This window comes from Rhineura floridana, chromosome 6, assembly GCF_030035675.1.
Source record: "Rhineura floridana isolate rRhiFlo1 chromosome 6, rRhiFlo1.hap2, whole genome shotgun sequence".
NCBI classification, from domain to species: Eukaryota; Metazoa; Chordata; class Lepidosauria; order Squamata; family Rhineuridae; genus Rhineura; species Rhineura floridana.
This window is the reverse complement of record NC_084485.1, coordinates 42,596,499-42,740,677: the sequence shown is the minus strand read 5'-3', so window position 1 is coordinate 42,740,677 and position 144,179 is coordinate 42,596,499. Positions and strand designations below refer to the sequence as shown.

The 144,179-nt window shown below is 43.0% G+C and overlaps 2 protein-coding genes and 1 long non-coding RNA gene across 6 annotated transcripts; all 3 read left to right on the top strand.

The window, feature by feature from the left end:
• The first annotated feature begins 15,492 nt into the window (after window positions 1–15,492).
• On the top strand, window positions 15,493–24,050 carry LOC133386618 (uncharacterized). Its single transcript, XR_009763216.1, has 3 exons — window positions 15,493–15,586; window positions 21,907–21,957; window positions 23,886–24,050. It is a non-coding gene; the product is annotated as an uncharacterized LOC133386618 (long non-coding RNA).
• A 19,470-nt stretch (window positions 24,051–43,520) lies between these two features.
• SRSF6 (serine and arginine rich splicing factor 6) lies at window positions 43,521–49,151 on the top strand. 3 transcript variants are annotated; one of them, XM_061631560.1, is made up of 6 exons: window positions 43,521–43,663; window positions 44,231–44,379; window positions 45,861–45,982; window positions 46,162–46,370; window positions 46,960–47,043; window positions 47,223–49,151. In XM_061631560.1, the coding sequence occupies exons 1-6, from the start codon at window positions 43,587–43,589 to the stop codon at window positions 47,584–47,586; spliced, it is 1,005 nt and encodes a 334-aa protein (XP_061487544.1). In that variant the 5' UTR covers window positions 43,521–43,586; the 3' UTR covers window positions 47,587–49,151. The 3 variants fall into 3 exon arrangements, with proteins under 3 accessions (XP_061487544.1, XP_061487543.1, XP_061487542.1); XM_061631559.1 differs by having other exon boundaries at window positions 43,573–43,840; XM_061631558.1 differs by lacking the exon at window positions 43,521–43,663 and adding an exon at window positions 43,905–44,083.
• Window positions 49,152–78,859: 29,708 nt separating this feature from the next.
• L3MBTL1 (L3MBTL histone methyl-lysine binding protein 1) lies at window positions 78,860–137,062 on the top strand. Of its 2 annotated transcripts, none has more exons than XM_061631550.1 (22): window positions 78,860–78,934; window positions 96,081–96,224; window positions 97,572–97,795; window positions 100,696–100,843; window positions 102,765–102,909; window positions 103,819–103,945; window positions 105,418–105,505; window positions 107,640–107,728; window positions 110,259–110,363; window positions 113,750–113,885; window positions 114,741–114,832; window positions 116,295–116,446; window positions 117,769–117,845; window positions 118,424–118,509; window positions 119,633–119,743; window positions 120,743–120,857; window positions 121,982–122,078; window positions 122,503–122,700; window positions 124,316–124,362; window positions 126,904–127,061; window positions 129,098–129,160; window positions 130,650–137,062. In XM_061631550.1, exons 2-22 carry the CDS (start codon window positions 96,089–96,091, stop codon window positions 130,782–130,784), a joined length of 2,529 nt encoding a protein of 842 aa, XP_061487534.1. In that variant the 5' UTR covers window positions 78,860–78,934; window positions 96,081–96,088; the 3' UTR covers window positions 130,785–137,062. The 2 variants fall into 2 exon arrangements, with proteins under 2 accessions (XP_061487534.1, XP_061487532.1); XM_061631548.1 differs by having other exon boundaries at window positions 114,732–114,832.
• Window positions 137,063–144,179: the final 7,117 nt, after the last annotated feature.

Below are 144,179 nucleotides of genomic sequence, written 5' to 3'. Positions count from 1 at the left end.
AGGCTCTTCTTATGTTCTTATGTTCTTAACACTGGCACCCATGGGCCCCACATTGGCAACCCCTGCTTTAATAGATGTGGGTGGGCAAAGAGAATCCCATTGTTTCCCCCTTGCGAAAAAGTCATCTCTATAGAGTATAGGTTGTTTTGTCTTCCTGGAATATTTGTGTTTTAATCTGTTAGTAGTGATTATGATTTACTATGTTACTTATTTTATGTTATATTAATATTTAAGATTTTCTTTAAAAAATTGTATTGTCTTAAATGTGTAATTTGGTTCTTATGATTATTGTTAATGTTAAGACGTTAATGTTTAAGATGGTTTCTTTTAAATGTTTTGTATTGTTTTAAATGTGTAATTTGGTTTGATTTTTTTCAACACTATAAACCGCTTAGAGTCTTCTTTTCAAGTATGAAGCGGCATACAAATTAAACAAACAAACAAACAGAGTAAAATTCACACTCCAGAATCAAGGCTGAATGAATTTTTACCCACTTTCTAAGACTCAAACTGAGACAAAAGTAAACTGAGGACATGAAAAGGACATGGTTGGCAAACTCAAGGTTGTGTTGGTACACTGGCCAAGATACCAATGCTAGAGGAAACAGGACAGGTTGTGAGGCCAACATAAAGAAGGGGTGATGAGAAAGATCAGTAAACAAATAGGAATAAAGTCCAAGATCTCTGTGTGACAAGCAAGGGATTACTGATCCTGTGGAAAGCTTGCAGAGGGATGAGATGAGAGTCTGAATCCAGAGACAGATCAAAGCCTAAGGTAGAGGTTTACAATATGGAAGTCACAATATGGAAGCACTTCAGGAGCAGTGAAGTTATATATAAAGAGATCTCCAAGCAAGGGAGTATCTTTCCTGATACATCTTTCCTGATACAACTCACAGTCAGCACCAGCTTCCTGTATTGTTCCATTAGTAGGATGTTGTACTCGGGTACTTCCTGAAAGTTTAGAAACGACAGAATGTGCTTAGGCTTCTTTCATGCATTTTACATGTCCCATATGGAAGCCAGTTTTGTGTAGGCAGATGCCTATGCAGATTGTCATGTGTGATAACCATCCATGCATGTAGTTTTCTGCATGCATGCAACAAAATATCCATGTATACAAGAGGCATGTGTGATGTCTTCAGATGGGTTGCTTGTATTTTCCTATGGAGAAGTGACCTTCATAAAAAAATGTAGCATGCAAGGTGGCCCTTAGAAGGACCACTGACCGATGATCACTCAGCAGACCCGTTTGCCACAAATTCAACTGGAAGCAAAGTAGTTGGGTTTGGGCTAAGTAGGATAGCATGTTTTCTTTCCATATTTTCCATATCCATTCCATATTTTCACTCCCATGTGTCACCAAAATGATTCAGTCATTCAGTACATCTGTTAGTGATGGTACTGATACTTTTGCTTCCAAACCATCCTTATTCTTTCTGCAATCCATTTGTTGCATCGATATGTAGGACAGAGTTGGAAGATTGTTATATTTGTTCCAAAGACTGGGGGGGGGAAGCGGACTATAAGGACAGTTCATTCTGCTTTAGTAAGGTCTTCCCAAACTAATATAACCTTTTCAGTTGAAGAGTAACATATTGTCCTGCCCAGAGCTCAAGGCACGAGATGGAGGCAAGGCTTGGTTTAATTCTCACTTTTTTAGGGTGATGCTTACATCCAAAGCAGTGCACTTCATAAACCTGTCTACTCCAGCTCACAACTTTCCCTAGCTAAACTATCTAAACAGTCTCTGCAGTGTGTAGGGAGAGTTGAATCAGCACTAGAGCCTGGGCGGGCACCTGCTTAAGTAGGGAAGGTCTTCACCCATAAACTAAGGCGCCTCCGAAGTTCCACCCTGTCAAGATCCCTTTTCTCATCTTGTGTGGGGTGAGGGGGTCGAGCCTCCGATGGCACATCTGATAGCGGGGCTTCACTAGGTGATGGCTTGGCTTCAGGGAGCGGGAAACTGGCTGGCGATGAAGCTTTTGACGTGCCAGGTGGGGATTCCTGTGGGGGTGTGGTTGGCGTGCGTGAGGGGTCGCTTCCCAACAGCTCAGGTGAGGGGCTCTCAGGCAGAGCGGAAACTGTCTCGACGGGGGGGCTGGCCGAAGGAGTCTGCGGGCCGTCTGCACCCCCCCTTCTTTCAATGCTCCCATCTGACTACTCTCCCTGAGCTAACTTCTCTTGCACCTGGGGTGCAACACATACCCAACTATCAAAATTTTCAAGGGGTGGTTGCATTTCCCCCCTAGCACACTGGAAGGGGAATTGCTGGATGTCCCAGTTTGTTGTGAACATCTTACTTATTCCATGGCTCCCTTTGGTTCCTCGTTCTCTCTGTGTCTGGCATGCTATAATTGAACTCAGTCCCATTCGCACCCCCACAAAGTTTCAACATTGAGAGAATCCTTTTCATGTTGACTCTTTTAATGAATATGTTTGCATATACACCTTGAAGCCCCAAAGTGTTGCTAAAACCATGGGGACAGTGTGGCCCATCATGTGGGAATCCAGAACAGGGCTTTTTCTGTAGTGGTGCCCCAATTATGGAACTCCTTTTCCTTGCAGATGTGGATGACCATGATATTGATGGGCTTCCAGTGCATGGTGAAGGCTCACCTGTTTTCCCAAGCCCAAGACCTTGTTTAGATTAATTCCCCCCCCCAGCCTGTAGTCTTTTTATTATTATTATTTCATACTGATTGTCATTGTTTGTTGTTGGTTTTAATTGTATTTTATAGTTTCTGTTTTGAGGTCATGCCTGATGAAAAGTGGTATACAAGAACTTCAGATAAACAAACCAAAAATAAGAAGGTCCCTGCTAGATCAAACCAAAGGTCCATCTAGTCCTGCATTCTGGTCTCCATAGCAATCAACCAGATGCCACTGGAAAGCCCACAAGCAGGGTTTGAAGGTAATAGGCCTCTCCTGCTGGTTGTTCCCAGCAACTAGTATACAGAGTCAGACTTGCTCTGAAACCTGGTGATTGCACATAGCTATCATGACAAGTAGCTGATAGCCTTTTCCCTCCATTAATTTATCAAACCCTCTCTTAAAGCTATCCAAACAGGTGGCCCTCAACACATCTTGTGGCAGCAAACTCGATATGTTAATCTGTGTTAAGAAGTACTTTCTTTTTTGTCTGCTGTAAAACATCTGCCAGTCAGTTTCAAAAAGTTCTGAATCCACTTTCTCCACAGCATGTATCATTTCATAAACTTCTATCATGTCTACCCCTTACTCGCCCTGCTCCTTAACCAAAATGATCCAGTCGTTGTAACCTTTCCTTGTTTTATTTATTTATTTATTAAATTCTATCCTGCCCTTCTTCCCAGAAGGAGCCCAGGGCAATAAACAAAGGGCAAAACATCTGGAGTCGTCTGATCTGGCTATGGTGACACATGCCTTAGTTACATCCCGCTTAGACTACTGTAACGCGCTCTACGTGGGGCTGCCTTTGAAGACTGTTCGGAAACTTCAGCTGGTGCAACGAGCTGCAGCCAGAATGTTAACTGGGGCTGGTTACAGGGATCATACAACTCCCCTGCTGCAACAGCTCCACTGGCTGCCAGTCTGTTTCCGGACACAATTCAAAGTGCTGGTTATGACCTATAAAGCCCTATATGGCTTAGGTCCAGGCTATCTGTCAGACCGTATCTCCCTATATGAACCTGCCCGGGCCCTGAGATCTTCAGGAGAGACCCTTCTCACGATCCCAACACCTTCACAAGTGCGACTGGTGGGGACACAAGATAGGGCCTTTTCGGTGGCTGCCCCTAGGCTCTGGAACTCCCTCCCTAGGGAGGCAAGAATAGCCTCCTCTGTGCAGTCTTTCCGCCGACAGCTAAAGACTTTTTTCTTCCGGCAGGCCTTTGGAACTGAAGGTTTTAAGGGTAGTGACTGAAGAGGATGCTGTATGTTATTGTTTTGCCTGTATGCTCCTAAACTGGTTGCAGTATTTTAAGAGTAATTGGTTCTAACATCTTAATAGTTTAATCCTGTTTTAATGCTGATTTTATATGTTTATATGTTTTATATTTTTATAGGTTCTTAATGACGTGTACTTGTTTTTATCTGGAAGCCGCCTTGAGTTCCAGTTTGGAAAAAGGGCAGGGTATAAATAAAGATAATAATAATAATAATAATAATAATAATAATAATAATAATAATAATAATAATAATAATAATAATAATAATAATAACAACAACAACAACAACAACATCTTAAAACATCTCAAAACCAAAACATCCTAACGTTTTAAAAACAAAACATCTTAAAAATCTCTTTTAAAAAAATCTCTAAAGACATCTTAAAAAAAAATTCCAGACACAGACTGGGATAAGGTCTCTACTTGAAAGGCTTGTTGAAAGAGGAAGGTCTTCAGTAGGCACTGAGAAGAAAACAGAAATGGTGCCTGTCTAATATTTAAGGGGAGGGGATTCCAACGGGTAGATGCCACATGTTCAAAGAGAACATATTCTACCCAGTTCAAATAGAGCACTAATACTGGCTTTTTGGCAACACCATCACCCTGCATGTGCTGAGAGTGTATTCCACAATACAGCCCGTGCTTGCAGGGGACATTTGGTTTTGGTGGGCAAGCTGTCTTTCCATGGATACTTTGTAATCTCTTCTTCCAGGTCTTCTCTAACTTGCTGAGACTTTAATTTAGTGGTGCTGTTTGGGTGTAACAGTAAACGATGGTTTAGCATAATGTACATGGACTCATGCACTCCTTCCTCCCCTCTCCTCCTCTGGTGTGGTCATGAGGAGTAAGTCTTCAGTTCCATTTTCAGTTAGCCATAGTTTAACATTAAATCTGAACCCTAATCCTAATAACCTATTGGTTTGAATCAACCAAACAAGCCAATTGCATAAACTATGGTTTGACCACCTGAGCTTGTTTAGCAAACCACAAGATTAATCACAATTTGTATGGGTTTGGACACACTGCTACTGTGGTTAGTTAAAAATGGCAGCAAAAGGTTCTGACCTTAATGCCATGCCAGAGGAGGAGTGGGAAGGGGGTCTGATAATCCTGAGGCTCGTTCATGTAATACTAAACCATCATTTAAGATTGTCTGAATGCAACCAATGTCTCTCTCTCCATCTATTGCTTTTCCTTACCGTTTCCTTTTCTCTCATCTGTCTATTTGTTTAGATTGTAAACCTAGGGGCAAAGGGGTTTCTCATTATTAATCTTATATGTACTGTACAGCGCCTTGTTTTAAGACACTGAAGAAAGTAATATTTTTCCCATTGCTGATCTTTTCATTGAGGAACCATTGACAATCTTCCAAGGAATCCATGGCACATAGTCTTAAAACTCTGGATCTAGCTAGTCATCAGCTATATTCTTTCATTGCCTGGAATATTTTCTTGGAAATGGGAATATGATTTTAAGGTTTCTTCCAACATTGTAGTTCTGTCATTCTATGTCACTATAGAATGTTTTTTGTATAATTTGTTCTGGATTGTTCTCCAGAGCTTCTACCAGGCTGGCTTCTTTTCACACCCCACTTCTTCACAATCCCTCTAGCATTGTAAATACAAAATGCATCCTCCTGAATCAACCTTGAATCCATTTGCCTAAGCAATGAAAATAGTATATCTGCCACACAGAGCACATTGTATTATACATTGGTTTGTTTATTTGCTCCAGATTTTATGGGTCCTGCCTTTTAAAATTATTTGTATCTTCATATTTTCCCCTGATGAAGTACATTAGTTGCCATAGAAACCATTATTAGTGACATACACCAAGGCACCAAATAAATCCATTTGCAGAGCTCACCTTTCTCTTAGTTAATTTATTGGCTAACATGCAGTTTATTAAACTGAATCAAAACCTCTAGAACCAAATAATTGTATAGTGTAAATAATATAGTGTCTACCCAAAGCATGATGCCTGGCCTAATTCATCTCCCAGTTAAGAGGAAGGAGGATTTAATAAATATTTTTGTTCAGAAATTAGCCAAGAGTGGGTGTTAGAGATTCTGATGTGAAGCTTGCCACCCACATCAGCATCATCAGTTTACTTCAAATGTTAGGGGGAAACAAGAGTTTACTTTACTTTAAAAAAGGGAAAGTAGTATAGTATTTTCCAGTTTATTTTATTCTATTTTTTATTTAACAAAATTTATATACCACTTGAATGTAAAAACCTGTAAGCGGCTTACAAAAACCATTAAAATTATATAGAAAATTGTTAAAAACAACTAATTAAAAACATATTTAAAACAATTAAAACAGCTACTGATTAAAAAAATTAAAACTTATCAACATCTATGTGTTTGGATAGGCTTGCGTGAACAAAAAAGTTTTAAACAGGCACCGAAAGGAATACATTGAAAGCACCTGCCTGATGTCAATAGGCAGGGAGTTCCAATGAGTAGGTACTATCACACTAAAAGTACAATTTCTTACAAATGAGGAATGAGTATTATGTAGCATCTGTAACAGTGCCTGTTCCTCAGATTGAAGTGCTCCGGTGGGAACATATGGGATAAGGCAGTCTTGCAAGTAAACTGATCCCAAGCTATGAAGGGCTTTATATGCCAGAAGTAACACCTTGAACTTGGCCCAGTAACAAACTGGCAGCCAGTGCAGATCTCTGAGCAGAGGTGTTATATGCTGACAGGGCCTCATTTCCGTCAGCAATCTGGCTGCAGCATTCCGAACTAATTGCAGTTTCCGGGTCAGGTGCAAGGGAAGCCCAGATAGAGTGCATTGCAGTAATCCATTCTTGAAGCCCAGTGGCTGAACTACTGTGGCCAAGTTCTCCCACTCCAGGAATGGTTGTAGTTATATCACCAGGTGAAGCTGATAAAATGCACTTCTAGCCACTGAAACTACCTGAGTCTCCAGTGACAAAGGTGGATCCAGAAGCATCCCCCCCCCGACTGCATACTTCCTTCTTCAGGGTGAGTGCAACCCGTCCAAGGTAGGCAATTTACCAATTTCCCCAACATGATGCCCTCAGCTCCTATCATCCCTGGCCATTGGCCATGCTGGCTGGCGCTTGGGATCATTTTTCCATTCTTTTCAGTTCCCCACATTTCCACATCAGCCCTTATGAAAATTTGTCAGCATTTTAATACACATTTCTCCTAACACATTTTCCATGAAAGTATGCCTAATAATACATATTTCTGCAATCCAGTTCCTTAATATATGCATTTCTGTGCTATTTTCACTAATACATACATTTTTCTGCACATTGTTTGGCACAGAGGAACAGGAACATCAGAAGTTGACTTATACTGAGTCAGTCCCATTGGTCTATTTAGCTCTGTACTGTCTTCACTGACTGGCACAGGCTCTCCAAGGTTTCAGACAGGGACTCTCTCCCTGCTCTATGCGGAGATGCCAAGGATTAAACCTGGAACTGTCTACATGCAAGGCAGATGCTCTACCATTGAGCTAGGGCCCTAGCTGGAGAACTGTGCGGTAAAATTCAAAGAAGTGCGAATTTCAAAGAATGGCCATGTTTTGGTTCATATAATTTAAGACCATGTGTGCATAATCCAAGACAAAGAGAAAAAGTGCTGTTCTCTCACATGCATATTTGTGCAGTTTTGGACTGTCAGACTTACCTGGTGGTGGTGGTGGACAGCAGTGCTACCATAAGTACCAGGCAGCTTGGAGCTGCCATTTAATTTTCAACAGTGCTCCAGAGCAATGCTACATGGCATAGTGAGCTACTCTCAGATCCCCCTGTTTGGTGCTGTGGGCCCACCAGGGCATATGTCACTTCATGATCCTGGGGCCCCCACGGCCACCCAAGGATGCTGTGTGCTGGTGCTGGGCCTGGGAAGGGGTCAGACTGAGGGGCAGATTCAGTATCTGACTTACAGATATATGCATCTGAAAGGCAAGTGGTGAAGTCAGGTTCACAGTGCAGATAAAGAGCCAGCTGCAGAGAACATTAAGTCAGTCTTCATTTTGCTACTGCTGTTTCGGAAATGTGAGGATTGATATGAACTTTCTGGGTACTCGGTCTGCCAATCTCTGATTGCACCTCAAGCAAACCTGATGCATTTATATGTATGTAGACACACACACCCCTACCTCTCTAGGGAGAGAGACAGACATGGCCACGTATATACATCCTGAGATCTACCTGGTGTAAACCAAGAGAGATTTAAAAAGACAAAACAAAATCACACAATGTGCCTCCTGTTTCAGCACTGATTATGAAAAATGACACTCGTGAAGAAATCCTTCACTGACAGCAATATGTCCAGGCGCATGCTAAATCCAAAATGTCAGCTTTTTCAGGTGATTGTGCACAATGGTATAGCTGTCAATAATAACCTACAGCTCAGATCCAGTCCATGCCACAAGTGCCAGAAAACCCTCCTAATCATCCTGGAATGAAAAAGGCAAGTCCCTCGGGAAAGGAGCTTATTTCTGATTCAGTTCCAAACAAGGTTGAATTCTCAAGTGATCCATCAGGCAGGAAGTAAAGAAATTAACATGCAAAGGTGTTCACAACATCAGGTACCACTCTGGACTCCTCCTGAATTATAATGTGCTGATAAAACAATGCAGGGAAGAATGTGGCAGTGGAAGATGAATGTGTCAGGAGTTGGGCTAAATCTTTTATTTTTATTTTCTGCAGCTCCCGGGTGTGCTGTGCAGATTTATCACACTACCTGAGATAATGAGTCCACCACCTCTATTACTCCTTGTTACATTTGGTAGCTGCCTGCTGTTTGGTGTTTGGTACCTATCCGCTAGCAAAATCAATACCAACATTGCTGGGAATTTATGAATGGCTGACTATTCCCCTGTTGTTCAGTGGCATAACACATACCACCCTTCAATAAGGGTGGGCAGCCTACAATTTGTGCGCACTGCCCCGTCATCCTTCTCCTCCAAACATTTTTGTGCCGTTTGTGGAATTTGACTAGGACATCACAGATCGAACATTGTGGCAGAGCTTCGTAACATTGCCTTACACACAATACTTTTCAACTGAGGCAGTTCACAATTTAATCTATAAGGCATGATGAGATGTCCAATGATGTGCTTTTATACATATTGTGGCTCATCCCTTAGAAACCTGAGATTTCAAATTTACTTCTTTTTATACCCATGCTTCTAGTCCTCATGGTTGCAGATACGACTGAAACCATAATGGCAATCGGAGGCAGTTCCAGGTTTCAGCCTCCTCCCCCTGCACTGCAAATTGTCCATGGTGATCCCCTTCTACATCTGTGGCCCTGAAGAAGGCTTTCCTCTTCTGTTGGCAGTGACTATGGCAGGCAGCTATGAGCCATCCAGTATTTTCATGATCCACACTGTTAGAGTGCTGGATTAGGACTGGGAAAACCCAGGTTCAAATCCCCACTCAGCCATGAACCACAGTGGGTGATCTTGGGCCAAACATTATCTCTTAGAATAATCTACCTCATAGGGTTGTTGGGAGGACAAAATGGAGAGGGGGAGAACCATGTATGCCACTTCAACCTTATTGGAGGAAAAGGAGAAATTTAATGTAATAAAATAAAATGGCAGGTAGCTCATAGACCCAGCCATCCAGCACAAGGAGATGGGGAGGATACATCCAAGGAGGCAGATGCTGGACCTGATGGCAATAAGGGCCAACAGTCCAGAACCAAGGAGGTGAAACAAAAGGGAGCCCAAATCTGTTTTCTGCATTGATTTCAAGACCTCTGTGTGAACAAAACAAAGGCAAATTTTGAGCCAACAGGTTTCATAATGCAAATATCATGAAATAAGTGGAAGTTGCCCATAAGTCATGGTTTGTCAGCTTCCTCAGTAATGAAATGATATGCAAATTAGATTAATAATTACAAAGACACTAACTCTGTTGAAAGCAGGGCTGCAAGATTCAATTAATTTAATCAGTAGATTAATTTTAAAAAAGCTTTAAGATTAAAATTAGTTCCCTGATCAATCAGTAGGGCTCAAACAAAAAGGTATGCTACCTTGCTGACCACCATATTTCCTAGCTTCCTCAGTGGTTAGCAGTGCCTTTTGCCAGCTATGGCTGGTATGCCAACTATGGCCAGTCTTGGACAGGAATAGCTTGGCTGCAGAGATTCATGCATTTGTAACCTCCAGACTTGATTATTGCAATACGCTCTATGTCGGATTACCCTTACATCTGGTCCTGAAGCTCCAGCTGGTGCAAAATTCTGTGACTAGACCATTGATGGGGACAGACTACCACCAGCACATAATTCTGGTGCTTGAAAGCTTGTACTGGCTGCCCATCTGTTTCTTGGCCAAGTTTAAGGTTCTTGTATTAATTTACAAAGCCCTTAACAATTTGGGTCTAGATTAATTTAAGGACCACCTGATCCCTTATATCCCAGCATGATCACTTTGGGGGAGTCTCTGTTGGTGATCCCCCATGGCAAAATGCACAGCTCATAACAACTAGTAGCTGTATTTTCAGTGTAGTGGGCCCGAGCCTGTGGAACTCCCTCCCAATTGAAAGGCACCCTCCTTGCTGAACTTCAGAAGCATGGCTGAAACTTCCATGCAGGCATTTTAAGGTAGTGTTGGCTTTTGTGATGATTTTATTGTTTCATTGTTGAAGTATGGCTTGTTTTTATATACACCGCTTAGAAATGAAAATGATTAAGTGGCATATAAATAGTTTAAACAAACAAACAAACAAATAAAAAAAAGAACCTGGGAAGCAGAGCACAAAATGTAATAGATCTCAGGATGAGGTGTGAGCCCCTTCCTTCTTCAAATATCATTACCAGATTAGCCAGCCCTTGATGGTACTGATTCTAGGAGGATGCCGAGCAATGTTGTATTGTATGTTTTTGTATTTTATGTATTTGTAAATTGCTTTTCAAATTTTGTTAGCCACCTTTTTGAATTCTGTTGAAGGGTGGGATATACCACAGTAAGTAGGTAGGTAGGTAGGTAGGTACACTTTGGATAGAGAACAAAACCTCCTGCAATTGTAGGAGTCTGTGGCCTTATTTTACACCATCCCTAGTAGCAAGTGCGCAAGTGTACTGACAGGTGGCATGCAGAAACTTACCCTGCTATGTGCTCTGACAAAGTCCAGTTTCCATCCTTCTGTGAGTCACATGTGCGTTTTTAAAAAAGGAAGCAAAGTCTAAGATTCAACCAACTCATCAAGCTGTGACACACACTCCAAAATGATTGATTGCCTTGTCTCGCCTCAGAGCATCTTTGAGGTTCTCAAGATGTGCAAAAAATTAATGACACACATTTTGCAGAAAGGGTGAAACGGTTTCAACTGATCTGTTCTATTGGGCATGGATTCTGGGGGCCTTGGGGGACAGCAGTGAGGGTCAACTCTATTTGAACTGTGACTTACTGGTATGTGTGCTGCTGCCCCTTCTGGTCTGCCACTCAAGGATGCAGATTTAAGAAGGGGGTAGTATTGCTGTCCCAGCACCCAACATGGCAACACCCCGAAGATCATTCCCGATTTGGCTCGGTTGTAAATACTTCCACATCAGGTCTGGATCTTTGCTTGAATGACAGTCCACCTGGCCTTGAATGTTTTCAGCCTGATTCTCATTTCCTACTAACTGCTCCTTAGATTCCTGACCTTGACTCTCCTTGACTCTGACTTTCTCTGTTCTTGCCACCCAGATGGAACTCCTTATGCGGGACCTCATTTGAAAAAAGAGGAGGAGGAGGCCCCCATATGCTGGGGTAAAAAGGAGCTGATTCCCCAAGTGAGGACTCAAGGCCAGCAACTATGAAGGATGCCTCACCCTTACACCCCAATGAAGCCAGACACTTAGATACAGCCCAGTATCCTGTGCCTGGGCTCTCTCTATGCCCTAAGTCTACCCATCATCCTAATCACCCCCTGGAACCGCAAAACAAAGGGGATGGTGAGTCCAGAGAGATGTTTCCATTAGAAGGCAGAATATTCACAAGGCATTCAAGTCTTGAGGAGGAGGCTTCAATAACTATGGTTCAGTTTGTTGTTGTTGATACTTTAAAACAGTTCCATTTATCTAATGGGTCCTGTCATGAAGTCCTTTTTCTTTTCCCTTGGAAAGGAGAGATACAATTGTTGAAAATAAATAAAATTAGCAGAGTGTTTGCAGAGTCCTGGCCTCCTCCAGTGAAGGTCCAGGAATAATGGAACTGCAAAGCCTGCTTCAAGAACTTACAGTTTCTGCCTGGATAGTGCTGGCACAACACCTATGCTGTCAAGCCACTTGCTGTAGCTTCTTTGTGGACAGCTCCCATACTGTTTCAGCAATTCTGTCCTCCCGGCACTGGGGTCCTCAAAGTGGTGCCGGAGCCATGGCATCTAAGATATCCTGCTTGATGTCCACCTCCCTATTCCTCCCATTTAAAAAAAGTGGTTTTGTTTGTTTGTTGGGGCGTTGCCTGCTTGTTTGTCTGTGTTTTATTGGCTGTGATATAAGTATTTTGCCCATTTGGGAGAGGCTTCTAAGGTTTTTCACTTTTTATTCTGTGTTGTAGGCCACTTGGGGACCTTATTAAATATTGGGTAATAATAATAATGTCACTAAACAAATTAGCTAAATGTAACATGTATATTCAAAACAAAAATAGTAACTTCAAGCATAAATCGTTCACTAATTTATTCAAACATTTTTATTTTATTTTCCTGGCTTTAGCTAGGGCAAAGTCATGAATGACGTCATCTCTCCAACAGCCTTCAGTTGGCATAGACACATGGATTTCCCTCTCCCCCTGTCCTTATAACAACAGCAATAGCCCTGCGAGGAACATAAGGCTAAGAGAGAGTGACTAGCCTAAAGTCACCTAGTGAACTTTGTGACTGAGCTGGGAAACTGAGGGCATAATAATATATGGGATCCTGAGGCTATAGCTAGTGGTGGCTGTTGCCTATTGGGAATGGTGGGGCAGAAAGCATGGAGTCCAACAGTAGGTGGAGCCAGAGCCAATGACAGGCCACACCAACTAATTCTAGTTTTGTCCCCATCCTCCCTGCTGAGTTCTACAAGGGCAACACTGAGAAGGAAGAAGTTGACAGGCAATGCCAGCCCCTGGACTGATTGTGAGTGTGAAGGCAGGCAGGTGAAAGCAAACTGAGTTTCGTGGGGCAGCACCCCACTCACCCTATTGGGCCAACCTCCACAGATTATAGCCTTGTTAGCCAGATGGTTAATCCAGTCCTGCTTAAAATTGTCAGAGTTCTGCAAAACCTAGGACTTCTTTAAAATAGAGCCTTACTTTAATCTGGGGTGAAATCATCTTATCCCAATGCTTCATTTTTAAAGAGAGCTCTGTATTGATATTTGAAAAGTCAAGCCCTGATTGCCACTATCAAATCAAAATGTTAAGAAATCACATTTCATATGGCTTTTAGAGCATCTGAATGTTAAAGATCTCTTGAGCTGTATTTGAAAGATGTTGTCTCATTATGATGAATTAGGTAATAAGCAGTTCCCTTGGGTTCATGGCCACATTTGAAGAAAATCTTGATAGTGCTAGTTTTTGTGGAGAGGAATGTTAATTAGATCCGTACAGCATGACAGGTTGCACCTTGAAAAGGGCATGAATAAGTCCCACCATCTTTCTTAGGTGTCAGAACATCTAGAAGCACACAGATAAATACATTGAAATATTGATGGTTCAACATCCTCATCTCCATTCACTTAACAATGTCACAATATCTCATTATCCCAATTATACAAACTATTATTGGATGCAACCACTGGAAATATGGATAGTCACTTTTGGGAAATGGATATAGATAAAGAAATTGACTCTGTTAAATGAGATAAAATTTGGGATAAATGTCCTCTCCATTCCACCTCAGCGAAATTACGGGAAAGCTCATATAAACTTATTCACAGATGGTACCTGATTCCTCACACTCATAACATCTCACCTCCATGTTGGAGAGGGTAGGGGGAGTCTGGGGCCTATTTTCATATGTGGTGGACCTGTGGCATTATTTACCTTTTTCAAATAGGGTTTTCCATGAGATTGGTTAATTACAGAACAAATCACTCCAGATCTTCTCACGGCTCTCCTTTCCATTTTTCAGGATGATAGCTTGAAGATGCACTCTAGGGAGTTACTACTCACTTTTTTTGTAGCAGCTCGCATTATCACAGCACACCACTGGAAACAGGTGGACGCAAATCTAATGGGAAAGTGGTACCAACAAGTTTGGTCTTTAGCCTTAATGAAAAAACTTACCTAGCAAAAAAGGTTATGATGTGACCCTAAAAAGACAAGATATATTTCAGGTTAGACGGTTTATGTTTATCATTTATGCTGCCACAAAACTGCAGAATTGGACTGCTCCTTCGACTCATGACTCTTTGTGGAGGGATGCTTTTGGTTAGTTCATATTGTCTTTAAGTGATGTTTGTATGTGTGAGATACTTAGGGTATTTTTGGTGCTGATTTTATTTAACTAATTTTTCTTGACCATCTATTTCTCCATATGTACTGTTTTGTGTTGGATTTGAGTAATGCTAAACTATATTGTGGGTGAATGGGTGTTGAATTTATGTGAATTATAATGTATTCTTCATTTTATTCACATCTTCCAGCTTTCCCCTTTTTATTTATTTATTTACTTGTATTATTTTCTGATTTTTCATATGATTCATTGTGATTGCATTATTTTGTGAATTATAATTTGTTCATACGTCTTTTTATTCTTGTATATTTTGAGTTTATGCTTAATTATTTGTACATTGTGAAAATGTCAATATTTTTTTTTTAAAAAAAACCAACCACAATATCTATGTTACATCATAAAGTCATATTATGAACTGGAATTAAAACACTTGAAGGTTATACAACTGTGATCCTAGGAACACCAAATGCTGCTTTGTAATAGGCCAAATTCTGAAGGTGGGGGGAATCTAAGGCTAAAAACTCAGCATTGCCTGTTTGCAAAGTCCTTTGTAAACGTTGTTGAACTTTTTAAAAAGTGCTTTGTGAAGCAGAGATAGAATATCCTTTGAGAACTGAGGGCTCATCTACACAGCAGTTTACTGTGTGTTTGGTGCTGCTCACATCTCCTTTAAATTTGCATGGTTCACATGACGTTACCAGCAAACAGAAGCTATCATACAGTTTCCCCCTGTAAATCTGTACTAACCCAATCCACTGATAATACAAAAAGGGAAAAGAAAAAAGTCTTCACTCCCTTTCTCTAGTGCTTGCAGAAGCTTTGCTCTGATGCTTTTAGATGGGTGTGTCAATTGTTCCATTCTCCACATCCGCTCCTTCCTCCTCCCTTTATTAATTTTATTTCCTGTAAGCTGACATCACCTTCCTGCTGCTCTCCTCCATTCTGCTGGCCTTTTTTATGTTGCTGCAAATGGTGTCTTTATGTTTTTTCCCCCCTAACTTATGCACAAAAGCATAACCAAACAAAGATTTCAGCTGTAGCTGATGGAACAGACTGAGCATGCTTGGTCACCTAGCAACCAGAGGGAGTGGAAATGTATAATTAGAGGACAGGACCACAAGGAAAAAACAAGGCTATTTCTCCCCAAAGGAATGCCTGCTTGTATGAATGGAAAAAAAGCACTTGACAGCTAACTTTTGAGCAGGAATTGTGGACAAAGCAAATGGAAAGTGAAGGTAAAAGAAGTATATTTCCTACAAAAAAATGCTCCCATGTAGAGGAGCCCTGAATAGTTTTCTTTCAGTGTTTGATTTCCTCCTTCCCTGACAAAGTGATAGAGTTCAAAACAATCTTGAGTTTTCTGTTTTGTACAACAGTGCCAAATTTTTGCTGAGTTATTTTCGTAGGAAAATGTTTAGCCCAATACAGTATACAGAGAGAAAAAGAATAACTAGAGCTTCTTATCTGAAAAAAATAGTATGTGAGAAATAACAGGTAATAAAAAGAGACAGTGACCAATTCTAAGCATATCCTGCCCAAACCAGTCACAAGCAAACTCTGAAACAAGCCTCCCTATGGAATAGAACTCTTATGACTCCTTTTTGGAACTGCATTTTCCATTTCAGCTCTGTTCTGCTTTCTGCTATTGATCTTGTAGGATTGTAGCCAACTAAGTTTTATTCTGAGTAGACCCATTGAAATTAATAGACCTTCATTGTGGTTATTAATTTCAGTGGGTCAACTGTGAGTAGGACTAGCATTGGATGCAACCCATAGTTTCATTTGTTCTGCTTTTTGTTGTTGTTGTTAGCTTCCCAACACTTGAAGATCATTTAAAGAAATGGAATTTCTGACATTATTAAAGTAAATGATTTGATAACACCATGAGGGAACGGCTCCTTGAATGCAGCAGCTGGCAGTGCTGATCCTGAGAGGACTCTGAGGCTCAAATACACTTTATTAGCTGAATTTTCCCAGCAATGTTCATGCAGGACATGCATTTGCTCCACAGAGCGGAAGGATTTGCTATCCATCTCAAATGACTCACAAAAGCCTGCAAGGGCTGCATCGCTCTAATGTGGTATAATAAACAGACTATTGGACTTAAACTGGGGAGGTGACAGTTCAGAATCCGACTGAGTCATGAAGCTGACTTGGTGACCTGAGGCCAATCACTGTCTTTCTATCTAACCTGCCTTGTCATGAACATAAAATGTCAATGTAAGCCCTGTTTTCCCTTCAAAAATGTAAGGGCTCAATGTATGGAGGGAGCCAGTGGGATTGCACCTATTGACCCCATCCCTGACCACTGTGTCAGATGTGGCCTCTTTATCTGGCCCTTTGGGGACTCTTCCTAGGCCACACCCCTTTCCACAGGCCACAGCCCTCCCCAGCATGCTCCATGAGAGCTTTTGCATGGATGGACTGTGTCCTTAAACTGCAATACTGCCTCTTGCTTGTCAGGATGGAGAGCTAGGTGTGCTTGTATAAAACCTTGTATGGCTGGAATCTAGCCTATCATACAAAGGTAAGGGGTCACATCCATTGTTTTACCTCCTTTTGTCTCTGGCTCACCTACCATAGTCCTGAGAGCTTCAGAAGGTTACCTGAGAGGCCATTCAACCTTTAGGCTGAAAAAGATTCCTGACCCCTGTTTCATACATTCAGCAGAAGTTGTAAACAGGGCCCTACAAATAACTGTACTTACATAAGTGCTAGTCATAGACCACATTCACACCATACATTCATTCCACTGTTATTCCACTTTAAACAGTCATCGCTTCCTGTCAGGACCCCTCCTGTCAGGATCCCACCTCAGGCACCACCTGCTAGGATCCCGCCTGTTGTCACTGCCTTGTCAAGGTCCCACCTCAGGGTCCTGGTCTTTAAACAGTTCTCTCACCAGCTCTAGCAAAGATCTCTCAAGATCCCACTGCTAGACAGCACCACCAGACACTACCTCTAAAACAATATTGCCTTGAGACTGTGCCTTAGTCTTCTCCTGGCTTATTGCTATTTTGTGTCTGGGTGCACTTGCAGGCCACAACACCCATGTATCTTTGTGCCTATAAAGAATACAGCCCTGGGTTGCTCTGGATACCTGATGATGTTACACTATCTCTTCACCGCTGCCACCATTTATACTGTTTCCCAACTTTGGTATATGCCCTGCTCACCCTTCTGGTCTGTGTAAACCCAGCCAAGGATCAGGTGTTCTGGTAAACCAAGAAGTATTTATTTATATTCACAGGGAATAACAAGATTACTTAAAGGTATAGTCAACAAGCGTGTGGTTTCATAAGATGCGTTACTCTTTATGTTTATAGTCATCAATAACCTGCCTCACTACCTGCTTAATTCAATCCATCCTCCAAAACCCAGAACCAACCAACGAACTCCTAAACCCACCAACTAAAACCAACCAAACGAACTCACTCTCAACAGTCATCCTCTTATTTATACCTTCAGACCCTCAAGCGCTCAGCCAATCATAATACAACACGCATCAACATTCCAACCCATGTACTCCCCCCTCTCACTCAGTCCACTTACCTCATTTACTCTAATAAACCCACACTTACCATATTTACAATATTATAAATACAGGGGCATCACACTTCCCCCTCCAGAAGATCCTGAGAAGTGTAGTCTGTGAAGGGAGCTGAGAGTTGTTGGGAGACCCTTATTTCCCTCATAAAGCTACAATTCCCAGAGTTCTCTGGGAAGAGACTGTTAAATCCCTCTGAGAATTTTACCTCTGTGAGTAGAATAGCGGTCTCCTAACAACTCTCAGCACTTCACAAACTACTCTTCCCATGATTCTTTGGGGGAACTATGACTATTTAAAGTGGAGCAATAGTGGAGTAAATGTCTGGTGTAAATGTGGCCTGATTGGGCTTTAACAGGATACCTTATCATGCAGAAAATTATATGCACATACACTCTTGCACACACTGAGGACTCTGTTTACATCTTCCACTAAGTTTCCTGATCAAAGAGAAGAGCATTCAGAGGTACAGCTGTAGGTTTGTTGGACACTACCCACACCTTCTGAACTGTGTGTTCAGCAGACACAGTTCTCTTCCCCTCTCTAAAACTGAGCCTACATACTTTGGAAAGTATACAGAATCACCAGATATGAAATGAACAGAAAATAGACTTCATCATACACGTATCTTTTCCCACTAGGCCAGATCCGATAATACCATTGCAAGATACAGCAAGAACAGCCAACAGTAGGAATAGCAAAGGTGGTGCCCTTCAGATGTTATTGGACTCCTATTGTCCTTGACCATTGGCCATGCTAGCTGCAGCTGATGAAAGCAGGAATCCAACAACATCTGGAGGACACCAATGTTGGCTATCCCTGGCCAACAGGAATGTCTCCTGAGCAATCTTTGCTAGAATGAAAGGGACCAGTTCAAAGCACTCTTGCACCAGTGTCATTCATTTCAGAGAGGAGACAATCCCAGTGGACTATGTCCAGTGAATTGAACCCAGATATCTCCATCATGCCATAATAAAAAGCAGATGTTTGGCCTAGTTAAAATTGTGCTGCCTAAGGCTGCAATCCTACATATATTTACATCACAAGTCAGTTCCCATTAAACACAATAGGACCTACTTCCAAGAATACAGGAATATTATTGGGCTGTAACTCTCGTTCTCAACTAGCATACTGGTATAATCTCCCTGTTTCACACTGTACAGTGTGGAAGAAGCTGCGACCGACAACAGCGATTCTTTTTCCAACGGGATGACAAAGATCTTAATCATGACAGGCTACTTTCATTTTTATGCTCACGGGAAAATTCAGCAGGGAGCACGCTTCTTGTTTACAAATGATGTGCTATCATCTCAAGCTATCTGGTTTCCATTTGCTTCCTCTGATGACACCAGTATTATTAAAAAGGAGGGAAAAAAGGTGCTGCCGACATTTAGCCCACGATAAACAATAGTGATGGTGCTGCCTGGAGAAGGGTTACTGTGCAGCCTCACCAGCCATGCAAGAGGAGAAACATTTACATTTTCATCTCATCAAAACAAAAATTTGCTGGCTGATATTACATTGCCCCCCTTTTTCTTGCTGATCCAGCTCCGTATCAGGGAGCACCTTATCCTTATCTTTTGGTTGGCTTTGAGAAAGCAAATTATATTATGTGCTACGGTTTGCCTAGTCCTTAATGACATTTTCAGATGCCACAAAATTGGTCTGCATTACTTGCTGCCTCATAAAAGTCAGACTCGCTCTGGGCTGATTTTACGATATTGCAGGGAGAGGGGGGTAGCCCACTAGCTCCCTGATTAAAATATTGCACTTGGGCAGGCACCTCAGCCTGACCATCCATTAGAGCAAAGGGAAATATTTTGTTTCCCTGGTTGGGCAGGAAACTGCAAGCTTCTAGAAAGCAGTGAGGGGTAGGCTAAATTCCTCTTAAAAGCTCCCCTTGCCCCTTTAAGTGTATGTGTGTGGAGGGGGTGATGCAAAACCAAAGCCAAGCCCAAAAGCCTGCTCTTAGATATATTCAATCTTAAACAGCAAAAAAGTAGTGTATTTTAGGAGCATGTGTTGTGGGTACTCGTTATGCTTTGCAATATCCAGATATATTGCTGGTCTTATGCTAGGGACCAAGAATCAGATTCCTGTTCTTAAGGGGATGAGGGTGAGGACTCTGAATCAGAATGAGAAGGGCATGCAGGGCCTGTCCAAGAAATGCTTCCACTGGCCAGTGCCCCCTTGGCTCAATACGGCCATCCTCAGACTCAAAGGACTCCATGTGATGCCCCTGTAAATATAATACTGTAAATATGGGAAGTGCGGGTTTATTAGAGTATATGTGGTAAGTAGACTGAGTGAGAGGGGGGAGTACATGGGTCGGAATGTTGTGTGATGATTGGCTGAGCATCTGGGTGTCTGAAAACATAAATGAGAGGATGACAGTTGTTCTGAGCTGGAGTTCTGAGAGGGGTTTTTGGAGAGGGTTGTTGGGTGGATTGGATTTAGGCGGGTAGTGAGGCAGGTTATCTATACCTAAGAAATATAAAGAGTAATGCATCTTATGAAACCACACGCTTGTTGACTGAACCTTTAAGTAATCTTGTTATTCCCTGTATAAATAAATAAATAAATAGTTCTTGGTTTACCAAAATGCCTGATCATTGGCTGGGTTTCACAGACCAGAAGGGTGGGCAGGACATATACCAAGGTGGGGAAACAGTATCAATGGTGGCAGCAGTGAAGAGATAATGTAACATCATCAGGTATCCAAAACAACCCAGGGCTGTGATCTTTATAGGCACAAAGATACATGGGTGTTGTGGCCTGCAAGTGCACCCAAACACAACGTAGCAATAGGCCAGGAGGAGACTAAGGCACAGTCTCAAGGCAATATTATTTTAGAGGTAGTGGCAGGTGCTGCTGCCTAGCAGTGGGATCTTGAGAGATTTGTGCTAGGGCCTGTGTGAGAACCATTAAGAGACCAGGACCCTGAGGTAGGACTGTGACAGGGTGGTGACCACAGGAGGGGTCCTGACACTCCACTGCAGAAGATCTGCTGAGATCAGAGGCTCCCACATATTGGGGCAGGCTAGGCTCCTCTGACTAAAGCAGCACCTTCTAGTGCAGGTGGGGCTAACTATGATGCAGCAGCAGTAGCTGCTGCTACTATAAGGCTCAGTCTCAGTGTTTATCTTGCTGAAGCAACATTAGAGTTCTGTGTTCCTAGAGCATAGTTTGAGCCTTGCACCCTGCCTGGTCCTCCACCTGCCTCACTACCACATGAGGTAACTGGTTCTTGGGCACCACAGTGCAAGGGGGTTTGACAGCCTTATGCTTGGTGCCTGAGAAGGGCCAAGCACAGGGCTTGCAAAGTGCTTCACCCAGTTCCCAAACACTCAGTAACCAGCTGCTGTCAGGTGTTTAGGAAGCGCTGTACAAAGCGCTTTGCAAGTTCTGTGCTCGATGGTTCCCAAGCACTGAGCAAGGGGCTGGCAAAGCTGCTTTCTGCAGGGATTGGCTGTGTGATCAAGCTGTCCACTGGGAACTTGGTCACTCTTCCAATCGAGCAGGCTTCAACTTTCAGTTCTGCTTTCTGCAGACAACAGCTGAGTGATCATGTTCTCCTTGGGGAATTTGGACACAGCTGATCCAGCTGTGGAATGTGGTTGTGCCACTGTCAAGGGTATCTATTGGATAATGCCTGTGACAAGCATGATTGCAGGCAACAGAGATCTGGCAACTAAGGGTAGATAGCAATAAATGGGAAATGTAGGAGGAAAAGAATCAAGGAAATAAATGCTGCAAAGGGAGAAAATGGAAATGAGAACAGCACAACAGAGAAATGGGAGTGAAAGAGAGAGCAGGGTTTACTCACCGATTGTTAAACAAAATGTTTCAAAAGCAATTTTGCTTAGAAAAAGATTACTGTCTTAATAAATCTGAAGATCAGGAGAGGTTTTGTTTTGTTTTGCTTTTATTTCAGTATACTGACACCTGATGGCATAAGCCTGAACAGCATCTTTAACACAACATAATTCCTTCTAATTGTGTACTCAGGTGGTGAGTGTGGACAGAAATGGAGCCATAATGGAGCATTGGTGGGTATAGGTAAGAGACAGGAATGCATGGCTGCCCATTTTTTCTTAGGTCTGCTCTTTTTTTGTTCTGGTGTTACCCACCCGAGCTGAGCTGGGCCAGTCCTACCATTAGGCACAGTGAGGCTATTGCCTTAGGCGGCAGAAGCCTTCCCAGCTGTTCCTCTTGAACCCACTATTTCTTCGAGATCTGAGGTATGTATGCCACAGGCCTAAAAGTAGCCAGCTGCAAGAGGATACTATCCAGGTTCCCAGAATTGACGTAAGATTCAACTGCCAATCTGATTGGCTCTATGTGGAATGGGAGGACAGCAATCTTGTCCTAAAGCTCAGGCAGTAAACTGCCTTGGGCCAGCCCTGACTATTTGTTCTCCCAAACTGAGCAAAACGGCTGAGCAGGAAAAGAACAGCCATGGGGGATATGGGCATTCAGGTGATGCAAGCCAGTGGAGAATCTCCAGAAGGCTGATTTGCCACACTGGAAGGTAACGTAGGGTTGGTTTCAACTCTCTCTTCTCTCAGACCAAACAAAATGTCTGAGGAAGGAAAGGCTGGCAGTTGTGGGAGGGGGGAAGTGCCTGGTCTGAAAGTACATGATGCTAAGTACACCTGGGCCTAATTTGGTCAGTGCCTGGATAGAAAGCTTTCTGGGAACCCTGTGTACATCACCTTGAATCAGTAGCAGCCTGCAGAGCTACACAGGTGGGGCTACGTGGCTCTCCTGCCTTCCCAGCAATGCATGTCTCTGCTGGTTACTGAGAGGGAAACGGGCAAGGTAGCAGGAAGCCAGCACAGGGTAAGGAGAGCTGGATGGCCCTGCCACTGCACTGTGCCAAGCTGCCTGCTGCCTTGTCCCTCTCACTCTTGATAACCAGCAGCAATGTGCGGGAGAGCGAACCAGGTCCACCCATGCAGCCCTGCCGCCCACTGTTGCCTTGAGTTCAATGGAAGAAAAGTGAAACATACATTTTGGTTTTTTTAAAAAATTCTCCTGCATGAACATTCTTGACGATTAATGTCGGCCTCAGATGTCCTGCTCTGCTTTCTTCTACCACCTGAAGCAAGATGGGTGGTGATCACAGCCAGGGCCTTTATAGTAGTTGCACCCCATTAGTGGAAGTTTACCTAATGCTGCCTTTATTCTCTTTTCAGCTCCAGGTGAAAACATGTTTAGGGACATCTAAGTGCCTGCCAAATTTCTCTCTTAGATTTTTATGTTTTTATTATTTAAGTCTCTCTGGGAGTTATGATTAAAGAGCAGCTAGTAAATGTTTTGATCAAACTAAACAAACAGATCTTAAACTGCAGAGTGCCAGCAATCTTGCCTAAGCCTGAAAGTTTCTGTGCAGATCTTGGTGTTCAAAATGATGTCTGAGGTGTTTCAGCAACATTTACCATGTCTCCCCTATTCATGCAGCATTGTAACTGGAAATTATCAATGGCCTACTAACAGTCAAGCATTGGTTTAATAAAAAAACAGAGCAGAATTTTGGAATCAATGTGTTGTCTGCAGCACTCTCTGCTGGCAACTTGTCAATTAGCAGAGCAATGTGTACTCTTACTAGCAAAGGGGAAGAAATTTAAAGCCAAATCTATCAAATTTGCACTTTCAAATTTGCATACGAGAACTGAAACAGAGCCATTCTTTGAAATTCATATTTTTTTTTTCATCCTTTATTACGGTCACAAGACCAGTCATAGCAAAATATATTTAAACTAACAAAATACAATATAAGTAGGTATGCATGTATCATTTATCAACAGTAAATATTATCAAAGTTAAAATGAAAATGGATGATCTTATAAAAAGTGAGTTTCTTCAAACAAACTTATTGTTCTTTATAATACCACAAGCACATAAAATTATAATGCATTTAAAATCTTGTAAGATTTAATACTACACAGATTTGTTTTGAATATCTTTTCTTTGGTTTATTACAGCTAAGGAATACTTGGCCACCGCCAAAGTCCGCTCAGGAGAGTGATCATCTAATAGGTAATTAAGCCAAAGTGCTTCTGATCTAGACGATTTGGAGTATATGAGAGGAAGAATTATGTGTGATCTTTGGGAGTGATAAAATGGGCAACATAATAAAACGTGTGCATTCGTCTCAATTTCTCTGGATCCACATGGGCAGAGACGCTTCTGGTAGGGTGTATTGTTATATCTTCCATCTAACAACGATGAGGGTAGGACATTAAATCGCATTCTGGTAAATGCGTTCCGATATTTCGGAATTGTGAGGTCCGATATATACGGCATCGGTTTTAAAAAGCTTAAGTTACATCTTTGTTTTTTAATTAGCATTAACTGTTGTTGAACGTCAATATCATTTAGGCGCTGTCTAATATTAGATCGAGCGGCTACTTGACCTAATTCGTTAATTGCTTCAATAGAAAAGCCAAGTTTTTGTACTCTGTTTAATATGTCATTTGCCCAGATCGATTTACAATTGTCCTTTAGGATAAGGGGAGCTAAACCTATCGGTTCAAACATTAGTTTTAGCCACATATTGATTCTGGACCACCACACTCTAGATGTGATGGTTTGCACACCCAATTCAAGCCTTAATACACAGTTGGGAACACATTTTGGGACCGCCATAATTGTTCTTAAGAAATTATTCTGGACTGTTTCTAGGTCAGATAAATTGTCATTGGAATCCACTTGGGACCCAAAAGTAAGCTGCGGGATAATTTTTGCATTGAAAATTTTCAATGCTGGTATGATGGATTGTCCTCCTTTGGTATAGAAGAAGGTTGTTAATGCTTTCGTTGTTTTCTTTGCATTAGTCATCGCAAGTTTATTATGAAGCTGGAAACTTCCTGATCATTGAAAGGTTATTCCTAGATATTTAAAGGAATTAACCTGTTCAATAGCGTTACCATTAATTACCCAACGGTGCATAGATCTTTTTTTTGTAAAAGCCATTATTTTGGTCTTTTGATAGTTTATATTTAACATCTCCGATAAGCAGTATGCAGATAGTTGTGACATTAGCCGTTTTAAGCCTATTGGGGTCTTTGAAATTAGAACCATATCATCTGCATAAAGAAGGATGTTTCTCAGGGTCTCTGCTAAGATCGGTAAGTGTGAGGATATGGAATCTAATTTATATACTACATCATTAATGTAGAGGTTGAACAATAGGGGTGCCAAAAGGCAGCCCTGTTTAAGACCTTTGAATGTTGGAATTGGGTTTGTAAGGTAGCCCTTGTTATTAGTTCTTACTTGGAGGGAGGTGTTATGATGGAGTTCTTGAATCAATATAAGCAATCTCTTGTCTATCTTTAAATTATTTAGTTTTACCCATAGTCTAGCTCTATCCACTGAATCAAAAGCATTCTTTAAATCAATGAATGCAGTGTATAATGCTCCTTCCGGCCTATTCGCATATTTTTGTATTAAGTGGTGTAGAATCAAAGCTTGATCTAATACTGATCGGTTAGGACGGAAACCTGCCTGCTCGGGGGCTAATATATCATTTTGGTCCATCCATGTAGTCAGCTTAGAGTAAAGGTGGGCTGTATATAATTTGCTTATAATATTAAGCAGGCTTATTGGCCTGTAATTGGCCGGATTAGATTGTGGGCCTTTCTTACAGATTGGGATAATTCATATTTATCCAAATTTTGCAACGCAGTTCTCCAAAAAATGTTTTAAAACTTCATATACAATGGGGAAGTTTCCATAAAAATGAATATAAGTGAAAAGAACATAAAAATGCATTATATTAGGAGAAATTGCTTGCAGAACTGTGTACATTAGTCAAAACTGTATTAAAATGTTAATTAGGAGAATTTTGCAATGAAATGATGAAGAATTTTCATGAGGATTTTTTTTAAAAAAAATTACCAATTGCTGCAGAAATGTGCAGAACAGAATTTAAGACTGGAAAAATGAGAAACTGAGAAAACTGAAATTGACAGATCCTTTCATCCCTAGTTCCTAATCTACCAATAAATCCAAAATGTATATTTTCTGGAAATGCTCCAATTTGTGCCATAATTCAGGTTTTAATATTACATATATATAGTTTTCAGTGTTTAAACAATACATATTTTAAACAATGACACTCAAATAACCATATTCATCATAATGAAGAATTTACAATCAAACATCAATACATTTACCTTAAGGTTTTCATTTTATTTTCCAACGTATATCTGCTTTTTTCTATCACTGTTACATTTTAAAATATCATAATTTGGAATGTTTATGGAGAGAAACATTTAAAGTTAAACCAACTATATAGCTGGCAGCAGAGATTGGTTTTATAGCTTCTTTGCTGCTATTCATTCTTCTCTTAAAATTTGAATTATCCCCCAAATCATTAACAGAAATATATATTTTATCCACCAGTCAAGACTAGTGTTTCACTTACACAATTCCAGATTGAGATGCTTTGAAGAGCATCAGCTTTACTTAGTGTTGAGCACCTGGGTCCTGAAAATTCTTTCCTTCTAAAATGACCTTCACCTGCCAGTCAACCTAATGCTTATTAGACTATATTTAAAAGTCAGTTGCTTCACTTCTGTCATATGAGGGCACTTCTATCATGCTTAGAGAACTGAGCATGGCCAAAAAAAAAGTGGATGTGTGCAGGAACATCTACTAAGAGAAATTAATTATATCCCTAGATACCCACAAAATTCCCAATACTCTTTCTTTTTCTTTGCCTAATCCTTTGATTAGGTGTAATGTGGATACAGCAGCACAGGAAGGAAATTTGTCCCATTTCCGTGTTCTCGTGGAAGAGGACAGCAATGGGCCAGAATGAAGTGGTGCAGGGCAAGAGATCTCCTTTCCTTTCTCACATACTCAAAAGATCACTTCTTGTCTATGAATGTTTGCAGAATTATTTATTTAGAAAGTTTATATCCCCCCTTCCAATCTGACAAATTTCTCTAAATGGCTTACAAATTCAGCTAAAAATAGACATTATCAAAATAGCATGAAACCTAGATTCTTGAGAATGAAAAAAATAGAAGACAGCAAAATCCAGCATCAAATATGAAGAGCAGCAATAATAAGACCTAACTGTCTGTGTCCAATGCTGCATTAGTAGTGTTCACTCACACAGTGGGACTTCCCCTTACTCTTCTTGTGCTCCCCCAACTGATTCAGAGGGTCCCCCAAACTTCTGGAGCAGATTTTAAGGGTGCATGGGGGCTGTAGGTAAAAGGAGTGGGAAGTTCCATTGTACAAGTGGATGTATGTTGCCCAAGTGAAACATCACTGTTGACTATAATGCTAAAGCAGCAGTAAAAAAAACAACTCTTTGGTTAAAAGGATAGGCAGAATAAATCTGTTTTGACCTGATGCCTAAAGTTTAGCAAGCATAGCATTGACTGAAGACCTCTGGAGAAGAGGTTTCATAACCAGCCTCCACTCCCAAGCAGGTCCTATCCTCAACAGCTCATCAGTCAACGTCCAAAGGCAGGGATGCCCAGATAAGAACTTCCAAAGATCTCAATATCCAGGCAGGTTCATGCCCAGCAGCAGGTTGCCAGATTATACACCATAAAAGGTTTTAAAGGTTAACTCTGGTGACAGAGAACCAAACTTGAGATATGCCAGGGTCAGGGAGGCCCTTTTGTTTTTACCTTCACTAAACAGAGTATTATACTAGTGCCTTCTCAGTGGTGGCACCCCAATTGTGGAATACTCTTCTCCCAAATGTTAGACTAGTGCCAACCCCAACTAGTTATTCTCACCAGGTGAAAACATTTCTTTTCCATCAGGTCTTTTGAGCTTTGGCTTATGTATCAGAGTGTGATAGATGGAGGGTGATACAAACTGAATTTTATACAGTGATTAGTTGGCTATGTAAATTAATTTTATGTTGATGGGGCTTTTTGTGTTGTGACCCACCCAGAGCTTGTTTCATCATGAATGGTAGGCTGGAAAAAAATGTAAAAATAAATAAATAGAAAGATATTCCATGTCTAATTCCAGTCAATAATTGAATCATCTTATTTTGCAGCATTTGAAGATTTTAAATGCAAAGTGGATGTAATTTCAAAATCCATACATCCTGACAGTCTGTTGCTGAATAGCTGATGTTTAGGAAATAAAGGCTATTCAGCTATTCTGTCTGCTCAATATACTCATATGAATGAGTATTTTTCTGGCTGGCGAGTTCTGGTAAAAATGCCATCAATTTCACAAGGAAGCTTTCTTTGACAACAGATTATAAGCAATAAGCTATAGCCAAACATTAGCTCTTGGCAGAATGGACAAATTAGGGGAAAAGATATCTTTTATTGGTTTGACAATAAAGAGTCCAATAAAGATTACCAGACCACTGATTTCTGCCTAGCAGATTATGATTTATTACTGACTGCCGCAGCCTTGTATCTGGCTATCAGACAGAGTGTTTTTTTTCCTTTCAGAGGAAAAGGAGAGACTGATTGCATCTTCTTTTTATGGTCCTTGCACCACCCCAATCCCCAGCCACACACTTCTAGTCTGCAAAGTTTTGGCCATTTTCTCAGTCCCTCTCTCATAGTGTGACAAAACACCATAGGTGTGTGCCAGAGCTTGGAAAAGTTACTTTTTTAAACTACAACTCCCATCAGCCCCAGCCAGCATGGCCACTGCATTGGGCTGATGGGAGTTGTGTTCAAAAAAGTAACTTTTCCAAGCTCTGGTGTGTGCTGCAAATCTGCAATTTATTGCTGTGCAGAGCAAAACTCTTTATTCAGTGATTGGCAAATTGAACTGTAGAAGTCAGGCATGATTTGGGATAATTTATATTGATGTCCCCAAAAGCAGGACTATGAATCCTTGTAGAGATGAATGACTGACCCTTAGGTCTTAAGGATAGTCTGCATCCCCTTCTCTCTGTGGTTATCTTATTGGTCCTCTGTCTCTTGAGGCTCAGGTAGCCTCGGTAGCACGGAATGCATTCTACCACCTTCGGTTGGTAGCCCAGCTACGTCCCTATCTGGACAGCGACGACCTCGCCTCAGTTGTGCATGCTCTGGTAACCTCTAGATTGGACTACTGCAATGCACTCTACGTGGGGCTGCCTTTGAAAACAGTCCGGAAACTACAGCTAGTGCAAAATGCAGCAGCCAGACTGTTGACGAGGACCAGACGGTCCGCACATATAACACCTGTTCTGGCGCGTTTGCACTGGCTACCTATTTGTTTCTGGGCTAAATTCAAAGTGCTAGTTTTGACTTATAAAGCCTTACACGGTGCGGGACCACAATACCTGGTGGAACGCCTCTCTCGATATGAACCTACCCGATCACTACGTTCAACATCAAAGGCCCTCCTCCGAGCTCCGACTCACAAAGAGGCTCAGAGGGTTGTAACGAGATCTAGGGCCTTTTCAGTGGTGGCCCCCGAACTATGGAATAGTCTTTCCGACGAGGTGCGCCTGGCGCCTACACTTCTATCCTTTCGGTGCCAGGTTAAAACCTTTTTATTTTCCCAGGCATTTTAACATATTTTATTGTTGTTAATATATACCAGGCTGTTAAATACTTAAATGTATGTTTTTAGTGTTTTATTGTCATTTTATTGTATTTTTTGCCTTGTATTCACTTTATGCTGTACACCGCCCTGAGAGCCTCAGGCTTTGGGCGGTATAAAAATCGAATAAAATAAAATAAATAAAATAAATTCTTCACTTGTTTCTAGTACTGTACATACTGTTGCACACACCCCAATCTCTGAGCGGTGAGATACTTCCAGGGATTCTACCACTTGTCCAGGGGTCGGTTTTCTTGGAATGAAGGTCCTTGGAGATTGTGGTTGTCTTTAAGATTTATGCATAGTTTGTTTGCACATATATACAACCTGAGCATAAGAGGAACGGGTTCACAGCATTAACACTCCACAGATTCGGCTTCCCCATTAGGTTTCTGGGAAGGTTCCCCAAAGCCCTCACTTTGGTTTCATCCCAGAGAGCAAGTCAAGCCTCTCTGTCTCTTCTGAGCTCCAGATCAGACTAAAAACACACACACACAGGCTACCACTTGGCCCTAGGATGGCAACACATCTGTTCTTGCCCAAGCCTTTGGGCATGTATATAGGATACTTGACAAATTTAGCCAGACCCATTACATCAAGAAAGAGACTGGTTTGACCAGTTCAGCAGGTTCCTTCTACTACAGATCCCAACCATATAGATACAGGATTATAAGCTTGGAGGGGACCCGAAGACATCATCCAGACCAACCCCCCCCCCAAATCCTATAACAATAATGTGTACTGACTTCTCTAGGAGCTGAACGCTATTTTGGGAATTATTTTTTAAAACAGCACTAAATATGAGCACAGGGATTGTGAAAGGGGATCATAACTCAGTATTGGAACGCATGCTTTGCATCCAGAAGACCCCAGGTTCAATCCCTGGAATCTCCAGGTTTGAGTTTGTTTTTTAAGATCAAGTAGCAAGTGACAGGAAAGACTTCCACCTGAGACTCTGGAAGGACAGTGTGCTAGATGGACAAATTGTTTTCCCACAAAGTCACCAGCAGGGGAAAGAGTGGGTGTGCTGGGATGGAGAAATGTCTCATGATGTAAACTAGATCTCATTGCCTGTGATGAAGAGCAACTGCTCAAAAAGTGCCAGGCACCATAAAGAGATTTTAGAGTGTGTGCACCTGGGGATTCACTTCTTCCCTTCCCTCCTATGCAGATCACCACTCCAATGGCACTTTACAAGGGAAAAGAGGCCATTTGGGTTTTATGATAAGTGGCTGCAACACTATTTGCCCTTCAGGGTACAAATGACAGATTATGCAGGAGATCTGATAACAGATCTCAACATTTATTTATTCATTACTTAAAAATAGCTGCAGGGATGGTTCAGGCTCCAAATGTGAATGGAGCAGCAGCACAGTGTTTTAAACACCCTCCCCAATGCTGTTTTCCCTATCTAAGGGCAAGATCCTATGCCTGAGTTCTGCCAGCTGAGCTGTTATAGGTCTTGTGCCCCACTATAAGAGGGGGTGCTTTAGATGAGGGAGACACTGACTTGGAGGACTGGGGCAACGAGTTGAGGGAGGAGAGTGAACAGCGTGCTCAGCCCCCTGCCCCCCCATGGACTCGCAGCATGAGCTGTCAGAGACTGCTACAATGGACACACACCCTTCGCCTGCATCAGAGAAGCCACCTTGTCAGGTTGTGGATCCCCAGCAGAACGCCCAGCAGTTTCCCACATCTGAACAGCCTACTAGCCCCTACCAGTCAGAGGAGGAAGCTGAGATCCAGCCCCCTTCACCCTGTTCTCGAAGGCTGCTGAGGTGCGAAGAGGAACGGTCAGTCTTAAGGAGGAGCCAGAGACTTCAAGCAAAAGCCAAGCCTTCTTAAGGAGCCAAGCAAAGGGGGGGGTTCTGGCTGTGTCAACGCCTGTGGCTTGAAGACATGCTTAGTCAGAGTTAGTTTGGGGATTTAGTTCTTAGAAAGCATCGTTAGTTGAATGACTCGAAAGGCTTTTGAAGTTGCTGTAACTTTAATAAAAAGAGAAAAACTCACAGAACTGAGTGTGCCTGTATTTCTGGGCTTTGGGCAGGACAATAGGATGTGGTAGAAGCCTGGCTATGCCAGTGTAACTGGAGATACACCACTTGTGTGAAAGATATGCTGGTGAGACTACCCAGGTATGCCAGCAAAATGATTCAAATGGAGAGGAACCATGGGTTGGACAAGAACTGTACAGAATAGTAATACACTTATACTCCCACAGATCATGGCCAAGCTCCTGTAGAAGGCACAGCTTTACACCAAGAGGATTAGACAAATACATGGAGGATAAAGGCTATCAGTGGCTACTAGCCATGATGGCAGTGGTTTGCCTCCACAGTTGCAGGCCGCATGCTTCTGAGTACCAGTTGCTGGAAATCGCAAGAGGGGAGAGTACGCTTGTGCTTAAGTCCTGCTTGCCAGCTTCCAATAGGCATCTAGTTGGCCACTATGAAAACAGGACACTGGACTTGATGGGCCATTGGCCTGATCCAGCAGGTTCTTCTTATTTTATTATGTTCTTACATCTGCATGAAAAGCGGAGGACCCTTTACACAAATTATATTAAGCACACATGGGAACTAGAGAACATTGCTAACACTTCTTTGTCTGGAACCTCAGCAGATACCTTGCCTAGGGACCCCAGACACAAACATCAAATTCCACTCCAACAACTAGAGGTACCAGAACAGATTCAGTGACCCACACAGGTAAGCAAGGGAAGGGGGAACACATGCTACAAAAAGGTATGGATGGAATTGCTGAACCATCATTCCGAGAGAAATTGTGTGCCTTGGGCATGATGGACACCAGGGTATAGGTTGCAGTGTCCTTCGAGGCACCACCTCTGTGGTCGGTGTAAACTTTTGCCATTGTTGAGGGCTTGCTCATGATCTGAAGAAATAACAGAATTTGGTGTAAGATGTCTTCTTCCCTGCCCTGTCCCCATCTCTGCCTCTCTTTGGCTGCTACACTAGTCATGCAGGTGTAACAGATACCATAGCAGAGTACTTGCTGGCTGCTAATCTCAAGTTCTGCAAGCATTGTGGGACTTCCACCCAAACCTGTAGTCCCTGAGCCAGTGTAACTGAAGTATAGGATTGCACTCTTAATCAATTATTCAGTCAGATTAAGTTCAGCAAGCAAATTCCTCTCATCTTCAATATTGGCTGCATATACACCATACATTGAAAACACATTCAAAGCACATTATTCCCACCAAAGAATCCTCAGGTACATTGGTCCAAGGCCGTTTAGGGCTTTAAAGGTCAGAACAGCACTTTGAATTGGGCCCGGAAGCAAATTGTGAGCCAGTGGACTCGATAAAGCACAGGAGTGATATGCTCCCTGTGCCGTGCTCCAGTTAACATTCTGGCTGCTGCATTTTGAATCAACTGTAATTTCTAAACCATTTTCAAAGGCAGCCCCACACAGAGTGCATTACAGTCATCAAGCCTCAACGTCACCAATGCATGTGTCACTGTGGCCAAGTCAACTGCCTCCAGGAACGGACGCAGCTGGTAGACCAGTTTGAGTTGGCCAAAAGCACCCCTGGCTACCACAGCCACCTGATATTCAAGCAGCACAGCAGGATCCAGGAGGACTCCCAAACTGCGGACCTGCTCCTTCAAGGGGAGTGTAACCCCATCCAGAACAGGTTGCAGCCCCATCCCTGGTGCAGTTTTTCCTTTGACCAGTAGCACTTCCATCTTGTCTGGATTAAGTTTCAGTTTGATAGCCCACATCCAGCCCTTCATAGCCTCCAGGCACCGGTTTAGGATGAGCACCCTCCCTGCAATCAGGTGGTAGGAGAGATAGAGTTGAGTGTCATCAGCATATTGATGACATTGTACTCCAAATCTCCTGATGACCTCTCCCAGCGGTTTCATATAAATGTTAAAGAGCATGGGAGACAAAATGGAACCTTGTGGTACCCCACAGGCCAATGGCCACGGGGTCGAGCAGTAGTCTCCTAGCACGACTTTCAGGGTCCTGTCCATTAGGTAGGGCCGGAGCCACAGTAAAACAGTGCCTCCCAATCCCATCCCAGCTAGACGGCCCAGAAGGATACCATGGTCGATCGTATCGAAAGCCGCCGAGAGGTCCAGCAGCACCAACAGGGATGCACTCACCCTGTCTGATGCACAGCGAAGGTCATCAAGCGACCAAGGCAGTCTCTGTCCCATGACCAGGCCTGAAACCTGATTGAAAAGGGTCTAGATAGTCCGATTCATCCAGGAAAACTTGGAGCTGAGCAGCCACTACCCTTTCAATCACCTTGCCCAGAAAGGGGTGATTAGGGACTGGGCAGAAGTGTTAACCTCATGACTCCATAATTGCCACATGTATGTCTGTACTCAGAATGGCTTTATTTCCCACAAGTAATTAACCATAAGTTTCTTTATTCCTTCAACCCCCAGTCTCACCGGACTATTTCTGCACTCTGCCGCTATATATACAACAAACTCAAATACTTCGAATGTGTTTTCATGTATGGTGTGTATGCAAGCTTAGATGGGGATTTTTAAAAGGAATACTTGATAGCACATATGCACGGGACTGGAACAAAAAGAAACATTTCAGGCTTCTGCAGTTATGATTCAAATACGGCAGAGTTATGGCCATTAATAACAAAAGTTTTTACAGAGCAGTTATTAGGGTGGGTGAAAGGAGTGTAACAGAAAATTTACAAATCTAAATCTATAAATGAAAATGTTGCTTATTCATAACACAGCACCAGTTTAGATTATTGGTAAAACCTCCTGAGGCTAGTAAATTGCTCACTCCTTGCGATGTGACACAAAATATTTGGCACTGCAGAATCCAATCACAGGGTTTTTTTCTTCTCCAAAGGAAGCTTAGCAATTAGACTGTTACTGATTAACCAGGAGACATGAGTCACATTATGATGTTTAGGTAGCAATTGTAGGAGTCTCTGGTGGGTTTTTTTTAGTAAAGTTAATACACACAGGAGATTTGCCCATGAAGCATAAGGATAAAACCTGCAAATCGAAGGGCATTAAAAAGTAGGTTCTCTTAATGTTTTCTGGGAAAGACAAGTGTTGAATGTTACAAACAGAGAGACTCAAGGGAACTGCATATTTTCTAAATGAAGCAGCATGTCTGAGAGAAACAATGGCATGCACATTTTAATACTAGGATGCATAAAATTATGCATGGCATTGAGAAAGTGGATAGAGAAAAGTTCTTCTCCCTCTCTCATAATACTAGAACTCGTGGACATTCAAAGAAGCTGAATGTTGGAAGATTCAGGACAGACAAAAGGAAGTACTTCTTTACTCAGCGCATAGTTAAACTATGGAATTTGCTCCCACAAGATGCAGTAATGGCCACCAGCTTGGATGGCTTTAAAAGAAGATTAGACAAATTCATGGAGGACAGGGCTATCAATGGCTACTAGCCATGATGGCTGTGCTCTGCCACCCTAGTCAGAGGCAGCATGCTTCTGAAAACCAGTTGCCGGAAGCCTCAGGAGGGGAGAGTGTTCTTGCACTCGGGTCCTGCTTGCGGGCTTTCCCCAGGCACCTGGTTGGCCACTGTGAGAACAGGATGCTGGACTAGATGGGCCACTGGCCTGATCCAGCAGGCTCTTATGTTCTTATGTTCTTATATGAAGATAGAGATATTTAAGTATTTAAAGCAGTGGTGGGGGAGATCCATCAAAGGCTGTAAGCTTTAGTAGAATGTCATCAAAATCATATGGATTGCAGGGCCAAATACTCTACCCAGCAGTCACCCAGGGGCTATACCCACAATTTTTCACTTCCTCCCCCAGATGCTGGGTAGGGTTTCCTGGCAGTTGGGTGGCTGTTGCTTGCTGGAAAGGAGAGAGGGAAGGGTGAGGAGATCTGCAAGCTGCAAACACACCAGCAGCGCTGGATTGTCTTCACCCATTTGCACCATGCCAACCTCCCTGCCACAACAGCGAACTACCTACCAGGAAGCTAGCGTATTGGTTGTGCCCCATCTGGCGAGTCACTTCTGCCAGCCCCACAAAATGTGTGAGAGAGCCAGTAGTAGTGGCCTGTGCTTCACTTTTTCAAATATCACTTGCTACTCATCCACATTATGCTGCCCAAAACACCTCACCCCTGTCACCATCACCATCCTTGTGTACAGTAATACTTCAGTTAATGAATGCTACAGGAAAGAAGCTCCTTTTAAGGAAGCTTTTTTAAAGGTGAAACTGACCCGCTTTGCTTTGCTATCAATAAACTTTCAAGCCTGTGCCTTTGCTTTAAGGTGAAACTGACCAGCCTGTGTCTATGCTTTGCTATCAATAAAGTGACAAGCCTGTGCCTTTGCTTTGCTAGGGTGAAGCTAACAAGCCTGTGTGTTGGCTTTGCATTAAAGAGTTCTCTTGTTTTCTCTCATGGCTGAGGAAGGAAGGATCCAATACAATTCAGAAAAGGAGGGGGAGGGTGGGTGCTGGGTAGGCACCCTTTAAAGCCCCTATTGATGTTGCCCTCATCACATATGAGCAGGGGTAGGAACCTATCCTTATTCTTTCCATGCTATTCCTACCTCTGGTACCAAAGTTTCTGTTAAAGAAGTAATGACCAGGAATGCATCTACTTTGCTAACTGAGGTATTACTGTACAATTAAGACAGCACCAGAGATCTCAAACTAGGTCCTTCAGCAGCACCAGTGCTCTGGCCCTTCAACAAGCCAATCGAGGAAGCTAGGTTCTATAGTAGGGGTAGGGAGACCTTTTTCAGTCAAGGGCCACATTCCCTCAGAAATAATATTGGGGGCCACGCCCAGAGCCACCCCTTTTTTCTCTTCTCTCTTTTTGAAACCTTCTTTCCCTCTCCCTCAGTGACCAGCAGGCTATCAGGGGAGGGACTGATTGCTCTTCACAGAGATCTGAACTGACTGTTCATCTCCTTCTTCTCTTCCTCCTGTTTTGGCTCACCCTCCCACCTGCCTTACAGGCTCCCATCACTGTGCATGAAATTAGACCTCAGGCCACAGGTTGTCCACCTCTGTTCTAGAGGTCAAGGCCACCCTCTAGGTTGCAGTATTGGTTTGTCAGCTGACCCTCAAATCCAGAAGGCGAGATGACTGACTGGCTGACTCTCTCACACACACACCGAAAGCAACAGAGATGTGCCTTGCCCTATAAAGCTCTTGCTATACAGGCTGCTCTGGCTGTCTGAGCAACTTGTGTCACTGAGTAAAGTTTCTCCCTTTCTTTGCAGTTCTGAGTACCCTCCTGTAGTTCCCAAATCGGAGTCTCCTTTCCATGTGCCAATCCAAAATCTAATCACAAACGAAAACCAAATTCTTTCCTCTGTCCCCTCCCCTCACCCCACTAAGCCAACCTAAGCACCTGTCCACCGGCCGTAGGCCATTACCACCACCCATTTCACACCTCCCCCCTTGGCTTCAAATGCTGTCAAACTGCAAATTTCACCGTCTCTGCCTTCCTTAACAACTGCACTGCTACTTTAAAAGGAAGGGAGGAGATGCTGATGTTGAAGTATGAAATAGCACCACTGAGAGGTCAATCTCCTTTTTGTAGCGTGGGAAAACCTAGAATTCGATGAGTAATTTGTGTCAAGTGTGGCAGAGGTGCTGCAAGCCACACTGGGGGTCCTACAGGGCTTGAAAGGGGCTTTAGGAGAGGACAGTGATTTATGTATACAGTACTAGGAAATGAAGTTTACATTCTACAAGCACAGATTCATTTCTAGAAGATACTAGAGGGCTGTATGCCCTTGGAAATAATATTCTGGGCTGAATGCTGGTGGTGGGCAGATCCAGAGCTGGCAGTAGATGGGGACAAATCCAGTAGTGGGTGGGGCCAGAGACAAAAGTAGGCAGGGCCACCTCCTTTTTCACTTTTTCTGCCCCCTTCTGTTCCCTCAGTTGCTTCCTTCAGTCTCTCCCTCTCTGCCCAACAGCTGCTAGGAAGACAGGTTTTTCTTACTGAAGGTCTGCATCAGCCACATGTCAAGGGCTTTTGTCCACCTCCTCCTTTCATCACTCCATCCATTCTGACTTTCTCCCCCTTCCCATTTCTCCCCATTCCACCCTCCTCCTCTCCCTCTATGCTCCCTCCAGACCACAGGTTCCCCAGCCCTGAGCTAGAAGAGGTCTCACCTTCCCCATTGTGAGGATTGTTAATGTGTGCTAATAGAGAAGTCCCACACTTCTCCATTTTACTGTATGTGTAGCTTGTTGCATTTTCTGAGTGGCACTATAAATCTAGACTTCCCAATTCAAGGGCTTTTAAACTGTGTGAAGAGGGAAGCTCCACTCACAGCATGCTTAGTTACATTCCTGGCTGGCCCTGGAAATCCACCTCCCACCCCTCTCCAATTCTAAGAATTGAAGGATGTGAAAGTTGGACAGTGAAAAAGGCGGATAAGAGAAAAATCAACTCATTTAAAATGTGGTGCTGGAGGAGAGCTTTGCGCATACCACGGACTGCGAAAAAGACAAATAATTGGGTGTTAGGACAAATTAAACCAGAACTGTCACTAGAAGCTAAAATGATGAAACTGAGGTTATCATACTTTGGACACATCATGAGAAGACATGATTCAATAGAAAAGACCATAATGCTGGGAAAAACAGAAGGGAGTAGAAAAAGAGGAAGGCCAAACAAGAGATGGATTGATTCCATAACGGAAGCCACAGACCTGAACTTACAAGATCTGAGCAGGGTGGTTCATGACAGATGCTCTTGGAGGTCGCTGATTCATAGGGTCGCCATAAGTCGTAATCGACTTGAAGGCACATAACAACAACCCACACCTTTCCACTCTGCCCCCCTTTAGCATATTTCTTGCTGTCTCTAAAAATCCTGACTTCCCCAATCCAAGTTCTGACAGAGTGTATGAAGGACAGCATTCTATGGGCTTGCACTCTACAGATCCTTTGAAGGTACGGTTGAATCACTATAGGATGTTTATAGGAATAAATGTAAATGTACTGCCTTCCAAGTCATTTCCAACTTATGGTGACCCTATGAATAGGGTTTTCGTGGTAAGCAGCAGTTTTACTATTGCCTTCCTCTAAGGCTGAGAGGCAGTGATTGGCCCAAGGTCACCCAGCTCACTTCATGGCTGTGTGGAGATTTGAACCCTGGTCTCCCAGGTCGTTGTCCAACACTCTAACCTTATGAAGTGATCCATAAATGAAATGATCCATAAATCAGAGAAATAAAATTGATTGGTTTCATTTCTGGTAGGCTGCTCTTAGACATACTACTACATGACATTTATGCAGCAGCTTTCAAATGTTCAAAGTACTAAACATACACTGTCTCCATAATTCTTAGCCCTATCCAGTAAGTCAGTCCTATATTGAAGTATCTATACTGCAGGCTAGGATTGAGGCTAAGGGAATAGCAATGGTGACATTAGAACTGAGCACTTCACAGTAGGCCAACAGCGCTGTGGGAGCCCGGCCCCCTCATGGATCTCCCAGGGATCTCCCCTTGAATAAAAACAGTCTCGCAAATTTCCTCTTCTTTGCTTTTCCCAACAATTGAAATTGATCAAGCTTCAAACAGTGACTATATCATCTCTCTGAAACTGGTCTGATTTCAGTCTTGTGCGCTGTACTTTTTAGAGAATCCCAACCTGTGCTCAAATTTCAAGGGAGGGGGAGCTCCTTTATCTTTTGTGATCCCCTTTCAGCGACTGTTTTTAGAGGTTTATGGGACAAGGACTTGTGGTTTAATTTAGAAATCAATGGGGGGCGCTAGTGGATTTCAGTACCTTTTCCTTGCGTAATATCAGCACTGACCTCAGCAACCAGCAGTCCACCAGAAACTGATCAAATATCCATTAGTGTACCACGGTATACCATCCTTTATCTCTATATTTCATTTTTTAAATTTTATTCCTTTAACAGACTTTGTTAGATTTTATCCATTTAACAGACTTTTATTCCTTTAACAGACTTTGTAATGGTAAAAACATCTAAACAGTTTATATGGCTGTGAGCACACTAGTCACCTACAGCAAAGTGTTTCCATTTGCCACACCTGGGGGGACAATGGGCTGATCTGCCTATCAGTTACAAAATCTGTTTGAAACTGATTAAAAAACAAATACTCAGCTGATCTCACCAGGTTCTCCAGTAAGAAGGGGCAGGGTCCGACTAGCGTTGTGTGCCGTTTTCATAAAAGAGAGGTGGAGACACACTGGAACTAGAAGAACAGTAAGCGTGTCTCTATCCGATAAAAAACAAAACATACAGTATCAAATACAGCTTTGGAAAGTACCTGATGGACATCTAATTTTTCAGTGGCAGAATATCTGAAGTAAATGATTCAGCTTTACCATTCCAGGTCTATGGAGATTCTACTTTTCCCTCATTTGACATGTTTTGAATTTTCTGCATAGCCACATTAGATGGTGTTCTAACTGAGCAATCCTATTATACACATTTACTAAGAAGTGCCACCATGTGGTACTTACTTAATAGTACACTATGTGGTACTTCTTATCCTTCTGTCACTTAGGTGCACACACGATTGCAACCTAAAAGAAACATGTAAAGAAGTGCTCTAAAACATATTTCAGATAATATCTGGTTACAACAATATTTCCTTAATACAGTGATTAAAGGCAGACATACAAAACAGCTCCAGAGGCATTGCAAGGGTACAGTAAATGTTAAAGAATCCCCAGCACCATGTGGTCTGCCTTAAGGCTCCAGATGCTGTTGGATTTCTACCTCCCATGATGGGAATTAACATGCTGGATCACACCAAATGTCCATCTAGTTCAGATGTACTTGAACATCTGGAAGGACACAGGCTGGTCATCCCTGACGGACAGTGCAATCCTAATCATATCTATTCAGAACTAAGTCCAATTGAATCCAACGAGGGTTACTCCCAGGTAAGTATTAGCAGCTTTAGAGATTAGACTGCACTTTAGACAGTGCAAAGAAATTGAATAGCTCAGTGATCACTGGCGAACGTGCATGTGCAAAAGAGCAGGTCTACTACCTCACGTGATCTTCAATGTACCTCTTCTGCTGCTGGTGTTTAATGGCAAATCAAGGCCAAGATAAGGCCCCATTATCACCACCTACTGTCAACCTCATGTCACAACTCGTTCACAACCTTGCATAAACCTTAGTGCCTTTAAACAAACTGCCAAATAATCTCAAGTACCAAGCCCCAGAGGCCTTTATCTCGAAGGGCCAAACCCACATTCAGGTTTCTAATCCCGAAAACACTAAGCTTTCGCAGGGGCATCACTAGGGCAGTGCAGCGGGTGTGGGCTGCACCGGGTGACACCACGAGATGGGGGTGACACCATGAGCCGCCCCCCCCATCCTAGGCACCACCGCTGGGAAGCAGCAGGCGCGGCCAAGGAGGAGAGAGAGAGAGAGATCAGGAGCGAGCTCGGAGACTGCCCTCTTCCCTCAGTGCCAGCCCTGCCGCCTCACAGGCTGGCTCCTTCGCACTCCCTGGAACTAGATTTGCTCTCAATTTGAGTGACGAATGTGAGAGCGAGCGGCTCCTCCGGTGGAGGAAAAGGTCAACGGAACTCTAATGGTTAATGAGCCAAAGGGGTAGGGCGATCCTTAGACTCCAAAACACTTCCAGTTCCCAAACGAGAGCAGCAATGCGGAAGGGTGCCGGTCCGAAGAAACACAAGGAGGGGGGATAAAAGAGGTATGACGGCAATGAAACCAGTTCCAGCCTCCGAATGAGGACCGGAAGGCTGTGTGTCTTCCACCGCTTTTCTGAGTCTCTGGTCATTGCATCTCCCTGTTCCAGCCTGGTCAGTTTCCTTTGCAAAGAAGTGGGGAAAGCGGGGACGGAAGAGGGGGGGAATAAACTCCCAGGCTCCACCCCTTTTAAGAACCTGAAGGCTTCTCCGTGCAATCAACTCCAATCCAATGTCATGCAAAACAGAGCCCAAACTCCATTGCTTCCATTGCCTGGTTTTCTTGCAACCTCCAGATTTTTTTGGGGGGGGGGACTGTCCTGGTGCAGAGTAAGCCGCCTTGCATGGGGCGGGTGGGAACAGCGGCTGCACTTTGGGATGCCAAAGAGGGTTGGACTTGATGGCCTTATAGGCCCCTTCCAACTCTACTATTCTATGATTCTATGCCTGCCAACTTGGATGGCTTTCAAAGTGGGTTGCGCACGTTTCTAGAGCCTCAATGGCTGCTGACCACGATGGCTCTGTTGCTCCCTCCGCTGTCGGAGGCAGGAAATGTCTCTGAATACCAGTTGCTGGGAATGTCATTTGGGGGTGAGTGTTGCTGTTGCCCTCGAGGCCTGCTTTCAGGCTTCCCAGTGGGGCCTCTGGTTGGCCACTGAGGGCACAATGCTGGGCTCTTGGCCCGACCCAGCAGCCAGGCTCCTCTGATGTTATGAGAGGGGTTGGTCTAGGGCTGACACCAGACTTTTGGGGGGCTGTGAGCCCAGGGCCAGTAATGGCCCCCACGAACACCTGCCTCCATCAAGGCCAAGGCCCGCCCTTTCTCTGCCCCTGCTTTGACATCGAGGCTGCTCACCACCTTCCACCTGGATACACTTCAGCAGTGGACAGGTGGTGGCTCCTTTGAATGGGGGCTCACCATTTGGGGAACAAAACAAAGCTCATTAGAAGAGCACCTCCTTGGATGCAGAAGGGCCCAGGTTCGATCGCCGACATTTCTGGGAAAGACCCCCTGCCTGAAATCTTGGAGAGCTGCTGCCAATCAGGGCAGATAATACTGAACTAGATGAACCAATGATCCTCAGTCTAAAGCAGCTTCCTGCATTTCAAGGTTTTTGTTGTTATGCGCCTTCAAGTCGATTATGACTTATAGCAACCCTATGAATAAGCAACCTCCAGTAACATCTGTTGTAAACCGCCCTGTTCAGATCTTGTAAGTTCAGGTTCTTCCTCTTTTTCTACTCCCTTCTGTTTTTCCCAGCATTATTGTCTTTTCTAGTGAATCGTGTCTTCTCATGATGTGTCCAAAGTATGATAACCTCAGTTTCATCATTTTAGCTTCTAGCCATAGTTCTGGTTTAATTTGTTCTAGCACCCAATTATTTGTCTTTTTCGCAGTCCATGGTATGCGCAAAGTTCTCCAACACCACATTTCAAATAAGCTGGTTTTTCTCTTATCCATTTTTTTCACTGTTCAACTTTCACATCCATACATAGAGATGGGGAATACCATGGTCTGAATGATCCTGACTTTAGTGTTCAGTGATACATATTTGCATGTGAGTTCTCCAATAGCTGCCCTCCCCAGTCCTAGCCTAATTTCTTGACTATTGTCTCCATTTTAGTTAATGACTGTGCCAAGGTATTGATAATCCTTGACAAGTTCAGTGTCCTCATTGTCAACTTTAAAGTAGGGAAGGGCTAAGATGGGGTTGAAGGAGGGGGGATTTGCTGCTCCCCCCCTTGCAATCCAGTGCATGTTTACCCAGAAGTAAATCCCACCCTGTTGAATGGGGCTTACCCACTAGGACTGGTGTCAGTTTTGCTGAGAGGGCACCTCGGCATTGTACCTGCACTCTTTGCACACTCACTTCTCCCTGCCTCCCTTCACATCTGTGGTTCCCACTGGCCCTCAGAATTATCCCCAGGCCAGCAGAACAGTGAGTGCTTTTCTACCCTATATCTCAGTGGTAGGCTGAGCATGTGCTTTTCATGCAGAAGGTCCTGGGTTCAATCTTTTGCATGTCCTTGTGAAAGGGAAAAAATGTTCTAGGTTGTTTGTGCGACGATCCCACAGCTCTCTCTCTCTCTCTCTCTTGTGTGTGTGTGTGTGTGTGTGTGTGCGCGCGCGCGCGTGCACGCTATTACATTCAGTGATATACGGGAATTACAATTTATGAGTAACATTAGTACAAAAAACATTACTAAGGAATCTGTATGGTCTGGTAGGGGAGGAGGTCCATGGGGGTAACACCATGAGTTACCGCACGGGGTGACACCAACCCTAGTGATGCCACTTCGGAGGTCAATACACGTCCCTCCCAAGCGGAGCTCAAGACACAGGGAAGGCGTATACGACAGGATAAAGACCGTGTGCAGAACTGTGCACATGCACATTCCCTGCTTCTGCTTCTTTCCACCGGCTCCCTTGTGACGTCTTCGTACGCTATTGATCGCGGTGATGTGAACCAGCCAGGCCCCGCCTACCACTATAAATGCCGGCGCGGGGGTTGGCGCCATTGTGCTGTGGAACAGGCCGCAGCCGTGAGTGTCCCGAAGAACCCCCTGGCGGGCAAGTGTCTTCGGATCTTTTGGTCTTCCCTTTCTCCCCCCCTTCCTTTCTCCTTTTTTAGGTCGCGGAGATGCCGCGCGTGTATATCGGCCGCTTAAGCTACCATGTGCGGGAAAAGGACATTCAGCGCTTCTTCAGCGGCTACGGCCGCTTGCTCGAGGTCGACTTAAAAAACGGGTGAGGGTGAAGCGGGGGAGGGAGAGCTCCGCGCGGGTTCATCTTGAGGCAGGAAATGGGGGAGGGGGAAAGAGGACCCGAGCCGTTGTTCTCGCGGCAGGCTACGGACGGCGTCTGTTCCCTTCTCGTGCCGCGTGGCGTCGTGTTCAAAATGGCGGCAGCCCCTATTGTCCCGTTAGCGCGGGGAGGGGAATCTTTAGTGAGCGACACCAACTCTGAGCGAACTCTGGAGCTAAGTAGTGGGTGCGTATCTGTGTGGGTTTGGTTGTGGGGAAGGACGGTATATGCTGCTGAGTCCGGGCTGTTTCTCTACTCTGTAGGATTGTCAGGCCCTGCCCGAGTCATCGGTAACTTTTCTTCCTCTTTTCCTCCCCCTAATTCGTGTTCCAGGTATGGGTTTGTGGAATTCGAGGATTCCAGGGACGCGGAGGATGCCGTTTACGAGCTGAACGGCAAGGACCTGTGCGGGGAGCGGGTGATCGTGGAGCACGCCCGCGGCCCCCGCCGGGACAGGGACGGCTACAGCTACAGCAGCCGCAGTGAGTGTTGCTCCGCGGCGGCCTACTTCAGGCGCGCGGAGGAGGGGTGGAGGAGGGATCCGCTGGGGGAGACTAGGGAGGCAGAGTGAGGGGGACTGGTTGGCCAGGCCGTGGGCGGGGAGGGGATGGGAAGGGATAGTCCCCTTGGGACCGCTGGGATAGGAAGGTTGTTTAGGAGGAGGTTTGGTAGGCCCGGGGTGGTGGTGGGGGGCTGGGTTCTTCCTGGTGGGTTCCGTTGTCGGTAGGGGGTTTATTATACTTGACCCTTTAGTTCTATAGGCTAGGGGGGGAAATTAGGGGGTTAGGCATCCCTAGTGTAAATTGCACTCAAAAGTGCAATGTCCCTCTGCAGGGGCTCAAAGCACGGGAGAGAGTGGGGAGGCATATGCGGGGATTTTGTATTAAGAACTCACTGCTCTTAATTAGACTACATCTGGCATAAATATTACGATCAGAAATTACAATTGAATGGAGAAAAGGTTGTGCTGTAAAGGTGCTGTCTAAAATAGGCACATACAGCTGTTTTTAAGCATTATCAAGTTCAGAAGCACTTTGCTTTGAATTCTCAAATATAAATGTCTGCTGAGACTTTTGAGGATGGTGATGGCTAATTTTAACAGAGGCTGATTATACTGAATTGGAAACAAAATACACACATGCTGATGCTATGTCCATTTTGTTTAGTTTTTTCTGGAAAGGATTTGGGATGCATCAGACTTACTGATATGATGGTTAAGAGCAGTAAGGTAGACAAATCTCTATTCTGATGGGTTGTTATTGGTGGGGGTGGGGTTTGCAAATGTGTATGTTTGTTTTTAAAGTTGTTGCATGTTCAATTCAAACTTTTTAACAAGTCCTTGATGTTTCAATTTAAAAGTGACCAGTGGGGCTGAGGCTGTGTCCACTGAGGCTAAGATGACTGCCTTTCCTGATTGGCCATGGCTTTTCCATACATTGTGTGACCCTTGCCCTATGACCCTTTGGCTGACCTTACCGGAAGCCATGACGACAGCAGCCTTTTGCCATTAGACGCAGGGTGATGGTGAGGATTCCAAGGGTTAGACAAAACTGGTTAAACTGAACTAGGTGACTGTTACCTTGCGTGTGTTGTGGCCAAACCACCACCAAATACCTCATACTGTGATGTAAGTACTTAGTGTAAACTAGTAAACGTTTTTGTAAAATGTAGAAATGCATGTAATCAGTTAAGTTTTATATTTTACAATGTTCTGTAAAATAAAACTTAGCAAGGTAAATCTAATAAAGGAGCAGTCACTCTCTAACAGAGTTGAGGAGCACAGTCTTGTAGGATTTTAGTCTTTGATTTGCCCTTAATATATAAAATATGGCGAATTAAAATTTTTGTTGCAGGATTAGAAAGATAAAAGTCCTACTCCTGTAAATACAATTTGTAAACTAAAGTGAACTAACTTGTTTGCTTTTATACAAGGTTGCTAACGTTGTATCTTTGTGTGATAAAGGTGGAGGAGGATATAGCAGTCGGAGAGCATCAGGAAGAGATAAATATGGACCACCTGTTCGTACAGAATACAGATTAATTGTTGAAAACCTTTCCAGTCGCTGTAGTTGGCAGGATTTAAAAGTATGTTGAAACAATAAGCCTTTTTCATAAAAAACAATTCTTTATGAATTCCATAAATTTTGAAGAACTAACTTGAAAAGTGTGTGTATTGAGTTTGTTGAACTTGCTAAGATTTGTCTTAAGTTGATGTAGTACTACACCGATGTTTGTAGAGTGATACTGATAATTTAATTTTTAAGGATTTCATGAGGCAAGCTGGTGAGGTAACCTATGCGGATGCTCACAAAGAACGAACAAATGAAGGAGTAATTGAATTTCGTTCCTACTCTGACATGAAGCGTGCTCTGGACAAATTGGATGGTACAGAGATAAATGGACGAAAGATCAGGCTGGTTGAAGACAAGCCACGGTCAAGCCATAGACGATCTTATTCTGGCAGTAGATCAAGGTATGTTTAGAACTGGTGCTGATGTGTTTTTGAATGTTTTTCTGTGTAGAAATTAAGCCTGAAATGGGGATATACAGAAAATTGCAGCAACTATTTCGCCTGGTTGGAGAAAAAAATGTACCTTGCAATGGTAGGTACCACAATCTTCCAGTGGTCCCCATTACAGATGTTACACTGCTCTCTCAGATTTCTTTGGATATCTATGCAAGAACATTAAATTCTGAGAACTTGACATGCTTTCGGCCATATTCAACTCTGCACCTCCACTGGCACAAAGGTATGTGCAATGGAAATTTCTCTCCTGGCCCCTCCAGCGCCCCCCCCAGTGTACCCTCAAAATCAGATCTAGAGCAGATTTGAGGAGTAGGGTGGAGAAGAAACAAGTCCTGTTGCACCAGTGGAACCCTGCTGGTGTAGCATTGGATACAATCGTCAGTGATGTAAGAAGCTGTGATATTTTAAAAGTAGACCAGTCAGATGATTCTCATAGTATAGTAATGTTTAGGGAACACATTTCATGTAATTCTGCTTCTTAAGAAGGGAAAATAGAATTATGCATGGTGCCCAAATATCTGCTGTTTCTTTTCAGATCACGTTCTAGAAGGCGATCACGCAGTAGAAGTCGTAGGAGCAGCCGCAGCAGATCCCGTAGTGCCTCAAAAAGCCGATCTCAGTGAGTACTAATATCACCAACAATACACTGGGTGGTGTGTTGGATGAAAATATTCTTCCTACCTGAAGTGCTTGTACTGTGCATTAATATTTAATACTGGTTTCTAAACTAGTGGACTTTATAGTTAGAGCTTTTGAGCGTAGACTTTCTGTGTAAATAACTTATTTTATTTTGAAAAGCTCTAAATCTAGGTCTCAAAGCAAAGATCGTTCCCGGTCGAGATCTAAAAGTAGAAAGTCAAGATCAGAGAGTAAGTCTAAGCTGAAATCTGATGGAGGTTCACAATCCCGCAGCAGATCCAAAGAGAAGTCTGAGAAGTCTCACAGCAGATCCAGGTCTGTGTCTCAGTCACCAAAAGAAAATGGTAAAGGAGAAGCAAAGTCTAAATCAAGGTCAAGGAGCAGATCTCATTCCAATTCACCTATGCAGCACCAACCTGCAAAGGCTCGATCAGAGTCCCCACTCAAGAGGGATGCATCACGATCTCGGTCACGTTCACATTCAAAATCTCGCTCACGTTCAAGATCCAGTTCACAAGATTGAGACTGGAACTCGTTTTCCTTTTCACATGACTCTGGAACATTTGTATGCCAGGCTGGAAGTCTTTTATGTTAGTATTGGCGAAGTTGGCCTGCTTGATTGGAGAAAGAAGTGGCCTGAAACTCATAAATGAGGCAAAGGTTTGAAATATCTAAAACTTTGTGCAGAAGTGGCAAAGAGCAAGAAAAGATCCTCTTTTTGTAGAAATTAGGGTAAATCTTTGATTTTTTTTATAGTGTCCCAGCAGAAAGCTGCTGTGGAGTGGAATATGGGTTTTATATAAAAACTGAGTGCAGAAGGTTTTTGGAAGGGTAATTCTTTAAGTGTTCCACTGTTAACAATTACGGAAACTAATTAAATAGGCTATGACTTGCTTCTAAAAGTGCATGAGAGCCTTAGTGAACAGGTCAGAGATGCTTATGAGCTGATGAAATTTCTAACCAAGTTTGAGTTGGAACACTTCCTCTGTGTTGTACCTGAACTTGCCAAAAGTTACTTCTTTGCTCCTTTGTCACCACCTGGAGGCAGTATCAATAACCTAATAAAATGATCTTCTCTAACTTTGCACGGTGCCTAAAAAAATTAAGCTGACATGAAGCGGTGACTCGTGAACAAAATTCTAGGTGCCACATGAATTTTTGGTTCCCAAGTTACTTGGTTGCTCAATTTGCTATCAACTTCACTGCTGACATTCTCTATTTTAATTAAGAGTTTTTTAATTTTCCCTGAAATTGATGGCAGTCTTAATGGACAATCTAGAACTAGATTTCCCCATGCAGTTTATGCAAGTGGTTAAGAATTCAAACCTGAATTCCCTTAATGTATGTAACAAATCATTTAGCAACAATAGTGGAATATTAGCATAGCCTTGTAATCTTTATACAATGTGTAGTTTGGCTTTATAAAATTAAATCAGTGACTCCAGTGTTTACATTGTAGTATAGCATTATTTGCTAGATCCTGTTTTAAAATAGAGTAACTTTAGGTCTGGTACCTGAGTAAAGGAAACTGAAAATGGCTTATGATGCTGGTCTACCAATGTTATTGATCACACAAGATATTGAATAGTAATTGAAATAGAAAACGGATGTCTCTTTTTATGTAAGAGATTGGTCATCAAGCTGTGTTTGCTTTTTTTTGTAAATACATCACTAGGTTGACTCTTTAGCTGCCACTGTTAAATCAGGATCCAAGACCTAGAAACCTAAATAACTCAGTTTCAGTACTGGTTTCACTAGCCTTGCAGGCTCCACTAGTGATGCATAACCATCCTATGCAGGATGCTGTCATCAGACCTGTTCTTTACTTCAATTCTGAGTTTGAAATAGAACCTAGCATCCATTTACATTTAACAAAGTAAATCCAGATGATGTGTTTCTCAAGGTGGCTTTTGTACACATGGGTTTAAATGAAGCTGGTGTGAGTCCAATTTTGTTCTCTAGAAAGCATGCAAAATAGTGACTGAAGCTTGTGTAAACTGGTACACTGACAACTCTCACAAAGGGAGGGACATATTTATTGCACTGATTACCTAGTCCAAATAAACTGATACATGGTTAGGAACCTTTTTCCTCTAGTAGCATTTGCATTTTTCTGGCCCATTTTTAGAGTGCAGTGGAAGACTTCCAGAATATTTCTTTGTACTTAGGAAGTTATATTGCATTTTTCTGGGCGTACGCACATTGCAAGGTGGTGTACATAGTTAAAGAACATTAAGCACTGAAAATACAGCTCTAAAACCAGAAACTCTAAAAAGCACTACTACAGTAAACCATTTAGATGCTATAATGGTTGAAATAAAGTAGCTTTCATGAAAGGCTTAATGGCAGGAAAAGAAGATGCCAAATAAGCTGCTTTTAACAGGTCATTTCATAATCTGGGTGTTGTTGATCAGAAGCTGTCTTCATTTCCACCAGCCGCACCTAGCATGTACCTAGGGACAGGTAGAATAGGTTCAGAAGATCAGCAAAGTTCTCATGAGTATTTTCAAGTATAAGGAGACATTTCATGAAATAGTCTGGAAAATTCAGTTTGTCTAAAATGCTGCACCTGGGGGTCACTGGTGTCTAATTTCTTCATAGGTCCAATTCAAGGTGTTAACATGCCTAAAAGATTTCAGAGGAAACATAGCACCTATATTATGAAAGGCTTTTTACTCTTAACAAATAATGTGATTATTGTTAGAAGGCTTAGTACATAGGAAAAGCCTTACTGAAAAGCAAAACTATGTTAAAGCAATTGGAGTCAAGCTGTTCATTTGTATTTTGCTTGGTCATTGAATTTTTCAGTCAGAGGAATTCCTTTCTGAATAGTATCCCCAAGGAAATACCCACATCATTGTTGCAGAACTGACGTTATAACTGCCCTAGATTTATAGTTTTGACATCTGAGTTGATAGTGAAAGCTTGTAGTGGCAAAGCTCTCATCTATTTATTACTAATCCAAACAACACAGCAATTTTTTCTCCATTACTAGCCACTTTTGTTTATCCTAATGCTACTCTGCTGAATCTGAAGCAAGAGGATGGCCAGTTTACACTTGCTTAGAAAGATTTGTTACCACTTTTTTGAAAACTGGATCAACATCTGAATATATCACAATTAATACCCCCAATTTAATATAAGAATTCATCACTTTTCTCTAGCTTTTAACTAAAATTCTCATTATTAGACCAGTAGCCTAGTCAATTATAAGTCAAATTTTAAAATATAAATCAATTTTTTAAAAAATTAAAACCAGCAGTTTAAAATTCACCTCTCAACATTATGAATAGAATGCAAACTGTAGCAAATGCATTTTTAAGAGTTGTTTAAAAAAGGAATGAAGACAGGGTTCTGCATATTTATTTTGGGAGTTCCAAGGATACATAAGCACTACTTTGCTTGCCAGTCTAATGAATCTTGAGGCAGGTTCAGAAGCCAACCAGTCTGAAGACATCAGGTTTGTATGGATGCAGCCAGTACTTTAAATAACATGTTAAGCATGTAGGGCTTTAAAGGTGGATGGCAATACCACTCTTCTGCCCCCCCCCTTTTCCAAGGATATCATAGTGGCTTTGTTATGTACTTGTTCAAGTTTTCACATAGTCTGATTTATTCACGTTTTTACACTGCTCTTCAGCCAAAATGCCTCCCAGGTGATTAGTTTTTCTTTTAAAGAGAGTCCAAAATTAAACCAAAACTATCTTTAGAAGCTAAAATGATGAAACAGGTTATCATACTTAGGACACATAATGAGAAGACAACATGATTCATTAGAAAAGATAACGCTGGGGAAAACAAGGGAGTAGAAAAAGAGGAAGGCCAAACGAGATTGATTGATTCCACAAAGGAAGCCACAGACCTGAAATTACAAGATCTGAACAGGGTGGTCCATGATGGATGCTCTTGGAGGTTGCTGATTCATAGGGTTGACATAAGTCGCAGTCGACTTGGAGGCACATAACAACAAAGTCTGGATGCAGCCAGGAAGTGTAAGTTAGACAAGGTCCACTTTTCTTAAATAGAGTTGAATTTGACAAGTTAGTGAAACCTGCTGAAAGGCACTACTGCACCAGTCTCCAGCTGACCATTGGCCATATGGGCTGCAGGTGACAGGAGTCATACTCCAAAATATAAGTTATATATATAACTTATATTCCTGGGAGCTGCTGCTTAACTGGCTGAGAGCTGGCTCCATCTTTCTACTGGACAGTGTTCAATGACAGCAATGTACACGTGCAGCCCTCGCCCATGATCATTATTGGGAAAATGGGGTCTTTTTTAAAATCCAAGATTTCCCTGTAGCCTTTGGGGGTCCTACCTTACTCTTTCTCCTCTTCCTTGGCCCTTTTGGTTTACAGGATGTCTATATGCAGGATGTTCACTCCGCTAATGGGAGACTGATACTTAGAGAAACTATTCTTACAGTTACTTTCACATCTCTCAAGAACAGTTGTGATTGAGTTGGTATTGTATCTAGCACATATATTTACTGCTTGCTTATAAATCAAAAAGGAAAGGATAAAAGCATAGCAATTTGGCTTGCCATTAAGAGCAGAATTCAGGAATGCTTAAGAATGCCCTTGAGGCTGAATTATTATATCAGTGTAAAGTTAATGGTATTCAGAATTAAATGACAAATCGGCTAATGCAAAAGTCACCATTTCTGCATTATGATTCATGGTGCTGCTCTGTGTGTTTAAAGACAAACAATTACAGTTCAGAGTTAAGACATTTTAATTAGCAGTCTGAAAGCTGTATAGAGTGCATTGAAGATTGTTCTTTTTCAGGCTTTGCAAGCTTAGGATCAGTTCACAAGTTACCTGTCTAACAAGGAAGCATGTAGATCAGTGGTTCTCAAACTTTTTTGGTTTGCGGTGCACTGTAAAACATAAAAATTTTCTGGTGCCCTTCATGTACAAAATTAAAAATATGTTAATATATTTTAAACTGAATAAAAATAACTTGGAAACTATAGAAAACTATTACTTACTCTATACAAATGGGTTTCTTCTCATTTTTAAAATATGCTTTCATAATATTTGAGGCACACCTAGCCACCTCTTAGGGCGCACCAGTGTGCCTGGGTGCACCGTTTGAGAATCCCTGATGTAGATAGATGTCTTGCAGTGGGGGCTGGTGGCTCTATGCCAGTGAGGCAGTGAAAACCGCTCCAGGTTTTAGTCCAATCTTTCATGGAGCTGTCCACGGTGCTAGTTCAGATTAAAAACCAGAATGGATTCCACTACCTAACTGACATGTGGCCACCAGCCACACTGGTGTCTTGTGCTTGTTTTGGAAATCTGAGGAATAGTTTGCCTTCAACCAGCGTTGGCGAGAACAGTTGGTGCTGGAGTGACAAGAGAGCTGGCATTCAGTTCCCATGCCCCATGCTTCTCAGCAGCTGCTTCCACACCATACCAACTCATCTCCTCTGCAGATGCATGCAGCTATCTTTACAAGCAGCCTTCCTTTGTTTCCTCTGGCAGTAGCAAGCTTTGCCTGATTGCGGAAGGTCAGCGACTGCTAGAATAAGTGAGGTATTGCTGCATTAAAAAGATAGCTGCAGCTGGCCAAGGAAATGCCTGGTGTACCATCCCCTCCCACTGCTCTCCCTGGACCTGTGGCAAGGTATACTGGCTCCAGAAGATACTGTTGCTGTTGTGATGTACTCTTGGGTTCTATGTGGCTACTTTATAAATAAATAATGCAAACACAATTGCAATTTGTGAAATTCTGCAAGTTTAAGTCAGGTAGCAAATACAGCACAAACAATACATGTCCCTAACAGAATGTAACATACATTCAGAATATAATTCCCAAAATTCCATGCATCCAACAAGGCACCAGTGCAGGAGGTGCTGCAGAGAAGTCCAAGATAAGATCAGGGGTTCCCACAGACAAAAGCCTTAAAGCCCTAAATAAAATACAAGAGATACAAATAAAGCCACTAAAAGGAATTTGCGGCGGTAACGCAGCCAAAGCTCTGCTCATGGCCGGAGTTCGATTCCAACGGAAGGAGGAAGTCGAATCTTCGGTAAAAGGGGCCGAGGTCCACTCAGCCTTCCATCCATCCGTGGTCGGTAAAATGAGTACCCAGCATACGCTGGGGGGTAAAGAAAGGCCGGGGAAGGAACTGGCAATCCCACCCTATATATACGGTCTGCCTAGAAAACGTCGCAAGATGTCACCCTAAGAGTCGGAAACGACTCGCACTACAAGTGCAGGGACACCTTTACCTTTTACCTATACACATAATCTCTTTGCCTAATTCAAGGTGACAAGGGCCTAATTCTTGTTCCATGGTATTAACTCCATTCCTCTCCAGCTCTCTCCTGAACAAAATCTCACAAGTACAGCTCCTTCCTTAAGGTTTCCCCACCCACAGGGCCAAACCAATAATCTATCGGGATTACAGTGGCAATGACTGTTCAGAAGATTAGTGAAAAAGAGAACGACACCCCTCCAAAAAAAATCCAACACAAAATGTTCTCTTTTAAATACTACTTGCTTTTCAACAATTTCATCATGAATTTATCCAAGCTTGGACATTTGAACCTAGGTTGCAAAGAATCTTGATTCTCCCCCCCCCCAATCTGAAATAATTATGATTGAATTCACTAGTGTCTGCACATGAGCAGAATGGACTTCATGTAATGGCACAATACAGCTCAGGACCAGGTTACTTGAGGGATTGCCTTATCCCTTCTATACCCTTCAAGTTCCAAATATCTCAGAAGCATGCTCCAAAGTAACCCAGAGCAGGGCTTTTAGTTTGGCTGCCCCTGATCTCTGGACAACAGGTGCCCACCATCTGCACTTTCCAAAAATAATTGATGACGTTTTTGTTCTGACAGGCTTTCCCAATTGGATGAATAGGTCTCTGCCCTGGGTGTCTGCTTGGTATTATTATTTTCCTGCTGCTATTTTCTGTGGTGTTTTCAATTGTTTTTGTTGCATTTTGTACATCACTTTAAGAAGTGTGGAAAGGGATAAATAATAATTATTACTACCAACAACTTCTCCTTCCTCTCCTCCTTGCAGCCATCTGACCCATCCCCCAAAATTTGTTCTGAAAGGTTGGGAGACCCGGTGCAGTAGATTTGAGTGTGGGTTTGGGTGCTGCAGGAACAGGAGGAGAAGGGGAAGTCCTGTTGCTTGAGCAGAAGTCTGTTCATTGTTGGATCCCAACCTATGCTTGGTCTTGCACTAAATGCAGTATTGCCCACCTAAAATTAATTGATAAAAGATCTACAATAACACCTGGCTTGCAGTGCATGAAACTTGAGTTCTTTTTGTGCTAAGACATAGTGGGGAGACGGGGATCTTGTGCCTTTCGCAGCTGTGCAGGAGGCAGAAACTCAGCATGCTAAGCCTTTTCTATGAGAGAAATAAAATTATGGGGAAATCTTTGCCTGTTGATTGTCTGTTGATTTCAACTTCACCTTTTGAAATCTTCACCTGTTAATTGTTGATTATATTTTTAGTTTGTGTGACCCCTGATTTTTTTTGTGGTTTAATGATCCTATGTAAGAAAAAAAAGGTTTCCCACTCTCACCCCCTTATATTTTCCAAAGCTAAGAGGTCCAATCAAAGGTAAGATGTCACCTGAGCTGGTCACAGTCTTCCCCACTATGGAGAGATGTGCTTATATTTCTTTTTGGGCTGTGAACCAGATGTGGCCAAGGCCTGAGCCTAATCGGTCCCATTCAGACGAGTCGGGTTCTGACCGCCATGGCTTGCTACAGGTTGGATTCGATGACCTGGATCGACCCAGGGCTGTCAGGAGGTGGCGGGGTATCAGGCCAGAAGAAGAGGCAGCCACAACTCTCCTTCTTGCCTGATGAGCAGAGGCAGTGATCCTCCGTGGGTATGGGTGCTGTTTTACAAAAGCAAAACAGCATTGTAAAGCATCATTCCCTTCACCCTAGAGTTCCTTTGGAAAGCAGCATTGTCCAGGATCATTCCCTCTTGCGCAATGCTGTTTTGCAAAATAGCATCGTAAGGGAGAAACTGACTGTGGTCTTGGCTGCAGTGGGGGGGGGGAGGAAAGGAGACGCATAATCTCCTTGCCCTGCCCCCCAACATGTGTTTAATTTGGGTGGTTTTTACCTTAATTAAACATGAACCCTGCCCCCTGAACTTATTTGGAAGTGGCTCCAAGCTAGGGTTGGTGGCCCCCAGGTTACCCCAGGTAGATCAGCCTGATGCCTCTCCCAGGATTGGGTCCATGGGACAGAGAGGGGAGTCTGTGCACATCCCTAATTTCTGTTTAAAATGTTTCTAAATGTATGTCTATGCACATATGCAAATATGGATTTTTGCTTGCATAATGGTGTGTTGCCCACACCACCCCCAAATTTGCTCTGGAGGGATGGGGGAAGCCCTAGAACAGATCTAGGGGGTCACAGGGGGAGGAGAGAGGGAGAACGCTCCATTACACAAACAGAAATCCTTGTGTTGACAGAACATTCACGCAGGGCTATTTGGTGCTGGTTTAATCCACTTTAGACATTTGGCTGAGGCAGGTAATAGATACCCCTAAATGAACACAGATACTCCAACTGATGCATTCTTTAATACAATTTAATTACAGAAAATTGATATCTAGTTGTGCTGCAACCTATAAAAGTCTACGTTATAGCTTTTTTCTTGCAACTACTCTATAGATCACACTGTATGTTTCTAAAGAGTTGTGACACCTAAAAACTGTTCCTTGGTCCCAAAGAGATTACAATCTGATATTCTTCTTCTTTTGTGGTAATGCTGTACATACTTCAATTTTCAGTAAATGTATGGCAAGCACAAGATAAGATGTTAACAATTATTATCAATGGCATTGCATTTTAATGGTTTTTATCAATAGTGCAATTATTAAGTTTTATTGTATCTAAAGGTATTTGCATGCATATCCAGCAATATCTGCTGCAATTTTCCAGTGAGGTTTAGATAAATGGGAAGAATGTTCACTTCGCCCTAAAGGGAAACAATGAATGGGATGCAAAACCATTGCAATACTTTTTGATTTTAGACAATGGAAATTCTGTTGTATGCAATTTTGTTTGCCAGAATTTGTATAGCTGCCATTATCTGCATAATAAGAGCAGTATTTCAAGGTGAAAGTAATGGCCCATCTATCCCATTAGTTTATATCCAGTTAGTTTAGTCTGACCCTGGAGACTCATGGAATCACTTGAATTCCAGAATTCTCTGGGGAATTTCCCCTGTGGTCTTGATGACTCATATATCTCCTGGGTGGGGGACTTGTGCAAGGTGCTTGTACATCCTTCTTTGCATCTATGTTTGTTGCCATGTCAGAAGCTGAACCAAGTAACAATACATTGCCCATGACTACCACTTTTCTCAAACACAATGAGCAATAAGACTCACGAATATGAAAACGTTTTTGTACTCCAAATGTACTCCAAAGAACAAACACATAAAAAAGGACAATGTGTAACACAAATAGGGCAATGAACAATAATTCTTGAACAATGAACAATCTAATAATTAATAACAGTTATTAGATATGTTTTGATTATTGTCTTTTTCAAATATGTCCAAATTAGTTCTAAATCTTTAGGAAAGGTTTTCAAAATGTCCTCCTTTGGGGAACGTGTCCAAATAATTCATCAGTGGCTGATGAAAAAGTACATTGTCATATTTGTGGGTGTTATTGGTGATCATGTTTGATGCATAGGGAGGGACCCTTATTGCATATTGCACTGTGCCATTTTTCTCAGCCATGTTTTCCCCATTTTTCAGTATAACTCCTTCTAAGGTAGACGGAACAGGAGGGTAGGTTACTCAACACAAATTGTATTCAACTACTCGCAGTGTTCAACCACTTGCCACATAGTTAATTTTTTGTAGACTGTTTCAGTGGCTGTACCGGTAGGAGCGCCATTCACTCTTTAAAGAGCAATACAGCAGAGCTGTTGTGGATAGAGAGCAGCCTGATTAATTCAGGAAGTCTGTTTGCCCACAGTCCCAGCTTTGCTTCCTATTCTACAGACAAATTTATTTGTATCTCCCTCAGTTTGGAAGCTCAAGGACTTGAGAACTTGGAACTCTGAGTGCCAAGTGTGGGAGTGACTTTGGACATTACCTAGAAGAGGTTGCTCTTCATCTTTCAGTCCTTCAAGGTGATGTCTGAAGTGGTGACTTTTAATATCCCATGTATGTTAACTAGCTAAGCATCAAGAACACGGGCATCGATGTGTGTGGAGAAGAGTAGGTAGCTGCTAGTGCTGTTTTGAAATCTGCCCTCCAGTTTCTCAAAAGTTTTTTTCCTCTGCAAAAGAAGCTTTCAGTTTTCTGCCTTGTTCTCAGGTCACCTTGTTGTGAAGTGGTTGAGGGTGGTACATGTGTTTGTCTTTTCAGCAAATGTTTCGGCACTGCTCTGCAGCCTCCCTGGCTACCCATGCTTCCTGATCTGAAAAAGGCCCATGGGAAGAGTTATCTTATGATGTCTTCCTCTGGGCTTTAATTGGTGTGCAGGCATCTGGGAAGGCTGCAGAATGCAGATCACTGGCAAAATGATCTGAACAATGACATAAAGGGTACTTGCAGCAACCCTTGGCCACCTCACACATAAGGTAAGCCTAACACAGACTCTGTACCCCACCTGTGAGAATTTCACTGACATTTTCTCTCCTCTTTGATAAATTTCAAGTGCAATTTCTTCTCTCATCAAATGATAGAGAATGGTGGTAAGGGAGGGGGATGCTAAAGAACATTTTGCAACAGCAAGTATTCCTGCAGAGTATGAAAAGAGGGTGCATTAATAAATTTCACACCTTCCCTCCACCTCAATACTTCTGTATAACATCAGGAGCCACATCAGTCTTTTCCTGTTTGGATCAATGTCCAGTAGTAGCACTACCTACTGATACATATTTATTTATTTGATTTATATCCCACCCTTTCTCCCAGTAGGAGCCCAGGGCAGCAAGGAAGTGCTTTGGAGGGGGCATGCAAATGACCAGTTGTGATTGGGACCCATGCCCGCTGAAGAGAAGCCAGTTGCATGTCACAGAGACCACAGGGTACTGGATCATTACAGACTTGTGGCTCTGCTGGGGGGAAAAACTTAAGCTTTACTTCCAAATCCTCATTCATTCACTTTCCATGTGTTTCATATATACCTGCATGCTATCCAGGACCAGCATTGTTGGGCACATGCTGAGGCCCACACTCCAGAAGTGTCCACCTCCCATGCCGCTGCTTCCCCTTGCTGTCACTACCTGTTCACCTACCTACAGGTGAGCAGTAAGAGGTGCAAAAAAGAACATGCTTGCGTTGCCTTCTCCCTTTGAGCAACTGCAGGCTGGATCCAAAGGGAGATGGCAGGTGAATGGGATTTTAACAGGTTGTGTGTGTGTGTGTGTGTGTGTGTGTGTGTGTGTCTGTGTGTGTGTGTGTGTGTGTATCCAATACATACTTACCTGGGAGTATGTCCCATTGAACCTAATGGAGCTTACTTCTGAGTAAACTTGTATTGGATTGCAGCCTAACACATTTATTATGGCATAGGTTTTTGAGGACTGCACTCTACTTCATCAGATGCAGTGTTATCCTGAATTATATCTCTCTGTAAACCTATATGTATTGCTGTATTCCATTTTAGTCCTATTCAGAGTAGACCCACTGAATTAATGGAGATGATAACTTGGGTTCATGGGACTACTCTGAGTAAAACTTATTTGTATACAACCCATATATACATTGCATATATGATTCAAATGGTTCGCTCCACGGAGCAGGCACTGTTACACGTGCCACATAATACTTATTCTGCACTTGTAAGAAATAGTTCTTTTAGTGTGGCAGCACCTATGCTTTGGAACTCCCTGCATATTGACATGAGGCAGGCGCCTTTCCTTTAATTCTTAAAACTTTTCTGTATAAGCAAGCCTTTCCAGACACACAGATGTTGATATGTTTTAATATTTTTAGTTAGTAGCTGTTTTCATTGTTTTTAATATGCTTTAATGACTTGTTTTTAACTGTTTTATTGATCATTTTAATGTTTTTTAAAACCTCTTAGAGGTTGTTGAGGCTATTTTAGCACCTGCCAGGGCAGTGTGATGCTCACCTCAATACCCGGGTGTAAGTACGGGCGGAGGAGAGCCAGATGGGCTCCTGTGCTTTCGGCCAAGTATCAAGTAAAGACACACACAGCTCTTGATCAAAAGCGACCTCAGTCTTACACAGGCACGTCAGCCAGGCAAGAGTGAAGGCCCCCTTTATTGTAAGCAGAATCAATATATAGGTTTCAGGAGTAAATGAGCAATAAACAAAATGTAACATAACAGTATCGAAAACGTCAGATGCAAGAAACAGACCTCTGCTACAATTCAAAAGTCAGGACGTTCCTCCCTTGAATCTTTGTAACCCTTGAGTAATACATTGTGAGATAAGGGCAGGGATGAGGTGAGTAACTGACACTTCTAGTGGTCATAAACATGGGAACATATATACAAGAAAACACATATGGCCCTGAGAAGGCCTCATATCAATGAAACTACGAGGTTCTGTTACTAAACCTCCGAAGGAGTACCCAAAAGGAATTTAGAGAGAAGTACAAAATCTTAAGTACAAAAGAAGATACATGGGTGAGAATAAAACACTCAAGGACAACTTCAGTTTATAATCTTCCGAAAACATTATTGCCGACTTGCAGGCACCTCCGAGGTCAAATTCCCATGAACAGAAACGAGACTTAGAGTGTTTGCGTTCCCCCTCCCATCTGTGTTCCAGCATGCTTTGCAACTTTGGTTCAGTATTTATGGAGTTATTTAGGCTCATTGTTTTCTACCTAACAAGGTCTTTACATTCAAGCAGTATAAAATAAAATAACATGATTGAGCAGGGGGATTATAAACAGTGAAGTCAGAGTGAATGAGAATGTCATTTCTGACATCACTGTTTATAATCTCTGGAAAATGGGTATGCATGTGTGTAAGATATACACACACACACCTGTAACTCAGAATAATAGTTCACACATCTGATGAAGTGTACGGTAGACCATGAAAGCTTGTGCCAGAATAAATGTATTAGTCCTTTAGGTACCACAAGAGTCTTTGTTCTTTTTGCCACAGCAGACTAACACACCTACCCCTTTGAAAATTGCTACAAATGATGAGAAACCATCTTTGATAGCAAATTATAATAATAAAAATTAAGCAACAGACAAGATTAATCAATAGCTATTAAAATACAAGTAATGGGTAGTGGTAGCAAGAAAGATCTAGATTGCCATAAAACTCAGCAAGCAAGATGGCTTAGCCAGGCATCTAAATGATGACACTGATGGTGTAGAAAAATGGTGTTATGCTGGATGTCAGGAGTGAGGAACCTTCGTCAGCCTGAGGGCTACATCCCTTTCTGGGGGTCATATCTCAGTGATGGGAAGGGCCAGAGGCAAAGGCAAGTGGAGTCATGAATGTAAATTTTACCTTTGTATAGTCAGCTCATTTCTACACACACTTACAAACCCCTCTCTATTACTCCATCCAGACAAGCATGAGGCATTATAAGGGTTCAAGGACACAGTCCAGCCAGGTGAAAATAAGTGTGAAGCAGGGCCAGTTTGGGGTGTCATCTGGGGAGAGTTCTGAGGGCCAGGCAGAGAGGTCTGAAGGGCCACTTTTGGTCCCCAGGCATGAGGTTCCCCATTTTTGCTGTAAGTCATATTCACCAATGGAGACTGGTGGCTCTAATATCAGTGGGGCAGTGAATCTGCTCTGGGTTTTAGTTGGAACTTTCAAGGAATTGTCGAAAGTGCTTTCGAAGTTTGAACTAAAACCCCGAGCAGATTCACTGTCCCACTGACATCCGAGTCATCAGACTCCACTGATAATCACTCTGATATTAATAGCAGCTTCAGGTACTGAGGGCTAGGGATGGGGGAGAACATCTGACAAAATCAAAACTGGAACCGGATCCTGACTGAATTGACTAGTTCACTATCCCTTTGGAGTGGCACCAATTTCTTGCAGCAGGCTGCAGCTGCAATAGGCATGGGGTTTTTTTAAGTTGCAGGAGGAGAGGGAGGAAGGCGCTGCCTCAGGAGCCCTGACAGGGAGACAGGACCACCTTGCCCACCCGACTCCTCCCTCTCCTCACGCCATCATGCCCTTCTTCATGAGGAAAGCCTTCTTTTACAGCCTGAGCCGCTTGTCGGGGCTGAGTTTGAACTGCCCTCATGGCGGGAGCGGCAGTGCAGGAGGTGGAGTAGTAGTAGCCGGAGCCTCGTTGCACTCGCAGACCCCAGTGCAAGTATGGCCATGGCGGTGGGGAGACCCTTGGTGCGGTGCATGGCTGGCATTTTGGTGGTTGTTGGCCAGAACCGGCTGCAACCTCACCATGTAGAGGAGCCCCTGGAGACCAGAGACCTGATGGCTTACCCCCGTAACACCATTGTGCCGCCAGATGGCCTCTTTCTCAAGGAGGTGGAGTATTGCGAAGTCGTCTTGGAGACTGAAACAACAGAGGTGGACAGGAAGCCTCATTGAATGCACCATGGCTTACGCTAGGACTCTCTTCCAAGTTGTTGGAACAGAGTGGTGCAGGGCATAAGTGGGGAAGTGTGATGGAATTTGCTGTGTTAGTATATTTGTGAATAATTTGTATTAAGTATGAGTTTATTTGTATTATGGCTTCATTGTGTACTTTTTATAATACTACTTGTGTTCTTTTTTTCTTGTACACTGCTTAGAGATATTTTTATATATGAAGAGGTATAGAAATAGTCTAAATATATAAATAAATAAATCATTCCCCTTTTTTATGTATCCTTAAGACTGACCCATGCTACCCGCCTCGCCCTGTCCCTGCCGCTCTTTCATTGCTGCTGCCCTGAGCTAACAAAGGGCTGTCTTGCTCTTTCTGTGCTCTCTCTCTGTGACAGTGCAGTGCGGTAGGGCACAGACGTCTGCCTGTCTGCGCCTCTCCCACACTGTGCTATGTGCACTGTTCTATGACTATATGTGAGAGGAAGGGAAAACTCTCTCTTCTCCCAAAGGGTTCTTCAGAACCCCTGTTCTTTAGTAAAAAATAGATGGACCTAAAAATTCTGCAATATTTTTCCTTTCCGCCAAAAAACCACGTGGAACTGTGGTCATTCACGTAAGTACCTAAAAATAACACATTGTTTTTCTCCACCGCCAAAAAACAATGTGGAATGCTGTCATTTACATAAGTACAAAAAACTCCCCTGCGGATCGAATCACCCAAAAACACACACAGCAGATCGAATTGGCAAGCACTAGAGAAAGCGGAAACAAAAAGAGGACAGACCGGTAAAGAAACAATGGACTATCCCTACTGAGGGCTATTGAGAAGCAAGTGTCACCATGTTTGGGACAAGTAAATACATCTTTAGGGGGGAAACATAAAGGGCACCCCCCAAAAAATAAGAACCCAGCCCAGAATGATAACTAAGCTTACTTAATGGCCACAGAATGATGGGGGAGGGATGGAAAGAAAGAAGGCATGGCTGGCAGATTGGCTGAAACACTGCAACATTTTGTTTCAGGCCCCATGTTGACTCTGAAAATGGAAAAAGCTCTGCAGGGGTGTCTTGCGCATGAGGCTAAGTGACATCGTTTCCTGCACTCTTGTTAGTTTCATTATTAAATTATGAAAGCAATGAGATGAAATTCCCATGGTTGTACTGTGGTCACAATAAGTACATAGGAAAAGCCCTGCTGGATCAGAACAGAGGCCTATCTAATCCAGCATCCTGTTCTCAGCAGTGGCCAACCAGATGCCTATGGGAAGTTCACAAGCAGAACCTGAGTCCAAGAGCACTCTTTCGCTTGTGATCCCCAGCAACCGGTATTCAAAGGTACACTGCCTCTGATATTGGAGTTAATATAGTCATCATGACTAGTTAATATTGATGGCATTATACTCTATGATTTTGTCTAATTTCCTTTTAAAACTATCCAAATTGGTAGCCATCATTACAGCTTGCAGGAGTGACTTCTATAGTTTAACTATCCCCTGTGTATATCCTGATTCCCCCTACATTCCATTTCATTGGATGGCCCTGCGCTCTGGTATTATAAGAGACGGAGAAAAACCTCTATTCACTTTCTCCGCGCCATGCATAATTTTATGTACCTCCGTCACATCCTGCCTTACGGACATTTTTTCTAAACTAAAAAGCCCCAAACATTGCACCTTTCCTCATAAGGGAATTTCTCAAGCCCCATGATCATGTAAATAAGTCTATATGTGTGCAACCCTATATGTGTCTATTGAGAAGTCAGTCCCATTGAATTCAATGGAGTTTACTCTCAGATAAATTGGATGTAGGATTGGAGCCCTAACTCCCTACTCATCTCCTATCGCACCATAATTTGACAGGTAAAAACATAGGGCTCCTGGATTTACTCTCCCTGAAGATGCAGCAAAGCTGACCCATCAGCATTGTCTGGAAGCATTTCAAGACTTTCTTTTCTTTTTGGCTGACTTTGAGTGGCTGGGGTTAAGCCTGTACAGAAGAGAGCAGATAATGAGGATGGTGATGAGCACTCTCCCCTCCCCCTGCATTTTCTCCAAGTTGCTCAGAGTAATGCCTGTGATGGTTCTCTTCCCTCCTTCACTTCCATATTAATTCCAGATATATTTGGTGTGTTTAAAAATCAGGCATTCGTGAGTTTCTTAAGAGTAACCTACCCCACGTCTTGGGGATGAAGTGGACTGCAAATTTAAATATGCACAAAACCTGTTACATATTTAGGTGTTAGGACTGTGACCACAAAATAGAACTCTACATATATTTTAACTGCACAGTTGTTATAGCAACCCAAGTTCTATACTAATGCAATCCAATTCCAAAATAATGTGATGTGATTAAAAATGACACTGCAGTCCTGAAGAACAAGTATATTGTGTCGTTATGGAAACTGGGACAGCTAAAACTTCACATGCATACATGCATTTAAAGCTGAAAAATCCCAGGGCGGGGAGGGAGAGAATAGACACTGTTTCTAAAACAAGAAAATGGGGCTGTTGTGCTTTTGGAAAGTGGGGTACAAAAAAAAATCACTGAAGATTACCAACCTGTCTATCCTCCATAATTTATATTGTTAGCCCAGTAAATCTCTTTATCCTAAATAACAGACAACTTTAGCTAATAGTATACAAGAAAGTAGCAGCAATTACAACTGCATGTTGTACTGTTGTAATCGGCCCTAGGACCATATGGTGGACAGATATGAAATCTCATATATGAATGAATTAATGAATGAAATAATGAAATTTCACCATTGGTTTTCAAGACTAATCTGCACATTACGTGGGAGATCTGTAACTGGATCTCCCAACCTCTCCATTTTTCCTTAAGCCATGAGCTCTTGACTGTCAATGAAGCAGGGTGCTACTAGAAGGGGCGTTTGACCCTTTCCCCCCAAGCTATTTTCCCAATCTAAATTGGCCAATGCCTGGTTGCTGTTTTCCCTGCTGGGAGAAAAATAGACATGGGCAAACAGCAGCTTAAGTGGGGGGGGGGATTTAGCTCAGGAAAGGGTTAAATTCCCTCTTTCCCCCAGCACTGCTATCCAATCAAATTCTATGAACCTGTGCCTGCTCTTAAGTTATAAATGAAAACATAGGGATATCCGCAGAGGGACTTCCTCTTCTGTGTAAGGTGTAGTTAGGCCCTTATTGGTTTTGCTTCCATGGTGGCTACAGCAGTGGGTTTCAAGCATTCAACCTTGAAGAAATCCTTTCCACATTGACTGGTCTGCCCTGCCAAGGAACCACTGCACATCTGAATACTGAATACAACACCTGTGTGTTGCAAACAAAGGATCTAGATATGTATGCTTGGTTCACATGGAGAGTTTGGCTGGCAGGTTGGGCCTTCCCATTGCCACTTCCTTAGACTTGCACATTGTAGGGGAATACTGATAGGAGTAATCATAAGTTGTAATCGACTTGAAGGCACATAACAACAACTGATAGGAGAGCACAAGGTGATTTTCAAGAAAACCTGCCTGCCATTACTAATCTTCTCATTAAGGAACCCTTGAAAGGCTTCAGGTGATCCCCAAGGTTCTGTGGCATACAGTTTCAAAAACTAGGACATAATCGATTGCATTGTTAGTGGAGAAGGGGCAATAATGCAGAAAGTGGGATTTGATATAATCCTTTTTGTTGTTTAATGCCCAGGCCTAATGTATTTTTAACAGTCTGTTCCTCGAGGCCATCTCTGATACTCTTTCCCTCCCAGTTCTGTGCATCCCTCAACCAACACATTCACAGAGATGTAGTGACAGGGGAGGGGGGAATGAGGGCATTGCCCCCTCAAATGATAATTCTGTTGAGCTTTTCGGTTTAGTCATCTAAAGAGAGGGGCAGGGCAAAGTTACCAAGGGAATGCCAGCACAGCAAATATAAGTGTTAAAGGTGTGAATGAAGTGAACACAAATCTTGATGGATGGTGGAGGCAGTTGGCAAACCTAAACGCTTGCAACTGGAGGAATGAAAGGCGAGAAATGAGGGGAGATATGATAGCATTCTTCAAGTTCAACTCTTCAAGGTTGTCACACAGAGGAGGGCCGGGATCTCTTCTTGATCGTCCCAGAGTGCAAGACACGGAATGGGCTCAAGTTGCAGGAAGCCAGATTTCAACTGGACATCAGGAAAAACTTCCTAACTTCCTAACTGTTAGAGCCATACGACAATGGAACCAATTACCTAGAGAGGTAGTGGGCTCTCCGATACTGGAGGCATTCAAGAGGCAGCTGGACAGTCATCTGTCGGGAATGCTTTGATTTGGATTCCTGCATTTCGCAGGGGGTTGGACTCGATGGCCTTGTAGGCCCCTTCCAACTCTACTATTCTATGATTCTAGGGACAGTATTGTTATGCACTGCGCAGCCTCTCCCCCTCCCCTGTAGTGCTCAGCCAGCCTCTGTGGGTGGTGGGTGTTATTAGTGCATCTGGTGGGTGCATCTTTTAGTGCATCTTTTGGGCTTAGACTGTGCAGCAGCAGGACCTGAGAAGAAGCAGAGAGGTGAGTGAGCTGGCTCTCCAAGGCCCAGAAAGCCTAATGAGATCTTACTAACTTAGCCCAGGCAATGGGGAGCTGGAATACTGTGTGTATGTGCGTGTGTGTAGGGGGGCTTTCTTGCCTAGTTTGTTAAAAAAAATGGAAAAATATATCCTTTCAATCCTTTCAAGCTTCTTCCACCCCAAAATGGTTTTGAAGAATATAATGTGGCTAGTGACTTAGTTGCAACAGTTGTCAACCTCCAATCATCTGTGCAAATAATCATTACAAATAATTCACCTAATTTAACTTTTTTCATGCAAATTTATGTACTACCAATATAGGGCATGTGAGATTTGCTGGTAGCGTCATCAGAAGCCAGGGTCTGTCTACAATGATAATCTGCAATGTTAGTGCTTTGTATCCTCATTAATGAGAGCCAGTGTGGTGTAATGGTTAAGGTGTTGGACTGTGACCTGGGAGACCAGGGTTCAAATCCCCACACAGCCATGAAGCTCACTGGGTGACCTTGGGCCAGTCACTGCCTCTCAGCCTCTGAGGAAGGCAATGGTAAACCACCTCTGAGTACCACTTACCATGAAAACCCTATTCATAGGGTTGCCATAAGTCGAGATCGACTTGAAGGCAGTCCATTTCCATTTCCATCCTCATTAATTCACCATTGACCATATGATGGTGCAAGCTGGTATGGATTTCACATACACAAATCCTCATTAGAAATACCACCAAAAACCAGATATGCTTTCCTGTATTGATAATAAATTGCATTAATGTCCATGCACTCAGATGCAATGCCATGGACTTTTCTGCAATAGATGGTCCATTGGCATTCCTCCACCATATGCCAAGCCCCCTGTCTCCTTCCACACTAATAGCCAGTTGCATTTCCAGTATTGAAGTTGGATCCACCCTCTGTCCATGCCTCCTCCTAATTTCTTACAGTTCATTCCTGCTTCTGGTACTGAACTGGGGTACTTCCTCCTTCTGGCTTCTATAACTGTATCTCATTGGTTTTTTGTAAAAAAACCCAAAACCCTACTATTTTGCAATCAAACGTAAAATCAAATGTTTGATGAATACTATTTCCACTTAAAAGCTATTTTGCAATATTACGCAAACAATTCATTGAAAACACTGAGTTTAAAGGAGGAGGTTTTTAACTGAGCTTCCTTGGGCTTATAGGGGGAAAGGTGGGGGAAGAGAAGCAAGGTCTAGTTCTTTAATGTGGCATTGATCTTGCAGCTGATCCAGCAGCAGGCAGAGCTGATGGGGATGGGAGGGGGAGCCAAATAGAACAAAGAGCCAGGCAGTCAGATTTCTCTCTCTGTGTGTGTGAGTGCATGCACTATAAATTGTGTTCTTTTCCTTTGAGCCTGAAACTGACTAATCTAGATCCTCCGTTTGCTAACTGGAAACTGAATAACAGACAATCTCTTGCTTTCTTGCTTTCTCCCGTGGTGGGCAGTGCAGGATCTAATACAATTTGGGAGGAGGAGGCATGAGGAGATTTGGTGGGTGCATTGGACATAAGGAAAGCCCTTTCAAAACAGTAACAGCAGGAGGTAGTGGGAAACAATTGAACACAGAAAGGGATTTGCCTTCCAGTTTGACAAATTCAATGGAATTGGGAGTAACCAGTGGCTCCCATTGTTAGTAAGCACTATGTTATATGTAACAGCCCAGATATTTATTTTGCTTGCACTTGGGGGGGGTGTCCATTAACTTTGCCCTTTTGCACATCCACAAACCTGTGCATGCGTTGGCATTTTAAAAAAAGATATACGTATCTGCACTCTTCCGAAAAAGCGCTCAAAAAGCAAACAACTATTATGGACCAGTCACAGAAAAGGGGTGGACTTCGGGAAGTGGCCAATGCTAAAGCAATTTAGACCAAAAAAAGCCCACATGCATGGATGTTTGAAAATCAGGTTTTCACAATATAAATCCGACCTCAAACAGGATGTATTGATCCTGAGGCCACCAACCAAATATGGAAAATGTGGGTTTTGCGGTTAGATATGGATGGGCCCAGAGAATGTGTGCTTGTACAGTTAATTCTAGTACCTGTAGTTCAGAGAGATGTATAGTTCCTATGTGACATGCTGTCAAGCATTTCCTTATGAAAAGTGATGCTTATAGCTATGAATTTAATTTTTAAAGTGAAACTTCTCTTAATTGCTTTCCTGGCATGGCAAAGAAGACCAGGGTAGTTAGTGCTGGGAAGCAACTGCCTCAGGTAAACCAAACTCACAGTTCATGAGCTTACTAAAACATTGTATCTGTGCACGGAAGCCTTTCCATACATGCACACTTTCTGTGCTACAGGACTCACCTTTGGTGCATCTACAGCTGTGTGTGAAAATTCATTCTCAACTATGACGTATGCTGACACCATACAGGTGTTCAATGCTCATCAGTGAAAAGCAAACTTAGTAATCTCGGCTCTTGAAAGTAATGTATTTGAAGGAATTTTAAGTGAACAGTTCCTCTGCAGGTTTGCAGAGAAATCACGGTGCATTAGACTTGATTAACAGTTCATATCATTATGGTAGGATGACTTGCGCAATATACATTTATTTCCTAGTCACTGTTATTTAGTTTACATAACAAAGTGATGGGTATCTCCAGCTACTAGCAGAAAGTCTTCTGGCTGTGGCTTGTCCTGGGGGCAGTTTATCACCTGGGGGCAGCAGGGGAGACCAAAGGTAATGAGCCTGGATGATGGTGAGCGCCTCACTTGGGTACCAGGTTCAGCTCTGTTAATGCCAAGTTAGGCTTGGGCTTGTCTTTAGGGCAGGGGTGGGAGAACTTCCAGCCCACAGGCCAAACTTAGCCTGCCAGGCCATTTTTCTGATTGAACACCCTCCCAGTCCATGGGCCAGACCAAAAAGCTAATGATTTATCTTACAAATAACTAATAGTAATAACAACCGTAGCTATTACTGTTTTCATGGTGCAAGCTTTATATCAAGAAAAAAAAATCCCCTCATTTTTGTACTGTTTACTGCTTATGACACTTTACCTGATCCTGATATGCAACTAAAGTGTATTAGACAATTCTAGGGAACTCTTTTACCTTTCCAACAAGCTGTAGCATGACTAAATTAATTTTGATATGCCATAATTAGACACATTTGAGTGTATCCACATTTTATTTTACCCAATGTGTGGATAACAGGTAACTGTATTATTATTATTTATTAATAATTATTTATTTATTTAATAATAATTTATTATTATTAATAATAAATAAATTACATTTGTTAGTTGCTTTTCTTCTTTTCTTTTCTTACAGTCAGTAAAAGATTAAAACCAGCATGAAAGTTTAAAACAAAATAAAAAGTTAAAGAAAAAACCCACCCCCGAAAGAGGCTACAACATCAAAGTTTCCCCCCCCCAACCCCTCCAAACTTAGGACCTGAATGCCTGGGAAAAGAGAAAGATTTTTGCCTGGCACCTAAAAATAATGATGGTACCAGGCATGCCTCTCTGGGGCCCATTCTCCTGTCACCACCTTCCATACCTCCCTTAACGTTATTGTGAAGAAATGTCTAGTAGCACCCCTCTGAATCATCCAAGCAATCTCACTTTGTGCAGTATCTTCCCCCCTGCATTCCCGCTGGATCAACTTTGACAGATGGGTGGAATGATCCAACTGTCAATCACCCAACATCAATATGACACCAGATGATTGACAACTGGGGAGTCACACCCACCTGTCAAAGTTGATTTGCTGGGGGGTGGGGGAGATGAAGATCTGGCCCAACAGGTCAAAAAGGATCCCCACCCATGCCTTAGGAAATGGGCAGCCTGAGACGGTGCTGAGGATTGGGGGGAACGGGTAGCCCCTTCTCCCTTTAAGACTCCTGCCCTGAGTCCAGTTCCCTTCTCAGTTTGGCTAGGGCAGGCTTTGCCTCTGCTAGCAAGACTTCTGTTTCTACCCTCCCTTCTCCTTTTCCTGAGCTTCTTGAGCAGGGGTGGGGCACCTGTGGCCCTCCAGATGATGATTGACTCCCAACTCTCATCAGCTCTCACCAACCAGCTTGGCTGCTTGTCACGGACAATGGGGGTTCCCAAACTGTGGTTAATTTTCCCCTCATTTTTGTACAGTTTACTGCATATGACATTTTACCTGATCTGGATATGCAACTAAAGTGTATTAGACAATTCTAGGGTACTCTTTTACCATTCCAACAAGCCATAGCATGAATAAATTAATTTTTATATGCTACAGTTAGACACATTTGAGTGTATCCATGTTTTATGTAATATTACCCAATGTGTGGATAACAGCTTCATTCAGGTGGTCCGTGGTGTGTTTTGCATTAAATGTTCATATTGATATTTAATTATGTTTTATTTCTTCTTTTACTTCTTATATTGCATTTTATTGTATTATAATTTAAATTCCATGGAATGCAAATTGTAATACAAGTAAATGCAATGTAAGAAATGAAAGAAGCAATAAAAATACAATTAAAAATCACACTGCATCTAGCATAGCGCATTGCAATTGCTGCAACAGGCAAAAGAAATCCTTAAGTGGTCCAGCAAGACCATCAGCAATTTTCAAGTGGTCTGTGTGGGGGGAGGGGGGAAGTTTGGGAACCACTGGTCTAACATCTGGAGGACAACAAATCCCTGATTTAAATCACTTTTTGCCTCAGTCTGAAAAGGCTTACAAAATCTCAGTAGCAAGCAAGACAGTCCCTGCCTACCAGTTTACAATATAAAAGACATGACACGAAAGGAAAGGAAAAAAAGCGTTGAGGAGGGTAGAAGAAAGCCAAGCCAGCTCAGGCACCAGTCCAGTTCTTAATGTTAATGATGATTCTATAATGAAGAACAGACAGAAGTTTGAATGGAGCTTCAGGGGGAGGGGTTGTCAAGAGGAGCTGGTCTCTCAGCAGAGTTGTGTCGTGGAGGGGGGTGAGGTTGCTTCCCACCTCCCCTTCCAGCTACAGCTGACAGCTGATAGTTGAGGGAGAGGAGGAACCACATGGAGCAGGTCTTTCTCCAGCCTTTAACATTCCTTTTCATGAGCATTGTGTGTGCCTTCTTACTTGTTGCGTGTGTGGGTATCAGTTTTCTTTTTTAAGTTTAAGAACTGTTTGGGAGATGGGTGGCAGCTGTGGTGGATGCTTCTTTGTGACCTTCTTTGGCTTTCTTCATTGAGCAAGTAGTTGGACTCGAAGGCCCTATAGGCCCCTTCCAATTCTATGGTTCTATAATTCTATGAACTCCTTTGTATGTGGAAAATATTGTATTTTAAATTTATTTCCTTTTTTTAAACATCACAAATTGTAGCTTCTAATTAAAATGCATCAGTTGGGAGTTTTATTTTTGTCATTACCTTTGAAAACGTTCCCCAAAAAAACCTCTTTTATAGTGATCGATGTCCCAACCCTTCTGCCCCCCCCAATTTTTGTCTCTGCCCAACCAATGAAAATTGTCTTGCTACACTCCTGCACCTTCATTTCCCTGAAATTAGCCCAACCAAGGACTCAGAATGCCCACTCTGTCTCATGGCACTTGTATCTCCAGCAAAAGTGGCAAGGTCTCAAGAACCGAACTCATTCATAAATTAAGGTGGTTGCTGCTGATGAGTAAGTCAATTTAATCAAGAGAGAGTAGGTGAAATTGATATGCCTTGTGCTTTAGATTGACTGAAGTGTCTTAAATCACAGATGGTACTATGACACGGGGGACACAGCTAGTCACCCCTGTGCATGTCAGTTCTTCCCCTTCCTCTTGTCCCATGTTAACACAAATAGATTCTTCAGTTTAACAAACACATTTTTAGTCTGTAATATTATTTTACTCATAGACTACACTTCCTGGAGAATGTCCCATTGAACTCAATGGGGCTTACTTATGAGTAGACATGTATAAGATTTTAATGTTAGGCTGTTTACACTGGGGCAGCCAATGGGGTAGGCTATCTATCATAGGGTGCTTCAAGATTGTCATTTTTTTGGTTGTGGGATTCCATTACATATCCGCAAATTCAGGTTCCACAACTGAAGCAGATATGGAGTTCTTGCTGCTCCCCCTGCCCCCCCCCATTGAACTTTCTGTGATACGGGAAGATGCACTGGAAAGATGCTTGACACAACATCATTTAACCTCCCCACAAACAAATCAGAATGAATACTCAGTAAGCAGCCAATGCCATCCAACCTCCCCACAAAATTTGTGCAAATGTATTAGGATAAATGCTCAATAAACAGGTTGTTTGGAAGCAACCATAGGATCATAGACTTGGAGGGGGCATTTTAGACCATATTTATTTATTTCATTTATAAATTGCTTCCCATGAGGCACCCTGAAGTGATTTACAATACAATAACATATACAAAACAGTTAAATTTACATATTCATTTAAAACTAATGCATATATAAAAACAATTTTAAAAAACCATTATAAATATAAAAGACAGTTTAAAACAACACCAGATACATAAAATTAATTCAAATCCAAGACTGGGTTAAAGATTTTAGAAGGCTGGTTGGAAGAGGAATGTCTTTTGCAGGTGCTGAAAAAACAACACTAGAGAAGGCATCTGTCTGATACGCAATGGGACTGTGTTCCAAATGGTAGGTGCCACCACACTAAATGCCTGATTCTGACATCATGTGTAACAGACCTCCTAATAGGACGGTATCTGTGGGATGCTCTTTCCTGCAAAATGCAGTGATCGGTTAGGTATGTATGGGATGAAGCAATATTTTAGGAATCCTGGTCCCAAGCTGTATATGGCTTTGGATACCTTCAACCTAGCCCAATAGCCAGGGCCGGCAACAGCCATGACTGGGCCCTTGAGCACTAGCCTTCCCCAGGCCTGTGGCACCCGCACACCTTGCCTACCTCTCCCGTTCCTCATGTAAATGCCATGTGTGCTGTGCACGCGTGCGTACCATCAGACAAGATGGTGACGGGGCTTCCCTAAGGGGCTAATGCAGGGGTTGATGGCACACATGGGTCTATGCTACCTCTGCCACCATCTTGGTTGATGGTAGGTATGCACATGCAGCACACACAGCATTTACAGCAATGGGAGAGAGAGGTGGAGTGTGAGTATGGGCTTATTGAAGCCCACGTGGTCTGTATAGGGGGTTGCCTGGGAGCTCTCTCTCTGCAATCTGTAGCAGGGTTGGGAGTTCACTGGGATCACAGAACAGAACCTCTACCCTTCCACCCTAAGGAGGGGCCCTTCAGGGGCCCCTCTGGGCCACAGGGGCCCTTGGCCAGTGCCCAACCTGGCTGCCCTCTGGCACCGGCCCTGCCAATAGTTAGCAGTGCAGTTCTTTCAGCAGCAGTGTAGTATGATGGCAATATTCTGCCCCAGTGAGCAGTCAAGCCACCACATTTTGCACTAGCTGCACTTCTGGGTCAGACTCAAGATTCAACCTCTTGCTCAATGCAGGCAACCCAGAACTAGAACCTTTGCTGGAAGACCTCCAGTGACGGAGATCCTACCATCCATCTAAGAAATTGGCTCCATTGTTGAACTGCTCTTACCACCAAGTCATTTCTCCTAACGTTCAATAGAAATCTACCCTACTGTAGCATAAGCTCATGAAATCTAGTTCTGCCCTCTGATGCAGCAAAGAACAAGTCCTTTTTTATGGGAGGATCCCTTCAGCTATCCTGCCTCCTGCCTCCAGTCTTCTCTAGACTAAATATATCCAGATCCTTTAACCTTTCCTCATAGGACTTGCTTTCTGTGCGGCTGACCATCTTCATTGCCCACCTATGTACCCTCTATGATTACATATGGCCATTTGCCAACTTTTATCATAGTGGTCAAACAACCACAAAGGGAACCAGTGGCCTATAACAGCTATTCATGTAGTAAGGAGAAGCTGGACGTAGTACGTTGTAAAACTCCACACAACTGGTTCCCCTATGTTGTTGTATGCCTGCCTGGGCCTCTTATTACTTATTCTCTAGTGAGAATGGAACAGGCAGGTTGTGGTCTTCTCTTCAAAATCAATGCTACTCCAACTCCATCTACTTTTGTCCCTGTGAACCTTGTTAGTGATGGGCAGGGGTGCACCTGAAATTGCACTGAGGACCACTTTTACAACTTTTACTGAATGCCTATTGTTCTGCAACATTTGGAAAGGTTTTACTTGTTTTATAATTGTAAAGGTTTTATCTGTTTTTATCATTGTATACAGTGCTTTTTTGATGACAGTACTCACTAGTATAGAGTACCATCATTTCTTTTATTGATGCCCATGGCAGCTATTTTGTGCTGGCATCCGTGACCCTTTTTTCAAGATAAGAGTACCGGAACCTCATTTTTTTTATACCAAAATAAGCGCCATCTGTATATTAAATTGTTGTAACCTGCTCTGGAACCTTATGGTGAACAGCGGGTGAGAAATCTTACAAATAAATATTTATTCAGGGTTCTTCCAGATGGCTTGTTTATTGAATATACATCATAATTAAGGAGATTAAACTATGCTGGTTATTTAATGAACATTAATTCTGATTTGTCTGTTGGGAGAATAGATGGTATTGCATCAAAATGTATGTTATCCCACACTTTCCAGGGTATTTTCCTATCACTTTCAGTATAGCAACAAGTCCAGTCCTTTCAGGAAGCAGGTTTGTTGCACAAGACCTTCCAATCACTTGTAACTGTGTAACCTGACTTTGCTGGGATATGATTGATTCCCACCCCAAAATTGTGAAGTGTCCCACATAAAAAGAAAGTAGGCGTCCTACCTACTTAACTTCAGACACACACTTTTGTTACAAGTTTTACTAAGAAAGGACCTGTTTACTGAGCATTGATCATGATTTGTTTGCAAGGACTTGATATTGACTATTTAATCATTCTGATTTGTTTGCATGGAGGTTAGATAACACTCTATCAAAACAAGTGTTATCTCACACTTTCTGGTGCATTTTCTTGTCACTTTCCTTATCACAAAAAGTCAGATCCTTTGGGGAAGCAGGTTTGTTGTGCAAGACCTCCCAATCATTTTTAATTGTGCAACCTGAGTTTTGCCAGTATCCCACCCAAAAATAGCAACAGCCTGGAATTGCTCTATCCACACTATCCACCCTTGCATGGTGGTAAATCCAACTGAACACATTAGGACGTCCTTCTGAATAAATATTCATAAGATCATTCTATAAATGTCTTCCCATTCTTTGTTAAACACCCGTTTTCTCTCTCCCCCATAGCATGTTCTCACTTCTCACTATGTCCTAACTTCCTCTCTGACCTCTTATTATTAACCCCACACCTTTCCCCACTCTCTATTATTTTCTCTCTTCGACACCAGAGTTCAGTGACCCTCCTCTTTTTCTGTTTCTTTCTCAAAATCAAAGGTAATTTGGGATCAGTGGTTTTTTAAAGATATGGATAATTGACTCTCTTTCCAGTCCATATCAATATGTTCATTCATAACTCTGCCCCCAATTCCACATTAATCTGAGATTTTTTTAAAAAAAAATCAGCACTAAAATCTATATTTAAATAATTTTAAAATAAGTATTTTAAATCTATTTTCTCAGAAAATATGCATTTCCAAAAGTATTTTCTCTCCAAACACACATGTTAAAATATGTTGGGAAGGAACAATTCAACTGAGCACACTTTTTTAAAAAAATCATTTTTTTAAAGATCAATTTCTACATTTTGGGTAAAATGCTTTTAATTTTTTTTAGCGTTATTGTGTGATTACTCCGATAACTTTTTAATGTGTTTAAAGAAGATTAGAATCAGAATATTGGGGGAAAGCACAATGCTAAAATTATGTCAACTGATAAGACCTGAAAAGACAGCATGTTGTGTACATTTATAGCAGTTTATTTGGGCTAGAGCACTTCTTAATTTAAGTGCTATTGCATGAATATTCTAACAAATGTTTTAAAATATAGAAGTGAAAGTGTTTTGGCATAAATGAGAAAAAACCCAACCATGCTGATAAAATGGGGCTGCTAGGAAAGATAATAGTGAAGGGGCAGTGAAACAGGTTCCTGACAATAGGCTCACCACCCCCATCGCCCAAATACGTTGCTGCACGCATCAAAACCACACCTCTTGAGAAAGGTCTACTAATAGTACAAAGGCTATTAAGGGGGGATCACACTTCTGTTCCATACCTTCAACAACTAAAAAATTGGAATATCTGACATTTTAAAAAAGATGAAAAAAGTGTGGGAAAAAACAGTGTGATGGCAACCTGCTGGGCCAAGTTCAAGGTTCTTATACAAAGCCCTAAGTAACTTAGGCCCTGGATACCTTAAGGGCCACCTTATTGCGTATGTCCCACATCAACCACTGAGATCATCTTGGGAGCACTACAGGTTGACTCATGTCAACAAGAAGTCATGCCGTCAGTGGTGTGGGCCCAAGTCTGTGGAAATCCCTCCAGGTGGAAATCAGACAGGACAGTCCCTGCTGAGTTTCTGGCACATGGTTAAAACTGTTTACTTTCAGGAGGCCTTTGCTTCATGAACACTTCTCTGCTGTTTTAAATTTTCCTTGTGTTTTTGTATAATTTTTTGAGATTTTAAATTTCTGAGGTATGACATTTTTGAGTGTTTTTGAGGTTTTGAGACTTAGCTGGTAAAAAGCAGGATATACAGAACGTAAAATGAATGAGTGAGTGAGTGAATAATGTTTGGAAGCTGCCCTTTAAGGGGCAGCCTTACCATTAGGAAGAAAGAGATGACCGCTTGAAGCTGCAGTTGCTGGAGGGAAGGAAGAAATGGTGAGGAGTTGGAGGACAGAGCTGTGTGTGCCATGTAGCCTGCTGGATGTTGCCTTGAGATTTGGTGGAGGATGCTGTCCTGTCACCAGTGATGAAGTAAGATTCAACTGTGAGCCCGGCCTGCTTCTGTATGTGGAATGAGGGTGGATGTCATCTTGCCCTTTACCTTACGTAACAAAATGTCTTGGGCTGGCTCTTTAAAAACTGACATGTGGCTATTCCAGAGAAAACACATGCTTCCAGACAGGGGCATAACATTGCAAATGGGTCATTCAGATGTCGCAGATGGTTCACTGGCAACAGGGTTGCATTTGTTGGTTTTTTAAACTTATTCAATAACAACAGTCTGGAAGCACCTTGTGGTCCACTTTGTGATCCTGCATAGTGGAGGGACCCTTCCACAAAGGACTCCAGTTTATCCCATATCTTCACAGCCAACATCTCACCGCTTTGCTCTTTAAAGTCTGGTAGATTATGAATGTGTTTCTACTAGGTATGTAGTCATCCAGGGTCTCAAAGGGTCTTAGACCCCTAACGTTTTTGAGAGCAGGGCCCCAGTGTCTCCAGCATCCTATGATCCAATCAGCATGAAAGAGGAGTGTGTTAACCACTGAATGGAGTCTTCTAACTGCTTCCTTGTCTTTTCTTGCTGATTGGAGCCAATCAGAGTGAAAGGAGGGTGGGTCAGCCAGTGAGAAGACTCTTCTCAGTAGCTAACACTCTTCTTTCATACTTATTGGCTCCTAGAGATGTTGGTTGTTGTGGGAGAAGGCATTAACAAGGATTTTATTCTCAACTCCGCAGCAAAAAAGGGGTGAGGTTGGGTCTGTGACTATAATGAAGGGACCCTGCACTTCTGAATTTGCCACTACACTACTGGTTACTACTTTGCAAGGTTTAGCTATGGTTTCTTCCAGATGCCACCACCACAGTTTCACCAAAGGAGGGGTGGCTGATCCCAGACTACTTAGAAATGAAATGATCCATTTTTAATGGGCACAGAATGCTGTTCACTTTACTATCATAGAGAATTTGGTCGGTTCCTTGTCAAGCAAAGGGGACCATATTTAGGAGGCCATGTTATGTCCACTGTGTGTGTGAGGTGGAGGGGTCAGACTGGTGTAACCACCGCGGACAGCCATCCGTGGACCAAAATGCCTGTGCATTTTCCTGGTGTGTTGGAAACCGTCCTCGCCCGAGAGAGTGCGGGGAAAGTCAACTCATGCCTTCAAATAACGGATCCACCACGGTTCTAGCTTCAGCAATTCAGATCCCACCCCCTCAGCCCACAGGTTTCCAAAATGTGCCTCCTCCAGCAATGCAATCACAGCGGCTGAATCTTTAAAACACTAATCAGATGGCAGGATTTTGGTGGGGTGGCGGCCGCGGCGGCAGCAGAGTAGGATGCGGTAAAACGCATGTAAGGTGCCCTGAAAGGGAGATGGTTTACACCTGCAAAGCGCCAAGAGATCCCAAAATCAGACTACGTGCAATGGAAGGAGTTGGCCATCTTCAACGCCGGGAGGGTGGAATTCGAAAGCCTAGTTGGGGAAAACAATCTGGGTCTTTCAAATCCAGTTTTATATATATATTTATTTCTTTACTCCGATTTCGTCCCCTCCCCCCCATGCAGGAAGATATACACTTATAATTCGGTAAACACACTAAAATCTGCATGTACTACTGATAGGAAGCATTTTGTTTTCTGAAAAAAATACGTAAACACCCATATCAGAAAATCGGTGTTTATTTCAGCTATAAAGGGGAAACATGGAAGTGAATGCATAGTAGCAAAGCAGACCCCCCCCCCGGTCCCTCCGCATCAGCCGTTTAGGGGTGGAGAAGCAAAAGACGGGTTAATAATAGGCTTAATAATATATTTATATAAAAATGGGGATTGCAGCTTGGATACTACACGACTCCTTCTCCCTCCCCTCTCCGCGCTCGCTCTCGGTATATTAAATATGCTTTGCTTGTCAATTTCATAGCCCTGTGCGTTTCTGCAGGGAAGACAGCCCCGCCCCCTGTGCGCGCAGGCGCGGCCAGCCTTAGGTTCCCGCAGGCTCAGCATTCAGTGACCACAGGCTGATTATTATAGGTAAGGAATCAGATAAGAAAGTAATTTATAAACCTCTTTAAATCATCAAAACGCAGCTCGAAAAGGGTCTGCTTCGTCTTCTGCAGACCTTTGCTCCGGTTTGCATGCAATGCATTGATTGAAATTGTGCCTGCCTGCCTGCTTTTGCAAGTAGCGATGTGCCAGCATTTTGATTTTTCCCCCTTTCCCCTCCCCACTCGAGGGGGGGGGGAAACCACAAATTCCTTTCAGTTGTATTTGCTTTTGTAATGAACAATCCAATTAAAACAACATCTGAAAGACAGGCAGAGAGAGATGGGGGGGGGAACCAAACACTTGGTGGCTGGGATTTTGAATGGGCAGTGCAAAATTCTGGGGCGCTTTTTGAATATTGCAATTTTCATGTTTAAACGCGGGGAAGATGAATTTGAAGGCCCTCCCCACCGTTTCCCATAAACAGATGACATTAAAGAGTTGGAATGAAGCGATGCAGAAAGAAGGAGAGAGGGCAGGGGGAGACGTGGGCAATGGTTTTGCGAGGGAGGGAGTGAAGGGAAAGGGGTCGTTTTCACAAACTTTCTCCTTCGGGTAATTTCCTGCTATCCTGTCTAAAAACAAAAGCAATATCTTTTTGTGCCACAGAATAAAAAGAGAGAGAATTCCGCCATTTTGATGTTTTTTCAAAAGTAAAGACTTTATAGATTGACAGGTTTATAGTAGCCGCCCTCTTAGAGACTACAGAGACGGACACAACGGCGTGGTTTGTCAGTGAATGCAGCGAGGTTTAAAAAAATGGGGGGGGGAGCCTCCCTTTCACCTCTTTGAAGATGTTGATCCTGATGCAAGAAAGTGAATATTTGTTAAAGACAGCCCAGGTACTTTATTATAGGGGCTCAGCGACGGTAGGAATAACACCTCCTTTGAGGACTGGGCTTCATTAGAAGTATTGGCCCAAGTTTTTGTTTGTTTGTGGTTTTGGTTTTGGAAGGGTGTATGACTATTACCATATTCTCTCTAGCAGATGGGCCCATTTTGGCCTGCCAGTTTAAAAGTACAATTTTAATCATGCCTGACTCCAGCATTCATCTCTGACAATAATAAAGGTTCCATTTTTTTTCTACCTGCTTTTCTTCCAATAATCCCGCCCCTTTAAAAATATTTTACTCCACATCAGTACATTGTACAGGGAACATTTTGATGAACTGGTTAAATAGCATCGAAGAAATAATATGAGCTGTGATTATCTTGCTATTTGTGAAAGTCAAGGGGAGATGCACACTTGTATAGGAGTCAAGATTTTGGTTGCTTGTTCATTTGGTGTTGAACAAACTGCTAGGTTCTTTTTAATTATCTCTCCAGGATCAGTGTCAGGCTATTAATGATAGCATAGTGCTAATTGCTAAACCTTAAAGTTAGAACTTTATATTATTAATAGTTACCATAGCCACAATGGCTATAAATTGAGCAGCTAGATGATCAGATTAGCAACTGCTGTTAAAACTTGCTGGTTCTGTCAAAACTGAAAATAATGTTGATGAAAGTTTCATGGAAATGATAAGGATTCAAGGATCCAAGCATTAGCAGTCAGTTTACAGCTTATGCAACACAAATGATCTGCCAGAGCTTAAGTATTACAAATGACCATTACCTAGAAATAATAAGATGCTGTCCACTTTTGCTCCAAAATTGTGCTATTTTCACTTGCTTTCTTACGTGCGCCCTCTGTTAATGAGACACTAAGAAACTGAAATGGCTGTGATTATTGTTTAACCACTGGGAATTGTATTTTCAAATTATGTAATAAAACCATCATAAATCAGAAGACTGAATATAGTGCTTGGTTGGGCCATTTTATTGCAATGACATTTAAAGGCATTTTATGTGCCCACAACACACCACAACAGTCTAGGTAAATGGTGCAAATGACCTTATTGGCATTTATTGGATTTTAGTTTACTACTAATTCTCTAATCTGGGGTGCGTCTTTAGACAAGCAAGTATTCATGGGCATTTCCTATCACAACTATTTTCAGGGATTAAATATTTCTGAGGTATCTCGATTTGTTTTTGTTTGCTTTTTCCCCACGTGGAGAGATCAGATGTGTGTCTACGTAGTTGGTGATATTAAAAGTTGCTCCATATGGAATAAACATGCAAGAACACATGATTTCTCTCCCTACCACCACCACTTTTACAATGTTTCTAAAGGGGGAATTTAGGATTCTATCCCCTTCTTGTGGCTTAGATCCGTGATGTCTGAAAATTGAGCTGTGATTACTGGTTCTTACTGTTTGAATTCCTTTTAAGGTGGTGACTGTTTATCTCAGTTTATAACCCATCATAACTCAACAGCTCAGGGTGGATTACAGAGCAATGCAGTGCAAGGCAATGTAAACAAACTTCCCTTTTACAGAGGCATATGGTTGAGAAGTAGAACACAAAATTCATGATCTGAAATCTAATCGCTGGTTAGATTGCTGGTGGAAATGCAGAGGAAAATTGTTTTCCCTATCCTTTCGATACCTGGGAACCACCTTCAACTTCTATCTACAAAATGAGCCCCAGTTCTGATTTTTTAAATGCAATATTAGTCCTATTTCTTTCCCCGCCCCGCTATAGCATCATCAGTGCACAAAGCACTTTGCAAAGTACAAGAGGACAGTTCCTTGCCACTAGGAACTTACAATTTAAAGTTTGTCACAGGGGAGACAACAGAGGAAGGTGATGGAAATGGAGGGGGTAGATAAACAGGAGATGAATATACGTTTACTTCAGTTACACATACCTAGGCTTAGTTTCAGTAGTGTCTCAGATGACCAGCATTGTCAATGGTCAGGAATGTTGGGAACTGTAGTCTGGCAACAACTGGAGGACAACAGGAGGACACCAGTTTTTTCATGCCTGTGGTGAGATATGGGGAAAGGATTGTTCTTCTTTCTTTACATTTTTACTCTGGTTTTGTTTTCGTTTTCTTTGACTTTCTCTGACAAAAAACAGTAGTGGTGGATAGCACAGTGGGGAGGAGAGCCTGGCTGGGAGTCCAGAATATGTGAGTTCAAATCCCCACTCGTATCTCCAGGGGGTCAAGGGCCAGCTAAAGATCACCCCTGCAGTGAGTGGCTCAGGGGTTACGTGCCCTGCCACCTGTGTAGCCATGGGCAGGCTGCATAGTCCCAAGGAGCCCAGTTGCCCCCCAGCTGGCAGTTGTGGACAAGGAAGGGGCTGGCTTGTGCAGCTGTGGCAAGCTGAGCAGGCCCTAGCCAGCTGGGGAGGACTAGTCTCAGAGGGAGGCAATGGTAAACCCCCTCTGAATACTGCTTATACCGTTGCAGATTATATATCTCATAGAAAAATGGGAAAGCATGCATGCAGCCTTTTGCAAATAAGAATAGGCAGTTTGAGACATCTTTCTGTCATGGAACATCTTACCACCTCATCAGTGAGTAACGCTATTCCATTTCAGATAATGTAAATACCCATTTTTTTAGCAATAAAGTACTGCTGAGTCTCTTGAGGTCTCCATATTACCAACCGCTGTAGTTATATTTGAGAAGAGCTTTGAAGAATTGCTGAATTCCACATGACAGGAGTGTGCGTTATTGTGGGCGTATTGTATCATGTATGTAGAACCTGAATTTGAGTATATGGGTTTTCCTCTAAAACTCTTGAAACCATTGCAAGGCTCCCCACAGCTGAGCTCTGCCTCACACAAACACCTTTTTTGCACATCAAAGGCAGGGAAACTGAACTTGTAGCATGCAAATCTAATTTTCTACATTGTCTATGTCTTCAGAATTTACTGAATGCTGGCCTGCATCACCTGGCCACTTGCAGTCCTTTCTTGGGAACTTCTGAATTGGCAGGATTCCCATGACTCCAGACTGCACCAAGGCCTTTGAAATATGATGGACTCTGCAATCTGCATTTGTAGCTGGAGCGGATGCATGTGTGTTGGCTGAGCTGCTTGACTGCCATGGTGATCCAATTTAGCTATCAGTTTGTAATATGATTTATTCTACATCAACAAAAATGGTTGATTTTTGTCTTATTTGAATTTATTGTTGGCTTTTGTAAACTTGCTTCTCTCCGCACCCCCAGCGCTTTGTATTTTGATATTTTGAATGTTCGTTGTGAGCCACTTTGGGCACAGCATGCTGTAGAAAGGTGACATATAAATAAACTCAATCAATCAATCAACTGAGTTTGTGGAGTGGGATTGTGGCACAGGACCACCCACAACCTATACATGTCAGTCAGTCATAAAACTTCATTGCACATAGCCGAAGGCCATTACAATGTATTAAAAGAAGAATTCAATCTAGTCACATTATTTAAGAAATACAATTATTTATTTATTTTATTTATTTATTTTATTACATTTTTAGACCGCCCTATAGCAATAAGCTCCCAGGGCGGTGTACAGCATAATAAAACAGGTTAAAATACAAGTGGATGTAAATACAATACACAATAAAACATAATTAAAAATTTTCAATTTTAAATTCAAATTTTAAAATTTTTAAAATGCCTGGGCGAAGAGGTAGGTCTTTACCTGGCACCGAAAAGATAACAAAGAAGGCGCCAGGTGTATCTCATCAGGGAGGGCGTTCCATAGTTCGGGGGCCACCACTGAGAAGGCCCTAGCTCTAGTTATCGTTCTCCGTGCCTCCCTATGCGTTGGGACACGGAGAAGGGCCTTCGACGTCGAGCGCAGCGACCGGGTAGGTACATAGCGGGAGAGGCGTTCCACCAGGTATTGCGGTCCGATGCCGTTAAGGGCTTTATAGGTAAGAACCAACACTTTGAATCTGGCCCGGAAACATATTGGTAGCCAGTGCAGCTGGGCCAGGACAGGTGTTATATGATCAATTTTTTTTGTCCCAGTAAGAACTCTGGCCGCAGCATTCTGCACCAGCTGAAGTTTCCGAACCGTCTTCAGAGGTAACCCTACGTAGAGTGCATTACAGTAGTCCAATCTAGAGGTTACCAGAGCATGGATAACTGTGGCAAGGTTCTCCCTATCCAGATAGGGTCGTAGTTGGGCTACCAGCCGAAGCTGGTAGAACGCATTCCGTGCCACCGAGGCTACTTGAGCCTCCAGTGACAGGAGCGGATCTAATAAGACCCCCAAACTACAGACCTGCTCCTTTAGGGGGAGTGTAACCCCATCTAGGGCAGGTCGGACATCAACCATTTGGGCAGAGAGCCCCCCCCACCAACAGCATCTCAGTCTTATCAGGATTGAGTCTCAGTTTATTAGCTCTCATCCAGTCCATTATCGCAGCCAGGTGTCAGGCCCAGGATACGACTCAGGAACCAGACCAGAGGTTGTAGTTAATTCGTGTTTTATTAGAGTAATGTCCAACAAAGACTGCGCTTTCTCATGAAGCATTACAGGGATACAGGTCCTGCGACATTGGGAGAAAGTTGACAGAGCAAGGGGCTGTTTCCCGCCTGTTCTTTAAGAAGGGGCTAAACGGGCGCGCAACCTTTCGCTCCTCCTTAACTCCCCCTCAGGTACTGCCTGCCTTCCCCCCCTTCTCTCCTGTCTTTTCAACCGTCTGCGTGTGCGTGGTGAGGGGGGAGGCATCACCTCCTCTTCTGAAGTGTCCGATTCCCCTATGGGTGATAAAGGAGGAGCTGAGGGTAAACCATCTCTCCGCCTTTCTGCTGTGATCAGCCCTCCCTCTTGCTTTGAGCTGCGGAGAAGGGAGGGCCTGGGAATGTCTGGGGGGGATTCTAAAACTTCAAGGCTCTCAGGCTCCCCGTTGCTAGGCGACCCTATCTCTGGCATGTCCTCTGTTTCGGCTTCGCTCCACAGAGGGTAAGTTCCTCCCTCCTCCCTCTGCCAGCCGTTTGAATCCTCTTCTGACAACCCCCCAGGAGCCCAGCTCATCCTCCCGACACCATCCCCCTTCTCAAGCTGTGCCCCCCTCCCCCTGTCTGGCTTGGGGCGGTGAGGAAAACGTTGATGGAAAAGTTTTACTAACTCTGGAGCATGCACATCATCTGCATTTTCCCATGATCTGTCAGCCACTCCATAGCCCTTCCAGTGAATCAAATACTGCAGCTTGTGGCGTCTGATCCTGGAATCTAAGATCTCCTCAACTTCAAACTCAAGCTGCTCATTTATCAGGAGTGGAGCTCCGGGAGGTTCCTCCGGCCGCAGCTCACTGGGAGGGGCAGCTTTCGTCAAGAGGGATCGATGAAACACAGGATGTATTTTAAACGTGTCAGGTAGCTTCAGCCGGTACGCCACGGGATTAATTTGAGTTTCTATTTCAAAAGGACCCACCCTTTTGTCTTGTAATTTTCTACATTTGCCCGGCATCTGGAGGAAACGGGTGGACAGCCATACCTGGTCTCCTGGTTGAAGGGGGGGCCCTCCTTCCTGTGCAGGTCAGCAACTCGCTTGTACTCTGTTTTGGCTTCGTTTAACTGCTGTTTCAGTGTTTGTTGCGCCGCTTGCAATTCTTTTAGGAAGTCCTCAGCTGCCGGTACCAGCATTCCTTCTGAGCTGCTTGGAAAGACTTTAGGATGGAATCCATAATTCGCGAAGAATGGGGTTTGTTGAGTGCTGGAGTGTAGAGAATTGTTGTAGGCGAACTCTGCAAAATGCAAATATGATACCCAGTCAGTCTGTTGATAGGACACATAACTTCTTAAATATCTTTCCAAAACGGCGTTCAAGCGTTCCGTTTGCCCATCTGTCTGGGGGTGATGGGCGGAGGAGAGTTTTAATTCCATCTGCAACTGTTTCCACATTGCTGTCCAAAATTTGGCTGTGAACTGAGTTCCTCGGTCTGAGACTACACTGTTTGGCAACCCATGCAGTCGGTAGACTTCTTTGATGAATAACTTGGCCGTTTCCTTAGCCTCTAAGGCCCCTGCACAAGGGAGGAAATGCGCCATTTTGGTGAGTAGATCTACCACGACTAAAACGGCTGTCATTCCTTGGGATTTGGGTAGATCAGTTATAAAATCCATGGAGAGGTCCTTCCAGGGTTCATGTGGGACAGGTAGCGGTTGTAACAGTCCTGCTGGTTTTCCTGTTTGTGTTTTTGTCTGCAGACAGACAGAACAGGACTTTACATAGCTTTCAATATCCCTACGAATTTTAGGCCACCAGAAGTCCTTGGCCACGTTCTGAATGGTCTTGTAAATCCCAAAGTGTCCCGCTGTGATGGAATCATGGCACTGGCGTAGGATTCTGAGCCTTAATTCTCCTTCTGGCACATATCTGGCTGTTTTGAACCATAATAGTCCATTCCTCCAGTGAAAGGTTACTTCTGAGTCTTGACTTTGTCCCGTCTCCTGCCCATATTTTAGTACGTCTGCATCTTCTTGTTGTGCCTTTTTGAGTTCCTCTTCCCACGAAGACTGGCATGATCCCAGCATTAATTTCTCTGGCGGGATCACGTACTGAGGCTGGTCCTCGGATTCACTTTCTTTGTACTGTGGCTGTCTGGATAAGGCATCAGCTCTCTGGTTTTTGGCTTGGGCTTGGTAAGTGATCTTGAAGTTAAACCTGGTGAAGAACTGGGACCATCTTATTTGTCTCTGGTTCAGCTTTCTGGCAGTTTGGAGGCTTTCCAGGTTCTTGTGGTCGGAGCGCACTTCGATCTGATGAGGGGCCCCCTCTAGGTATTGTCTCCAGTTTTCAAAAGAGTCCTTGATGGCCAGCAGCTCCTTCTCCCAAACTGTGTAATTCTTCTCTGCAGGCTTTAACTTCCGAGAGAAGTACGCACAGGGGTGCAGCTCCTTTCCTTCTTGGTCTAATTGCAGAAGGACCCCCCCGATAGCAAAATCTGAAGCATCTGCTTCCACGATGAAAGGGCGGGTCGGGTCAGCAAAGTGCAGAATGGGCTCGGAAGCGAACCTTCTCTTCAGCTCCTCAAAGGCCTGGGTGGCATTCTCTGTCCATTGAAACTTCTTCTTTCCCCTTAAACAGTCAGTCAGAGGAGCTGTCAATTTGGAAAACCCTGGAATGAACTTTCTGTAATAATTGGCAAACCCCAAAAACCGTTGTACATCCTTTTTGGTGACAGGTTGGCCCCAGTCCAATATACAGCTTACTTTCCCTGGGTCCATCTCCACGCCTTCCGCTGAGATTCGATATCCAAGGAAGTCTAGAGACTTGAGGTCAAATCCACATTTCTCTAATTTAGCATACAGGTGATTTTCTCTCAGTCTCTTCAACACCGTCTTCACATGCTGGTCGTGGTCTTCCTGGTTCTTTGAGAACACCAGGATATCATCTAAGTAACAGATTACATATGTGTCCAACAAGTCTCTAAACACGTCGTTCATGAATTTTTGAAAAATTCCTGGACTTCCACAAAGTCCGAACGGCATGACCAGGTATTCATACTGTCCGTAAGCGGTCAAGAACCCTGTTTTCCATTCATCTCCCTGCTTCATCCTGATCAGATTGTACGCTCCTCTCAAATCCAACTTCGTGAAGATTTTTGCAGAGCGCAGTCGGTCCAACAACTCTGAGAACAGGGGCAGCGGGTAGCTGTTGGGGATGGTGATCTGGTTCAATGCGCGATAGTCGTTACAGGGTCTGAGTTCCCCCCCTTCTTTTTCACAAACAATAGTGGCGCTCCAGCAGGGGATTGTGAGGGGCGTATGAATCCTCATCTCAGGTTTTTATCCAGGAATTCCTTCAGGGCCTCCCTCTCAATCTCTGTGAGAGAGTAGATTCTCCTTGATGGAATGCTGGCTCCTGGCACTAGATCAATCGCACAGTCGTAAGGGCGGTGGGGGGGTAAAGTCTCTGCCTCCTTTTCATCAAACACATCTTTGAATTCTTCATACTTTGGCGGCAGGGTCACTTGCTCGATCTCTTGCACTGCCCCCGCTAAGGTGTTCTTGATTCCTTCAGGTTGACAGTTCTCCTGGCAATACTGTGAGGTGAACCACACCACCGCCTCCTTCCAACTTATTGTGGGTTCATGCTTTGCTAGCCAGGGCATTCCCAGAATCACCTCAAAGTTCGAGAGATCTGACACGTATAGCGAAATGAACTCTTCGTGCCCGGGGATTTGAAGTTTCACTTCCTCCGTGGCTTGTGTCACCCCTCTTGACTTCAGGGGTCTCCCATCGATAGTCTCCACAGCTAGGGGAGCGTTCAGTTTCCACCGGGAAATTCCATGACGCTTGACTAACTTTACATGAATAAAATTTGTGGAGGCTCCACTGTCAATTAAGGCAGTGGAATTAAACACCACTCCTCTGGAAGTTGTAATCCGAATAGGCAAGACCAACACCCCCTTTGAGGGAGGTTGGATCATTGGGGGGCCTTTATACAACGCTGCCCCCAGTCCACCGGCCTGCACGTGGACTGGGTGTTCTAGTTTCCCGACGGCTCAGCTTTCCCCCCTTTTAGTCCACAGTCTCTGGCCATGTGGCCCGGCTTTGAATAATAAAAGCATAAACGTTCTCGGCGGCGTCTTTCCTTTTCTTCTTCTGACAGTCTTGGCCTAGCCCCTCCCTGTCCCTCAGCTGCATTACCTGCCATTCCTGCAGAGGGAAGGGTCTTGCTGCGAGATGCCGAGGCTGAGTATCTCGGGACCTCCTGCTTCCTTTCCAGGCGCCTTCCTTCCATCCGGTGATCTATCTGTAGGCATAGCCGGATGAGCCCTGGTAGGTCAGCGGGGGGGGGGGAGGTCCTGGCCGACTCATCCAGGATTTCAGCATTTAATCCACTCCGGTACATAAACATCAGGGCGGCGTCATTGTAACCAGTTTCCTGGGACAGAATTTTAAAAGCGTTAGTGTACTCGGAAACAGTCCCTTTAGCTTGCTTCAGAGCGCCTAGTTGCCGTGCTACTGTTTCAGCCCTTTGCGGGTCTTGAAACATCTCGGTCATCTCCTGTATAAATCCTCTGTACCTTCTTAAGACAGTATCTTTTCTCACGAGATACGGAGTCACCCATTTTGCAGCTTCTCCCTCCAGGAGGCTAATCACGAAGGCCACTTTAGCCCCATCATCTGGAAACTCCATGTGCCTGACATCCAGATATAACTCACATTGAGCCACGAAAGTTGCCAACTGATCACTTTGTCCCGCGTATTTTGGGGGCAATCCAATGGGAACCTTTACTGCGGCAGCTGGAGGGGCTGTTTGCATCTGGTCTATCGTGGCCTTCAAGGTTTGATTATCCGTCTTCAGCGCCTTGACTGCTGCTAGCAGGGCTTGGACATCCGTCTGCAATTCAGCTACCTTAGTCCTCAAGAGTTTCACTTCTTCCGTCTCAGAAGTGGGGTTCGTCCCCCCCGCTTCTCCCTTTGACATCTTGTCCCAGTCAAGTGAAGAGAGCGTTGAGGGTGATTTAGGTGGCTCTGTCAAGCTGTCAGGCCCAGGATGCGACTCAGGAACCAGACCAGAGGTTGTAGTTAATTCGTGTTTTATTAGAGTAATGTCCAACAAAGACTGCGCTTTCTCATGAAGCGATACAGGGATACAGGTCCTGCGACATTGGGAGAAAGTTGACAGAGCAAGGGGCTGCTTCCCGCCTGTTCTTTAAGAAGGGGCTCAACGGGCGCGCAACCTTTCGCTCCTCCTTAACTCCCCCTCAGGTACTGCCCGCCTTCCCCCCCTTCTCTCCTGTCTTTTCAACCGTCTGCGTGTGCGTGGTGAGGGGGGAGGCATCATCTCCTCCTCTTCTGAAGTGTCCAATTCCCCTATGGGTGATAAAGGAGGAGCTGAGGGTAAACCATCTCTCCGCCTTTCTGCTGTGATCAGCCCTCCCTCTTGCTCTGAGCTGCGGAGAAGGGAGGGCCTGGGAATGTCTGGGGGGGATTCTAAAACTTCAAGGCTCTCAGGCTCCCCGTTGCTAGGCGACCCTATCTCTGGCATGTCCTCTGTTTCAGCTTCGCTCCACAGAGGGTAAGTTCCTCCCTCCTCCCTCTGCCAGCCATTTGAATCCTCTTCTGACAACCCCCCAGGAGCCCAGCTCATCCTCCCGACACCAGGCAGTGGTTTAGTACATTAACAGCCTCACCTGAAGAAAATGAAAAGGAGAAGTAGAGCTGCGTATCATCAGCATATTGCTGGAAACGCACTCCAAATCTCCTAATGACCTCGCCCAGTGGCTTCATATAGATATTAAAGAGCATGGGGGACAGAACTGAACCCTGTGGGACCCCATATTGGAGTATCCAGGGACTCGAGTAATGCTCCCCAAGCACCAACTTCTGGAGACGATTCTCGAGGTAGGAGCACAGCCACTGCCAAGCAGTGCCTCCAACTCCTAAGTCCGCAAGACGTCCCAGAAGGATACCATGGTCGATGGTATCAAAAGCCGCTGAGAGATCCAGGAGAACCAACAGAGTTACACTCCCTCTGTCTTTCTCCCGACAGAGGTCATCATACAGGGCGACCAAGGCTGTTTCTGTACCAAACCCCAGCCGAAAGCCCGATTGACATGGATCCAGATAATCAGTTTCATCCAAGAGAGCCTGGAGCTGGTGAGCGACCACACGCTCTAAAACCTTGCCCAGGAACGGAATATTTGCTACCGGTCTATAGTTGTCAAGATTTTCAGGGTCCAAGGAGGGTTTCTTTAGGAGCGGTCTCACCACTGCCTGTTTCAGGCAGGGTGGTACCACTCCCTCTCGTAAAGAGGCATTGATCACCTCCTTGGCCCATCCGGCTGTTCCGTTCCTGCTAGCTTTTATTAGCCATGAGGGGCAAGGATCCAGAGCAGAAGTGGTCGCCCGCACCTGTCCAAGCACCTTGTCCATGTCCTCGAGCTGAACCAACTGAAATTCATCCAATAAAACAGGACAGGACTGTGCTCCGGACACCTCATTAGGCTAAACTGCTACAATATTGGAGTCAAGGTCCCGGCGGATGTTTGTGATCTTACCTTGGAAGTGTCTCGCAAACTCATTACAGCGGGCTATTGATGGTATTATTGCGTTCTGAGGACCAGAGTGTAAAAGTCCCCGAACAACCTTATAAAGTTCCGCTGGGCGGTTAGAAGATGACTGAATGGAGGCAGCAAAGTACTGCTTCTTCGCTGCCCTCACCGCCTTCACATAGAGCTTGGTAGAGATCTTCACAAGTGCAAGACCACAGCCGTCGGGAGTTCGTCTCCATTTGCACTCAAGCCGTCTCCTTTCTTGCTTCATCACTCTTAGCTCTGGGGTAAACCACGGAGCCAATTGAGCTCTGCAGAGGAGATGGCGCACCGGGGCGATCGTGTCAACTGCCCGGGTCATTTCCGTATTCCACAGGTTGACCAGGGTTTCGACAGGAGCGTCAGTTTTATCAGCCGGAAAACTCCCCAGAGCCTTCTGAAAACCTTCAGGATTCATTAGTCTCCGGGGGCGGACCATCTTAATTGGTCCTCCACCCTTGCAGAGGGGGGAAAACATTGTGAGCCTACACCTCAATAGGCGATGATCTGTCCATGACAGAGGAATAGATGTAAAATCCCTCACTCCCAGATCACCATCCCCTGCTCCAGTAGCAAAAATTAAGTCTAGAGTGTGCCCCGAAATATGCGTAGGGCCAGTAACAAATTGAGACAGCCCCATGGCTGTCATGGAGGCCATGAAGTCCTGAGCCGCCCCAGACAAAGCGGTCTCGGCATGAATGTTGAGATCCCCAATACCAAAAATTTGGGGGATCGCAAAACCAAACCCGAGACCACCTCCGTCAGCTCAGTTAGGGAGGCTGTTGGGCCTGTTATAATAAACAGCTCAACAGGTCATCTTTTAGACATTCCCTTTCAGGCCAACCTCTGAAATCAAATCCTAGAGTTATAAAAATTAAGAACTATGATTTTTAATACAGTGGGAACACAGCGTCTTAGCTGCCAGTGTGAGTTAGGCCATTATATATGTAATATATAGCTGGTTGTTGGCTAGTAAATGTACTACAACTTCCTGTGGTGCTTAGAATCATGGAATAGTATAGTTGGAAGGGGCCTATATGGCAGCACCACAGAGTGCTCCAAGTAAGCAACTTCCTTCAACAATGGCTAGACGTGAACTTAAGTCTATGAAGCCTCCAGCCAATCTCTGCTAGGCTCCATGCCCTTTGTGAGAACTGCAGTCCTTAAAGGCCAACCCTCTGGCATGGAGATGAGTACTTCTTCTGCTCTCATAGATAGCAAGACCAGCATCAGGCAGGACTGGGCCCTTGGCCACCAGCCTGCCCTGGGCCCATGGCACTGTAGCCCAACACCATTCCCATACAGGCGGCATGGAGCTAATAAGCCCACCTGCATGCCCCACCTACCTCTTATGAAGTGTGAATGACGTGTGCGCATAGAAGGGTAGCAGCATTAGTCTGTTGTTGTGAAACACTCAAAATACAGCCCACCCATCATGTAAGTTTCTAGAATTCATGGCTGCATAAAGATTGGAAATGAAAAAATCCTTTAAGAACATTCTTTTTTTAAAAGTCTACTTCCAAATATATATTTTTAAAATGTATCATCATCATCATCATCATATTGCCTTTTACATGTGTCTCAAGGCAATTTGCCGACATATCTTTAAAATAGCTAAAATAGTTTTAAAAATAGTACAAAACCAACTGAAAATAGGTTTAAAAACAAAACACCTAACACAGACACCTCTTCATGCAGCTGGAAAATCTTGTTGAAACAAAAAGTACTGGCAATATTATATAACTGTTTGTTACAATTAACCTTTTCTTTCTGTAATGGAATAGAATCAAATTTGTTAACCATATATGCTTGGAGCAGGGGGTGGCCATTTTTATTTATAGAGAAATAAAAAAATTTCCAGTGCATTATTTTTCTGTGGAAAAAAATTCTGTTTCATAAGTTCATTGGTACCTTCTGAATGCATGCCATCTGCAAATACAATATTAGGCAAGCTTGGCGGTGTCAAAATTTTTAGCTTTGTATTGTAAATACAAGATTTCCTGGGTTCTTATTAACCATAGTTTCACATTATGTCCAAAAAAGGAAACTGTGGTTATTAGAATTAGAACAGTCTAGGATTAGAAACCACCAGCTGAAATTAATTTCAGAACTTCAGAATGAGATTCCAATATGAAGCTCCCAAATTGCATCTTATCAAGAGGTTCCATTCTATCACCTGTAGGCTTGAACTGAGATAGCAGGTTTTTATCTGACAACATGTTTTAATTAGATTACCAACGCCAGGATGTTTGTCTTGTTAGTCAACACTACATTGTAAATAGCCACCGTAACAATATTGTATGCATTTAGTCTTTCACATAATTGTCACACTATAGTTTTTCCATTTCATTTCCCTCTTACCTCACACATCCTCATCCTTCCCTTACGAGGAAAGGTTGCAGCATTTGGGGCTTTTTAGTTTAGAGAAAAGGCGGGTCAGAGGAGACATGATAGAAGTGTATAAAATTATGCATGGCACTGAGAAAGTGGATAGAGAAAAGTTCTTCTCCCTCTCTCATAATACTAGAACTCGTGGACATTCAAAGAAGCTGAATGTTGGAAGATTCAGGACAGACAAAAGGAAGTACTTCTTTACTCAGCGCATAGTTAAACTATGGAATTTGCTCCCACAAGATGCAGTAATGGCCACCAGCTTGGACGGCTTTAAAAGAAGATTAGACAAATTCATGGAGGACAGGGCTATCAATGGCTACTAGCCGTGATGGCTGTGCTCTGCCACCCTAGTCAGAGGCAGCATGCTTCTGAAAACCAGTTGCCGGAAGCCTCAGGAGGGGAGAGTGTTCTTGCACTCGGGTCCTGCTTGCGGGCTTCCCCCAGGCACCTGGTTGGCCACTGTGAGAACAGGATGCTGGACTAGATGGGCCACTGGCCTGATCCAGCAGGCTCTTCTTATGTTCTTATGTTCTTATGTTCTGTGTTATATATGCCTGGCAACTCAGGATAACACTGATGCAGTGGACTCGAATCCATGGAAGCTTATGCCATAATTAATTTAGTCTTTAAGATGTTGCAAGAGTCTGTGTTGTTTTTTCTACAGCTCTGGAGATTGTTCCGAACCTGATAACCATAGTTTCCCAGTTTTGATACAATAGGGAATTATGATTAATTAACCCAGAAAGTCTTTGGTTGGAGCAGCCAAGAAGGGAGAAGGTACTCAGGCAGGTACAAGTGCGTATCTCAGTTTAATAAGCTAAGATATGTTGCATCTTAACCAGGCCAGACTGCCATATGATCCAGGATTCCCAACATAGCATCCCTCCTCCCCCAGTTTCTGGTATTCTTTTGTGTTCCAATCAGATGTTCATCAGAACATACATAGTGCACATGTGCCATCAACAGACTGTAAACTCCACTGAGCTGATACCATCTCTATAGCCTATTTACATGCCTCTGTTGCCCTCCAGTGGTTAGAAGAACACAGAGGCTCAGATGTGCTATTGACTTCAAGCTTCCAAAGGGACTTTGAGACCATAAGGCATTTTGAAGGGATGACAAATGTGTTGTTGTTAACTTACTTGTTGCAGAGGATCCAGAGGTCCATGTTCTGTTGCCAAGACGTCTCAGCTTTCCAGCACTGATATCACAATTTCTATTGCTGGAAAAATGCAGTTGTTTCTACACCCACCTCACACATCAGTTGTGCAAAAACTGGTTGCACAAGGGTTACAAGCACTTATTGAACAGTGCTGTGATATTATCACCGATTAATGATGCAACCCTCTCCATAATAATAGCATGCCATTTTGTGACTTTGAATTGTTGTTTTGTTATTGTTATTGTTATTGTTATTATTTGCTACTCAACCATGGGAGAATTCATATTTGAGTATTTCCCCCTCTCAATATATTTATATTTATTTAAAATATATTGATTCCCCCTTTGAATAAAATATTTTCAAGAAGGCTCACATCTTTTATTTGGAATCAGCCATTTCCAGTATTTCCCAGCAACTACAAACATCTCAAGGCTACTCAGAGTGAATTTAAAGGAAAGCATGGTCACTTTTACCTGGTGCCTGAAAGTCATGGCCAGGCAAGCTGATAAGGGGAAGGGACTCCATCTAACTAGGGAGGTACCACCAAATGGCCTTATCTCTAATAGCTGCTCCCTCTGCACTGCAAAATTCTCCCCTGCTGATGAATTTTGCTGGGGTCCCCCCTGCACTGGGACAAACCATGCACAAAGATGAGCCTTTCCGCATGCGTCTTCCTCATTGCTGTCCCTCCACTCAAGCAGCTGTTTGATGGACTGAGGGGGAACGTGTTTGTGATGGAGAGGATGACGCGTGGAGGGTCATCTCTGCATATTTGTCTTCCCAGTGTAAATTGCACAGTTTGATGAGCTTTACAGTGTGTGTGTGTGTGATGCTTACTCCCAGGTAACCCACTGGTTCCAGCCACACTCACTGGCATGTGCCCCCCCAAACTGGCCACCTGCACGTGGCCCTAGGGAGCCAAAAGGTTGTCCATTACCTGGGAGTAAGCCTCAGATCTCTTACTGAAATCAATGGAACTTAGTTCTGAGTAGGTGTGTATAGGATTGTGCTGTCAGAATCCAATCCTGTACACTTACTACTAAACACAGTGGGACTTACTTCTGAGTAAACATGCAAAGGCTCACACCAATAGGGTTTTAAAGGCTAAAAGTAACCATTTGAATTGTGCCTGGTAAACTGGCAGCAAATGAAACTTTGTTAGCATTGGCTAGATATGTTCATTTCTGGATGTACCAGTTAGCAGCGAGTCCGAGCTGTCTTTAAAGGCAACTCTGTTTAAAATGCCTTCCTGTAATATAATCTGGATGTTATCAGAGCATGGCAGGGTTGAAGCTGGGGTGCCAGACAAAGATGACTAAAGGCATTTTGTGCAACCAAAAGTCAGTGTGATGTAGTGGTTAGAGTGCCAGACTGAGACTTGGAAGACCAAGTCCTCACTGAGCCATGTAGCTCACTAGGCAACCTTGGGCCAGTCACTATTTCTCAGCCTAACCTACATTGCAGGCTAGTTGCGAGGATAAATTATGAGGGGGAGAACCATGTTTTGTAAGCCACCTTGACACCTCTAGTCATAGAATCATAGAATAGTAGAGTTGGAAGGGGCCTATAAGGCCATCAATTCCAACTCCCTGCTCAATTCAGGAATCCAAATCAAAGCCAGAGATTCACTTATGCTTCCTCCCAAATGCTAAATGGGATCTCTTCTTCCTGGCTGAATTCAAGTTCTGTTTTCTGTGCCTAGGCAAGGTGATGGATGGACGAGCAGAGATGGAAGTGATAAGAAGCACAAAAGGCAATGTGGCAGGGGAAGTCAGTGTCCATTTGGTTGCCAATGAGAATACAGTACAAAATGCCCACTTACCAACAACCGCCTTCATCATACCAGGTAGGTGCTTGCAACACTGAAGTGTGGGTACCATTCTGCATCTAGCTGCCCTTCAGGGTCTCCTCCTCCTGCTTCCATTCTTTATGGCCCAAAAGGCAACATAGATTCCCAGGCAAGCTAATTTCCCACCCAGTCTGTGTGTTGGGTTCTCCTTTGCTCAGTTGTTCCATTTGCAGTTGAACATATTTTCAGTATACATTTTTCAAAGCTGGCCTGTGTACAGTATAGTTAAACTATGGAATTCGCTCCCATAGGAGGCAGTGATGACCACCAACTTAGATGGCTTTAAAAGATTAGACAAATTCATGGAGGATAAGGCTATCAATGGCTACTTGCCATGATGACTGTGTTCTGCCACCACAGTCAAAGGCAGTAAGCTTCTCAATACCAGTTGCCAGAAGCCACAGGAGGGGAGAGCTCTTGCACTCAAGTCCCACATACAGGTTTCCTATTGGTATCTGGTTGACCGCTGTGAGAACTGGATGCTAGACTAGATGGGCCACTGGCCTGATCCATCAGGCTCTTCTTATGTTCTTATGATCCAGCCCACCCACCAAAGGGACATTTACCCATTCACGCAGATGTACCACTGAGGCTTTTGAGCAAAGTAGAAAATTTATAACCTTGACCAGGTAGGAGAGCAGCTAAAGTTGCTGTTGCAGACAGACTCACCTGATGGCATAGATAAGTGCTGTAAGAGAAGGAGTGAGAACCAGTATGTAATCTAACTTGGTGTCAACATGTGCCTTTAAAACTCTTAATTTGATGTGCATCGACTGATCATGGTATTCTTAGGGTGGGAAAGGAAGAAACAATGCTTCCTTTATGCCTCCTGACTGTAGCCCATTGGGAGACTAAGGAAAACAACTTAAGGTTATAGGCTCTATCAAGTTTGGGTTTTTTGGGTCTGGAATTAAAGTTGCTCCTGCCAAATAATGACAATGCAGAGCTGTACAAAGGGGGGGGTGAAGCTTGGGAAGCTACGTGTGACTCATTTATCTTACATCACCTACCTGGAGAGCAGGGATGAGGAATCTGTGTCTTTCCACATGTTGTTGGACCGCAACTCCCATCATCCCTGACCACTGGCCATGCTGGCTGGAGCTAATTGGAGTTGGACATCAGCAACATCTGCAGGGCCACAGGTTCGTCACCTCTGCCCTTTAGTAAAAATGTGGAAATATCCTACCACCCATGTTCTTTTCCAGCACTCCACCCTGCCTGGACTGTAGTGCTGTGTCCCTCTTTTGTGGTGAAATCCAACTTCCTCTGCCATGAGATATGTTTTGCACATGCATGTATCTGGAGATAATTGTGACATACTGCTTTTCTTTCCTTCTTCAAAAGCAAACACAGCCACTGTAAACCTTCCAACAAGCACCCTAGAGATCCAGCGATTCCCTCGGGAACCTCAGAAAAGCATGGGGCCTGAGAGGCAAAGAGAGGGTATTGGAAGTGAGCCTATCACAGCGACAGTCATCCCCCAGATCAGCGGAGTACAGACCTGCAACACCATCCGGGTTCTGGAATGGAAGGATGGGGTGGCCACTCTTCCCGGAAGCAACCTAAGGGTAAGTGAAGGAAAATCTGTTTCCTGTTGCCAAGTGACTTTCTCCTTGGCTTTCTGAAGGAGTACTGGGTTTGTTTGTTTATTTATTACTTATTTGCAGATTTATAAACTGCTTCACAACCAGAAGTTACCAAAGCGGTGTACAATAAAATAAGCTAAGATAAAATACAAAAAAATTTACAAACCCAGTAAAACTAAAAGCAATAAAATCAGTTCTACAATTGTACAATTATTGTTCCTTAAAATTATTGGGTCACACTGCAGGAAAAGCATTTTTAAACAAAAATGTCTTCAATAGCTACCTAAATATTAACATGCTGGGGGCTTGTCTACTTTCAGTTGGTAACTGGTTCCAGGGGGTTGGAACTTCAACACTAAAAACACTACAGGTTTCTTAACATTACACAAACTAGTCTGTGTAGTCGAAGACTGGGTCCTTGCAGTCAGTTGTTGTTGGTTTTTTTGCTGGAATGCAAGACTTTAAACTTACCTTTTGGTATCTTCAGTGACACTTTTATGTTTAATTAAATGTACAGTTTCAGACTGAAACCGGTTGACTAGGGCTGTTGTAGAATTTATGTCACTGGAGGTCATTGACAGCAGGTCGGACAAACATCCTAAGAACATAAAAAGAGTCCAGTCAGATCAGATGAAGGGTCCACCTAGTCCAGAATTCTGTTTCTGACTGTGTTCTGCCAGATGCCTCAGGGAAGCCCACTAGCTGGTGTAGAAACAAATTCCTGTTTGGATTAGTTTGGTTGTATTTATTTTGGCCAGTTCTGTCCATGAAATAGGTAATGCAGCTTAATGTTACTTCATTCCCTATAGTACAATCTTCCCCAATGAAGTGCCCGCCAGATGTGCTGACTGGGGCTGATGGGAGCTGTGCCAAAACATCTGGATTCCACTAGCATGCAGAAGGCTGCTACAGTATATATCAGTCTGTGTATCAGTGGATTAGGGATGGGATCCATTGGCCAGTGCCAGTTCGAAAGCATTCTTTGTACCTGATAGGCCGGTATCGATTTGAGTTCATTCTTTGTCCGTTAGCCACTGCTTTTACTAATCCAGTATTCCCCCCTCTTGCAAAAATATTGATATTAATATTGATAATTGTGAAGGAAATATTGATATTTTGAACTATCAATAAAATTATCATTCTTAATACGGATATTTTACTTTTAGAAAATAGCCATGGAAAAGCGCTACATAAAAATCCTATCTGTAACGATAGAGAGTAAGTGAATTATTGGAAAATTCAGTACCAAATCTGAATTGAGTGGCATTCTAGCACATCCCTACAGCAGATATGAATGTGGACATGGTATTTTCGTTGTTTTTCTCTCATGTAACAAAACACTAAGCAGGATTTCTGCTGTTGGCAAGGGATGGAATTCAAGAGTCAAAGACAGGTGGGGAATCTGTGTCCTTCCTGATATTGTTGGATTACAACTTGCATCATCCTTGAGTGTTGGCCATGCTGCCTGAGGCTGATGGGAGGTGGTCCGACAACATCTGGAAGGCCATGGGTTCTCTCCTTCTGTTCTGGGAGGTCCTTTACAAATTCATTATTCAGGTATCCTAGATACAAGTTGTTCCTCCCAAGCATGTATCTGTGTCTTTCAAATATTATGGGAGACACAATCCTCAGTTTGCCCACATTTAAGCACCTCCTGCCAGTGAGGTAGTTTATCTTTTTTTTTCTGTATAGCACTGTCAGAGGCATAGCATTGTACAGAGTAGCAACAAAATGACAGGTTCCTGCCTAGAGAAGCTTACAAAGTAGTCAGCATGCAGCCAAGTTGCCCCCTTTCTTCCTATACTTATTTGTTACAGTTACTTATATCTCACCTATCAGATCTTTCCAAGGCAGCTTACAAGTAACATGAATGAAAACACATAAGTAAAATCACTGTATATCAAAACATAAGTCGTCAGGATCCTTCTTACAGGGCAGTTGGTGGTAGCAGACCCAGTTGATGGGGTGCAGTCCAATTGGAACAGACCCCGATGTCTTATTTGCCTGCCTCTCTCACTCTCTCCTGCAGTCATTCCTATTGGGCTGTTGGTGACAGATGGCCTAGGTGGGGGGCTGTCCAGCTGGAGATGGCTCTGAGGTGGTATTTGGCCACATTCACACCAGATATTTATTCCACTGTATTCCACTTTAAACAATCATGGCTTCCCCCAAACAATCCTGGGAAGTGTAGTTTGTGAAGGATGCTGAGAATTGTTAGGTGACCCCTGTTTCCCTTACAGAGCAACAATTCTCCGAGTGGTTTAACAGTCAGTCCCTTTTCCTAGAGAACTCTGGGAATTGTAGCTTTGTGAGGGGAACAGGGGTCTCCTAACAACTCTCAGCATCCTTAACAAAGTACACTTCCCAGGATTCTTTGCGGGAAGCCATGACTGTTTAAAGTAGAATAATAGTGGAATAAATGTCTGGTATGAATGTGGTCTCAATCTCCTGGAATAAGGGGGTCTTTATCTCATGCCTCCCTTTATCTCCTGGAAACATCCTCACAGGATAGTTGGTGGTAAATGGTCCTGTGGGGCGGAGAGGCATTTACTGTATGCAACAGAGACACTGTAACACAGTAGATAGATAGATACATTGAATTTGGAACAAGGAGACATGAGTTCTGAATCCCACTCAGCCACAAAACTCACTGTACGATCTTGAGCTATTCAGTATTTTTCAGTCTGGCCTACCTCAAAAGGTGGTTAGGATAGAACAAGATGGTCATGTGTGAATTACCGTTAGCTCCTTGGAGGAAAAACAGGACATAGATGGGTTGATGATACCAATTTTCTTTTATTCCAGCACCACGCTACCATTGTGGCTGGATTTGTCTGTTTTCTCTCCCATAACTTTTAACCTTCCCTCCCTTATTGACGTAGTTTCGGATAAATGAATATGGGACACTGAAAGTGGTCAGTGCTGACAAGCTTTCGCCTGCAGAGCCCCTAAAGGAGTACCACTCAGAAAGAGATGGGAATGATGAGGTAGCAGCACCTACCAGCAAGGATAATCCCCCCACGGCTCAAGGTGAGGATAGCTCTATGGCAAGAGTTCAGAACTTTGCATGCAGTTTCCCTTGTAGAAGCCCCTGCTGGGGCGTGGCAGTGCTGAGGATGTCGGTAGGAGATATTGCTAGCTCTTGATGCTTCTCTGGCTTCATAGACTCGTAGAACAGTAGAGTTGGAAGGGGCCTATTAAGCCATTGAGTCCAACCCCTTGCACAATAGAGATCCAGGTTAAAGTGTACACGACAGGTGCCTGTCCAGCTGCCTCCTGAATGCCTCCAGTGTTGGAGATCCCACCACCTCCCTAACAGTTAGGAATTTTTCCCTGATGTTCAGCCGAAATCTGGCTTCCTGTAACTTAAGCCCATTATTCAGTGTCTTGCACTCTGGGATGCTTGAGAAAAGATCCTGGCTCTCCTCTGTGTGACAACCTTTCAAATACTTGAAGAGTGCTATCATATCTTCCCTCAGTATTCTCTTCTCAAGGCTAAACATGCCCTGTTCTTTCAGCCTCTCCTCATAGGGCTTTGTTTCCAGTCCCTTGATTATTCTTATTGCCCTCCTCTGGACCTGTTCCAGTTTGTCTCGTATGTGTGGTAATGATTTATAGGGAAATATATTGTTGTGGCTTCCTCAAGTGCTTTTTCTAACTCTGACGTTCCAGAGCACTGTGTGTCTATGTCTGTGTCAATTCACACACCCCATGATGTATGTGTGAGAAAGATCATTTATTTATTTAAAAGCATTTCTAAATCACTTAATATTAAAAATCTCTAAGGGGCATGAAAACAGTATAATAAAAACAGAGATCCTTCCCCCATTGAAATCTAGTAATAACAGGGCCCAATCTTATTTGCAGGGAAAGCCTGCTATATCTTTACAAGATGTGTGAAGCAACTGATGGATGATGCTTCACATATGGCAGAGGGAAGGGCATGCCAGATTGCAGGGGCAATACTGAAAAATGCCCATTTTTAGATTACTTCCCTGGAGGGCATTCTCTAGGGTGTGGTGATACAAATAAAAATTTCCCCAGATGTTTGAACTGATCTTGCAGGGGCAAGCGGTCCTTCAGTTAACTTGTTTCTAAGTTGTTCAGGGGTCATGGATTGTTTATTTTCCATCTAGGTACTGAGTGCTCTATAACAAGGGCAAATTATGAGCCCATATATTACTGCAGGCAACGCAAAGTGAGTCTTTGTTAGAGATGGGGGAGAAATTCAATTCAGTTTGCATTTAAAGTTTCTGAAACACTATGAAAACCAAAACACAGCCATTCTTAGAAATTTGCACTTATCTGAATTTTGCAGTGCAGTTCTGCAGCTAAGTAACGTGTACAAAAATGCAGATACTCAGATAAAGTGTGTATATCCCAGGCTATGGTCTGAAGGCACATGAGGCCAGCCCCCTGCTAAAGCTAAGCAGGGTCAGGTCTGGTCAGTATCTGGATGGGAGACTGCGTGGGACCATATGTAAGCTGCTTTGGGTTTCTATCATGAAAAGAAAGGCGGGGTATAAATGTAATAAATAAATAATAAATATATAAATGTATATAATAGTAAAAATAACATATTAAAATGCATTATATTAGGAAAATTCCTTTGCAAATATGTTTATATTAGGCAAAATTGCATGCCAAAATGTGCATATTGGGAGAAATTGTCACTAAAATGTTGACAAATTTTCATGTGGCTTTTTAATTTTTGTTTAAATCACAAACTGATGTGGAAATGTGGAGAACTAAATCGGAAAAATAAGAAACCGAAACTGACATATTTGTCCATCCCTGGACAATTGCATTTCTGACAGAGTGCTCAGATCACCACAGCGCCACACCAGAATCTGGGCTGGTCCAGAAAGGTTTCCATTATTGTTGTTGCATTGGTTTGCTTGTGATCAATGTGGCATATTTTGAGTTTTTGCTTCTCCTTTGGTTTCTGTAGACTTGGATGCACCAGAGCCTCCCAAGCTTCCAAATGTAGAGAGCCTATGCCATTGCAGTACTTGTGGACGGAGAAATGTTTCGGGGTCAGCCCAGGAAGGAAAGGGATTTTGCAGTGAGAACTGCCACCGACAATTCAAAGAAAGGTTAGGAAAAAAAGATGCTGTCCTTGTGTGAAATGCAGGAGGGAAGGAATCGTGTACTTTCAAGGGGAGCAGCTTTGCGTTTTCCTACATTTTTTATTTTTTTCTCTGGAGAGAAAGAAATACAGGGTGTGCTCTCGTTCCTTTGGGTGGACTATTTAAAATCTAATCCTGTGCTGAAATCTGCCCTCCAATTCCTCAAAAGTGTGCTTCATTTGTGAAAGAGGATTCTATTTTTCTGCCTCATTCTCAGGGACATTAGAATTTCTTTAGAATTTCAGTAGACTTTTGGGCTCACTGTCACTGTGAAGCGGCCAAGGGCACTGTGTATGCTCCCCCCTTTCAATTAAATGTTTCTCCAGCGCTCTCCCATCTCCTCTGCTGTCTGCACCTGATCTGAAAAAGCCCCATGGGAGGAGTTATCTCATGATGTCTTCCCCTGAGTTTTAATTAAAGTGTGGGCACCTGGGAAGGCTGCAAAGTGCAGACTACTGGTAACCTGATCTGTAGAAAGAAAGAAAAAACACATTTGGTGCATATCTGTTTTCAGAAGAATATTTATCACATTTGCATCTCACCCTGCTTCCAAGAAGTGCAGGGTGATATCCACAGGGTTATCCCATTTTATTCTTACAACAGCCCTGTGAGGTAGGCTAGAGCATCAATGATGTGCTCAAGGCCACCCTGTGAGCTTCACGGCTAGGCGGCGACTTGAATGTCTGTCTTCTTAGTCAAATTCTAACATTCTATCCATTATGCTACAGTAGTTTTCTGTCCCCACCAAAGTGAGGCCTTGCTTCCTGGATTAGGTTTTTACAGTAACCACAATATTGTCCTAGTGCTTAGGGGCAAGCAGTTCCCATTGCTTAGAAAACATTGTTGAGTGTTGAAGTCCCGTGCTTTGCTTTGCAGATCTGTCATTGTGGAGAATTCTGCTGGCAGCACCAACTCTGCTGAAATCCTCAAGCCAGTGAAGAAGCGGAAGAGAAAAGATTATCAGAGCCCCTCCGAGGAGGAAGAGGAAGAGTCGGAGCAAATGGTACAACTGGGATGTTATTGCATGTGTACAGGGCTTTTTGCAACAGTACTCACCGGTACAGCGTACTAGCACCTCTTTTTTTGCTGCCCATGGCAGCCATTTTGTGCTGGCAGCTACAGCACTTTTATCAAGATATGATTACCGGTACCTCATTTTCTACCAACCCCCCCCCCACTGCATATATATATATGTGCCAGTAGAGTCCCATAACAACATTTGTGTTTTTTCACATGCATGCTTCCTCATTTGATTGGCCTGAATTCAAGGGTAGCCATACCATGAAACCATCACTTTGGGCAGTGGATCCATAGAGGGTGCCAGGGCTTCCAATTAGGGTGGGTGGGGACATGCCCAGAGAGTGGTGCTTGAGACCGAATAGATGTCTTTATGTAGTACCCCACATTTTTCAATTGGAGTTTCCAAAATGACCCACAACATTTATAAATTACAGTAAATGAACTGAAAACCATACATTTAAAACAAAACAAAACCAGCCCAGTTGGAGCAGGAGTAGGCAACTGATGTTGTTCTTAACCTGTCTCCCTCCTGAATTCCTTTCCAGAGGCCGATTGATGATAGATGGGCCTGTAATGGGGGAATGTAGTCTAGCTCAGGTATGGGAAATCTCAGGTATGGATGGGGGAGGAATTTGGTTTTGTTTGCATTTTAATCTGAACGTACTGAATTTGCATTTCCTAAAACACCATACCAGGAGTGGGGAACCTTTTTAGTCGAGCGGGACAGATCATTCTGCAGGCCAACTTTGACAAGTGGGTGGGACAACCTACCTGTCAGGCTCCCTTGTGCAACACTTCCTAAGTGACTGACAGCCAGTTGGTTGTTGGGCACTTGGGAACCACAGCGCAAGGGGCTTTGCCAGCCCTATGCTTGGCACTTGAAAAGCTCTTTGCAAGTCCTATGTTTGGCACTTCCCATGGGGAACTCGATTGCACAGCTGATCCAGCAGGCCTGAACTCACCATCCATCAGCTGATGGGTGGCGATTGCAACCCTGCTTTCTGCTCGAATCACCTTGTTTCTAACGGAATGATTTTAAAACTTTGGGTGCCTTCAAAATGTCAGCGTTTTGCTGGAGGGATTTAAGTGCATCCAGGAAATCTAGGTGCACAATTAAAGTGGATTAAAATGCAACTTTTAAAACAACATCAATAAAACCCTGACTTTTTACAGTTTGTAAAGTGATGGGGAAATGCACTGAAAAGTATGGGATGAATGAATGATTCATGAAGAGATGTATTAACACCCTGCAAACAAATGAGGTTGAATGCTGAATGAACAGGTTGTCTTCAGGAGCCCATAGCATTAAAAAATGCAAAATGTCAGTACTGTTTCATCACAGGATCTTGTGATAACTGCCCTGGAATTTCCTGGCACTTGGAAAAGTAGGGGAGCCTGAAGCTAAAGGTTAATTCATTCAGAGTAAGATGGTATGATTTTTGTCTGCATACACAGGAAGTGAAGCAAGAGGAGATAAATGGCTCTGGAGGAGAACTTCCTGCTAGCAATATTGGGAATGAAGAATGGAACGCAAGTCAGCCTGGTAAGTATATAGAATGACCCTCTGACTCAAGTCATTGGGATTTTTCTTTGCTGAGATTATTCTTTTGCCCCAATATAGTGTGGTGCTCCGTATTTATTCCTGCTCTCTCGAAGTGGTACAACAATGGAACCTAGGGAGGGGATGGTCTCTTCAACACTGAAGGCATTCAAGAAGCAGCTGGACAGCCACCTGTCAGTTATGCTTTAATTTGGATTCCTGCATTGAGCTGGGGGCTGGACTCATGGCCTTATAGGCCCCTTCCTACTCTACTATTCTATGATTCTAAATTGTGGATTAAACTGTATTGTGGTGAGGAGGGATTTGGTTTAAAAATTCCTTGTGGGTTACTCAGTCTAGAATACATCTGCACTATATATTTATAGCAGTATCATACTACTTTCAACTGTCATGGCTTCCCCCAAAGAATCTTGGGAACTGTAGTTTGTTAAGGGTGCTGAGACCTCTATTTTGCTCACAGAGCTTCAATTACCAGAGTGGTTTAAAAATCAATCTCTCTTCCCAGCTCTGTGAAGGGAATAGGGATCTTCTAACAACACCCTTAACAAACTACAGTTCCCATAAGCCATGACTGTTTAAAGTGGTATGATGATGATACTTTAAATGTATAGTGCAGATGGGGCCCAAGATTCTTTTAGCTGCTGCATTAGAGTCTTATTATTCAACGGTGTGGCATGCCTTTCAGAACTCTCCAGAAATTACGGCACGCACAAAAAGCACCTGAAACTATAGAATAGAAGTTTTAGTAGCAGCAGTAGTAGTTGTAGTTCTTATTTATTGCACTTATAGCCAGCAGTGAAACCATTTAGAGCAAGCACATGTATTTGTCTGCAGAACTGGAAGTTCTTGCTTCACCTAATATTTTTTTGTGGCACTCCCTGCCATTAGCTTATAATTGGAAAGAGAAGGCGTTTAGCCATAAATAATTAGCGGAGGGGGAGGAGATTATGGTTACACTGCTGGAGGCCATGTATAAGAATGCAAAACAGCAAAAACGGAACACAGTCTGCTATGTTTAAAGGTATTTAATTGATTGAATCATTTCTATAGAGTAACAATGTAATGCAATTAAAAAATAAGTGTCAAGTGTCATAAGTCATCCCATGACCTCTGCATCGATTGCTCAGCACGCTGGAAGGCAGGAGTGGGTTTACTTCATACTGGGCAAGTGGTAGAATGATGCCTGGCTGTTTTTGCTTATGCTTCAGAAAAGAAAGGACTAGAGGCTTTATTACGGTAATGAAAACTAAACATTCCAGGAGGGGCTGCCCACCTACCCTTGTATCTACAGCCTCGGGAAACTGTCAATATAAGAAGTGATTTCCTTAAATACTCCTTCAGAGAAGCGATCCAGTCATGAGTACAAACAGTTGGCTAACATCCCACCTATGGGTGGTGACATTATAGAAATGAATAAAATTATGCATAATATGGAAAACAAAATAAGACAGAGAGAATTTTTCTCCATCTCTTCTAATGCTTGAATCCCAAGGTCATTCAATGATGCTGAATGTTGGGAGATTGAGGACAGACAAAAGGATGTACTTCTTCACACACAGCACCCAGTGAAATTATGAAAGATGTAGTCATGGCCACCAACATGGACAGCTGCAAAAGGAGACTAGACAAATGCGTGAAGGATAAGGCTGTCAGAAGCCCCTAGTCGTCATAGCAGTATACTGCCTTCAGTATTGGAGGTGATACGCCTCTACTAGCTGCTGATAAACACGAGTGGGGAGAGAGCTGTTGCACCCACTCCCTGCTTGCAGGCTTCACATAGGCACCTGGTTGATTACTGTGGGAACAGGATGCTGGTCTAGATGGGCCTTTGATCTGATGCAGTAGGGTTCTTCTTAGCTCTTATCGGTCTGTGGTCCGCAAGAGTGCAGCTGCAGAATCAAGGCCAGAACATCATGCTTTTGGAGAACATGCATGTGTCTTGAAAAGGTGAAAGTAGTTGAGGGTCATAATTGGCAGTATGTGTGTGGAGGGGGAAGGACAGGAGGACTGGTCTCATTGCCCTATTTTCTGAACCTGGCCCCCAAATGTGTAAATGCCAATGAAGCAATTAATGTGTTGATCATTTTAATTTTGGTCTGCATCCTGCTGTTCACAGTTTCCCATGAGAAGACAGAAGGTTGGTCCTGGGCATCCTACCTGGAAGAACAGAAAGCCATTGCTGCCCCTTTAAATCTGTTCCAGGAAGTGAGTTGCAATGTTCGTGTTTCTGGAATTTGAGGGTGTATTTACCCTACATGCTCAAATGCTCATTTCATTATAATTTCCTAATCCCAGAAAGGCCTGGGAATTATAGTTCCATGAGGGCCATTAGAGATGTTTGAGAAAGAATTCTCAGCACCATCACCAAGCCACACTTTGCAGGAGTCTTTGTGGAAAGCCATAGCAGTTAAACTGATATAAAATGGTGTAAATTTGCAGTGTAGATTTGTTTGAGTGTGAGGAAGCCCATAGTCCATTAGGAGCCAGCCTATTTCGACTGCTGCCTTCCACCTGTGTTTCATTTTTGCCAACTCAACAATTTAATCATGAATTTGTATTATTTTCCTTAAAAGTCTAATCATGCTGTTATGTGATTCTTCTCACTTCCATGTCTTTTAAGTTATTTTTCTGGCTTTCCTGGCAGCAGAAAACCACATGGGAGAGTCGTCCTAAAAAAGGTGTCAAGGGAATAAAATGAATCTCCAATGTATTATTTTGAATATATTGCATGTTTTTAAATTAGTCCATGGTGGTTTAATGTTTCAATTGGAAGTGCTCTGTTTGAGATTAACTTGACTTGGCCATGTAGGTTGCATTTTCGGATTGGCGAGGAGATGGTATCACTTCCCCCTCTATATGTACACATTTTTTTCTATCCTGCTTTGTGTTCAGCCTGCTTTATGCTGAACCTGAAAGAATCTGATTCCTCTTCACAGAAGGAGGACAAAAGCTGTCTCCATAGATGTGTGTATGGCTGCTGTAGGAGCCTACTGACTACCATTTGTTACATGACTCAAGGCATAACTATACATACACACACATATCTGTCTGGGGCTAATTTGCAAGGCTGTGTTTGTATGTTAAGGTAAGTAACAAACCATGGTTTACTGTGCAGGATCCAATTGTACCCACTTTGCTCCTCCCCACTCATGCAGGGGAAAAACTAACCATGATCCTTGGCTTAGTGTTAGGTCCAAACCAGGGATCATCGTTTGTAACCATGACTGGTAAGGCATACTTTCGCTTGTCGTCATGATTTGCTGGGAGTGAAACCATGGTTTAGATGTAATGTTAAGCTAGGGATCATGGTTTGTTTCTCCCCAGCATGATTGAGAAGGAGTGAAGTGGGCATGAATGGTAGGGTTCATGGCTTATCACGGCATGCAAACGTGGCCAAAACGAATGATAAATTTACACTCTTGTGACCTAACAAAAAGGGGAAAAATACTTCATGGGAAGTGCATTGGTACACAAAATGTGCAATCGTTGTTTTGGGCCAGCGAAGGATTAAAAATTTAAATGAAATGTAACAAATAAGAGCTGCTACATTTTTTGAGGAGCTGGGAAGAGGTTGTTTCTGCCCTTTTAATAGCTGACATATATTTATTTATTTATTTATTGCACTTGTATACCGCCCCATAGCCAAAGCTCTCTGGGCAGTTTACAGCAATCAAAAACATTAAAACAAATATACAATTTAAAACACATATTTTAAAAACAATTTAAAACACATATTTTAAAAACAATTTAAAACACAATTTTAAAATTTAAAACAATACAAAAACAATTTAAAACACATGCTAAGATCCCTGGGAGAAGAGGAAAGTCTTGACCTGGCGCCGAAAGCATAACAGTGTTGGTGCCAGGCGCACCTCATTATCTAGATCGTTCCATAATTTGGGGGCCACCACTGAGAAGGCCCTTTCCCTTGTTGCCACACTCCGAGCTTCCTTTGGAGTAGGCACCCGGAGGAGGGCCTTTGATCTTGAACATAGTGTACGGGTGGGTTAGTATCGGGAGAGGCGTTCCATCAGGTATTGTGGTCCCAAGCCGTGTAAGGCTTTATAGGTCAAAACCAGCACCTTGAATCGAGCTCGGAAACATACAGGCAGCCATTGTAAGCTGGCCAGAATCGGTTTTATATGTTCAGACCATCTGGTCCCTGTTACCAATCTGGCCGCTGCATTTTGCACAAGCTGCAGTTTCCGAACCATCTTCAAAGGCAGCCCCACAATGAGTGCATTGCAGTAATCTAATTTGGAGGTTACCAGAGCATGGACAACTGAAGCCAGGTTATCTCTGTCCAGATAGGGACGTAGTTGGGTCACCAACCAAAGCTGGTAGAAGGCACTCCGTGCCACCGAGGCTAATATAGAAATTAAGGTTGTCATCTTTTCACAGCAAGGAGATAAGTAATGGAGAAAACTTTATCGTCTTGTAAAGCTTCTGCTCCTTAATCTTTTTGTGCCAGGCTTTTGTTCAAGGCACAGGAGCTGGACTAGGGGGGGAAAAAGGGCAGCCTTAGTGTTGGTATGGATGCAGCCTCGATCTTAAAGGTGCCAGAGGCTCTCTGGCATCTTTTCTGCAAGAGACTAACAGCAGCTGCTCTTCCAGCATCCATTTCCTTGAGGAATTCCATTTGGTGAGGGCCATAGAAAACAAGCAGCCCAGTTTATATCCGTGTGCAATGGTTCTAACACATTTCTTGCTCTTTCTTGTGGCTTGTTCCTTTCAGCACCAGTTGACCACCCAGCACAAGAATGGATTCAAGGTGGGGATGAAGCTGGAGGGAATCGATCCCCAGCACCCTTCTATGTACTTCATTCTGACAGTGGCTGAGGTGAGATGGGTTTGCCCGTTTACTTTGTCTTGCACTTCAGACTGTTGAAAGCTTCCCTCTGGACTTTTTCCATGGGCTCCATTCATTTATTTCTTGAAACAATTCATTAACATCACCTTTCAGGGTGGTTTACAAAATTGCAGGGAGGGAGGGAGAGGGGGGGCATTGTCATAAAACCCAGCAAAAACAGCAATGAAAACAGAATGAGAAACAGCAGAAGAAATTGAAAATGCCTTAGAGAATCAAATGGTCTTTGCTGATATCAGCGTGGACACCAAGAGGAGCCATAGCTGAAAATGTCCTCACCCTAGTTTCTACCTGCCTCACCTGAAGAAGCAGGGATACCTGGAGAGGAGACCATCAGCAGATGACCTTGGCACATGAGGCGGTTGATGTGATATCGGGCATTCCTTCAGGTTCTTGGTCCCAAGTTGTATAGCAGGGGCTGGGAACTTCTTTCAGCCCAAGGGCCACCCCAAATAATCCTGGGAACTGTAGTTTGTGAAGAGTGCTGGGAACTATTGCTCTGTAAGGGGTCTCCTGATAACTCTCAGCACCCTTAACAAACTACCATTCCCAGGCTTATTTGGGGGAAGCCGTGGCCATTTAAAGTGGCACAAGAGTACTTTAATGGTGTGGATGTGACCTAAAATGGGAAACCCTGGAGTGCAATGCGATTTCTGTACTCCATAAAAAGTGAGTGGAAAAAAGCATGGTAATTCCAGAAAAAAAGGCTAGCGTGGAATCAAGTAGAGTCTGCCTGAGGCTTGGTGGTAGTGTTGATGGTGTGTGCATGTGTGTGTAGAATACTGCTGTATCTGATTCTTTGATATGCAGGTACTGGATTTCAGTGGCTATTCTAAATGCAGCAAGGGCTTAGTATGGTCAGATCTGTTGTACGACGTTTTGCTGAATCATGGGGCTTTAATAAGCCACAGAAATGCTCACAGAAATGCTGGAGTTATCAGTTCTTGGCAAAAGTCCTTATAGAATCTTGTGTCATGGAGTACTCTGAAGCTATGGGTTTGATTCAGATTCACAGAGCAATCCAAACCCCTAATCCACTGGAAGAGGTTTGCTTTGAGGCAGAAGTGTCCCTCCACCCTGCTCTATCTGGCTGCTCTTGGCTTGGCACCTGAAGAGCTCATCAGTGCACCCTCCTAAATAGGCAGAAGCTACTGCTAGTGGTGGTTGTCATGGTATACCCCTGAAACAGGGAGGTGTGGGGGTAGAGATGGACCGGCCCAGAACCTGCTGAATCCTAAACCGGTTCAGATTGTGGCAACTTGCTACAACAGACCCGATCCAGGCCTCTCTGCTGCACTAGCCTGGAGCTGATGCAGCAAAAATGCCGAAGTTTGCTTCCTTCCCCCCCCATTATGTTCTGGCCTGCATGAGCAGTTATGGCTGTGGATGCAGCAGTGTCTCTGCTGCTCTGTTGAGCCTTGCTGCTGCCTGTCAGGTGTTTAGATTGCTCAGCTGGTCACACTTGGTGTAGACCCATTGCACTTTGGATCCAACCCTGTGTCCATAGAACCCATTTCATTAAATGTTGTTAATGTGGCATAGAAAGCAGAGGGGACCCTGTAGGGGATCTAGATTCCAAAGATAGAGATTCCACTGAGAGCCAGGGGTTGTGGTCGTTAGATTGCCGGACTAGGACCTGGGAGAACAGGGTTCAAATCACCACTTGGCCATGAAGCTTGCTGGATGATGTTGGGCCAGTCACAGTCTTTCAGCCTAACCTACCTCACAAGGCTGGTGAGGATAAAATGGAGATGGAGGAGAATAATTGAGCTCCTTGGAGGAAAGATGGGGTAAAAATGTAATAATAAAAAATAAAAATAGATTTTACATTCAGATTACAGACTGGGAAATGCATGATCTGTGTCTTAAGCATCATTAACCTGTGTGTGCTCCCTACCTTTCCAGAGGTAGAAATATAACTTGTTGATGGTCCTGACCTGTCAGATTTTTTAATTTTATTTTTATTTTTCAAAGAAAACAAACACCAAAATCAGCATAAACCAAAAATCATCAGGCCAGTACACAAGTAAGCAAGAGTAACGTAAGAATATCCATCACAGGGACTGCCATTGAGACACCCAAATTTCACATATGGGTACTCTGAAAAAAGTTAATGTAAATCATTTATTTATCTATTTATTATTTAATTATTTATTAGATCTATATCCCTTCCTTCCTCTGAGTAGGAGCCCAGGGCAGCAAACAAAACCACTAAAAACACTTTAAAACATAAAAACAGACTTTAAAATATATTAAAACAAAGCATCCTTAAAAACATATTAAAGCAAAGCATCCTTAAAAACATTTTTAAAAAGCTTTAAAAACATCTCTTTTTTAAAGGTTTAAAACATATTAAAAAGCAGTTCCAACACAGATGCAAACTGGGATAAGGTCTCAACTTAAAAAGCTTGTAGAAAGAGGAAGGTCTTCAGCAGGCACCGAAAACATAACAGAGATGGTGCCTGTCTAATATTTAAGGGGAGGGAATTCCAAAGGGTAGGTGCCATAACCCTAAAGGTCCGCTTCCTAGGTTGTGCAGAATGGACCTCCTGATCAGATGGTATCTGCAGGAGGCCCTCACCTGCAGATCACAGTGATCAACTGGGTAGATAAGGGATAAGACAGTCTTTCAGGATAGCCCCAGGGAGCAGTCTCGCCGCCGCATTTTGCACCAGCTGCAGCTTCCGGACAAACCTCAAGGGCAGCCCCACATAGAGCGCATTACAGTAGTCCAGCCTGGACAACAGTGGTCAGGCTATCCTGGTCCAAAAACAGCCGCAGCTGTCTTACCAGCTGAAGCTGGTAAAAGGCCCTCCTGGCCACTGAGGTCACCTGGGCCTCTAGCAGTAGTATATGAAATAAAATCCCACCATATGGCATAAAAATGTTCTGGGTCTTCCAATCCATTCAAGACCCTCAAGTTATGCGTTATTTTATCTGCTTATGCTGAATTCCATATGTTTTTAAACAGTAATGACAAATGAAGATTTTCCATTTTTGTACAGACAATCCTTCTGCAGCATCCATGTTAACCAGTATCCATGTTAATAGTTCTTTTGAACAGAAATTTGCCATTTGAGAATCCCATAAGTTCAGTAACTAGAGCTGAGTCATCGGGATCATAGTCTTGAATGTTTTAGACATTTCACCATATACATCAATCGAGGATTTGTGGTGGACATTCCCACATAAGTGAAATAGTGTTCCCCAAGCCTGTCAGAATTTTGACACATCTGCCTCCTACTGGCCAGAGATGGAAACATCCAGTAGTTTTGGATTCCTTATCCAGAAAGATTTGCAGAATGAACATTCATTCATTGAGATGGCTTGTTCCTTTCTGTTGCTTTTCCTGCGTGCAGGTATGTGGATACAGGATGCGCCTTCATTTTGATGGCTACTCTGAATGTCATGATTTCTGGCTGAATGCTGATTCCCCCAACATTCATCCTGCTGGATGGTTTGAGAAAACAGGTCACAAAATCCAGCCTCCCAAAGGTAGGTGAATTAGGGCAGTGCATTTGCAGACACATTTCAAGGAGAACTTCCAGTCCAGCGGCAAGAGAAAATTAACACCTCCTTAGGGGTGATGATGGCAGAGCAAGAGTACAGAGACGGCTGGCATGTAGAAACATGGATTACAATCTGTTTCAATAATTAAGTGTTGTATTTATTTAACAACATTTATATACCACTTGATGGTAATAGAATGTCTAGCTGATTTACAAAAAAATTAAAATTATCATTAAAAACAGTTAAAAACAAGTAATTTAAAACACTTAAGAGATAATTAAAATTAACAGAAGACTAGAAGGAGATTAAAACATGTCGACATCTATGTGTCTGGATAGGCTTGCCTAAACAAATATGTTTTAATCAGGCTCTGAAAAGAATACAACGAAGGCGCCTGCCTGATGTCAGTAGGCAGGGAGTTCCAAAGTTTACGTGCTGCAACACTAAAAGACCAGTTTCTTACACTGTCAGCTGTGTCATACATCAGTTAAGTGGCATCCAGAGAGAGGCCTCAGTACCTTTTTAAAGCATGGGTGGGCAACCTGTGACTCTCTAGTTGTTGCTAGACTACAATACAGAGACCATTGGCTGTGCTGACTTGGGCTGATGGGGGTTGGAGTCCAACAACACCTGAAGGGCCAAAGGTTCCCTATCACTTTTAAAGTACTTCAGCAATGTAGGATGATCTCTTCTGGGTTTTTCCCTGCCATCTCAGAGGAAGCTGGCATCTAGAGGCACTCAGAGAAACACCATCTCTGTTCACTGTGGTTTCAGTAGGTCAAAGTTGAAGGTATGAGCCTCCACTGATACGTTTCTTTTTCTCTATTTGAGGGTGTTTAGGTTACAAGGAAGAAGATTTCAACTGGGCCAGCTATCTGAGGTTAACCAAAGCTCAGGCTGCTCCAAAACACCTCTTTTTTACTCCAGACAGTGTGAGTAGCTGCCACTTCATCCTAAAAACTGATCCCTTTTTATGGCTCTGGAAATTGTGGGCAAGACTAATGTTTACTTTTGCATGCAATGCTCCACGATAGTAATCTGCACTATGAGTGTTATCTCTAGAGGTAGTGGAAAGGTTTAGAGGATTGGTGTGCATCCACATACAGGACTCCTCCAGAGTGTCAGTATTTTGAGGGAGGGATTCAAGTGCATTTAGGTGTAAGTTTGCACAATGAAAATGGATTAAGGTGCTCTGCTGCCCTAGTGCAACAAATCCACTTTAAAAACAAAGGAGCAGGCTTTTTGTGGTTTGGAAAGTGGTGGGGAAATGCATTTAAAGCATGGGATGAACAAATGACTAACAGGATTATGTGTCAACACCCTGCAAGCAAATCAGGACAAATGCTCATTAAAGACCGGGTATAATCTAATCTCCACATAAACTTTGTGCAAGCAAATCAGAAGGAATGCTCAATAAATAGGCCATTTGGGGGAGACCATAGTAAAAATTAAGGCTGTCAAGAATTGAACTGATATCCTGCCCTTTAACAGATTGATTACTTGATGAAATCTAAAACTCCAATGTAGGCATTTCTTGTTTGTGTAGTTTAAAAACAGAGGGAAATGGAACCAATTACCTAGGGAGGTGATGGGCTCTCCAACACTGGAGGCATTTAAGAAGCAGCTGGATAACCACCTGTTGGGTTTGCTTTAAATTGGATTCCTGCAGTGAGCGGGAGATTGGACTCAGTGGCCTTATAGGCCCCTTCCAACTCTAGTATTCTGTGATTCTATGTAATATAACTTTATATTGATTTTAAAAAAAATTATAATTCATTGTCAGAATAAAACAAGGAAGGCAAATTGTTGTAAACCGCCCAGAGAGCTTCGGCTGTGGGACGGTATACAAATGCAATCAATCAATCAATCAATCAATCAATCAATCAATCAATCAATCAATCAATCAATCAATCAATCAATCAATCAATCAATCAATCAATCAATCAATCAATCAATCAATCAATCAATCAATCAAGAAAGAAAGAAAGAAAGAAAGAAAGAAAGAAAGAAAGAAAGAAAGAAAGAAAGAAAGAAAGAAAGAAAGAAAGAAAGAAAGATGCATGTTGGAGTGTAGACACAGAGACAAACATGAAGACTTCATACACACAGAGCAACACGAGAACAATTTCCACACAAGTGCACTCCTGGACTCCCATTATGTGCATGAGAATAATACAACCATATGAGCATGTCCAGTTGTGTGGGCTTTTCCCACACAATCAGCATCCTCTCTCCCAGTGGAGTGTGGGTGGAATGGACTCACCTAATGAGCTCTGCTCATGTAGTTACACTATTCATCCGCCACCTCTGCATTGCAGGATTGCACCACATGGAGACATCTCCTGGGTGCATGTGTGAAAAGGGCCTGACTTTTTCTGTTTTCTCTTTCCTCAGAATGCTGCTCCTACAGGATTCCAAGTGGGCATGAAACTTGAAGCGGTGGACCGCATGAATCCTTCTTTGATATGCGTTGCCACAGTGACAGATGTGGTGGACAATCGCTTTTTGGTGCACTTTGACAACTGGGATGATACGTATGACTACTGGTAGGAGAGAAATGAACACAAAAGCACCACTTTATTTGGTCTGGTGCCACTGCTGAGTTTCACAGGAAGAGAATATCCCAGGCTGATTTGGAGTTGTATCCTGTTTGAGAAAAACCTGTATAAATTTTGAAGAAAGTTAACATGAAAATCTCATGAGAGTTAGAGTTGCAGATCTCCCCTTGGGCCATGCTTTCTGTTCCATCAAGTGTCCTGTCTTGGAGCAACATTTTGTATGTTACTGATATCTTGATTGCAATAGGTCAGCTGTTGTTTTGCACACCTTCTTTTTGTACTTACTCAGTTTTTGCATGACTTCCCTGTCCTATACTTTACCTTAGGCCATTTGGAGTTTCTGCGCATAATATAGCAGGTTGATTAGGTGGAAGGGGAGCCGTTAAAAAATGGTTTGGAAATATCTTATAAGTTATTTTACAAGAAGTGGTCTATTTTTGCCCCAGTAGCAGCAGGTGTGGTGGGGCAGAACTCTGAAGCTGCTCTTCCAACCCTGGCTTGGCTGCAGCTTCAGGGGATGGGGAAGAGGTTGGGGCTGCCTCACCACTACATCCACATAGCCCCACTGCTGCCCTGCTCCCGCCCCGTCCACATAAGTGCTGTGATGCCAGTGTTTGAAGGGTGGCTCTGCCCCAGCACATTGCTGGTGGTCAGAAAAGAGAAATAAAATATATATTAGAGGTTACATACAGTACAAATTACATAAATGGCAGCAACTATGCCTCCTTTAACATATACCCTTGGCACTTGTTTTGTTCCAGGAGTTAGGAGGGGTGGGCTATCAGAAAGCTGGTGTTTTGGGCTTGTGTTTTCTGCTTGTGCTGCCATCCTTCCAAATTCTGTTGTTGTGCTGGTAAGTGTGCTTTGCACTCATGCTATGTAACCATTTTATTTACATGATGGATGGATGGATCTGTCAATTTTGGCGCTCTCTCTTTTGTCATTTTCCCAATCAGAAATTCAGTTTCCTGTATTTCTGTAACAACATACAAGTTCTTTTTTTTAATCCTCATGAAAATTTCTCAGTGTTTTGGTGTGAATTTCTCCTAATACATTTTTGCTTGCAATTATGCCTCACATCTACATTTTTGTATATTATTTTCACTAACATGTGCATTTTTATGCACACTTTGCCTTAGTGTATGCATTTTTGTACAGATTTGTTGGCTTGGAAAGTGCATTGCAAAATTTGGAGAAATGCAGATTTCGAAGGATGGCTGTGTTTCAGTTCGCATATTGTTTAGGAAAGTGTGGATTTGGGTAGGTTTGCCCTTAAATGGATTTCTCCCCCATCCCTATTTGCATTGCAGGTGTGACCCCAGCAGTCCCTACATCCACCCAGTTGGTTGGTGTCAGGAGCATGGGAAGCCCCTCACTCCTCCACAAGGTGAATACACAATTGTTGTATATTCTGCCTTTTTCTGCAGCTGCTTCCATGCCCAAGACATGCCCACTGAGCCATCTTGCTTGGTACTTTTATCATCACAGAGATTAAATTGTGGCCAGCTAGAAATGCACAGTATCATTCACATCTTACAAAATACACAGAGATCATCTCAACTCTATATCAGAAAAAAGTAATGTGAAGCAGCTGAGAGTCGTTTCTGAAATGGATGTCAGTGCAGGATTTGCTGGAGCAGAGTCAGAATGCTAACTCAAAAGTTTAAGGATTATTCAGTTCATGGCAAATGTTAAAGTAAGTGCCTTGGGGCTGGTGCCAATATTCTCCTTAATTTGCTGCTTATTTTTCCCAAAAACTTTATTTAGAAATAGAATAGTACTCCCATAAATCGGTTATGAACCTACCTTGTAGTGCATGGGGGAATCCACAATAACAATTTTGAATTGGCCAGTGCTTTGCACACAGCTAGTACTGACCACCTTGAGTTCCTGAGAGCTTATTGCGACTAGGGAAGGATTCTCTCTAGCAAAAGCTTGTCATCTGGCAGACCCTTTCATTTCCAGACTACCCTGATCCTGAGAACTTCAGCTGGGAAAAATACTTAGCAGAAACAGGTGCTTCTGCAGTGCCAGCTTGGGCCTTTAAGGTGGTGAGTAGTCTCTGCAATGCATGAGCAAATATTTTCAGGAAGGGTAGTGGTTGGGAAATGCATACGGGGGGAGCCGAATCTGGGTTTGATGCATGCCCCAAGTAAATACTGATAAGACATTTTGACATGTCTTATGGCTATCATTGGCTATGAGTCATGAAGGCTATAGTATCAGTATCGTAAGCAGTATACCTCTGAATGCTAGTTGCTCAGGATCCTGAGAAAAAGAGTGCTATTGCACTTGTGTCCTACTTGTGAGCTTCCCATACCTCAATAGCTCAAAGACCACCTCTCCCCCTATGAACTGACCCGTAGGAGGCCCTTCTTCATGTGCCCCCTCCATGGGAGGGTCGGAGGGTGGCAACACGAGAATGGGCCTTTTCAGTGGTGGTACCCCGGCTGTGGGATGCTCTCAAGGGAGGCGTGCCTGGCACCTTCTTTATCCTTTTTTAGTCACCAGGCAAAGACCTTTTTTTTAAAAATGAGGCCTTTGGCCCCTTGAGGTGTGCTGTCTTAGTTTCTTTCATTTGGGTTTTAAGTTTCTATATTGTATGTTTTTAAATTTGTGTTATATTGTATGTTTTAAAATATGTTTAATATTATATGTTTTTAAATCTGTTGTATATCACTTAGAGACCTTGGGTATGAGGCACCCAACAAATGAATTATCATTATTATCATTATTATCATTATTATCATTATTATCATTATTATCATTATTATCATTATTATCATTATTATTATTATAGGCATTTGGTTGGTCACTGCAGGAACATAATGCCAGACTTGATGGGCCTTGGGCCTGATCCACTCTGGCAATTCTTATTACCTTGATCATCCTCTTTCAGGGGGAATCTTTTTTAACAATCTGGAAACCTTCATGTTCTTGAGCCTGAGAAATGTAGGATTCTGATGCACCAAAGCAGTGAACTCTACAAGTCCATCACTGTGCTGATGTGGATGGATAACCAAAAAAGCACCAAGCATCCCTCCAAATTGGAAAACACCTGAGGATTTTTGGTGAAATCTCTATTTTGTATACAAAAGGAAGAGATTGGATGGGGAGGTCATCCTGGTCTAACCATTCCATTCTCTTCCCCACTCTTCATTCTCCCCACTCCAGAGACAGCCCCATGGCTTCCTGATCAACATGAGGTTGGAGGCAGTGGACCGAAGGACTCCCTCCTTGATTCGAGCAGCCAGTGTGGAGGATGTAGAAGACTACAGGATAAAGGTGGGCTTTTCCTTTGCTCAATGCTTATGCCTTATTAGTGAATCCCTCACTCATGGCCAAACTAAACAGCTACTAGCCACAATGGCTATGCTCTACCTCCACTCTTAGAGGTGATATGCCTCTGAATGCCATTTTCTGGGAAGCGCAAGTGGGGCTGTTGTGCTCAGGTCCTGCTTTTTGGCTTCCCATAGGCATCTGGCTGGCTACTGAGAACAGGATGCTGGACTAGACGGGCATTTGGCCTGATCCAGCAGAGCTCTTATATTCTTATATTATTTCCTGTTCCATTAGGTATGTAGCTGTGTCTTTAAGTGCAGGTTGGTTGGTTTGTTACTCAGTTTGCCGGTGCAGGGCTCAGAATCCTAGCATGGGAGTAGTGAGCTATAACAGTTTGCCCACTGCTATGCTCCCATCCAGATTAGACCTTCCACATCTGCAGTTTGCATAGGAACAAAAAAAAGCTTTCGTTGAAGTGAATGGGAGGCTTTTCCCCCAGTGCAAATTCCAGCTGTGGGGACCCCAATCTGTATCCTGTCATCCCTTACCATTGGCCACGCTGGCTGGGGCTGATGGGAGCTGTAGTACAAAACATCTGGAGGGCACCGCGTTAGTGAAGGCCGTCTTAGAGGAAGGTGACAGCTTTACAGTGAAAAGTGGGGTTCCACATTTCCACCATGAAATATGAAATATCAATTGATGTAAACTGCCCAGAGAGCTTCAGCTATGGGGCAGTATATAAATGCAATAAAATAAATAAATAAATATGCCACATGTTTGCATCTTTGAAGGTACTTGGTAAATACATTCTAGGGAGCTGTGATTGTCCAAGACTCCCAGATCTTTACCATGGGCCTTCAGACATGCAGTTCTCCCAGTGTAACATGTGAAGCAGCAGCATGTGCACCCCAGAACACACTTCTTATCTTCCTCCATGCTAATTAAATGCTGAGGAGAGGGATTTCTAAGTCTAACTGTAACCTGTTGATTTATGCACTACAGATCCATTTTGATGGCTGGAGCCATATCTACGATTTCTGGATAGACTCAGATCACCCAGACATTCATCCTGTGGAATGGTGCTCAAGAACTGGACATCCATTGCAGCCTCCTCTCAGTAAGTACTAATATTATGTGTGGTACAAGTGCTTGCTGCAGCCCTGTTAAATATAAGTTGTGGTGGCAGCAGTAGTAAACCCATGTCCCTGTGGCCTGGTTTGCACATCACTTTAAACCATAGTTTAAAGTGTGTTTGTGCACATTGTAAAAAATAGTGTATCATTAGCTCCTCCCCCAGTCCTCTGTTGCCTTAGCATAAAGTCAAAACCCAGGCTTTTGACTTATTTCCCCAAAACATGCCATGAGTGGTAAGCCAAGAACAAACAACCTGTAGTGTGTTTGGAGAGAAACAAAACATGAGCCCAAGTTTGGACATAATGCTAAGCAAAACCATGGCTCATCTCCCAGCAGTGTGCAAGGAGCGAAGACAAATGAATTGCCATTTTCTCCCTGTGCACCAGCATGTTTGCTCTTTCATGGCAAACCAAAACTTAGTTTGGCAATTTTAGCAGCATGCATCGGCAAGCATGTTCCACATTCACTTTTAAGCCATAATTTAGTTAAAGTGATGTGTGAATGAAGCCTATGAATCCAGGGGATCCATCAGAAGTGCCTCATCTGGTGGGATGGAATTGCAATGCTAGCTTCTTAGCAGTAAGGTTGCTGGTGCTTACCGGGAGGTAGAGGGGACAATAGCACTCTGCAGGGGCAGCAACCCACTGTTGGGAAACTAGCTTTGTGGCTCCACCCCATCAGGTGAGCCGCTTCTAGGATTCATGCTTGTTTCTCATCATCATGATTCAGGACTGAAGAAGATAGCCATATCATAGCTCACGTTTGGGTTTTGTTTTTTTTTAAGGTAGAAAATGAATACTGATTATGCAGCTAGGAAGTGCATATATAGGGGACTGATCTAGAAAATGAATTATGGCATCTGAAAACATAGGAACTTAGGATGCTGCCTCATACCAAGTCAGGCCATTTGTCCACCTAGCTCACTACCGACTACATTGACCATCAGTGGCTGCCCAGTGTTTCAGATAGGGAAACACTTCTACATCTCCTAAATGGAGATGCTGAACTAGGGATTTTCTGCATGCAAATCAGATGCTCTACCACTGAGCTATGGACCTTCCCCTAGAAATCCTAATCCAATTCTTTCTTTTTTTCTTTTTGTGTTAGGGCCAAAGGAACCCGTCTCTTCTGCCAATGGGAGCTGCCCAACTTTGGCTTGTAAGACCCTCCCCAACACCAAGAGCTCCAAATACAGCTTTCACAGGTGAGCTCTTGCCATAAGGTGCACTCTACTGCTATAGTCTACCTTCACCTCAGTTCCTGTAGCTAGGGAAGCGACTACTGTCATTGTGGTCCTGGCAGCTTGCCTGGAGTATGTGTTGTCTGGTTAAGTTACTATGCTCGACCTGCACAACTTGTGACTCACCAAGATAAATACAGCCACCAGCCATGTATGTATGGAAGCTCACCATAAGGTCGATAAAACTCCTGCCATTGCAGGGCTGCCACAGACTGGAAAAACAGAAGGGGCTGTCAAGCAGCTGGCAAGATACAGTACGAGGCTGTTAGGTTGGCTTGATGCATCAGAAGTATAAAGAGCCACTGTTTTTGTGGCATCTGCCCCATATGTGATGACTATCAGCTGTACACAGAACTAAGCACTGTTTTTTATTTCCTCTGTTCTCCAGGAAGTGCCCAACACCTGGTTGTGATGGTTCAGGCCACGTGACAGGGAGATTTACAGCACATTACTGCATCTCAGGGTGCCCCCTGGCAGAGAAGAACCAAGGAAGAATGAAGGCTGATCTCTCAGACACCGAAAACTCTCTCCGAAAGAGGAACCTGATTGGATTCTCTCAGCGGAAGAAATCACGGCACCATGGAAGGTGAGAAGGCAGCTGGCCCTGGTGATGCACGGGGATTTTCATGCTGAGGATGTTGCATCGCCCATTATAACTCATTATAACTCTTCTTTGCTCTGTGGCTGCTCCATAGAGCCCAGGCATTTGATAACTACCCCTGCCCTTCTACAGCAAGGGTGGGAACCTCAGGCCCAAGGGCCAAATGCCACCCCCACACACATCTCCATCCAGCCCCCAGTACTCTCCACAGGCCACACCCTTTCTTCCCAGGCTAGCCCTGCCTCATACCCTGAGTGTTTTTGCCTGGTTGGCATACGTCCTTGAACTCTGAGAATACCTTTTGCTTGCCTGGATGAAGGATGGAGAGGGGTGTGTGAGTGTGTGCAGAAATGAGCTTACTGTACAAAGGTAAAAAGTGGGCATCATTGCTCTGACCACTTTTGCCCTGGCCCCACCCAGCACTGGCATATGGCCCCCAGGAGTGCATGTGGCCCTCACACTGAAGAAGGTTCCCCACCCTTGCTCTATAGCAGTTAATGTTTTTTGGGACATGGACCCCTTTGAGGATTTGATGAAAGCTGTGGACCCCCATAAACAAACAAATAAATGCAATTTATTTTATTGCTTTAGAAACTGATTTTTTTTTTTTGCGCCCAGTTCACAGACCCCCTGAAACCCATCCATGGATCCCTAGGGATTCATGGACCACAAGTTAAGACCCCTGCTCTATAGGTATTGCATCCATGTTTATTCCTCAAACATTTTGAGATTGTTCCTCAAACATTTTGAGATTGGGCCTCCTTCTAAATGTATTCTAAACTGATCCCCCCTAGCCCAACATTAATAATCTGTTATAAAGGAGAGCATACAGAGTAGCTTGATGCAGTGATCTGTGAGGTGAGGCCCTCTCATTAGAAATGGTACTAAAACAAGGTCTCATGGCATAGTCTGAAGGTACACGATACAGGAACCATACTGAATGAATCATATCTAGGTCTGGTGAGTGCCTGGATGGGAGATTGTATGCTGACTTGAGCTCCATGGAAGAAAGGTGGGGTATAAATAAATGTAGTATAAATCAATCAATCTGTAACTCTCCTAAAATGATGCACAGGGAAACACCATTAGAACAAAGCAGCAGTTGTTCCCAAATCAAGCTGGGATGATGAGGCTCATGGGGAACCTTCATCTCTAAAATCCAGTATGAATCATTGAAGATCTTCTGCTAGATAGCATTCAGGCCTCTCTAGACCCCCCCCCACACACACACACACATTCCATGCCTGCCAACCCTTTAGGTTCACTGACTTACTGCATCTGCATTTTCCATTCTGTCTAAGACCCATCTGTGTTTTTTTGGTTGAAGATGCAGTCCTACTTATGTTTAGAGGGAGATGCACTGCCCTTGTGTGGTGAAAGAGGAAGCTTGCCTCCATTCCTTCCATCACAGTGATAATGCTTAATGAGAATCAGATGCACTAAATGAATGCCTGGACATATGGGGAAAATTTATCTTCTTCCTCCTATCCCTACCCCAATTGTATGAACTAGGGCTCAGTAAATGGTGTTTACCATAATTCATTATTTTTCAATCCTTGCACTGTAGCTTTTGAAAATAAAGCACATTTTGTTACTTTAGGGGGCGACCTCCAAAATACCGGAAAATCCAGCAAGAAGACTTCCAAAGTAAGGGTATATTGTCTCTGGCTGTGTTTTTCTACCAAGCAAAGAAAAGGCTCTTCCCATAAGAGCTGTATTACAAGGAGACAAACAGTGGCTTGATCCAGCAGGGCTTTTCTTATGTTCTTAAAAAATTGTCAAAGGGCACTTCAAGTAAAAAAAGTTGCAGTTTAAATTAGAAATATTATTTATTCAAATAAAATATCACACCTATCAACCCACTCAGGCTCTATGATTGGCAGGGAAGGCCCAGTTAGTGGTGTTGCCACAGGGGTTGCCTGGTCGGTGGTAACCCATGACAGGCCCTTCTTGGTGGTTACTCCCTCTTTGTGGAATGCCCTCCCTAGTGAGGTACATCTGTCTTACTCATTATTCACTTTTAGGAAGAATCTAAAAACATTCCTGTTTCCCTATGCATTCGGTGGCTGAAACCTCTGTTTCTGGCAATTCTGAAATGACTTATTGTGAAACTAGATGATTAGGTTTTTTAAAAGAAGTTTAAAACTGTTTTTAGAAGGTTGTTAAACTGTTTTTAGAAGTTTTATTTGTATTCTGTTATTGATGTGTTTACCACCCTGTGCTCCTTCAGAAGGAAAGGTGGGATATAAATTTTAAAAAAATAAGCCATACATTTTAAATATGGTTTTTCCTTGGTATTTTGAGTGGTATCAATGTATAATTATGCAGTTTAGGATTATTCCTGTGTATCACCAGTGACTAAAATCTTTCTAAAATGTCATGTGAGAAGGATTAAGACACTTTCTGTGGAAAGTGCAGCAGCTATTGCGATGCTTATAGAAATTTTGTAAGCCAAAATTTTGCACCCATTCCTCCATGCCAGCTGTTAAAGCCATCTCTCTCTCAATCTTTTGTGCTGCTGCATCGTCCTCTGTGCTAAATTCTGACAGCATGGTCAGTCTCCAGGAAAGCTTCTACCAACAACCTGATGGTGATTCTTGATGACTCATTAAGTCTCACTTCGTATCTGGAGAAGGGCTGTAGCTCAGTGATAGAGGATCTGCCTTGCATGTAGACAGTGCCAAGTTCAATCTCCGGCATCTCCAGGTGAAGCTGGGAGAGACTCCTGCCAGAAACCCTGGAAATCTGCTGCCAGTCAGTGTAGACAATACTGAGTTAGATGGACCAATGGGTCTGACTCAGTAGAAGTTCCTATAGGACTATCTACACCAGGGATGGGAAACTCTGGCTCTCCACATGTTGGACTACAACTCCCATCATCCCTGGCCCCGGACATGCTGACTGGGAATAATGGGCATTAGAGTTCAACAACTTCTGGTAGAACACATGCACATTTACACTGCAGTTTAAATTAATGCCTATGCACATATCTGACTGGTTATAAGTCTGCCCAGGTGGGTGGAGCTACACATGGCAAGCCATTTGTGTTATTGTCTCCCTGTGTAGTTCAAGCAGATTTTAAGCAGGGCTAGAGATTTTGTCAATGTTGGTTTCTTTGTTTTTCATTTTTCCAATCTTAAATTCAGTTCGCCCAATTTTTGCATCAGTTTACTTTTTTAAAAAAAAAGCCCCCACAAAAATTCACACACATTTCTGTGTGCATTTCTCCTAAAGCACACATTTTGTACACAATTTTGCTGAATAAAGGTGTTTTTACAAGCAATTTCTGCAAATACCATGCATTTTTGTACATAATTTTCACTAATATGCAATTTCTTGAGCATTTCCCCCTGATTTACTCATTTTTAAATTGGAGAACTGCATCACAAAATTTGGATATGTGCATATTTCAAAAGATAGCTGTCTCATGGTTCATGCTTTATTTGGGGAAGTGCCAGTTTGGTAGGTTTGCATTGAAATTTCTCCTCCACAGTCTTGTTACAACTGGGGGACTGCACATTCACTCAGATAGCTTATTAAAGAGCTCTCTTTCAACATGCTTGTATTATATGCGTCCACCTGTGATGATAACATGTATAAAGCGTACCTAAATGAATCCTGTTCCTATAATGTTGCCCTTACCTGGTGATGTGCAAGTCAAACTAAATGTAATGGCAGCATACCCAGTTATGGTACCTCCAAAACATCAGAAAGTGGGGTTGGCATTATAGTTATGTGTGTATATTTGTGGGGGTGAGGGGAAGCTGAACCCTTCCCCCTCTTCCCCCCCCAACAGAGCAGCCCAGATTCCCCCCCCCCCCCGTTGGAGACTACTTCCAGTTTTGGAGCACCACCAGGAGAAAAAATGATTGAGATGCAGTGGTTATGGAGCACAGAGCACAGGTGCAGGAAGGATTCAGCTTTCCCCAAAACTGCATCTTATATCACCCACCCATACAGCACTTACATGGCTTTATTTTGCAGCAAATCTGATTTTTAACTTATGGGTTTACTGCTCTGCTGTTAGATCTACTTTGGCCCTGAAGCTCTTCCAGGCTTCACACATCATCCAGACATTATTACTGTAGGGCCGATAAAGAAAAAATGAAGTGTGTGTGTGTGTGTGTGTGTGTGAGGCCTATTTCTTTCCACTCTAACTTGATGCGATGCTTTGAATGTCATTGCCAGCTATTTCTTCAGACAATATGCACCAGTCTCTCTTCATGTCAGCATTGTCAGCACACCCAGACCGTTCCCTGTCCCTCTGCTGGGAACAGCACTGTAAGCTCCTGCCAGGAGTGGCTGGTATCACAGCATCCACTGTGGCTAAGTGGACCATTGATGAGGTGAGAGTGCACAGAAAAAGCAGGTGTAGGCAAAGGAACTCCTTGGAGGTGGACACAGCCATGCTTCTGGGTGTGCTGCTGTCACTCCACATGTGCACATATCACCACATGCCCACACAGTTCTAGGCATACACATGGACTCTGGGGCATCTGCACATTTTTTCACTTCCCAAACAAGAAATTCAGAAATGTTTACCTTATTTCTGTTGACCTCAGGAGTTGCTGAAGGAGGATATCCAAAACTTTGTAGGAAGAGGTCTTGAAGATGCATATGAAATACAGCTTTTGTGAAAGTTCAGGATTTATTTTGTCCCAAAACTATTTGCTCATCAATCATACTCTGTTACCGGAGTCTGTTTCTACGGGCCTTTCCGCTGTTCAGCTCTGTCTAGAATGCACTCTCTATGAGGCTTCTAGCATCATAGAATTTTAGTTGTGCAAGTATCTTCTGAAATTATTGCTAGTCCAGCATCCAACAGCAAAGCAAGACCCATCACACTGAAGGCATCCCCATCAGTTTTATTAATATCCCAGAACGATGCTGGATGCCATGTTTGCACCTTTGAACATGTGCTCAGAATTACGTTATGAGAAAAACATGGAGATTGCTTACTGTTCCATCATCTTCCATTTCTCCCCTGCAAGTTACTAAACACAACAAACAGAACCTTCAACTATTTTCTTTTTTTCCCCCAAGTCAGTCTCCAAGGCTTGAAATAAGCATGGTTGGTGCTCAAGGCGAGGCTTTTGCAGGGGATACACTTAGCAGACACAGGAGGAGTTAAGCATCCTTCACTTCTGACCACTGATTCTCCCCACATATTCTTATTATTCAGAAGCTGCTCACGCAGTGGGGTGGAGCAATGATGCTAGTTTCCCAAAAGGTGTCTTGCTGCCGCTAACCAGAAGAGAGAGGGGCAAGGTGGCAGGGAGGTTGGCACGCTGCAGTCACACTGGCAGAGACAATCTGGCACTCCCACCAGTGTCCGTGCACTGCACCAAACTCCCCTCCCCCTCTCCCTTCTGGTCAGCATCAGTGGCACATCTGCTGGGAAGCTAAGCGGTACAGCTCCACCCTACAAGATGAGCCACTTCTGCTGTTGTTACTACTGTTGATTGACACCCTGCCTTTTTACAAAAACTATGCAAGACGCCTTACATAAAATCAGTATACTACAGAGCAAGGTAAAAATACAGCCTGAAAAACAAAGCACAAAACCCAAACAGCAGTTTCAAGCAACAGCAGAATATTCAATAAATGAATATTATTGTTGCGCATCACCGCAATCTGTGAGCAGTGAGAGATCTCCAGGGTTCCCTGTGCTTACCCAGGGTTTGGTTTCCTTGGAAAGAAGGTCAGCGGAGACTGTGGTGTCTTTATGAAATATGGTTTGTTTATTTACACACATTCCAACCTGAGCTTAACACGGAGGGGTTCAAAGCATCAGCAGTCCAATGGAACTTGCATTTTCCATCAGGCTTACAGGAGGCACCCAAAAGCCATGGTGCAGAGAGCCAGCCTCTCTACCTGCCTCCAGTCCCCAGCCTTTCCTCAGACTCAACTCAAAAACACAAGCCTCTCCTTGGCCTCAGGGAGGGGGGGTGCACTCCTGAAGAGTTTCAATAACAGTAGGATCTCCCTAGCTCACTCGCCAGTTAATGGGCACTTGATAGACCCATTAACTCACCTGGCCACTCTATTAGACTAACAATTAGATTCTATTAGACTCATTTGACCAGCGGAGTGGGTTTCTCACCCCCAGGCGCAGGGTTCCAAATCAGAGGCTGGAAGGGGATCACAGAAATCATCCATCTTAACCCCAAACCCATAACATTATAAAAAAGGCCTGATTAAATAATACCATCTTAAATAAAATATTTCCTCCATCCCTTTATTGTTGTTCCGTTGGCACATTTGCTGAAGTAATATATAGGTCTACTCTGAAAGGTAATGGGAGCAGGAGTGTGTGTGGAGAGGGAGGGAAATGTTTCTCTCCAGCCCCCTTTATTATTTCCTGTATGTCTTTTCTCAAAAGGTCTTCAGTTTCGTACAGACACTGACGGGTTGTGAGGACCAAGCAAAACTCTTTAAGGATGAGGTAAAGAAATGGGGCAGAGTCTTGTGGAGTGGAAATTCTATTGGCCTTTGGAGAACTGCTAAGAATTATGTAATAGTAGAACCATTGAGTGCAGCTGATCCTAGAAGTGGGCAGCTTGGTAACACCTTACCCTGTTTGGTACATATTTTTCCTTCTGTTTTCCCAAAGAAGAAGCCAGAGAAGATGAGGTTGATAAGGTGTGGCTGACATTTATAATTTCTGACACATGTGAAGTGAATTCCATATTTTCATGTGTAAATGTATATAATAGTACCACAAACAGCACACTTGTGAGTTGTGCAAACAGCCAAAACCATCAAAAGTCTTGGGCTGTTGGTCTAGCTTAAGAGTTACATAGAGACAACCTTTCTGTAATGCTAAGCAACTCCCCTGCCTTCTATAGTAAACAAAACGTAGTTCTGGGTCACAGCAAGCAGGAGAGCAGCAGAACAGGAAAAGTGGCTGCTTAAAAACATAAGAGCACTGCTGGATCAGGCCAATGGCCCATCTGGTCCAGCATCCTGTTCTCACAATGGCCAACCAGATGCTTATAAGAAACTGGCAAACAGGACCTGAGCACAAGAGCACTCTCCCCTCCTGTGGTTTCCAGCAACTAGTATTCAGAAGCATACTGACTCCGACAGTGGAAGTAGAACATAGCCATAAGGTTTAATAACCGTTGACGGCCTTACCCTCCATGAATTTGTGTAATCTGCTTTTAAGCCATCCAAGTAGGTGGCCATCACTGCCTCTTATGTGGGAGCAAATTCCATAGTTTAACTATGAACTCTGTGAAGAAACACTTCCTTTTGTCTGTCATTCAGCTTCATCGGATGTCCCTGAATTCTAGTGCCATGAGAGAGGGAGAAAAAAAATCTGTCCATTTTTTCCACACCCTGCACAATTTTATACACTTCTATCATGCCACCTCTTACTCCCCTTTACTCTAAACTAAGAAACTCTAAACGTTGTACTTTCCTTATAGGGGAGTTGCTCCATATGCTTGATCGTTTTGGTTGCCTTTTCCTGAATCTTTTCCAATTCTGCAATATCATTTTTGTTCCTACCAAGCTTTTTTTTTTTTGATGAGTTGAATTTTTATTTATTTATTGTGAGTTAATACTGAACTAGACAGAAGTTACCAATTGTGGAATATCTGGATATCAGAATGTCTCCTTTTTGGCTGTGAGGAATTGAAGTGTACCTATGAAAGTATTTTTGTGTGATCTGGAATGTCTTTGCCATTTAACTATCTGTACAAATGTATAAAGAGAGGTGGAATGGCATGGAATTGGGGCTGAGCTTTTTAAGAAAGAGTCACCATCATCAGGCTGACAGCTGGCAAACCTAGCAAGAGGGGGTCATTATTAGAGATCAGCCGTTGGTTATCAATTCAGTGTGTAGGTACAAAGCCAGGTTTTCAAATACAGAAAGTATTAACCGGTCAACAGTAGAGATGGTCAACAGTAGTCTCTCTTTTTCCCCACAGATGATTGATGGTGAAGCATTCCTTCTGCTGACTCAGACAGACATCGTCAAGATCATGAGTGTCAAACTTGGTCCAGCACTTAAAATCTACAATGCCATCCTCATGTTTAAAAATGCTGATGATACCTTAAAGTGAACTACCCTGCACAGCATTTGACTTTTCTCCCATGTGGGAGCTGCCAAACTCTCTGTCTCAGCAGAGTGGAGACCTTCCTGGCTGCTGCAGCTGTAAAATCCTGCCAACTTGCTCTCTCTTTGAGTCTTCGTCTTTGTTTACATGCCAAATCCATTCCCTGTCTGTCTTCCTCCAACTGGCCTTTCTGAAAACTGCCCTGATCCTATCTCGCCGTGGAGCTCCAGCATTGACCTGCCCAGTCTCACAGACCCTGCCACATTCTTCTCCTGATGGTTTTAGAGGCAAAGAACATGCCTTGGTTTGCTATTGGATTTAACTTACCTTGGATTTAACTCTGATTGCCCAGATTCCAACATTGTAAAGTGTGCCTCAATTCACTTGATATGGAACAGGAAAGTATCTTCAAATGGCATCATGCATTTGGAAGCAATTCTGATGTTTCAGGGCAAAAGTCAGTCTCTTCATTATCAGGGATTAGACCATGAGCTTCACAAGGGGCAGATTACCTATATCCAGGGACTTGCTGAAGCACTGAGTGTTGGTCCTTCCAAGACAGGTTCATTGTAGATGAAAGAATACACCCTAACAATTCTGGAGTCACTGCTGCTACAAAAAAAGATATTTTGGTGCTCACAATATATAGACTTGTAATATAGCCATGTTAATCATGGAGGATGAGAGGAACAAAGAAGATAATGTAATATTGTTCCTTAGTTTAACTTCTGTTCAATCTTTTTGCATGGAACACTTCAAGCAATTTTTTTGAAAAATATATTTATGGGAACAGAAGACAAGTCCAGCAAACTAACAACATTAGCACTTTATACTAAGTTAAGGTATTCTTCCCATCCAGGGGAAGAATAACTAATGTTAGGAAGAGCCAGCTAACTTTATCCCATTCTGCTGATCTGTCGGGTGCTGTTTCGTATGAAGAAAAAAAAAAGGATTCTGTGTAATGCAGCAATTCTTAATTTCTTTGTTCTGAATTTATCAGGTGTGCCCCATCAAACACTGGGCTGTAACTCAGTGGTAGGACATCTGAAGGTTCCATGTTCAATCCCGAGCATCTCCAGGCAGGGCTGGGAAAGAGTTGGCCTACCTGAAACCCTGAAGAGCTGCTGTCAGTCAGTGTAGACAATACCAATGGTCTGACTCAGTATAAGACGGCTTCCTAGCTTCCTATGTTCATATTTAGTTCAATGTGTGTCAAATGTTTACATTCAGCTGCTTGACAACATCTCTTGAAAACTAGGAGCTAACCTTTTAAAAAAGACACAATGTGAACTTAAACTTTCAAGTCAAGAAGAATTCTGCTGTTGACTATGTAGGATTTTTTTCCTATGCCCTGCGTGATGTTGACTAATGAGGCGCTGGCAGAGGCTGTTATGCTGCATCAATTTACCTATGGTGTAGTCATTTGGACTAACAAAAACAAAAAGGCTTGAGTTGCAACACCAGTCCTACCATTAGGTAGAATGAGGAGGTGGCCTCAGGCAGCAGATATCTGAATACAATTAAAGGACAGCAAATGTTTTGTTAATTTAGTATTATGTCTTTACTATGGAGGTGGGGGAAACCATATCAGTTTTCCACTTCCAGTGCCAAAATATCTTGGGATGGTCCTGTTGAGTTGGGCAATCTCTAATTTCAGCAGTTCTAGATTTCTTTCTGGATATTTTCTACTCAGTTCTCCTTCAGGCCTTATATAACTTTATCTCATTTATTTATTTGTTTATTAAATTTATATCCCGCCCTTCCTCCCAGAAGAAGCCCACTTGACAATGGCCCTATGTAATAAATTACTGAAGGCCTCAATCACCGAACAGTGATTTGGACCTGGGTTTCTTAGACCCCTATCCAACTCTCTGCCTGCATGCTGCAAAGCATACCCAAAGTATGGAGCTCCTTGAGAACATCATGATTTTTCTTTGTTCCTCTTACGTCTGTGAAGGCAGGGCTAAAGTTTCTGAACCATACATACCAGCAACATGTTTCATAGTAACGTGGTCTGTGAAGTCCACTTTTTAATGTTTGGGTCAAACTCATGCTAAGCTTCCCATGGAAATGCAGCATTTTGACTCTGATATTATTGACTACTTGGTCATTATTTGGGGTTTTTTCTTAACTGCTGGCTGCTTCCTGTTCAAACAAAATTTATATATTGATCTCTCTGTCTGTTTTTTGTCATTGTAAGCTTTTGTTTTAGCAAGTTTTACCCTGATTGCAAAATGTTGTCCTCCCATTCAATCTCCCAGCTGTTTAATTCCTAGGAGGCACAGTACTGGGAAGAAGGAAATTAGTAGCTTCTGGACAAAATCCTTCTAACAGATACAGCTGGTGAATGGTGCCAAACTATCCCCATATCCAAAGAGATGCACTTTTTATTCAACCAGGAAAGATGAAGAAGAAAAGAATCATTTGACATATTAAGATGATTCTTAGCAGTTAATGTTGACTTCAAGAGAAAAACGTCCCTATTTTTGGAAACGTCCAGTTTCCTTCTTCAACTGCTTGTATGAGGATCAGACAGCATATCTGCGTGAAGCAAAACCTACAAAGAAAGATTTCTTATTAAAATTCTTATGATTTGTATTGATCTTAACCAAGTATGCATACATTCCTCTTGTATATGAAAGATATCTAGGGACTTCACCAACTCAATGGATGGAATTGCAAGGGATTTGTCTCTGAATTTGAAACTGGGTGAGGAAGAGGACAGGTGATTCAGAACATACTCTAATGCATGAGATGCTTAAGTGCTGCTAAGGCCATTGGAGAGAAACCAGAAGTGTTTAGTGGAGTTGATGCCATCTTTGTTATTGTCCCACTGGAACTGTAGCCATTGAGATAATGGCTTCTTTTGTACAATTTTGAGGCACTGATGAGCCAGGTCTGCCTCTCCAATTCTTCACAGGTTTGGGTCTCTCTTGTTTAGTTCAGGTGAAATGTAACTTTCTAATGGGTCTTTTATACCGAACTGTGACACGTAGCCAGTTGAGGTCCTCAGTGCCAAATGCTATTCATGTAGGCTTTTGGATTTGGGGACATAGTCTGCCCTCGATTTCACACTGCATCCCTCCTCCCTTTCCACTCTATCATGCATCTGGCTGTTGAGTAAGTTGAACTGGATTTGCACCAGGAATGGGGTCTAGGTGGTGCAATGCTTCCATCAGCCCCAGGTTGTTCCAAAATGAAAATTATCCTTACTGGCAGTGAGTGTAAAATGTACCATCTAATATTGTGTGCTTGCACTTTTATGTCTGTATGTATGTGTCGAACAGAGAAACAAAATGAATTTAATTGATGGGAATGTTCACACTTTTAAATAACTTCAGCACTCACAGTTCATTCTATCTTAGATCTTCTATCTTAGGTATCCAGGTTCATGCCTCTTGTCCTTTTGAGGTATTAAGGTTCTGAATTAATCTAGATGGAAGGAATTACAGGTACATTTGAATAGCTGGTTAAGGGCTATTCACTGCTAAAACATAGTTGGAACCTTCTCTTTGGTATAAAGCAGGGATAGCAACTGTTGTGACTCTAGATGTTTCAGATTATAACCCCCATCAGTCCCAGACAGCATGGGCAACTATCAGGGATGATGGGAGTTGTACTCCAAAAGATCTGGATAGTACCATGTTGGCTACCCATGGTATAAAGAAATCAAATCTAAGCCCGAACCTTGTATGTGCACATGTATGTGAGAGATGATTACAGTGAAGCTACTTTTCCTATGCTTGCACAGGGCTATTTCTGGAGATGTTGCTGCCAAGGACTTGCTCTGAAAGGTGGTAGATGTCAGAGGGAGAGAAAGAAGGCAGCCTTGTCCTTGCCAGATATTCTCTTGAGAACTCTGGCATTTCCAAGTGGCAGGGCTGATGAAGACCCCAGCTAGAGGCCCTAGAGAGCTGCTGCCAATCTGAACAGATGGTGCTGCCCTAGATGGATCTGGCAATATGTGAGGCAGCTCCTTGCAATACTTCTTGGCTTTGAGAACACAAGAGAGCCTAGAAAAGCACCAGACTTGTTCTCAGTACCTCACCCCAATTTTTCCCTGACACCATTAACATCAATAGACATGAATCAGCTGAAGTACCCTAGGAGTCATTTTGTCTCAAGCATCTTAATAACAGCTTCTTTTTTCAGGGAACTAATGGCAGCTAAAACGTCTCCTGAGCAAAAAAATTCCTAGGAGTCTCAGGTTCTGTACTTGTGACTGAATTTATTCCTCCTTAGTAGGTTTGCGGTCATTTCTTCTAAGACCAAGCAAGACAATCAGCCAGGTACCAATTCCAGAAGCATCCCTCATATTTGCTAATGATAGCATGGTTCAAAGTAAACATTGGAATGACTTCACAGGGAGGCTGCATAGGAAGCACTTCAATTTCTTCTCTGCACTGCTGTTGCTGGAGTGGTTTATCTTGTTAAAAGTAGATAGGTTTGGATTTCTTGTTGATGCTATGAACTGATGAGAATCAGTGTCATCCTGACTTGAATTCAGAGCCACTCTGAAATATGGAAGATCAGACTGCATTAATGCCCAAGCCAGAAATTCTAGGGAAAGGACATTACAGTTAATTGTTTACAGAGAAATGCCTGTGTTGAGGCCCTAGCTACTTAAGCCATTAAAATCCATGAGCTGAAGCACATCTAACCTTACACTGGATAGTGGCAGAGTTGTACACTCCCGGAATAGGAATAGGTCAGCAATACTGAAGAATGTTTATTAAAAGCAAACTAGAGTAAAAACAAGTCTCCATACGGTGAAGGTTAGTGTGTACCATCTATAATTTAAGCCACAAACTATCTCCAGTGTGTGCCCCCGAGTCTCATACAGTCACAGTCCTCACAATTGCCCCAATCCATTTACGTACATATGCAGCAGTAATCTGTATTGGAGGAATGAGTGACTAAATCCAATTTCTTGCTTCCCCTCCCAGTCAACTAGTTCAGGGTAGCCTATGTGGCACCCTCCAGATATTCTTGAATTACAGTGCCCAGACAGCATTTCCAATGGTAAGGGTTGATGGGAGTTGTAGTCCAACATCATCTGGAGGATGGTACTATAGCTTATTTACTGAATAGGTCTATTCACGAGTAGCCCTAGCTGCCGAAATACATTAGCAACCCAACATAGTACTGGTTTGCTTGTACAGTTGCTTGTCCATCTAGGGACATATGAACAGGTACCTGCTTCTGTATATGAATTTCTCCTAACTGGATCAGGTCATCTAGCAATGAGTGAGTACGTTTTCTTTTTAGCTAAAAATTTTGATTGCTCGGAAGATGTCAAATCTCCAAGGTTAACTTGAAAGACAGTGTGAAACAACCGTGCATAGAAAATGGGTCACTTGAAAGGGCTGCAAATCTACCTTCTTACTACTAGCCTAGACTCCTGTTCCTTGAGGATTTCTCTGTCCAGAGATCTGGTACATATCTCAGATGCATGGGCCACCTAAAGGATCCCTTTCACTCAGCAGAAATCGCATAATGATGCTCAAAGTTTGAATGTTAGCCTGTTGGAAATTCAGCTTGATAGTAAATACATGATTCATTCTGCATACTCATGCTTTTGGCCATAAGGGTCCTCAGTTCCGTTTCGTTGGTTCAGCCATACCATTGACTGCCCTGTTGGTGATCATCAACTAGAATATGAATGTGGATAGTTCCCTCCCTCTGAGCCCTTGATTACTCCCACCCCTGAAATCCAGTTTCAACATCAACTTAAAGCACTTTTGAAATGTAAAAGTCCAAATCCAAATTGTAAAGCAGGTTTACTATTTAGGGCTTATTTGGGGCTTGAGTGCAATGGAAGACAGGAAGTCTTCAAAAACCCTTGACTGATCTTCATCTCTTCCTCTTTCCATGGTTCCTTAGACTGCTGAGTTCACCCTAAATGGAAAGGAAGGGAAACAGGTAGGTGACAGTCCACCTGTGATAAATCCTGCCCAAACACCCTTTTATTTTAGGGACCAGCTTTTGCAGAGGGCAAGTATGGAGTTTTCAGAAGAAGCATTTTCATGGAACTGAAGCTTTTTTGCACTTTCATTCATTTGCACTTGTTTAATTTGTCTTTTGATATTTGCACCTTTGTGTTTTCATGATGGAAATACTATAATTGTATCTAGTGCAGCTGTTCTGGAACTATGTGTCCTGAGTATAAAGACAGTTAATATAAAATAAAAGCAAGATGTGATACGTTTTGTCAGTGTTTTACAATAACAATAAATGTGAATTATGGAATTATTCAAATGATATAGAGTTGATGTTTTTGTTGTTTTCAGGGATTTTATTATGAATCATTTAATAATGGTTATGACAATGTATCTACAATAAAGTCAAAAAGAATATTCAAAGTTAACAAAATCTATAATTTATTTTTTAAAAATTAAAGGAGCATGTGAGTCCATCTTGGGAGAGTAGTACATTAGATGCCCTGTGATCCATAGGGAAATATGCCCCAACATGAGCACCAGTTGCAAACAAGGTAGACCAGAGTGCAGTAACTCTAGTTTTATTGAGGCTTTGACCCTCGATTCAAAGGGTATTTCCTTCTGCAAGGTCATGCAGGCCCAAATTCCCACAAGAATGATGTGACTTTAAAAGAGGATTAGACCAGATTTATGGAGGATAAGGCTATCAATGGCTACTGGCCACAATGGCTATACTTTGCCTCCACAGTATACTTCCAAATACCAGTTTCTGGAAACCACGGGAAAGGAGAGTGCTATCGCCCTCAGGTCCTGCTTTCAGGCTATCTGTAGGCATCTGGTTTGCCACTGAGAATGTTGGACAAGATAGGCCACGGGCCTGATCCAGCAGGCTCTTACGTTCTTAATGACTTCTACCTCACCTTCCTCTGTGTTGGGGTCCTCTCCAGAGACAGCTGCTGTAAACACACAGTTCAGTTTGCTCCCAGTGCGCTTGCTTGCTGGATAGGGTCTCCCCAGCTTCTGGACCATACGGTAACCCAGTAGCCCCTTTTTTCAAGGATACGGGGCTTGGGGAGTGACAGGTCCAGTGGTCCTCTTGCTGGCCCCTTCTTAGAACATCCTAAGGTTATACTGAATAGGCTGGTCTCACAATGTCCTCTTCCCAAAAGGATGGAGTATAGGGGAAGCTTCAGGGGGCCCTCTATTTCCCTGCTGGCAGGGGAAAAAGTTATAGGAAAGTCACAAGCTGGAGGTCTCTTGGGACTGTGCTCCTCCAGCAAGCCCAATCACTGCCTCTGGTCTATTTAAACTCAGGAACTCCAAGAGGTCTTTATTAATCCCAAGGGGGAGCAGCTGCTCCCTGCCCCTTGAGGTCTTCATCCAGATCAGAAGCCTTCGAGGCCCACCCCCAGCTCCGTGATGAGGGTGGTTTCCTTTTTCTCCCTTGAAAAGTACATAGAGTTGGAGAACACTGAAAAGGTAGCTCTCTTCTGCACTTATTTCAGCTCTTACGTGTTTTTTAATGCTTATATTAATTCTTGGATCCAACGTTTATCCAAAGCAAACCCTCTGCATGTGTGCTTTCTTTCTGTAGAAGGTGGGGGGAGATGATCCAAGGGATGAGGGGTGGTGCCCATGGCACTTGCTCAAAAATCCAAATGTGCTCAAGGGCCTACAAAAGTTGACCCCTGGTCTATAATAACTGATAGTGGCTCTGCACCATTTGAGACAACGATCTTGCCAGAGACTGAACCTGGGACTATCAGCATGCAAAGCAGGTGCTCTACCACTGACCTACCCCATCTCCTGAAACTCAAAATAATTCGCCCGGGAGGACTATTTTTAAATAAATAAAACCCTCTCTGGACATAGACATTTTATCTTGTTTTTTGATAGCTGCCTTGGGCACAATTGCGTGAAAAACAGGATCAAAATTTAAATACATTATTAAGAAAGTAAACATAAGTGGTGATGTTGTTATATGCCTTCAAATCGATTACGATGTCTATGAATCAGCAACCTCCAATAGCATCTCTTATAAACCACCCTGTTCAAGAACTTGTAAGTTCAGGTCTGTTGCTTCATTATGGAATCAACCCATCTCTTGTTTGGCCTTCCTCTTTTTCTACTCCCTTCTGTTTTTTCCACCATTATTGTCTTTTCTAGTGAATCATGTCTTCTCATTGTATGTCCAAAGTATGATAACCTCAGTTTCTTCACTTTAGCTTCTAGTCATAGTTCTGGTTTAATTTGTTCTAACACCCAATTATATGTCTTTTTTGCAATCCATGGTATGCCAAAGCTCTCCTCCAACACCACATTTCAAATGATTTTTCTCTTATCTGCTTTTTTCACTGTCCAATGTTCACATCCACACAGAGATTGGGAATACCATGGTCTGAATGATCCTGACGTTAATGTTCAGTGATACATCTTTGCATTTGAGGAGCTTTTCTAGTTCTCTCATACCTCCCTCCCCAGTCATAGCTTTCTTCTAATTTCTTGACTCTTGTCTCCATTTTGGTTAATGACTGTGCCAAGGTATTGATAATCCTTGACAAGAAGGATAAAGTGCTAGCAAAAATGCTTACGTTAGTTGAAACTGCATACAAAAATGTGTTTATTAGGAGAAATTCACATTGATAATCCTTGACAAGTTCAAAGTCCTCACTGTCAACTTTAAAGTTACATAAATCTTCTGTTGTCATTACTTTAGTCTTCTTGATGTCCAGCTGTAGTCATGCTTTTGTGCTTTTCTCTTTAACTTTCATCAGCATTCGTTTAAAATCATTACTGGTTTCTGCTAAGAGTATGGTATTGTCTGTATATCTTAAATTATTGGTATTTCTTTGTCCAATTTTCACACCTCTTGGTCCAATCCTGCTTTCTGTATGCTATGTTCTGCATATGGATTAAACAAATGGGGTGATAAAATACACCCCTGTCTCACAACCTTTCCAATTGGGAACCAATCGATTTCTCCATATTCTGTCCTTACAGTAGCATCCAGAGTATAGGTTGTGCATCAGGACAATCAGATGCTGTGGCACCCCCATTTCTTTTAAAGCATTCCATAGTTTTTCATGATCTACACAGTCAAAGGCTTTGCTGTAATCTATAAAGCACAGGGTAATTTTCTTCTGAAATTTCTTGGTCCATTCCATTTCAAACGTATGTTTGTGATATGATCTCTGGTACCTCTCCCCTTTCTAAATCCAGCTTGGACATCTGGCATTTCTAGCTCCATATGTAGTAAGAGCCTTTGTTGTAGAATCTGGAGCATTATTTTACTTGCATGGAATGTTAAGGCAAAGTTCGATAATTACTGCATTCCCTGGGATCCCTTTTCTTTGGAATTGGGATGTATATTTAACGCTTCCAGTCTGTGGGCCATTGTTCAGTTTTACATATTTGTTGACAATTTTTTCTCAAAATCTGGACAGATTCCATCTCAGTTGCTTGTAGCAACTCTGTTGGTATGCCATCTCTTCCTGGTGATTTGTTTCTTCCAAGTATTTTAACAGCAGCTTTCACCTCACATTCTAAAGTTTCTGGTTCTTCCATGAATGAATCTGTCATCCTGGCATCTCTTATAGAGTTCTTCTGTGTTGCTTCCATCTTCCTTTTATTTCATCTTGGTCAGTCAGTGTGTTCCCCTGTTGATTATTCAACATCCCTACTCTTGGTTTAAATTTCCCTTTCATTTCTCTAATCTTTTGGAATAGGGCTCTTGTTCTATCCTTTTTGTTGTCCTCTTCTATTTCTATACAATAACCATTGTAATAGTTCTCTTTGTCCCTGTGTACTAGGAGCTGTATTGTTGCATTTAGGGTTCTGAACGTGTTTCTGTCTCTTTTTGCTTTTGCTTCTATCTTTAACCATTTTAAGAGTTTCTTCAGTCATCCATTAAGGTCTTTCTTTTTAACTAGAGGTATTGTCTTTTTGCATTCTTCCCTGATAATGTCTCTGACTTCATAGTTCTTCTGCTTCTCCGTCAACTAAGTTTAATGCCTCAAATCTGTTCCTTATTTGATCTTTATATTCTTCTGGGATGTTATTTAAATTGTATTTTGGCATTATGATTGCTTTGTTAAAGTGATTTTACTTGAAAGTGCTGACTTCTAAATTTGCTAATTATTGATTAATCATACAAGTTTGAATTATATTTGAGCTACAAGGGGTGCTTTTGGCAAATGTAGTAGGCAACACCAAAAAGCTCCTAACATTTGGTGATTATTTTGAGATGACATCAAAGGTGTAAAAATAGTTTACCCCTTTGGAGCGAGAAGAATGTGATAGAAGCATAGCTCTCACTCTGACTAGGCACGTTTTTTCACATGGTCAGATCCAATTTTCTATGTGGGATTATGATGTAATCACACTCACTGCCCAGAGGCAGCTCACCAGATGGGGCAGAGGCACTACACTAGCTTCCTGGCAGGCAGGTCACTGTGACTTACCATGAGGGAGCAGAGCAAGGCAGTGAGGGGGTCAGTGCAATGCAAACACTCCAGGAAGAGCATCAGATTGGCTCTGCCAATGTTTTGCCCTTTACCAACCTCCCTGCTGTCTCTCCCCTAATAAGTAACAGTGACCCTCCAGTTGGGAAGGTAGTGCAGTGACTTAGCCTCAAGCAGCAAGCCACTTCTGTCACTAAATTATCTCTGATTAACACATTCTAGAAAGGGGAAGCCTCGGGGAAAATGTTGGAGGTTCAGCACTAAAGACGGAAAACCAGGACAGGTGGCCAGATGGGGCATGGACTGTGGGATCTAGCTGTTGCCAAATTCAGGTACTATGCTGTGCTTGAGACTTGCCAAGCAACTGCAACAGGAAGATCAAATTCTTCCTGAAATGTCCTAAAGGTTTTTAATTCATTATGTTGTGTTATGATCTGTGAGATCTACAATATACCCCTCTCTGCCCAGGTTTTCCATAAAGCTGGATTAGTTGCACAATGGGGGGAAAAGCCCTACACAGTATTAAACTAGCCCCCTTGTTGGGGGTGGGAGATCAAATCTCCCTGTAGGGATGAGGTAGAAATTCAGTTTTGGTAGGATTTTAATGTGAACCTACCTAATTCACACTGTCCAAAACAATATGTGAACCAAAGCACATTTTGTAAGTTATTTGCATGAATATATGCATTTTTATGCAACGTTTCCCCTAATACATGCATTTTTGTATGCTCTGGTTGGTTGGAGACCTGGGTTAGAAAATTCAGGGAAGTGCAAATTGTGAAAGATAATTGTGTTTCAGTTCATGAATTGCTTTATAATGTGCAAATTAGGTAGTTTCTTATTAAAATGCAAACAAAATCAAATTTCTCCTCCATCCTTAACTCCTATAGAAACACACAACCTACATCACCTCCTACTTAATTTCATATGTGAATAAAGTTCCCTGAAGGAGAGTGTTGTAGTTAACCCTGTGGTTCATGACCACAGCAACAAGGCCAAACAAGAAAAAAAGAGGCATAGCAAGTTTGCACAAGAGTATCGCCCCCCCACCCAATTGCCATAGTAACTACAAACTACTGGACCATACTCTCATGAAAGCCTGAGGCTCTTTTTATTAGCAGTTTAGTTTCAGAAATGTTATGAACAGGAATGTTGTAGCTTGCAAGACAATATGCGCTAGTGAAAACATGTTTTTAAAAGAAACTTAACCCCTTCGGTGGTTATGAGGGATGAGTGAAAAGTTCATAAACCTGGACAAATAAAAGTTCATTTTCAATTTTCAAGATATGATGTTGTTATTTTCAATACCTCTTAGTAGTCATTGTTGTATTAGGGCTACTGTGAATCAGAAAATATGGCGGTAGTCTGGTTAAGCTTGAAAGCCAGCATATTCCCCCATGGTTTTTAAAACCAGAAAGATGACCGAAAAGATCAAAATCAAGAAGTATGATAAGACTGCAATCTTAACCACATCTACTGGTGAGTAAGCTCAATGGGACTTATCACTTCAGTCTTAACCATGTCTACTGAAGTATCTCCTATTGAATTCAATGGGGGTTACTTCCAGATAAGTGTGGTTAGAATTGCAACCTTACTTCTGAATGGACGTGCTAAGGCTTGCCCTGTAGGACAGGCAGGGTTACAAAAAAGAAAGAAAAAAGGCAAGACAAGACGCTTGCCAGACAAGACGCTTGCCAGAATCCACAGCTCAAGCCTCCCATTGGTACAGGAGCTGGTTATGTGGCAGGCTTGTAATTTATTTATTTTTTTGTAGACCAATCTCTCCCTCTTTTAAGCATCAAGGAAATTAGACAATAGAGGGTTGAGACTCCAAGAGGTTTAGGCTGTAATTCTAAATACAATTACTAGAATAGGATTTACATCAAGATAGTGGAAGTCAGAGCTTGGAAGTAATTAGTTACAAACAAATTATTATTTATTTATTACATTTATACCCCACCTTTCTTTCCATGATAGAAACCCAAGGTGGTTTACATATGGTTCCCAAGTGGTCTCCCATCCAGGCACTGACCAGACCTGACCCTGCTTAGCGTCAGCAATATTTACAAAAATGCATATATTAAGGGAAAGTGTGCATAAAAGTGAATACATGAATGAAAGTAACATGCAAAAAGGCATGAAGTGATGAGCAATGGCTTGCAAAAATGTGTTCCTTTGTCAAAACTGCCTACAAAAATGTGTTTATTTAGAGAAATTTGCACTTTCATGAGGATTTTTTAAAAAAGAAGTTGCAGATTGCTGCAGAAATGTAGCGGACTGCATTTAAAATTAGAAAAGTGAGAAACTGAGAGAACCAAAATTGACAGATCTTTGCATCCCTTGCTACCACCGAACTCACTGGTAGACAAGTATCAGTTTGCCTTTGTCCGACTTACTCCACCACTGTGCTTCACTTTGCTTTCATTTTGTGTCCTTGCTCAGTTCCTTTAATTCACCGATTTCCTGGTTACTAGTCTATTCCAATGCAGATGGAGCAAGCACGCAGGCAAAAATTAAAGTTGAAGGGAGTCACAACATAGGATCACCTTCACTTCTGAAGAAATTCATAACCTCTAAGACTGTTTTCTCCCAGCTGCATTTTGCTGTGTTTATTAGATCTTAAGTCCGCCAGCAATGCTGGGAAACTCCCCCACAACTGAGCCGGCTGAATTGATAGTACACCCATAATAGTTAAAACCCTTGAGAGCAAAGTCTCCTAACTCCCCTATTTCTAAGGCAATTACAAAAGTGCTAAAAATAGGGGTGCTGAAAACTGAGATTTAAAACAAACCACGGGGGTCAGAGGAAACTGCCTTCAGCGTCACCATTTTTATTCTCTTCCTCCAGTTTATTCTCTTCCTCCAGTTTTGACTGATATACACATTTGACTAATATACACATTGACTAATATACACATTTTTGCAAGCAATGTTTCCTAATACAATGCATTTTTGTACATTGTATTCGCTAAAACAAAAAGGGATTGTGAAAAAGATCTCTCC

What these genes read in the sequence shown, in the direction of transcription:
- SRSF6 (XM_061631559.1), top strand. Translation starts at nt 43,734, where the DNA reads ATGCCGCGCGTGTATATCGGCCGCTTAAGCTACCATGTGCGGGAAAAG. An exon ending in GAGGTCGACTTAAAAAACGG is followed by an intron (nt 43,841 to 44,230) that starts GTGAGGGTGAAG and finishes TTCGTGTTCCAG; the next exon opens with GTATGGGTTTGTGGAATTCG. An exon ending in GTAGTTGGCAGGATTTAAAA is followed by an intron (nt 45,983 to 46,161) that starts GTATGTTGAAAC and finishes TTAATTTTTAAG; the next exon opens with GATTTCATGAGGCAAGCTGG.
- L3MBTL1 (XM_061631548.1), top strand. Translation starts at nt 96,089, where the DNA reads ATGGATGGACGAGCAGAGATGGAAGTGATAAGAAGCACAAAAGGCAAT. An exon ending in CTTTAAATCTGTTCCAGGAA is followed by an intron (nt 107,729 to 110,258) that starts GTGAGTTGCAAT and finishes TGTTCCTTTCAG; the next exon opens with CACCAGTTGACCACCCAGCA. An exon ending in CAAAACTCTTTAAGGATGAG is followed by an intron (nt 129,161 to 130,649) that starts GTAAAGAAATGG and finishes TTTTCCCCACAG; the next exon opens with ATGATTGATGGTGAAGCATT.